Consider the following 144,179-nt stretch of genomic DNA (forward strand, 5'->3'; position numbering starts at 1 on the left):
TCCATAACAGCGGCTCTTGAGCGACGTCTCGAGTGCCAACTGAGACGGCATATGGAGTCATGTAATGATTTCACAAGAGTTACACGGCCCATTGTGCAGAATCCAACTGCAAATATGCCGGTCGGAGTGGCCGAGCGGTTCTAGGCGCTACAGTATGGAACCGTGCGACCTCTACGGTCGCAGGTTCGAATCCAGCCTCGGGCATGGATGTGTGTGATGTCCTTAGGTTAGTTAGGTTTAAGTAGTTCTAAGTTCTAGGGGACTGATGACCTCAGATGTTAAGTCCCATAGTGCTCAGAGGCAGATGAACCATTTGAACCAAACGCAAATATGCACTCAGCCTCATTTGTACAGATGTATGAGAGCAAACAGGAGCTGTCGCTAGTCTAGAACAATAGCATACTTTTAGAACATCTCTGTGTGTGTGGTATGTGGCCAATGGTCCTCTCTGTTGGTAAATAACGAATTCTGTGGATCATATTAACAGACAAAGTCCTTCCTGTGATACAGTATCTGTAACCGCAACATTCTCAAATGTTTCAATAGCAGCTTCCAGTAAAGTGGCTTTCCAGAGCATTCCACCATTAATGCTAAACGCTTTCTCAGCACCTACAGCAGAGTGAGAGAGATAATACCTGTCACAACCAAAAAGTTCTTAGTAGACAAAACTCCTGCCTAGAATACCTCATGAATTGTTGAGCGTTCTGGCTTCAAAGGCATTCCTAAGTGCTGAGGAGAATTGCTTTCTGAAAACTAAAACGTGCCTGCCATGTGAACAACATCAAAATACTTGTCTGCTGATCACTCCTTTCCAAACGCATATCTCCGTCTCATCTATTGACCAAACACATATTTTCATACAGCTAAAGGTTCGCGAAAATCATGTACAACAGTATTTCATAGACTATATATTATTTCTATGATTACTGCATAGAAATACGACAGTTCAATGGTGTTAGTCTTCATTGATAGCATGATATTTCGTGGGAAATACATCGCCCTCCTTAATGCTAATCTGACAGTATTACAGAGTTTGTAATACTTTATCGACTGAATCATTTACATTGGTTCAACAACCTCACACCTCCACGTGTAATTCAGAGCTATTGCAATAGTAAGGGAGTGGTTCAAATGGCTCTGAGCACTATGGGACTTAACTTCTAAAATCATCAGCCCCCTAGAACTTAGAACTACTTAAACCTAACTAACCTTAGGACATCACACATATCCAAGCCCGAGGCTGGATTCGAACCTGCGACTATAGCGGTTGCACGGTTCCAGACTGTAGCGCCTAGAACCGCTCGGCCACCCCGGCCGGTTAGTACGGGGAGATTCAAGACTTAATCACAGCATTGCTCACCTCTTACCCCAAGCACTCTTCGATAGTGAATTGATCACGATACTGTATTCAGTCTAGAACAGAGAATATACACATGGGTAGTACGCACATTCATAATGGTAGTTATTTATCTAGAAGCAAACTCAGTACTAAGTCGCTAGTCCAATTATTGTACATCGAGAGAAAATTAGCAAACTAGTACAAGCCAGAACAAATCAATGTCAGTGTTTTCTCCAGCAACAGCAGTCATCTTACTACCTCTTACACTTCGATCTGAATTGTTGGGCCGTAGTCTCTAGGTGTCATACCGATGGGATTTGCTGTCTCCCGCCTCCTAGACAGTCACTTCTTAGGGGGTGGATCACTCCACTCTTAATATACATGCAAGCCATGTAAGTGAATGTGAGCCTGACATATACATCTAGCTCCCTGACTTGTCAGGTCCCAGAGCTTAGGTTGCTTTCCTTAAGATTCCAGCAAATGAATTAGTGCCTGACATACGCAGTGTACTTCATTTTTCTCCAGATGCTTACTGCTAGGCATTTTGTGGCAGGCAATGATTCCGACGACAGCGCATGCGATTTCTAGTCCTATTAATGTGCACTAGACTTAGGTATTTTCGCCCTACTTGCACACAACTGCATTAACTATGAACATCCTACATCTAAAACAAATACACTGCAAGCGGCTGTACAGTGCATGGTGGAGGGAACATCACACCAGTATTATCGATTACCCATCCATCACAATGTCACACACTGGTCGAGTAAAAAGTTGCCTAAATAGATCCATACATACCCTAATCCATCCCTTTGTTTCTGGGAGAAACAAGTCGTGTTTTCTGGGAGAAACACTCTGTGTTTGCTAGAGTTTGTTTTTCTGTCACTTATTAGTATTGAATATGCCGACCTATACGATCTAGGCAGCATTCACATAATGCTGTTACTTCACAGATCAGTCACGCAACATGGACAGATGAGGACTCACAGGATTGGTAGACACTGACTATGCAACGTGAAGCTGTCGTGTCAATGTTACTGTTCACTAGTACATATCATTTAACCACAAATGGGTCTATGTATGTTAATGTCGGATAACAGCTGACAATTGACTTCAAAGCTAGTTATTGTGCAAATTGAGAATGTATAGTGAGGTGTAAAGGAGAGGCTCGTTCAAATAGAGTGGGCGAAGCTGTGCGGCAAACTGAATTATATACTGAGGGCAGTTGATAGCTAAAACCGACACATTCTGTCTCGGTGTTCCCGTATCCGACATTAGTAATATTAGTGCACCAATTACTCATTGTCGTTGGTGTTATTATGTTAAAATTAACAGTTGAAGGGCATCATAGCACATATTTCTCAAGTATCAAAGTGCCACGAACACACATGCTCTGCAGGAAGAGGTATGTGTTACATTGGAGCGAGATTAGATCTGTGGCTTTTTTTCTTTTTTTTTTTAAGACAGTGGGTGCACTGAGATATACATGTTCTGTTTGTGATTTCTGCCACTCAAGCATTCTAAGATCAATGAAAGTCCGTTGAAAAACGGTATATACACTCCAAAAGCTGTTACATGCGATAAATGCATAATTAAAACATGTAAGTGAAACACTGTTGGATAGTTTCCAAACGTCAGTCAGCGCTATTTAAGTACAATGATGTTATGTGTGGTACTCAATCCTACAATTAACAGATTTTCCATTAACAGTAGAGTCTTCCATGCTATATGTGTGCATATAGATTCTATCTTGTTTCGAAATGTGGTCCGCTTCTGATGAAAATACAGCCTATTCAACGAACTACTAGAACCAAATGTCTGTAACATGGTTAACAAAAATCTATCAAGGCTATTTAAGTAAGTGATGCTGTGTGTGGTACCCCCTCCCACAATTAACAAATGTGCCATTAAAATTACATTCTTCCATACCGTAGAGGTGCATACAAAATATAATTTGCTTAAAAGCAAAAAAACAAAAAAAACAGTAACCCATAGGCGCAATGGAATGAGATGCATGTAACTTCATCTCCAACCATCTGCCAGGGCTATTTAAGCACAGTGAACCTATGTGTGGTACTCCCTCCCACCACTAACAGATGTTCCATTAAAATTAGAGTCTTCTATGTCATATGTATGCAATGTATGCATATACACTCTAATCTAGTATCGAAAAATATAATGCCTATGAAGAAAAAATAACCAGTAATCCTACAGTGCAAAGGAATCATTTGCATGTAACGTAGGACCCAAACGAATGTCAGTGATATTTCAGTATAGCGATGCTGTGTATGGTCCTCCGTTCCATAATTAATAAATGTTCTATTGATGCTACAGGCTTGCGCACCATGTACACCCCATACTGATTCTTGAAATGTATTTCTGTGGCGCTATAATTTAGGGAGGACCGAACTCGAACATTCCATTTCCACAGTTTTCAGTAACAACATAAAACCAGATCCTTTTTAATGGAGGGATCTTCACATTCCTACAGAAGCATAAATAATCTATGACACAGTGACTGACAGGAACGTAGATTTCTTAAGAGGTGGTAGTGATTAAATGTTTGAAATTCTAAGAAAACAAACATAAGATATAGGAAAAAGGATGGTAAGAAGTGTTATCTACCGCAGTTTTGCAGACAGGTGATCCAGCGGAACAGAAGTTATTAACGTCAGCATTTCCAGCATGATTATATCACAGGTTTTTAGATGCTTTCTTGCTGATGTTAGCTGGTATTCCTACTGATATGACATTGTCACTGACTTGGTTTCTCAGACCTAACAGAGATGAACCTGGTTGATATGTGTGGGTGTGTGGGTGTGTGTGTGGGGGGGTGGGTGGGTGGGTGGTTCACTCGTTTGGTGTATGTACATGTCTGTGATTCGTCATGTCTGCTTGTTCTGCTCTATAGTGTCTAGCAGCCTTCAGTTTCTAGGCAGAAGGAGGAGTACAACTGAACACTTTGAAATGTATATGGTGGTATTAGAAGCTATTTAAATAGTAAATTTCTCTAGTTCATCTGAGTTTCAAAGTTTTTACAATGTGGAGGTTACAGAGCAGTATCTCAGGAGGCACTTTGTATGTGAAAGTGATCGGTAGAGTCCATTATTTACGCATGGAGACGACCGCTAGCCACGCACTACAAACACGGAGGTGTTGCGAAAGTATGCTATTGTTGTAGACTGGCATCAGCTTCTGTTTGTTCTCATCTATCTATATACGTGAGGCGTCGTGCGTAATTTTGTTTGGATCCTGTAGAATGGGCCATTTTCCTGTTGTGAAAACGAAGTAGGACTCTGAATGGCATCTCACCCGGGAGATGAGGCGAATCTGATCAGCCACACTCAAGGACTCAGCATCAGAAGCTATGTTTGCGTTCGCTGTGCAGTCTATGTGAACGATCTTTTAGCGCTTTTAGGAAGGATTTTTGTGTGAACTCTATAGTCAGATTCAGCTGGGCTACATTATATAACAATACTGCGTTCCTGTCTTTGTGAACATCTCTCATGTGATACTATATGCAATGAACGACAGACCATAAAATATTCTGGCAGATATACGTATAAAGGTACCAGCGGTGAGAAGTGTCAGAGTAGCTTTGGCCAGTCTAACACCATCTGAAGGGATGCAGAGAATTCGTTCAACACGAAGTAACACTCGTTTAACATATAATATTAAATGGGCGAACACACAGGAGACTGTATCTTGGTTCTAAAAGTTTGTGGCAGGTACATTTATGAGGTTCAAATGGCTCCGAGTAGTATGGGACTTAAACATCTGAGGTCATCAGTCCCCTAGAACTTAGAACCATTTAAACCTAACTAACCTAAGGACAGCACACACATCCATGCCCTAGGCAGGAGTCGAACCTATGACAGTTGCGCGGTTCCTGACTGAAGCGCCTAGAACCGCACGTCCACAGCGGCCGGTCATTTATGAGGGAGGAATGGATGCATCAGCACTGAGAAGCATCAAAGCCTAGCTTTCATCGGTCTAGTCTCTTACATGTATGAGTCTGATTTAACATATCTGAGGACCATTTTCAGACGTTGCCGGAATATCCAGAACATTTGGAAGCACACCGCTGTTGTCTGTTCAGTTTATCATTCGTGACGAAGCGTCACATATTTCCTGTCGTTCCAAGGACGAATAGTGTTTTCAAAAGTACGTTTAATGGCTTACAGGAAGCGTCCTGTCCTTGAGTTTTTTGTCCATCTATGACCGATTGCTGCAGCCCAGAAACAGGAGCATCTTGTTCGTCTTTGAGGTGTTATAATTAGTGACATCACATTTCCTTGTCAGGGTTATAGTGAGACAAGTCGTCACAACTTCCTTTCTCTCCATGTAGCAGGTCTGAGAGATCCAGTAGCCTTTTGTTCGACTGTGAAGTATACTGCCATTCCAAACGTATTACGGCTTTATTTGGTTGAGAGAAAATCGATTGTGATGTGTTGTGTGTATCGAGACTGTGAAACTTCAGAGGAAACGATATATGCTGATTCTCTAGACGTGAGAAAAACATATGATTATCAGCATTATAATCTAAGCTAACTTCGTAATGTTCAGGGACGATGTGAAATCTGTTATATCATTTACGTTGGTATTCGTTAAAACAATACCCGTGGAACAACTAGTTTCCTTTATTTTCGAGGTTCCACATAAAAATCTTTCTAAAGAAATATTCCACTCCTTATATTCAAAATTATAAAGTGCAGGCGATCGGTAGCACACTTCTATGTCTTTGATATCGAGAATAGTGGCATAAATGTATGATATTCTGGCAAACCATGTGAAGATACATGAAGTTCTAGAAATTTTAATACGCTACTCGTGTCGCAATATCTTGCCGTGTAAAATCAGATATTTGAGCTGATATCGGTTTCAAAATCAGTAAATTAATTTATGATTGGCGAAGGATTTCAGATCGACAAAGCTCAGAAAGTAAATATTCTTGGAATCCCAGAGTCTGGAATCTGTTACAACTTGTTGCAGGAACAAAGGCAGCAAGCTGCTCCAGCTGGCAACAGTCGTGTTAGCAGACACCTTTGTGACACAGTAACCAGTCCAGCCTTTGTACACCAGTTCAGAGAGCGGCTGCCACTTGCATTGGGTGCCCCCATCGCGCATCAGGCCAGCACACGTTGCCTCATGACCGTTAGCCTCGGTGGGTGAGTGACCGAATGACCTCGCGGGGGATGTCTAGCACTGCGACTGTGTTCAGTGTATGTGCTTCTGTCTTTGGGGTTTGTGTGTCTGTGCTATATATGTGGGAGTGCTTGGCAGTCTATATAACGTGGGAGTGATGGTTTGGTACTGCGCAGAACATAAATTGTGTTTTTACAACAGCGACGCAGCGATTTTTATGTTGGAACAATCGTTTGTGGTGATACAGCCTGGCCGGATATATGTTTGACGCCGAAAAATTCAAGGTTTCCTAGGCACTATCAGAGTACTTTAATTCACTAGGTAACTTTGACAATATTTTCTGTGTCTCATGATTTGAAGAACACTTTAGCAGGGTTTAACTTTTACTACAATACACCTGCGGTAATTTTTTATTTTATGTGCACAATAATTATATTCTAGTGAAATTCTCATGATTTGTCTCTTTGTAGAAAGTGGTGGACAGTACACCCAAAGCAAAAGCAGCAATTTGAACGGTAAATTCAGTAAGATCCCATCAGGGTACCCCATTCACAAGAAGTTCCATGACGTCACATAGACATAACACATGGATGTGGGGGGCATAGGAGGCTCTGCAGGCTGGTTTGAACAAGACAGATGCAGAACGAGGGATCTATAGGAAGTTTTGTGTTGTCAGAAAGTCACGTGAAGTCTTCATTGTTTGAGCGTTCAGAGACAAGTCTTGGCAGAACATCCTCCTCTGGCTTGGACAGGTGGGATTCTGACACCCACCTGCCGTTGTGACGTCAGAGCATCTCCAGACCAGCAGTTGTAGGACATCGAAAATTCATCGGAAATTCCAGCCATTCTTTTCATCTGTAAGAAAGTGATTCGAATTCTTTGAGAATCTCTTGGACATCCAACCTGCTGTCTGTGCTTCTTTCGCCATGTGATATGAGTTTCGAAATATGTCATGAACTTTTAGATATGTAATTGCTCTGATTTTCTAATCTTTCCTTAGACACCAATGTGAGTTTTCCATTGTAGAACTGTGCTTCGAAAAATGAGGAAACTAAAAAATAAGAGCATTAATATCCTTGACTCCAGCAGTGAATATAAACTAAGCCCATTCAGTGTTTGAGAAAACGTGATGAACACCACAGCTGGTGTAGGAGTCTGAAGTTTTTTCCTCTCAAAAAGCAGCTGAAACCCTAAGAGTTTGAGAGGTGAGGTGGTGGAAAGTTTCCAGCACCCTCTGGTGATAGTATTGTGGGCTAGGGCAGTTCATCTTCCAACTCTGAGGTGAACATACACACTCGCAGTCGGAAAAAAGTAGGGGTGGTAGTGACAAGTAATGGGGGTGGGGGATCAGTGTAGTGAGGAAGAGAATCTATCAGCAGGATAACAACACCAAGAACACATTTTCCGAATTAATAAATAATACACTAACGTAACCTTCGTCTTGGTCACATGGACAGAGACTATCATGCAGAATTTCCAGGGGTGCGGTGGTGGTGGGGTTGGATGACGTTAGAGGAGTTGGGGAAAGCATGGGTGGAGCTAATTTGCCATATTTTCCACCAGAGTCTGAATTTGGCTCCGTGACGTCAGTGTCATTTTTCTACATCTATGGTCACCATCTTGTATCCCTCTTCTTGGATAAATCTGGCAAAATGGAAATTGCGCCCAAAACGATCTAGCCCCACTACAGCTATGTACCCATTTACGTCACAAGCAAAGACACCTCCAAAGTATACGAAGCAACAAAGTTATGCTGACACTCCAAAGTAAAATGTTTCATAAAATTATTTATGATTTGTTATTTGAGTACAAACACGCACACATATGGATCTTGTATGCCTACTGTAATTTGCATATGAATTATAGATACCCTACTAAAATTCCAGGAAAATAAAATAGTATAATTTCTCCAGACATATAAGATTTCACACACTTCAAAATGTGGCGGGTTAGATTATTACTCTAATAGTATTCCGTCTCTTTATGTCACAGATAGTTTGAATATAAACAAGGAAGGCAGAGTAAGCTTAATTGACTGCATAAAAAAATGATGACTGACCATCTTTGATCATTGACCACCACTGGCTACTTACTAGTTCAGTAATCATCATCGACACATGATAATAGTTCACCACCGAGCACCACCGACCAGTGCAGTGATTATTATTGGCAACTGATCATAATAATCACTGTCATCAACCAATCCAGTGATTATCATGGACCATTCATCGTTAGCACTGATCACCGAACTTCTTTGACCAATCCAGAGATCATCATTGATCACTAATCCTAAAATGAGTCATGGGTTACATGTTATGGGTTATGTGTTACGGTTTCCGGTTACAAATATTTAGTCAGAGCTATGGTTTATAGGTAATACAGAAAATGTAGGTGCAGCAATATATAACTTGGGGACCATTTAGCTTGTAAATTGCACAAAATATTACATATTTCGAGAACTAGTACAATATAGATTCGTAATTACACTTGCATATTGCGATAGGCTCTCAAGCTACATGTGTCTGTGTTTTTGTACTCGATGAATGATAAATATTTTATCAAAGAGATTATTTTCGTGACAACAACTTCCTCTATGCGCACTAGATTTCTCAGCTGTGTCATTATCTTTGCTTGTGATACGTGTCCATACATGACAGTTTTCTGCGTTGTATAGGAAAATGTTGAGAGATCCTTAGCACCATAATTCTGGATTGATAAATAATACAAATTTCGTCACAATTTGTTACCGTACACAGTCTCCAGTAAGCTTGAGTCTTTTGTAATGAAAGCAACAACTGTCAACGAACGTCATATACTATATTTTTCTTCTGTATAACATAATGCCTTATCTTCGTTCCTACTAAAATGCTGCTTGAGAAGAATTTAGATGACGAAATATATAGCTTGAAGGTGTATTGTGACTTATATATCGAGAGAAGGTCTATTTAATACTTTCTTCCAGAAAATCAGACTTTCGATTCGTTTGTGTACTTGCCTGATTGGCAAGTGTGTCAGTTAACGTATTTTCTGCAGTTATTACCTTATTCAGGTTACTTTCAGGGTACCGATCCCTTAGGCCAAATTCTTCTACATCTACATCTACGTAGGCACTCTACAAACCACCATTAAGTGCGTGGCAGAGGATTCATCGAACCACCTTCACAATAATTCTCTATTATCCCACTCTCTAACAGCGCACAAAAAAAAAAAAAAAACGAACATCTTTCACCGCGAGCTCTGATTTCTCTTATGTTATTGTGATGATCGTTTCTCCCTCTGTAGGTCGACGTCAATAAAATATTTTCGCATTCGGAGGACAAAGTTGGTTATTATGGCTCTGAGCACTATGGGACTGAACATCTGTGGTCATCAGTCCCCTAGAACTTAAAACCACGTTAACCTAACTAACCTAAGGACATCACACACATCCATGCCCGAGGCAGGATTCGAACCTGCGACTGTAGCAGTCGCGTGGCTCCTGATTGAGCGCCTAGAACTGCTCGGCCAGCAACGCCGGCCAAAGTTGGTGATTGAAATTTCGTGAGAAGGTCCGCCAGCGACGACAAATATTTTTGTTTTAATGATTTCCATCCCAAAGCCGTTATCATGTCCGGGACACTTTCTCCCCTGTTTGTCGATAGTATAAAACGTGCTATCCTTCTTTAAACTTCCTGGATGTACTCCGTTGAACATGTCTGATAAGAAGCCAACATCACCCAGAAGTACTGCATAAGAATGATTGGCAAGCACCGTGTAGGCAGTCTCTTTAATAGATCTCTTGCATCTTCTAATTGTTCTGCCAATTAAACGCAGTCTTTGGTTCGCCTTCCCGACAACATTTTCTATGTATTCTTTCCAATTTAATTTGTACATAATTGTAATTTCTAGGTATTTAATTGAATTTATGGGCCTTGCGTTTCACGGATTTATCATGTAACCGAAATTTAACGGATTCCTTATAGCACTCATGTGGGTGACCTTACACTTTTCACTATTTAGGGTCAACTGCCGGTTTTCACTACACTCAGATATCTTTTCTAAATCTTTTTTCAGTTTCTTTTGATCTTCTGATCTCTTTATTAGACGGTAAACGACAGCATCATCTGCAAACAGCCTAAGATGGCTGCTCTGATTGCCTCCTAAATCGTTTATATCAAGAGGGAACAACAGAGAGCCTATAACACTACCTTTTGAAACGCCAGAAATCACTTCTGTTTTACCTGATGACTTTCCGACAATTATTACGAGCTGTGAGCTGTCTGATAGGAAATTATGAAGCCAATCGTAAAATTTAGACGATATTCCATAAGCACGCATTTTCCATACAAAGCTGCTTGTGAGGTATGGGGTCAAAAGCCTTCTGGAAATCTAGAAAAACGTAATCAATTTGAAATCCCTTGTCGGTAGCAGTCAACACTTCGTATGAGTAAAGAGCTAGCTTTGTTTCACAAGAAAGAAGTTTTCTAAATCTACACTCCTGGAAATGGAAAAAAGAACACATTGACACCGGTGTGTCAGACCCACCATACTTGCTCCGGACACTGCGAGAGGGCTGTACAAGCAATGATCACACGCACGGCACAGCGGACACACCAGGAACCGCGGTGTTGGCCGTCGAATGGCGCTAGCTGCGCAGCATTTGTGCACCGCCGCCGTCAGTGTCAGGCAGTTTGCCGTGGCATACGGAGCTCCATCGCAGTCTTTAACACTAGTAGCATGCCGCGACAACGTGGACGGGAACCGTATGTGCAGCTGACGGACTTTGAGCGAGGGCGTATAGTGGGCATGCGGGAGGCCAGGTGGACGTACCGCCGAATTGCTCAACACGTGGGGCGTGAGGTCTCCACAGTACATCGATGTTGTCGCCAGTGGTCGGCGGAAGGTGCACGTGCCCGTCGACCTGGGACCGGACCGCAGCGACGCACGGATGCACGCCAAGACCGTAGGATCCTACGCAGTGCCGTAGGGGACCGCACCGCCACTTCCCAGCAAATTAGGGACACTGTTGCTCCTGGGGTATCGGCGAGGACCATTCGCAACCGTCTCCATGAAGCTGGGCTACGGTCCCGCACACCGTTAGACCGTCTTCCGCTCACGCCCCAACATCGTGCAGCCCGCCTCCAGTGGTGTCGCGACAGGCGTGAATGGAGGGACGAATGGAGACGTGTCGTCTTCAGCGATGAGAGTCGGTTCTGCCTTGGTGCCAATGATGGTCGTATGCGTGTTTGGCGCCGTGCAGGTGAGCGCCACAATCAGGACTGCATACGACTGAGGCACACAGGGCCAACACCCGGCATCATGGTGTGGGGAGTGATCTCCTACACTGGCCGTACACCTCTAGTGATCGTCGAGGGGACACTGAATAGTGCATGGTACATCCAAACCGTCATCGAACCCATCGTTCTACCATTCCTAGACCGGCAAGGGAACTTGCTGTTCCAACAGGACAATGCACGTCCGCATGTATCCCGTGCCACCCAACGTGCTCTAGAAGGTGTAAGTCAACTACCCTGGCCAGCAAGATTTCCGGATCTGTCCCCCATTGAGCATGTTTGGGACTGGATGAAGCGTCGTCTCACGTGGTGTGCACGTCCAGCACGAACGCTGGTCCAACTGAGGCGCCAGGTGGAAATGGCATGGCAAGCCGTTCCACAGGACTACATCCAGCATCTCTACGATCGTGTCCATGGGAGAATAGCAGCCTGCATTGCTGCCAGATGTGGATATACACTGTACTAGTGCCGACATTGTGCATGCTCTGTTGCCTGTGTCTATGTGCCTGTGGTTCTGTCAGTTTGATCATGTGATGTATCTGACCCCAGGAATGTGTCAATAAAGTGTCCCTTTCCTGGTATAATGAATTCACGGTGTTCATATTTCAATTTCCAGGAGTGTATGTTGACTGTTTGTCAATAGAATGTTCTCTCTGAGGCATTTATTAATGTTCGAACGCAATATATGTGGCAAAATCCTGCTGTATATCAACGTTAATGTTATGACCCTGTAATTTAGTGGATTATTCCTACTGCCTTTCTTGAATATTGGTGTGATCTGTGCATCTTCCCAGTCTTTGGTTACCGATCTTTCGTCCAGCGAGAGGTATTACACGTTTGTTAAATATGGAACTGTTGCATCAACATACTCCGAAAGGAACCTAATTGGAGCGCAAGACTACTCCGAGGATACCTACTTCTATGTTACTCGTGTTGGCAGCTGTTCTTGATTCGAAATCTGAACTATTTACTTCGTCTTCTTTGGTGAAGGAATTTTTTAAGGACTGTGTTTAGTAACTCTGCCATAGCAGCACAGTCATCGATTGTATTTCCATTGCTATCGCACAGAAAAGGCATTGATTGTGTCTTGCAGGTAGCATAATTTACATACGAACAGAATATGCAGGGCTGCAGATTCCTCGACTTGCGCCATAGGGTGGTGTGGTTTCGGGTTCCGCTGGATAGGTCAGGAGTCCACTACACGCAGCAAGCGGCTACATGGGTAGCAGGGGTTGTGTGGCGTGGACTGGGCGATTTTTTAGGTTAGATGGCTTGGGGCAAGTACAGAAAGGACAACAGCCTCAAAGGATGCGGGGCCAAGTCAGGACGTACGGGGACCAAGCACTAATCGGTATTGTAATTGTAAACTGTCGAAGCTGCATTGGTAAAGTACCAGAACTTCAAGCGCTGATAAAAAGAACTGAAGCTGAAATCGTTATAGGTACAGTAAGCTGGCTGAAGCCAGAGAGAAATTCAGCCGAAATTTTTACAAAGGCGCAAACGGTGTTTATAAAGGATAGATTGCATGCAACAGGTGGTGGCGTGTTTGTCGCTGTTAGCAGTAGTTTATCCTGTAGTGAAGTAGAAGTGGATAGTTCCTGTGAAACATTATGGGTGGAGGTTACACTCAACAACCGAGCTAGGTTAATAATTGGCTCCTTTTACCGACCTCCCGACTCAGCAGCATTAGTGGCAGAACAACTGAGAGAAAATTTGGAATACATTTCACATACATTTTCTCAGCATGTTATAGTCTTAGGTGGAGATTTCAGTTTACCAGATATAGACTGGGACACTCAGATGTTTAGGACAGGTGGTAGGGACAGAGCATCGAGTGACATTATACTGAGTTCACTATCCGAAAATTACCTCGAGCAATTAAACAGAGAGATAACATCTTGGACCTACTGATAACAAACAGACCCGAACTTTTCGACTGTGTAAGTGCAGAACTGGGAATCAGTGATCATAAGGCCGTTACAGCATCCCTGAATATGGAAGTTAATATGAGTATAAGAAAAGGGAGGAAGGTTTATCTGTTTGGCAAGAGTAACAGAAGGCAGATTTCAGACTACCTAACAGATCAAAACGAAAATTTCTGTTCCGGCACTGACAATGTTGAGTGTTTATGGAAAAAGTTCAAGGCAATTGTAAAATGCGTTTTAGACAGGTACATGCCGAGTAAAACTGCGAGGGACGGGAAAAACCCACCGTGGTTCAACAACAAAGTTAAGAAACTACTGCGAAAGCAAAGAGAGCTTCACTGCAAGTTTAAATGCAGCCAAAACCTCTCAGGCAAACAGAAGCTAAACGATGTCAAAATTAGCGTAAGGAGGGCTATGCGTGAAGCGTTCATTGAATTCGAAAGTAAAAGTCTATGTACCGAGTTGACAGAAAATCCTACGAAGTTCTGGTCTTACGTTAAATCAGTAAGTGGCTCTAAACAGCATATCCAGACACTCCGGGATGATGATGGCATTGAAACAGAGGATGACATGCGTAAAGCTGAAATACTAAACACCTTTTTCCAAAGCTGTTTCACAGAGGAAGACCGCACAGCAGTTCCTTCTCTAAATCCTCGCACAAACGAAAAAATGGCTGACATCGAAATAAGTGTCCAATGAATAGAAAAGCAACTGGAATCACTCAACAGAGGAAAGTCCACTGGACCTAATGGGGTAGCAATTCGTTTCTACACAGGGTACGCGAAAGAACTTCCTCCCCTTCTGACAGCCGTGTACCGCAAGCCTCTAGAGAAACGGAAGGTTCCCAATGATTGGAAAAGAGCACAGGTAGTCCCAGCCTTCAAAAAGGGTCGTCGAGCAGATGCGCAAAACTATAGACCTATATCTCTGACGTCGATCTGTTGTAGAATTTTAGAACATGTTTTTTGCTCGAGTATCATGTCGTTTTTGGAAACCAAGAATCTACTCTGTAGGAATCAACATGGATTCAGGAAACAGCGATCGTGTGAGACCCAACTCGCTTTATTTGTTCATGAGACCCAGAAATTATTAGATACAGGCTCCCAGGTAGATGCTATTTTCCTAGACTTCCGGAAGGTGTTCGATATAGTTCCGCACTGTCGCCTGATAAACAAAGTAAGAGCCTACGGAATATCAGACCAGCTGTGTGGCTGGATTGAAGAGTTTTTAGCAAACAAAACGCAGCATGTTGTTATCAATGGAAAGACGTCTACAGACGTTAAGGTAACCTCTGGCGTGCCACAGGGTAGTGTTATGGGACCATTGCTTTTCACAATATATATAAATGACCTAGTAGATAGTGTCGGAAGTTCAATGCGTCTTTTCGCGGATGATGCTGTAGTATACAGAGAAGTTGCAGCATTAGAAAATTGTAGCGAAATGCAGGAAGATCTGCAACAGATAGGCACTTGGTGCATGGAGTTGTAACTGACCCTTAATATAGATAAATGTAATGTATTGCGAATACATAGAAAGAAGGATCCTTTATTGTATGATTATATGATAGCAGAACAAACACTGGTAGCAGTTACTTCTGTAAAATATCTGGGAGTAAGCGTGCAGAACGATTTGAACTGGAATGATCAGATAAAATTAATTGTTGGTAAGGCGGGTACCAGGTTGAGATTCATTTGGAGGGTCCTTTGAAAATGTAGTCCATCAACAAAGGAGGTGGCTTACAAAACACTCGTTCAATCTATACTTGAGTATTGCTCATCAGTGCGGGATCCTTACCAGATCGGGTTGACGGAGGAAATAGAGAAGATCCAAAGAAGAGCGACGCGTTTCGTCACAGGGTTATTTGGTAACCGTGATAGCGTTACGGAGATGTTTAGCAAACTCAAGTGGCAGACTGTGCAAGAGAGGCGCTCTGCGTCGTGGTGTAGCTTGCTCGCCAGGTTCCGAGAGGGTGCGTTTCTAGATGAGGTATCGAATATATTGCTTCCCCCGGAAGCTTTCAGACAGTCGTTCTTCCCACGAACCATACGCGACTGGGACAGAATAGGGAGGTAATGACAGTGGCACGTAAAGTGCCCTCCGCCACACACCGTTGGGTGACTTGCGGAGTATAAATGTAGATGTAGATGTAGATCTTGGATTTTATGCCATGATTAGAGGCAAAGTTTCGTCGTGGAAATAATTTTAAGCATCTCGTATTGAAGTAAGCGCAAAATTTTGTATTACTGTAAAAATGTAAAAAACGTCAATCTTGGGGATTGTATGCTCGTTTAAATTGGCATGCTTGTTTCGTTGTTTCTGCAAGTGTCCTAATCTTTTTTGTGAACCATGGGGAATCCGCTCCGTCGTTTGTTAATTTATTTGCTGTAAATCTCTCTATTGCTCTCGATACTATTTCTTTGAATTCAAGTCACATCTGGTCTACCTTTACATTAATAATTTGAAAGGAGTGGAGATTGCCTCTCAAGAAGACATCTAGCGGATTTTTTGCTGTTTTTTTAATATATATATATATATATATATATATATCGTTTATTTTTGGAGGATTTGGGGTTACGGTATTCAGTTTCGCTACGATAAACCTGTGTTCACTAACCACTGTACCCGTTTTGATGCTTCTTGTTAGTTCAAGATTATTTGTTGGTAAGAGGTCAAGAGTTTTCTCGCGAGTAGGCTCATGAACGATCGCTCAAAGTAATTACGGATGTCAACTGTCACTTTAACATGTTATTTGTACCCATTTAAGAATAGAAACAGCTATGGAGTGCTCGCTTTCAAGTTGACAACATGATTTAAGCACTAATTTGACGAATATGTGTGCATATAGAAAACAATATTGTGATACTTGAAGTAAATATTGCACATGCTTTGCATTGACTACGTATTTTTGCAAACTTAGGTAGAGCATTGTGACACTTGACAAGTATCATAGAGGTGAAAAATAATTAATTTGAAGTTCGTTTGTGCTGTAAACAAAATGTGGTTTTCAGATCGATTGATGAAAGTCACCACCTGTTGGTGCTGACAAGCTTAAATCAGCAGTTGATTTTATTTCGCGTATTTTAAGTTTTCTCGAATAGTATCTGAAGTAAAACTCTTGTCTGACAACTATGTGGTACTAATTTCTTAATAGGTCAATGAAATGCTGGTTTTCAACTATTTATGGGGAGTGTGTATGACATTCCGTATACGTGTCTGTTTAGTAGTCCACTTGTATTTAAACACAAATATAGCGTGAGGTACATTCTTCCGACTTCTCGAGTCTTGTTTTTGGCACCAATTTCATGTAAGCATTGCACTTTTTACGTTCTTGGTGTTTCTTCAGACTTTTGTGACATCTGACAAACATCATAGATTCGGAAATAATTAATTTCAGACCCCATTCTATCTTATACTGTGGTAAACAAATAGTACTTTGAAAATTTTACCAGTGCTGGGGAGGAAAAGCAATGAGAGAATAAAAGTAAGAGCTGATTTTATTTCACGTCTCTTAAGTTTTGCAGAATACTGTTTACGGTAAAACTAGTATGCGATAACCATGCATTACTAATTCATTACACTGGCTAAGCAAATGTTGGTATTTGACTATTTATGGAAAGTGTTTTATATTCTGCTTCTACTGTTCCATAGCGACTGATACGTAGCATTCACTGAAATTTACATATTCGGCTGGTGAGCCAGTCGAGAAACGATTGTTTAGAAGCCGGTAATGAAAACATAGTTGGCAACATTCACGTCATTTTATGCAATTCAAACATATTTTCTTAAAGTGTGTTATGTACTTTCTAGTAAGCAGCACAGGTCCGTAGCATACGAGCGCATCCCAGATGGGGCTACATTGTAACTGATTCTTTCATTTTAATGGTAGCTAGAGTACTAAGCCCTGATTGGAGGATAGGCGAAAGAACTTCTAAACGTATTTTTCGATTAATAATTCAAGTCTTTTGGATACTTTAGATGGGGCTACGTTGTAATTGGCTCTTTCATTGTAACGCTGACTAAAATGTTGGGCTATCGCCGTACTTACATTCCATTTCAACACTACGCTGTGACTGACTGGAGAGGATGAAGTGGGAAGGGATGAGGGGGGTGGTTTTTGCTATTTTTTTTAATTTTCATTCTAGTCCAATTGGACTCTTCTTAATCTTTGATTTATTATTGGTTGTTATACCACGTGATGGAGAATTAGATGGAGGGGAGGAGGGGGGGCCGGCCGCAGTGGCCGAGCGGTTCTAGGCGCTTCAGTCTGGAACCGCGCGACCGCTACGGTCGCAGGTTCGAATCGTGCCTCGGGCATGGATGTGTGTGATGTCCTTAGGTTATTTAGGTTTAAGTAGTTCTGTTCTATGGGGCTCATGACCTCAGATGTTAAGTCCCATAGTGCTCAGAGCCATTAGAACCATTTTTTGAGGAGGAGGGGAGGGGGAGGGTATGAAAGAGGAATGGGAGACGGGGGTGGGAATCTTGATGATATAATGCCTAGGGATGTATTGGGAATCTGTACTAAGAGTTTTACCCTCAAGGTCAAGTGCATGCAATCTTGGACTGTGACACCAGTGGTATTACATACTTCAGTACCTCGTACAAGTGCAATGTTGCCCGGAACTGCTGTAGAAATACTGCTCTCGTCTTAAAAAGAAGTTATGCCTTGAAGAAGTCACAACTCCTACATATTACAGGAATATAACTTTATAAATGTTGAGGGGTAGCTGTCACTCTTTTCATCAATATAAATTTTACGTTTTCCCATAAAATTAAGTTCCTGGTTCATAACATGTCTTAGACCCAGTGTCTCAGATATATAAAATATGAAAATTTTAGTATTTGCAACCCCATTTAGATAAAGGTTCTGGAGGCGCATGGCGAGAATATTATTGCCCAAGTAGATCATACGGCAATTTGAAATTGTAAACAAACAAAAAATTATACAAATCTGGAGTACGTAAAATCCGGTCATGTAAGCTGACAACGGCCGGGAGAGGGGTGTGCTGACTACACGCCCCTGCTTATCTACATCCAGTGATGCCTATCTACTGAGGACGCACGGCAGTCGATCAATACCGTTGGGGCTTCCGAACCCTGTTCGCACGGAGTAGTGCGTAAAATGTTGTAAAATTGCGTGGGATCTGTGTCTTAAAAGTTTGAAAAGACACAGAATTACATATCAGTGGTCTATAGTTCCGGTGCTTTACAGAGATTACATCATCATGTTCATATATCCTATAAAACGTTGTCATTTCTATTTTAAAATTTCTGACAATCTTCCTCTAAATAAACTTAAGGTTCGTATGATCCGTAGCATCTGGTACATGTCTTATATGGACAACCTGCCTCCGACTCTCACGTTATCCCAAATTCACATCATATGCAAATTTGCTATGACCGACCTTCTCCATGTTCAAAATGAAACTTTTAAGCACTTACTAAGAGATGATAAATGGGTGAAAAATGCAGTGAAGGCGTCTGACTCATTGTCTTCATAGAGGTTCTTACAAAAATATTTACTCTGGTATTTTAAAGAGTTAGTGAAGTTACACGAACTCCCATAAAGTTAGCGATTCAAAACATCCCATTGTTAGAAATTATGAAGGAGCTACAGCTGAGGTTTAAAATTCGATACTAGTATAAAATAAACTTCCAAACATACATTTTTAAATGAAAATCTTCTTTTTTGCGATTTATCTCACTGAGTTGCAACAGGAGCGGGTGGTAACGTCCTGCATTTCGGGTTTATCTTGTTATTCGCTTGAATCAACTTCAGTCTATTTTTTTTTATTTTCAACCCCGCAGAGAAGAAATTAGCTGTTGCTGCTCAGTTATTATTGCATTTCCGACACCAACCTGCTAGCGTCCCCGGGAATTTGATTACGATAACGTCGTAATATCTGTAATCGGATTCTTTTTTAGGGCGCATCGCATCGACCGTGCCTGACGAACCCGAGGTGAGCGGCGTCCAATCAGAAAGCCGGGTAACTACTCGCGCTGGTATCAATGGCCGGAAATTAAACAGGCCGTGACGTCACGAGCGGTCAGCCACTTGTTATGCGAGCGGGCCAGTACCTCCGCCCTTTTATGCGGGCCTGGCTTTGTTACATTCTGTGGCCGTCGCAAAAGCGATTCAGCGCACCAAATTGCCACCGCTTCGAAAATTACGCCGAATTGTGAAAATGGCCACTAATTTCACAGCGCTGTGAGAACGTTCAGTCCATATTGCTATTGAAATTCTCCCATGAGTTCCATCTTGTCATCATTTACATAGTGACGAATGTGGTATACACGCAAATGACAAACGGTTAAGAAATACGAATTTAACTCATCCCTTTGTAAGGAGAATTATAAATTAGGCTGACATAAAGAAATAATCCAATAAAAATTCATTACACAGATTCAGGAAAAAGAGTGAGGGGTTACCACTTGAAACCGAGAAAAGACTGAGTACAATAGAATTTCATATGCTTTAACACATAAAAAGACTCTCCAGTAGCGTAGGGATAGCGTCTTTGATTAGTAATCAAAATGTGCTCCGTCCCGGGTTCGAAATCCGACACAGACTAAATTCTGTTTAATTATCAGCATTGGCGACCGAAGACTTTCGGCATAAGAAGCCGCCTTCATTCTGTCAGCGGTCTCTTCAAAGGGGGCGGATTAGCGGACAGAGGTACAGGGCACACTCTCTTTACCGTTGCTGTCTAGCATGTTTCTGTACATTCGTGAAAGGTAGGGGAAGAAGTGGACGACGCGGACGTAGCCCTTGCCGTAATAGACAGCGACTGTCTGTCACCGCTGATAATGTACGATGTGTTCCACTCTTCCACTTTGGCACCAGAGCCGGGGAGGACGCAGATGTGTCGTGTAGTGTCATTCGGATGAGGCGTCCATATTCTCGCGGTGTGGTCTGAGTGATGCGACCTGAACCATCTCGTAGTGTTCTACGGCCTTCCGTGAACCATTCTGCACACACGCGTTGCACTGCCGAAACATTTCGTTCCACACGAGCAGCAGTCTCCAGGATGGATACATCACATTCTCGCATGCCAATAACGCGCCCTGTATTAAACTCACTGATTTGACGGTACGGTTTGCGCATACGTCTGCAAGCCGTCCTGCACATCTACTCAAGTCACCTTCGGTTTATAACGACAACGAGAGCACATTTTACCAATAGGTGGTGTTGCACGGTGATGTCGATGTTGATCTCAAATCCGCGGGCCAATATGGTGTGTGTGTGTGTGTGTGAATTGCTAAGGGACCAAACTGCTAAGGTCTTCGGTCCCTACACTTACAAATCACTTAAACTAACTTATGCTAAGAACAACAAACAAACCCATGCCCGAGGGAGGACTCGTACCTTCGGCGGGAGGGGCCGCGGTGCAATACGTGACATGGGCCGATATGGTTCAAATGTTAATCATTCCGCAGAACTACTAATGTAAATTTCCTGAGAAAATAAACGTCCTACCTCTAGTCGTTCAATGTGTCCTGTTTTTTTCGGAAAATGAGTCTACAAACAAAGGTGCTGAAGTGATAAAGGAATTTTTCGTTATGTTTCCTTTCGAACTGTTGCCTAATAATGGTACTGGGTCACGCCCATTTCAGTTCCTCAAGTAGAAGTGGATGAATTAAAACCGTCATTGAACTGAAACTGTACTTTTCCGGACATGGGTTCCCGCTCTTCATTTTATGTACGCACTCCCCTCTACAAGTCCTAAAAATTTGTAACGTAATTTCAGAATACTAATTTAGTCTGTGTGCAGTTGTTTCTCAAGCTTACGTTAATACTTGCTCTGTTAATATTTTTCATTCATTTTATTTATCTGCGCTGTAGACAAACAACGCATTCCAATCGGGAAAACTAAAGATATCCTGAAATTTCCTAGGAGATTGAAACATCATGCCGGACAGTGTTTAGCGCTCCTAGGCAGCACACCGCGTCTGGTACACGGCGGCGCTCGGAGACCACAGCACAGCTACGACACCTGAGGATCGGCTTATAACAGCCCGAAACCGGTCTTGTGAAAATGAGGTAATTTACAACTGAAGCGTTATTTTCAACCTCTGTATTAATTTCTATCTTGATGAGGTCTAATGGACGCAATGAAACTGGAGTATACAGGGTGGTCCATTGATCGTGACCGAGTCAAATATCTCACGAAATAGCGTCAAACGAAAAAACTACAAAGAACGAAACTAGTCTAGCTTGAACGGGGAATCCAGATGGCGCTATGGTTGGCCCGCTAAATGGCGCTGCCATAGGACAAACGGATATCAATTGCGTTTCTTTAAATAGGAACCCGCATTTTTATTACATATTCGTGTAATACGTAAAGAAATATGAATGTTTTAGTTGGACCACTTTTTACGATTTGTGATAGATGGCGCTGTAATAGTCACAAACATATGGCTCACAATTTTAGACGAACAATTGGTAAAAGGTAGGTTTTTAAAATTAAAATACAGAACATAGATACGTTTGAACATTTTATATACCTTTGTGAACTTATCATTTCTGAGAACGCATGCTGTTACAGCGTGATTACCTGTTAATACCACATTAATGCAATAAATGCTCAAAATGACGTACGTCAACCTCAATGCATTTGGCAATACGTGTAAAGACATTCCTCTCAACAGCGAGTAGTTTGCCTTCCGTAATGTTCGCACATGCACTGACAATGCGCTGACGCATGTTGTCAGGCGTTGTCTGTGGATCACGATGGCAAATATCCTTCAACGTTCCCCACAGAAAGAAATCCGGGGATGTCAGATACGGTGACCGTGCGGGCCATGATATGATGCTTCGACGACCAATCCACCTGTCATGAAATATGCTATTCAATACCGCTTCATCCGCACGCGAGCTATGTGCCGGACATCCATCATATTGGAAGTAGATCGCCATTCTGTCATGCAGTGAAACATCTTGTAGTAACTTCGGTAGAACATCACGTATGAAATCAGCATACATTACACCATTTAGATTGCCATCGATAAAATGGAGGCCAATTATCCTTCCTGCCATAATGGTGCCCCATAGAGTAATCCGCCAAGGTCGCTGATGTTCCATTTGTCGCAGCCATCTTGGATTTTCCGTTTCCCAATAGTGCATATTAAGCCGGTTTACGTTACCGCTGTTGGTGAATGGCGCTTCGTCGCTAAATAGAACGCGTGCAAAAAAATCTGTCAACGTCCCGTAATTTCTCTTGTTCCCAGTGGCAAAACTGTACACGACGTTCAAAGTCATCGCCATGCAATTCCTGGTCCATAGAACTATGGTACGGGTGCAAACGATGTTGATGTAGCATTCTCATCACAGACGTTTTTGAGATTGCAGATTCTCGCGTAGTTTGTCTGCTACTGATGTGCAGATTAGCCGCGGCAGCAGCTAAAACACCTACTTGGGCATCATCATTTGTTGCACGTCGTGGATGACGTTTCACATGTAGCTGAAAACTTCCTGTTCCCTTAAATAAGGTAACTATCCGGCGAACGGTCCGGACACTTGGATGATGTCGTCCAGGATACCGAGCAGCATACATAGCACACGGCCGTTGGGCATTTTGATCACAATAGCCATACATCAACACGATATCGATCTTTTCCGCAATTGGTAAACGGTCCATTTTAACACATGTAATGTATCACGAAGCAAATACCGTCAGCACTGGCGGAATGTTACGTGATACCACGTACTTACACGTTTTTGACTATTACAGCGCCATCTATCACAAAGCGAAAAAAGTGGTCCAAGTAACATATTCATATTTCTTTACTAACTACACGAATATGTAATAAAAATGGTGGTTCCTATTTTTTTTTAAAATAGGAATATCCGTTTGACCAATGGAGCGCCATCTGGCACGCCAACCAAGGCTCCATCTGGTTTCCACTTTCAAGCTAGACGAGTTTCGTTCTTTGTAGTTTCTTCGTTTGATGCTTATATCGTGGCCGGCCGGGATAGCCGAGCGGATCTAGGCGCTTCAGCCTCGAAACGCTAGACCGCTACGGTCGCAGGCTCGAATCCTGATGTGTCTGATGCCCTTAGCTTAGTTAGGTTTAATTAGTTCTAAGTTCTAGGGGACTGATGACCTCAGAAGTTAAGTACCATAGTGCTCAGAGCCATTTTTTTTCTTATATCGTGAGATATTTGACCCGGTCACTATCAGTGGACCACCCTGTATATTCTCCTATACAGGATGAAGAAAAAATGTCGCACTTGAAGGTTGACATGCTATTCCCCGTCGGATTCAAGAAAAAGTTGATCTAGCAAAATCAAATCTGGAGCATTTTGGAAACCCGTGAATGGAAACGAGGAGCGGGTAGCACTGTCACATGGTGCAGCGCATCAGAATGTACTCAGAAACGTATGTTAAGCGGCATCTACTACACGTTAACTCTGCACGAAGGAGTACGTTTTTGTTACTGATTTTTGCACCTATTGTAAAACAACAAACGATTTATAAATAACATGACGAATCTTGTTTCATTCCTAAAGGTATTTTGAATCTCCACAACAGCTATTACTGGTCGTAACAGAACCCGCACATAACCGGTGAACGTGCCTTCCAGGCACGCTTTGGCATAAGTCTTCGGGCTGGAATCGTGGGAGGAGCTCTTTTGAACCCTTACCTACTGCCGAACAAGTTGAATGCGCCCCTGTGCAGTACGTTTGCCTGACTCACTAGCCAACGTTCTGCATGGTGTGCGGCGACGGCTGTTATATCAGCTTTATGGTGCACCACCACATTTTGGAAAGAATGTGCCTAACTATATAAATGAAGCGGTTCCAGGGAAATGGATTGGTCGCACAAGTCCAAAGTTCTGGCCTCCACGTTTCCCGCACCTTAGTTCACTATATTTTTCTTTGTTGAGGTCTTAAAGGAGCACTTCTACAGTACTCCAGCCTTAGATGCTCATGACCTAACAGCTCAAAAGCATACCGCTTCAGTAGAGGTGTATGCAGATGTGTTGCGTAGGGTCCAGCAAAGTATGACCTCCTGCCGATGTGGCCGAGCGGTTCTAGGCACTTCAGCCTGGAACCGAGCGCACGATATGATCGCAGGTTCGAATCCTGCCTCGAGCATGGATGTGTATGATGTCCTTAGGTTAGTTAGGTATAAGTAGTTCTAAGTTCTAGGGGACTGATGACCTCAGATGTTAAGTCCCATAGTACTCGCAGCCATTTGAACCATAGTATGACCCAGCGAGTGGCGAAGTGCTTGAAAATGCGATGTGGTCGATTTGAACATCTTCTCTGAAGTAAAAGTTCCTCGGAGGAGTACATACTGGCTCTGTGAAGATAAACTGGACGTCAATTGTGCATAATGCAATTATTGTGCGGAGAATAATGTGCAATCTCATGAAGCCTAGGTATTGTGCTTTTTACCTCAGTGGATGTACACGACAGTACTGTATCCACTATTCTTTCCTGTTGGCTTTATTTATGTCATAGACGAAATAAAGTGGTCACTTGTGTCTGTAAGAAGTTCAGGGTAAGTCTTAATATTTGAATAAAGGGAAAGGTATCAGAAAGATATACACAAGATAGCGAAATGTGGGTGCGGAAATTGGATACAATTTGATGCTTTATCTTTAAAAAAATGTTCCTGAGAAAGTGAGTCGAATATCGACGAGTCTGAATATCCATTCCGCATGACAGTTCTTCGTCCCACTTTTTTTTATTATTATTATCAGATTGACTTGGTATATTTCACGAGAATTCAGACAACCATAGTCAAATCATCATTTAATAGTAGCTGCAAAAAGAAAATCAACAAATTAGTTGAAACACAAATAAAACATTACTTCTGAAGGGGAAGACCAACCCGTTATCCCACCCGTATGAATTTTGGGTGTATATATATATACATGCAAAAGAGAAAAAAAATTACGAAAAAATACAACAAGGGAGGGGACTCAAGCTCAGGGAAGAAACAGGAATCACAGGGGAACTTAACCAACACCTTGACGGTTAAACACAAGAAAAAGCATATTCGCAAAAAGCGTTCGGTATTGTGGTAACCGCTGCCATTTCCAATGCGCAGTTGACAAATAATGGTGAAAAACGCGGGGATCTGGGTCATTACCGCCTTCAATAACGTAGTGGACATAGTAACCCAAGAGCCAGACAATCGTGTTCGTTTTCGTCTGAGGAAAATAAGAGATGTCCGTATGTAAGAAGATGTCGTCTGGGAATGCGGTTTCAGGCCCTCTAGTAAGAAAAGCTAATTGACGGCGGACCCAGAGCCAATGATCCCGTCCGCAAGCAACTAGCCTGTGAAGTAAGGTGTCAGTTTGATGACATTCCTCACACTGATCAGTCGGACGAAGGCCAATACGAAAAAGACGATCACCAGTAGGTATCAGACGGTAAATGACCTTATACCACGTTGAAACAATCTCCATCGGCAAAATGGGAAGACTAAGATGAGACCAGACCGTTTTCCATGACGTTGACGGGGAAGCAAGTTCAACAGAAGAAGGGAAACATGCTGTACCCCAACGGATTTGTAGCATGTTGGTAGTAATATGCGTCATAGAAAGTATATCAGCACCCAGAATACCGACAAGTACAAAGTATTCACGAATGTGCCGCAATTTAGGATTAATCCGTCCAACATCAACAGGAGGGGTCAGACTGGCCGGCCGGAGGCGGGAAAGTAAACGAGAGGTGACTGAATGCGGAGCCCGCGTACATGTTAAAACATTGCGGCGGGCAAATAAGATGGACGTCTTCACTTTGATATCTGAAAGACCCAATCCTCCAAGCTTCCGAGGCCTGGCCACAACTTCATACCGGACACGGAAGACATGGCGGCGCCACAGAAATCGACTAGACAGCTGTTTCAGCCTGCGGGCCATCATCGCGGGAAGCGGGAAGACCTGCGCAACGTAGTATATTTTACTGAAGACATAGGTCTCTAAAACCCGTGCCTTGTGAAGGAGGCTAAGGGAACGGCGGTCATGTTCAAGGATCGCCCCGTGAACACGACTCGTAACCTCACGCCAATTTAGTGCCGCCATTTTGATCGGATTACGATCCGCTATGATCCCCAAGGTCTTATGGCGATCGACAACCGTCGCCCAAGGAATGACGACATGATCAAAGCCTCTCAACGGCAGGAACGTGCATTTGCGATCATTAATGCGAGCACCAGCAAGACCACAAAATGAATCCAAGGTATCCTTAAGCCGCGGTATGTCCTCGGCATGTCGTACTAAAACCATGATGTCATCGGCGTATGCACGGACTGCAAAAATTTCCCCCAATATATTCCAGCCACGTAATTGCATGGTGAGATGGCGAAGTAAGGTCTCTAAGGATAGAACAAAAAGTGACATGGATAAGGGGCTTCCCTGGGGTAACCCCCGTCTGATCGATATCCGGGGGTAGGGTGACCGTTCACAATCACCGAGACACTGATACCGGTAAAAAGATTAGTTAAGACTTGTCGAGCATCATTATTAAAGCCGACAGCGGTGAGCACTCTCGATAAAAAATCATGGCTGACGCGATCGAACGCTTTTTGGAAATCAAGAAAAAGCAAAGCCCCTGGGATATTAGCGGCAGCCGCCACCGAGATTACATCGCGACATTCGAGAACGGAAGTCAGTATCGTGCGTCCAGGCACACAGCTTTGGTGGGCGGCAATAATGGTATCGAGCAGCTTAGAGAGACGGATATTAATTGCTCGAGCGACAAGTTTATAATCAAAGTTAAGGAGAGTAATAGGACGGAGGGAATCAATTGCAGGTCGACCTGTGGATTTCGGGAGGAGGACCATTCTGCCTTCCTGAAAAGGAGCAGGAAGTGAGACTCCCCGCATCACTTCATTTACCATTGACGTTAAGGTGTCACCAATGAGCGGCCAAAATTGAACATAGAACTCCTTAGGAATACCATCTAATCCAGGCGACATGCGGGACTGCGATCCTGCAACAACATCATATATGTCATCCTTCTGAAAGGGACGCAGAAAGGCGTCGTTTAATTGAGGAGTGACGACGCGAGGCAGCAAGGAGGTAAAGTCGTCAAGAGAGGTTTCCGCCGGGACATGAGTATCGTACAGATCAGTAAAATAGGTGTACACGAAGTCAGAAATGTCACGGTGAGAGGTGAACACGCGGCCGTCAGCGGTTGTGTGGGAGGCAAGGCACCCACGTTTCCGGCGCGACCGTAAACGGACTAGATGGTAGAGTGACGTCAGTTCCTCTTGTAGAAGGGAACGTGGTTGAGACCTCGTCCGCAGGCCCTCCATTTGAATGCGTTTGAGCTGCAGCAATTTGGCTTTGATGCGCTGTATATCAGTAACCCGTAGGGGAGCATGCGTAGCACTATCGTACAGTTGACGTAAGACAGAATAGTAAAATTCTTGCGTTCGTCGATCTTCTGCCACCTTCGCAGCCCCAAAACGCATGAGAGCCCTACGGATGTGTGGTTTTGCATACAGTGTCCACCATGCCACGATAGACGGGTACCGGTCCATAGTACGAGAACAACGAGTCCAAATGTCCTCCAGGACGATACCAAGGGAGGTATCTTGCAAATACGCGATATTGAGTATCCAAGGAGGACGAAACAATTTTACCGGTTGTCGCTCGTAATTAAACGTAACGGCTACAGCGAAATGATCAATAAAACAGGCTGGTATCACATCAACAGCCAGAAGTTGCCCACACAAGGAATCGGAAAGGTAAAAGCGATCGAGGCGACTGCTAGACGTGGGAGTAAAGTAGGTATGTCGCACAAGTGTAGGATAGCGAGAAACCCACACGTCACGCAGGTGCAAGGAGCGCACAAGGTCGTCGAGTTCTTTACTGAAATTAAAATTAGGAGACTGATCTACCGGCCGTAGAACACAATTGAAGTCCCCACCTAAAATTATCTTTGTCGGGGATTTACGAAGCAGGTAAATGACTACTTCTTTATAGAAACTCGAACGTGCGGTAGTACAACCCGAACCAGAAGGGGCATAAAGAAGGAGTAAACTGAGATCATAAAACGTGCACCCGATCCCCCTTCCACTGTCGAGTACTTCGAAATTCATCAACGGAATGCCTTCTCTATAAAACAAGGCAGTGCCCGTAGAAAGTTCGGAAGCGACATTAAAAAACGTCGAGAACCCAGGAATGGAAAACTGGTCGAATAGGACTTCCTGTGAAAAAACAACATCTGCCCCAGACTGATAGATAAACTGTCGCAAAGCGGCGAGCCGAAGCTCAGAACATATTCTGTTAATATTCAGAGTAAGAAATGTATATGCTTGCATGGAACTTCAACCCAGAAAGAAGAACAAAGATCGTTAGAGAGCCGTCAGCTGACGGAGCAACATACAAGTAATCGTACCAGAAACAAGCGCTGAACCACAGAGAGAAAAACCACGAAACAGAACCCTCATCTTCCCACTGCTTTTTCTTCGGCCGTGACGCGGCTCTCTGTGGCTGTTTACGGATTCGACTGCGGCTCCGTGGTGCCGACGCTGCAGCGTTCGGCTGCGTGGGAGCATCATGTAGACATTCCGTGTCAGATTGCGGGAGAGAGGCCTCTACATCCCACTCGTCCGCAGACATGGGTTCACGGTGGGACAGTTGGTGAATAACAACGGGATCCACTGGCTCTGGAGAATCAATCAGTTGTTTGATGGGAGGAGGCTGTGACCCAGAGGGGGCGACAGAAATTCCAGAAGGGGGATGCAAAACAGAGTCAATAGGAGAAGTGTCAGAGAGAACCGGAGAAGACACGTGGCAACCAGAAGCAGGTTCCGTCACGGGCGTCTCCGAAGAGGCTGCCGCGGCAGCAGGAACAACGTCAGATAAGGTATCAGGGAGCTTCTGCAAAGGCGTGATAGCACCTGTGGCGTCCTCATCCACGATTTCCGACTGAGAAAGAGAGTCCTTTACCGGAGGCCCATCGGAAGGGCGAGCCAATAAGGAAGATTCATCAGCCGCATCATCCTGTGTTCGCCGACGCTTGTTGTGAGAAATCAGCGCGGGCACATCGGAATTAAGGGCAGCAACATCCCTACTCAAGGACAACGGGGGAAAATCACGGCCGTTGTCGGGCAACGGATCACTGCGTCCCTCAGTAACAGTGAGCGATTCAGTCCGAGATCCTTGCGGCAGAAGATCAGCTAAAGTCAATTTTTTACGCTGTTCGTATGTAGGTTTTAATACCACCACACGCCGCGGACAATTAGTACGGAAATGACCAGTTTCATTACAATAATAACATGTTCCTTCCTGGCCACTGTACGTGATATGGACCCTATAACCACATACCTGTAGGTGAGAAGGAATAGGTTTTTTGACCACCATTTCCACCGACCGAATACCACTATATACCTGTAAGCGGTGCTGAGCAGACCAGCGTTCCTTTCGAATATGGCGTACGTCCCCATAAGGAAGCAAAACGGACTTCAGAAAAGAGTCGTCAACCTCGGGCGGAAGGTTAAATACCCGAACATTCGTATATATCACTTCTGCATTTGCCAAGAGAACCATACTAGTGGAACCATCACGGTGCGTAAAGGGTACCTGAGAACCATGACGAGAAAGTAGCCTATCAACATGGAGCGGGTCAAGAAACTTAACAAAAAAACACATATAATTCGCTGTCGAAATATGCGGTATGCACCTGATCAGTAGTGACCTTAACTGTATCGACTAACCAGTCATGTATCTCCAAAGAACCGGGCTGGACGTGACGCGTGGATTTGTCAAAGGTAAAACTGACTGTACCTGTAGCGGAACTTTCGTGGGAACCATGGTGGACATCACGGCGAGAGACGACGCCGCGACAGGAAGGGCCGCACGAACACCAAACACCAGCCGACAACCAGCGATGCGACGCGCACGGAGACCAACACGGCACTAAACTGACAGGAGGAAAACACGCTGCGCTACGGTAGAGGCGGAACTAAGAGCACAACCTAGTCGCCCGACTCGCGAAGCGAGAGTGTCCCACTGAGCTAATGGGACAGCTACGGGAGAGCACAGAATTCATGCTACCTCTTCTAAGCCACGCTGTACGCAGTTATAGTGTTACCAGGGCCTCGTTTTTAAATCATATTTCTATTGAAAGTACTGACGGGACAAAGTTTTGATAGGTGTACTTTTCTCTTGAATTGCAATGAGGAATCGCATGCGGACTGCAAAGTGTGGTATTTTTTCTTCTGTAACAGGTCCATGAATAAGGAATTTATTGTTATCCCACTTGATCAGACGTAACTTTGATGGAATGCTCACGTGCTGCCTGCGGTATGTATGCTACAATAAAATTACAGACCAGGGAGCAGTGTCGGCAGCAGCAGTAGTAGTAGTAGCTGGCATTCGGGCTGTTGGGTCAGTCGTGGAGAGTGGTGGCAGTCCCTGAGCGATGTAGTATAAGGTAAAACCAAAAATTACTATTTATAGGAGCGCGCATATGTAATTTGTAACAACTGATTTTGTACTATTGTTATTTAAAGTCCCATGTAAATGTTTTTTTTAAAAAAATCTTATAATAATAATCTTTCTTATAAAATTAACTTTTGACAGTCATTCATCTAAATTTAAGGATTTTACTAATTTCTCCTATCCATGGTAACCCTGATCACCGTAAAGAAAAATCAGTCGTTTCCTTTTATACATGACAAATCTAGAGGCCGGCATTGCACTGCGATGCGCCACATAAATTTCTTATGGGAGAAGATATATACCCGTTATCCGGCGATATAATAGAGGTAAGAATTTTCAGTTTATTCAGAATGACTTTTCAGGTCCATGACGCAGCATTGCTGACGTCCATATTTACCAGTTTATATTCACAGCCATTCAATTATTGAAAGGTTACAATTGGTTCAAATGGCTCTGAGCACTATGGGGCTTAGCATCTGAAGTCATCAGTCCCCTAGAACTTAGAACTACTTAAACCAAACTAACCAAAGGACATCAAACACATCCATGTCCGAGGCAGGATTCGAACGTGCCACCGTAACGGTCGCTCGGTTCCAGACTGTAGCGCCTAGGACCGCTAGGCCACTCAGGCCGGCTGAAAGCTTACATGTTTTTGTTGTGGTCTTCAGTCCTGAGACTGGTTTGATGCAGCTCTCCATGCTACTCTATACTGTGCAAGCTTCTTCATCTCCCAGAACCCACTGCAACCCACATCTTTCTGAATCTGCTTAGTGTAGTCATCTCTTGGTCTCCCTCTACGATTTTTACCCTCTACGCTGCCCTCCAATACTAAATTGGTGATCCCTTGATGCCTCAGAACATGTCCTACCAACCGATCCCTTCTTCTGGTCAAGTTGTGCCACAAACATCTCTTCTCCCCAATCCTATTCAATACATCCTCATTCGTTATGTGATCTACCCAGCATTCTTCTGTAGCACCACATTTCGAAAGCTTCTTTTCTCTTCTTGTCCAAACTATTTATCGTCCATGTTTCACTTCCATACATGGCTACACTCCATACAAATACTTTCAGAAATGACTTTCTGACACTTAAATCTATACTCGATGTTAACAAATTTCTCTTCTTCAGAAACGCTTTCCTTGCCATTGCCAGTCTACATTTTATATCCTCTCTACTTCGACCCTCATCAGTTATTTTGCTCCCCAAATATCAAAACTCCTTTACTAGTGTAAGTGTCTCATTTCCTAATCTAATTCCCTCAGTATCAAACGACTTCATTCGACTACATTCCATTATCCTCGTTTTGCTTTTGTTGATGTTCATCTTATATCCTCTTTTCAAGACACTATCCATTCAGTTCAACTGCTCTTCCAAGTCCTTTGCTGTCTCTGACAGAATTACGATGTCAACGGCGAACCTCAAAGTTTTTATTTCTTCTCCATGGATTTTAATGCCTACTCTGAATTTTTATTTTGTTTCCTTTGCTGCTTGCTCAATATACAGATTGAATAACACCGGGGAGAGACTACAACCCTGTCTCACTCCCTTCCCAACCACTGCTTCCCTTTCATGTCCCTCGACTCTTATAACTGCCATCTGGTTTCTGTACAAACTGTAAATAGCCTTTCGCTCCCTATATTTTACCCCTGCCACCTTCAGAATTTGAGAGAGAGTATTCCAGTCAACATTGTCAAAAGCTTTCTCTAAGTCTACAAATGCTAGAAACGTAGGTTTGCCCTTCCTTAATCTAGCTTCTAAGATAAGTCGTAGGGTCAGTATTGCCTCACGTGTTCCAACATTTCTACGGAATCCAAAATGATCTTCCCCGAGGTCGGCTTCTACTAGTTTTTCCATTCGTCTGTAAAGAATTCGAGTTAGTATTTTGCAGCTGTGACTTGTTAAACTGATAGTTCGGTAATTTTCACATCTGTCAACACCTGCTTTGTTTGGGATTGGAATTATTATATTCTTCTTGAAGTCTGAGGCTATTTCGCCTGTCTCATACATCTTGCTCACCAGATGGTAGAGTTTTGTCAGGACTGGCTCTCCCAAGGCCGTCAGTAGTTCCAATTGAATGTTGTCTACTCCGGGTTCCTTGTTTCGACTCAGGTCTTTCAGTGCTCTGTCAAACTATACACGCAGTATCGTATCTCCCATTTCGTCTTCATCTACATCCTCTTCCATTTCCATATTATTGTCCTCAAGTACATCGCCCTTGTGTAGTCCCTCTATATACTCCTTCCACCTTTCTGTTTCACTTCTTTGTTTAGAACTGGGTTTCCATCTGAGCTCTTGATGTTCATGCAAGTGGTTCTCTTTTCTCCAAAGGTCTCTTTAATTTTCCTGTAGGCAGTATCTATCTTACCCCTAGGGAGATAAGCCTCTACATCCTTGAATTTGTCCTCTAGCCATCCCTGCTTAGCCATTTTGCACTTCCTGTCGATGTCATTTTTGAGACGTTTGTATTCCTTTTTGCCTGCTTCATTTACTGCATTTTTATATTTTCTCCTTTCATCAATTAAATTCAATATTTCTTCTGTTACCCAAGGATTTCTACTAGCCCTCGTCTTTTTACCTACTTGATCCTCTGCTGCCTTCACTACTTCATCCCTCAAAGCTACCCATTCTTCTTCTACTGTATTTCTTTCCCCCATTTCAGTCAATTGCTCCCTTATGCTCTCCCTTAAACTCTGTATAACCTCTGGTTCTTTTAGTTTGTCCATGTCACATCTCCTAAAATTCCCACCTTCTTGCAGTTTCCTCAGTTCTAATCTACAGGTCATAACCAATAGATTGTGGCCAGAGTCCACATCTGCCCCTGGAAATGTCTTACAATTTAAAACCTGGTTCCTAAATCTCTGTCTTACCATTATATAATCTATCTGATACGTTTTAGTATCTCCAAGCTTCTTTATGATTCTTGAACCAAGTGTCACCTATGATTAAGTTTTGCTCTGTGCAAAATTCTACCAGGCTGCTTCCTCTTTCATTCCTTTGCCCCAATCCATGTTCACCTACTATGTTTCCTTCTCTCCCTTTTCCTACTACCGAGTTCCAGCCACCCATGACTATTAAATTTTCATCTCCCTTCACTATCTGAATAATTTCTTTTATTTGATCGTACATTTCTTCAATTTCTTCGTCATCTGCAGAGCTAATTGGCATATAAACTTGTACTACTGTAGTAGGCGTGGGCTTCGTATCTATCTTGGCCACAATAATGCGTTCACTATGCTGTTTGTAGTAGCTTACCCGCATTCCTATTTTCCTATTCATTATTAAAGCTACTCCTGCATTACCCCTATTTGATTTTGTGTTTATAACCCTGTAGTCACCTGACCAGAAGTCTTTTTCCTCCTGCCACCGAACTTCACTAATTCCCACTATATCTAACTTTAACCTATCCATTTCCCTTTTTAAATTTTCTAACCTACCTGCCCGATTAAGGGATCTGACATTCCACGCTCCGATCCGTAGAACGCCAGTTTTCTTTCTCCTGATAACGACATCCTCTTGAGTAGTCCCCGCCCGGAGATCTGAATGGGGACTATTTTACCTCCGGAATATTTTACCCAAGAGGACGCCATCATCATTTAATCATACAGTAAAGGTGCATGCCCTCGGGAAAAATTACGCCCGTAGTTTCCCCTTGCTTTCAGCCGTCGCGGAACCAGCACAGCAAGGCCGTTTTGGTTAGTGTTACAAGGCCAGATCAGTCAATCATCCAGACTGTTGCCCTTGCAACTATTGAAAAGGCTGCTGCCCCTCTCCAGGAACCATACGTTTGTCTGGCCTCTCAACAGATACCCCTCCGTTGCGGTTGCACCTACGGTACGGCTATCTGTATCGCTGAGGCACGCAAGCCTCCCCACCAACGGCAAGGTCCATGGTTCATGGGAGGTTACATATGAGTCACATTTTCATTGAGAGGTTAGTCACATCGTTTTATTCCGAGGTTACGGAAAGAATTTATCTGTTAGGAGGTTACACTTCACCCTGCACTGTAATATAGATTGAACCTTATCCTTGTTTTGTAATAACTGTAAGTATAGATATTGTTGAAAATGAGCCTAATATTTAGTCTAAATCTGCGAATCCATCGAGAAACGCCCATCTAGGATGGACATGTTCAAGTCGAACTATAGGTTCTATCATAGTCAGATTCGTAGAATAATTCATTAAGTATATTCTCAGCAAATTTTTGGATTTTTTTTATTCGACCATGACATACTAGTTCCGTGTAGCAATACAGTTACGGCCATGAAAGTTTAAATTTCACAATGTCCTTTGTTATGTTAAAATATCATTTTACGTCTACACTGACGGAAAAAAAATTGCATCATCAAGAAGTAGTTGTGAGACATGTACGGAAGTTAGTATGCGTGCTTCTACATCTGCAAGATGATGTCTATTCAGATTTCGTGCCAGTCACGTATGATGGCCACTAAGAGCGCCACTATGAGGATGCAAATCACGTTTGCTCTAAATGCACGCTGGAACGGCAAGGAGAATTATTTACCTTGCAGAGTGGACGTGGTAAGTTCATGTTAGTTAAGAATGCCTTAAGTCGACATTGACGCCAGAATGAAGACCTTAATGACTTCGAATAAGTCGAGTAATGAGGCTAGGAGAAGGTGGAAGAGACGTAGCCACTGTACATGACTACTGGCAGCAGTAGTCACTAGAATGTAGTGTCGCAAAGAGACCCGGCTCTGGCGCTACACTGAGGGAAGATCATCGAGTTCGGTGTACGGCTCTGGCACAGCGTAGCTGCACCTGCAGCAGCAGCTTTAGCAGCATTTGACACCATACTGAAACAACGAATCGCTCCGAGACAGAGCCCAAGCAGCGTGCATTCCATTGACTCCAAACCACCGCCGTTTTCGACTTCAATGGTATCAGGTGAAGGCTCACTGCAGGGCAGGGTGGAGAAATGTTATGTTTTCTGATGAAAGCTGGTTTTGCCTCGGTGCCAGTGGTGGCGATGTGTTGGTTAGAAGCAAGCCTGGAGAGCGCCTGCAACACTCCGTCTGGACGTACACTGGAGTTATGGAGTTATGGTCTACGGTGCACTGTCTTGGTTATCCCATGTACCATCACTAAAAATTTGAACGTCAGTGAGGTGATTTCGACCTATGTTCTACATGAACAACACTTGAGGAAGTGTTTTCCAACAGAGGAACGCTGTTTTAGCTCAAACAGGGTGTTGGCATGTCGCCTTGACCTGCTCGATCAACAGATCTGGCTCCAGTCGAGCACATATCGAACATCGTAGTACGACAACTCCAGCATCATCAACATCCACACTAACCGTCGCTGCATTGACCGACCAAGTACAAGAGGCATGTTATTACATCCCACAAACTGACATACGACCCCTAAGCAACACAATATATGCAGGTTTTCATGCTTGCATTCAACATTCTGGAGGCTACGCCGGTTGTTAATGTAAAAGCTTTTCACCTTTACAATGGCTTATCTCGCGCCTGCATTAATCGTTGATCTCGCAATGTTAATTATGTATTCTTGAAATTTAATCACTTTACATTACTTATTTTTCGGGCATTTTTTCCATCAGTATATTTCAATGGTGATATTCTTACTGCAATTCTTGTACATTATGTATCGGGGACTGATAACACCACTGGTCTTTAAAACCGACAGGAAGAAGATGCTGTGATATGCAAATGATTAGCTATTCAGAGAATTCACTCAAGGTTGGCGCCGCTGGCGACACCTACAAAATGCTGACATGACGAAAGTTTCCAACCGATTTCCCATACTCAAACAGCAGTTGACCGGCGTTGCCTGGTGAAACGTTGTTGTGATGCCTCGTGTAAGGAGCAAAAATACGTACAATCATGTTTCCGCCTTTGATAAAGGTCGGATTGAAGCCTTTCGCGATTGCGGTTATTCGTAGCGCGACATTGCTGCTCGCGTTGGTCGAGATCCAATGACTGTAAGCAGAATATGGAATCGGTGGGTCCTGGAGGGTAATAAGAAACGCCTTGCTGAATCCCAACGGCGTGGTATCACTAGCAGTAAAGATGACAGGCATCTTATCCGCATGGCTGTAACGGATCGTACAGCCATGTCTCAATCCCTGAGTCAACAGATGGGGACGTTTGCAAGACAACAACCATCTGCACGAACAGTTCTACGACGTTTGCAACAGCATGCACTATCAGCTCGGAGTCCATGGCTGCGGTTACCCTTGACGCTGTATCACAGACAGGAGCGCCTGCGATGTGACCTGGCACACGAATGGCAAAACGTCATTTTTTCGGACGAATCTAGGTTTTGTTTACAGCATCATGATGGTCGCATCCGTGTTTGGCGACATCGAGGTGAACGTACATTGGAAGCGTGTATTCGTCATCGCCCTACTGGCGTATCACCCGGAGTGATGGTATGGGGTGCCATTGGTTACACGTCTCGGTCACCTCTTGTTCGCACTGATGGCACTATGAACAGTGGACGTTACTTTTCAGATGTGTTACGACCCGTGAATCTATCCTTCATTCGATCCTTGCGAAACTCTAAATTTCAGCAGGATAATGCACTACCGCATGTTGCAGGTCCTGTATGGGCCTTCCTGGATACAGAACATGTTCGACTGCTGCCCTGGCCAGCACATTCTCCATATCTCTCACCAATTGAAAACGTCTGGGTAATGGTGGCCAAGCAACTGTCTCGTCACAATACACCAGTCTTTACCCTTGATGAACTACGGTATCGTGTTGAAGCTGCATGGGCAGCTGTACTTGTACAAGCCATCCAAGCTCTGTTTGAGACAATGCCCAGACGTATCTAGGCCGTTATTACGGCCAGAGGTGGTTATTCTGGGTACTGATTTCCAGGGTCTAAGCAACCAAATTGCGTGAAAATGTAATCACATGTCAGTTCTAGTATAATACATTTGTCCTATAAATACCCGTTTATCATCCGCATTTCTTCTTGGTGTAGTAATTTTAATGGCCAGTAGTATAGATGGACAGCGTTTTGCGTATTTTCTGCCTTCTCGCGAACAAGACTAAATACAGAGTTTTACCAGTTTGGGAGAGCATTCCTTCATGAAGAGTCCACAAATCATGATCATCACTGACGCCAAGAGCATCAACAATAAATCTTGTTAAGACTGTTCCTTTTTCAACTGATGTGACATTACGAGCGACTAGTCCGCTGTGCATTTATTTTGCATTCAAATAATGTTTCAAATGGCTCTGAGCACTATGGGTCTCCACAGCTGAGGTCATCAGTCCCCTAGAACTTACAACTACTTAAACCTAACTAACCTAAGGAGATCACACACATCCATGCCCGAGGCAGGATTCGAGCCTGAGACCGCAGCGGTAGCGCGGTTCGAAGCTGAATCGCCTAGAAACGTTCGGCCACACCGGCCGGCTGTGCATTCAAAGCAGAGAATTTGTTTCATTGATATGCGGCTGGCAAGATGCCGTGTGCTGGCCGAGCCATGTATGTGAAGGGGAACTGGGCCGCGCTATGAGATGCGGAGCCGCCGGGCTAGCCGCTGCGACTAAGCGACCTAGACAATCCCAAAGCGAAAGGAACGAGTTGCCGACACAAGCTAAGAGAAGTGTAGCTACAGCTTTTAAACTTTCGTTCGCACTTCCGCGTCTGTCATTCGCGCCGACCCTCTGCAATAGACTAATGCCCGATGGCGAAGTACTGTACAGCGGAGTGACAACCAGAGCGATCCTATACGAGATGTTGAGGGAAAGGAAAGATGACGGGTGAAGAAGCCACACCTTCCCGGCGTGATCGGAAATCTTGTTCGTGAACTCGTTATTCTACGCGGAAAACCGTAATATGTCAATCTCGCGACCGTATTGCTTGGAAGGTCTTACGGGACCGACCGACCGCCGTGTCAGCCTCTGGCGATAGGCGTCATTGAATGCTTTCCCGTCACTGTCATCTCTCGTGACCGGAACCCCCACTTGTCAGTCAAGTAGCTCCTCAATTGGCCTCACAATGGCTGAGTGCACCCCGCTTGCCAACAATACTCGGCGGGTCCGGATGCTCACTCATTCAAGTGCTAGCCAAGCTCGATAGCGCTTAATGTTGGTATTCTGACGGGAACCGGTGTTACCGCTACAGCGAAGTTTTTGGCCTCAGGCCGGCCAGAGTGGCCGAGGGGTTCTACGTGCTTCAGTATAGTACCACGCGACCGCTACGGTCGCAGGTTCGAATACTGCTTCGGGCATGGGTATGTGTGATGTCCTTAGGTTAGTTAGGTTTAAGTAGTTCTAAGTTCTAGGGCACTGGTGACCTCAGATGTTAAGTCGCACAGTGCTCAGAGCCTTTCGATCCATTTTTGGCCTCAAGCACAAATACGATCAATAATGTTTTTCAATATTCCTACATTCACGTTTTCCTGCTACATAATACAACTCAAAATCTAACGGAATAAACGAAAGCGGACCGAGGTTTCTTACGAAATTAAGTTTGTGACTTGCAGTTTACACTTTAATCACGCCAATCTGCTGGAGTTCTGCTTTAACAGTGCTGGTTTTAAAATACGAAGAAAAAAACGCACTACAGCGATGTCCATAACTAACTAGCGGTACGCTACATCTTTACTTACACATGAATTCGGTTCAATCATTTACACTGTAACTGTGATCACAACATAAAAATGTTCAAAGCAAAGTGATCTATGGCATCACTTACAGGCTGGGAACCGAGTTCTTTGACACAAGCTTGTCAACAATGAGGAAACAGCAATTCACAAACCTCTTGCTCACTCGATTGTGTAGTACTTTGCGCTAGGTCATTAGACGGCTGCAGCTGGGCGGGGCGACTGACAAACATCCGCTATGCGCGAAAGTTCAAAAGCTGTACTTTCAGAAGGTCACACCTGTGTATTAGCTGAATTATGACCTAAAATATTCGCGCGGGATCGACTGCAGAGACTGATATCATGCAAGTATGGTTTTCCCTCTTTAAGGTCTAGCTGGTGACTTTTCCTTGTTAGAAAATTCACCGAGAATACTAAAACTACTTCGAGATACGCTATGAGAAATCTAAAGACAGCTTTGATCTGGTATTTGTGAGACGAACTCACTAAATTTATTGGCTTATGAATAAAGACATTTCTAACAACGAGGCACTCTTCTACTGTTCGCGCGGCTGCCCCCGTCAGACGTTCAAGTGGCCCCCCGGGCATGGGTGTGTGTGCTGTTCTTAACGTAAGATAGTTTAAGTTACTTTAAGTAGCGTATAAGCCTAGGGACCGATGACCTAAGCAGTTGGGCACCGTAGGAACTTACCTCAAATTTCAAACAAAAGTTAACGTTACTACCATTTATGCCAAAAATTGTTTATGAAATCATTAACAAATTACACAAACATGCAATATAGAGTCATTACACACAAGTGGATGTGCCTTGGCGTTAGATACAGAATGAGCTTCTTTAAATTGTTGTTATACAAGTACACAAACTGTTATCAATAACTTACAGAATACTTTAAAAAATAATACAAAAACGAAGATTTCGTCGCATAGCGGAGAGTCAATACTTAATAAAAATAGTGGCATATGTAATGAACTATGTGTACCTATCTGTTGAGTTTTTGATGACTAATGGTCTAATCTGCCTACTTACAAATGGGCATGAAAAACACACATTTAAAAAGTGCCTCATCACAGAAAATAATTTTTTACAGTTGTGTCAACTATCTTGTTTCATCAGACTATTTGGGTAAAACGTTATAATGAAAAGCTTTAAAAAAACTCAATTTACAAACCCTGACAATCACTCCATGTACAAAAATCATATTTATATGGCTCATCATCATCATCATCATCATTAATGCTGGCACACTGTTCATGAGCTCATTCACAACATTTATAACACTTCACCCAGCCTTCTTCAGACATAGAAGTGGAGAAAAGTTCAATACCATAAATGCAAGCTGTACTATTATCTTCTCCTTCCTCTCTTGACGATGTGCTATGCTCCCGTAGTTTTCCAACTTTCTTTGCTTTCTTCTGTCCAACATTTTCGACTTCAGTAGGCCTAGAACTGTTATAATGTGGCCTCATTTGAAGTTTTCTTTTGGGAGTCTTCCTCTTTTTCATAGAAGACTTTAATTCTTCCTTATACGGTGAACTTGTAAGAACAGCTGTCTTTCCTCTTCTTCTATTAGATTTTTGTTCCTTTCTTTCAGCTATCGGCACTGCTTTTATGTCTTTCGGAGAGACGCGGGAAGCTGAAGTTGGAGGCTTAGGCCTAACCGACTGGGGAGACCCTGGTGTGGCTGGAAAAGATTTTTCTCTCTTTAATGACTGTGAAATAGGTTCCGAAGGCGGGACATCATCTTTCTACAACGGTGGGTCAGTGTCTGTTGTTACAGAAGGCTGATACATCCAGTCGGGAATAATATTTGCATCCAGTGGGAAGATTACAGTTTTACGGAATGCATTTACAGCAGTCTCAATTGAAGCACCTTTCATGAATGCTGTCCCATACAACCCTGCTACTTGGTTGATGATTATCACTCGTCCAGGATGACACTGAAACCACTTTTGAACCTCTTGAGAGTAATAATTACTCAGTGGGGCCGTTAATGCAACATACAGCTGCAGCATTCAGTGGGTGCAGTGTGGAGGGAAGCATAGGAGGTGAACATAGTTTTATCTAGCCATATCAACAAGTTCAATACGCTTTGTGTGTGTTGAGTGACCATCCAAGAGCAGAAGAACGGGTTTTCTGTAGTTGGTTTAGAAAATTCAACATATCGTTGAAACCACGTCTGGAAATTTTCTTTCTGCATCCATACGCTAGGGTGATACTCCGCAGTAGATCATGGCGGAGCATTATGCAGTAGCTCATGCTTGCCTCCTTGTCTAGGCAACATAAACATTATGGGCATATAAATTCCAGAAGCACTCATTCAGGCTACAGCAGTCACTGAGATGCCTCTCTCCGCAGAAACCAAACCGCCAACTTGACGTTTTCCCCTCAAGGCAAGCACTTTTGATTGCTTATTAGGGACTGTTGTTATACCTGTCTCATCCACATTACAGACTCTATCGGCTGTGAAGTTGTACCTCTTATAAAGTTCTAGCAGCAAACCAAAGAACTGCTTCACCACTGCACGGTTAAAGCCCATTGCTCTGACAAGAGATGTTCGCTCGGCAGAATGCAGGCTTATTTCCGGTTTCCTCTTCAAAAATAGAATCAGCATTTACCTGCCATCTTCTTAGTCCTGCTGAAGTTATGCGGCAAGTTATTTCTCTCTGCCAGTTAGAAAGCAAGACTCCTCACCTCATTGATGGTTAACCCAAATAATCTCCTTCCCATTAACAGGATATATTCAGCCAGTTCATTTTCCTGCCCCTGATTAAATACATGTTTCTAGCAGCTTAGAGCTAAAACAACAAGAATAATAATAATAATAATAATATTTGCAACAGTTTAATTAATTTCTTATAAAATAGTAAATAGGCCTCCCTTTCCTTCTCGCATCCTCTAAAACATTCCACTCCAGGCCTTTTTTACAACTGCTTCCAGAGTATTCTGAGGAACACCGAAGGAGTTTGATGCTTTCAAATAGCCCATTGTTTCGGCCAAAACTGCCGCTACAGCTTGTTTCACGCTCTCTTGACTCCGTGACTGTCCGTCAGCTTTCCTTTTATCAGGGGCCATAATTATGACATAATTTAAGGTTAGATCATGTGAATAATAATAATAATAATAATGAACAATTCACGGGTGTACTGCCGGTCCATAGTGTCCGACGGGCACAATATTTCGGCGATCAGACATGTCGCCATCGTTAGGTGCGCTGACGAAGTGAGCTCCTGAGGGTGGGCTGCCGTCTTAATTCTACTCCCTTCATGAAGCGTTTTCTCTCTGGTCCACGCCCTCACGTCAGCGGTCGGTGAGACGCAGCCGTCGGCGTCTCTGGTGGCTTCGGTGTAATTGCCTCGTCCGCCCTAGTCGCCTTCACGTATCCTTTGCTGAGCGTCTTTTCAGTTGGACTCAGTGCTGGTTCCGATGCCCTGCTGAAGTTGTAGCCGCAATCTCGGTTGATGAGTCCGTCCCTGGTACGAACTTCGATAGCCTCTCTAAAGACGCTGTCCCAGTACTTAGATGTCTGTGCCAGGACCCTGGTATGTTGGTCGCCCAAGTCGCGACCGCCGACTAGTTGGGGTACACAAGTCGAGTGACCCTCTGATGTCCTGGGCAACGATCATCGATGTGGCGCACTGTCTATCCGATATAAGTCTTCCCACATTGACACGGAAGAATAAAACACGAGCATTATTGGGGAGTGTCAAAGACGATCACGGTTTGCGGAAGGCCGGCATATACCAGATTCCGGATCAATGTGGGAAGACTTATACTGGACTGACAGTGCGCACCTTCGAAGATTGTTGCCGAGACCATCAGAGGCACACTCGACTTGTGTACCCCAACAAGTCGGTGGTCGCTGAGCACTATTTGTCCGAAAATCACGAAATGGACTACCAACATACCAGGGTCCTGCCACAGACATCTAAATATTGGGACTGCCTCGTTAGAGAGGCTATCGAAATTCGTACCAGGGACGGACTCATCAACCGAGATTGCGGCTACAACCTCAGCAGGGCGTGGGAACCAGAATTTAGTCTAGTTAAAAAGACGCTCAGCAAAGGAAACGAACCTGCGACTAGGGTGGACGAGGCAATTACACCGACGCTTACCAGAGACGTCGACGCCAGCGACTCACCGACCGCTGACACCCGGGCGCGGACCGCAGAGAGAACGTTTCATGAGGGGAGGAGATTTAAGACGGCCGCCCACCCTCAGGAGCTCAGTTCGTCAGTGCACCTGACGATGGCGACATATCTGATAGTCGAAATATTGTGCCCGTTGGACACTATGGACCGGCAGTACACCCGTGGACTGTGCGAGCAAGAAATACACCGTGAGAAACTGAAGAATCACAATTAATAATAATAATAATAAATTTTCTAATTGAACAAACTAAATAAACAGTTTCAAAATCGCAAACTGCAATTTTTAAATCTGTTCGATAAAACGGGGTAGTATCCTGTTTTATCAAACTTAGTGGCATCCTGTTTTATCCGACAAGGCCATGTTAACAAGAAGTTGATTTCAACAGCCCTTGAGAGATAAAAACATTTTGAAACACTCAACGACCTGTAGTGCAGACAACGTTTAACTTATATCATACCTACTTTACACTCTTCAAAATAGTGTCTTGCACATATAAACGCACAATTCACAGTCAAATATTACCACACAACTCTGTAAAAATATATTTCTCCACCAAGCGAACTCACTGTTGCTTTCAGTTGACTGCAGCTACTCTAAAAATGAAGTTCATCGAGTGGAAAAGAAGTTACTATGTTTACCGGGAGATGGCAGCACAATACCCTGTTTCATCAGACTACCCTGTTTTATCAATCTCTCCCCTAGATATTTGTGTTCAGAGTCAGCATGAGTGATTTATCGCATTATTTCATTACTCTGGCATTATCTAGCAAGAAGTCTGTTAACATAATGTTTGTAACAGGTGTGCAGGACTGCAGTGCCAAGCTGAATAAAGTCCCTGACTTCACCAGATTGCTGTAGTTCCGTTTGTGGAGTAAAATATTAATTACTTAGTTATGTATAAAGTTGTATAATGCAATATTAGAATTCAAGGCAATGAAAAGTAGGCCATATGTCCTATATGTTTGAAAAGGATAAGTTTCGTATTGTAGTCTTAATACTGGTACAAAGAGTTCATCCTACGGTTCAGCCGGAACTACACACGTCCACACTGAAAAATGAAGAAACACCAGGACAGCTGCTTAATCCACAATCTTTTGCTGTGTGCACACGACCGGCTTCGGAACAGTTAAATTTGCATCATTTGATGTAAAAAAATATTCCACAAGAAACCGTTCCCCTGTATTTTTCGACCGAGAACACAATCAAGAAAACTTTTAGTGGTGCTGAAGTTGTAAGTTGCTGCACTGAATGGAGTAGTTGGTCACCGGACCAAGTTTTTAAATAGGCAGGCAGAGCAGAGTTCGTGGGCGTTGGTATTCATCTACTGGTTGGAAATGATGCGTTTGATGATGTTTACGGGGCCAGTGAGCTTAATAAGGCGACTCATTTGACTAGGTTACTGCAGTACCATTTGTGGAGTTTAAATATTAATTACTTAACTACGTATAGAATTGTATATTGCAATATTAGACTGCAGTTCAATTAAAAGTAGACCTATATTTCACTTACATTTGAAAAGTGTGACTACGGTAACGTATCTAAACCTAATAATGGTGGTGAAGTTGTAAATTGCTACACTTAGTAGAATAAAACTTCCTGGCAGATTAAAACTGTGTGCCCGACCGAGACTCGAACTCGGGACCTTTGCCTTTCGCGGGCAAGTGCTCCAGGCTGTGGCTAAGCCATGTCTCCACAGTATCCTTTCTTTCAGGAGTGCTAGTTCTGCATGTTTCGCAGAAGAGCTTCTGTAAAGTTTGGAAGGTAGGAGACGGATACTGGCAGAAGTAGAGCTGTGAGTACCGGTCGTGAGTCGTGCTTCGGTAGCTCAGTTGGTAGAGCACTTGCCCGCGAAAGGCAAAGGTCCCGAGTTCGAGTCTCGGTCGGGCACACAGTTTTAATCTGCCAGGAAGTTTCATATCAGCGCACACTCCGCTGCAGAGTGAACATCTCATTCTTAGTAGAATAGTTGGTGACATGAACATGTTTATAAATGGATGGACACATCAAGTCTTGTGATCTTTGGTCTACGTCTCTTGGTCTATAACGTTTTGGGTTTGGTGAAGTTGGTGCAGCCAGAGAGGCTCTTGAGCTTAAACGATTTTCGGGACTTAGCAATTAGCAACATTCTCTGTGTACCAGCTCAGGACTTAGAATTATTTTGTAACTCAAGTTCTAAAGAACATAGATTCCTAGTACAGCTATCAGTGGCTGAATTTCTCTCTTGAGGTTAATTTCATTAATGTATGTAATACTAGTATGAATTTGATACAGTTTAAGTGATTTTGTGCACAGCGCCATTCTTTTAGTTTACATTCATTATCGCTTGCGAACTCCCTGCTTGTTCTACGAAGTCAATCATTTTCATTTTTCGTTGCTGTATTGTTTTCAATAATAATCTGTATTAGGAAACAATTCGGAATAAATTTGTCTGATTTGAATACATCAACAATTAACAATATTCCTTTCGTTGTTGCCCACGTTGTTACCAAAGATGATCATGTTCTTATTACTTTTTTCAATTTTATCTGTTCATGTATTAATCTATTTGTTTATTACATTTATGTGTCTAAGCTAAATTAATGTGCTTAATTATAGATCCTTGCTCACATTATAGTTTAAAGCTATAGGCGCATGACCGAAACCCTGTTGCATAGACCAGCCATACACAATTCTTCTTTCGAGTACTTGCTCTGTGAAAAGTAGGTAGCAACTAATTAATCCCAACTGGCAATTAATTTTCATCGTTACATCGCAACAGCCCTTTTACAGTTGTAGAGCCTCAAAAACAGTCTCTCCACCCTTGATTTATATGACATAATACTGCACTAGTTGGCGGTTTCCTTTTTTCCATGCGCGGTACTAAGCGTTTCATGGATTCATTCGTGCTCCACTTGAAAACGTGAATAAATCCATAAAACGCTCGCGCAACGCATTTACAAACTTTACTGATGCAGTATTTCATTACTGAAACCATTGACAGACGTGATTACCTTACACGTTAATCATTTATGATGGGTTAAATTAAATCTATCTTTTGGTCTGTTTTCTTCCTCTAAAATACTTCCCGGGGGCCGTTGTTGTTGGATTGGTTGTGATTTATTTCATCCAGTATGCTTCATATTCTTCCAGTGTACTTTTTACACATAATCTGCCTCTCCCGTTATACTTTGGTTTGCGATGAGCGCTTGCGTATCTAAAATTCAGGCGTAGATGGTTCAAATGCCTCTGAGCACTATGGGACTTAACAGCTGTGGTCATCAGTCCCCTAGAACTTAGAACTACATAAACATAACTAACCTAAGGACATCACACAACACCCAGTCATCACGAGCCAGAGAAAATCCCTGACCCCGCCGGGAATCGAACCCGGTAACCCGGGCGCCTCTGGCGTAGAAACTTTACTGTTTCATGAATTTTTAGTGACTGGTTCCCTCTTTCGATACAACAAATTGTTCCTTAAAGAATTGTGAAGACTGTAAGATTTCATAAAAGTGCATCATTGACTTCTCACTGCGAGTCCCATTTAAAATTGTTTTAAATGTGACACACATCTCTGACAGTACCTGTTAATGTGATAATCGGTGAGTCACACCTTGGTTCCAAGTGCACGTCAAACTGCAGGCCTACGGTAACTGTTCTTTCGGGAACAGATACTATCGTCATGTATAGTTAAAATATGGCTTCCCGGCCATTGACCTTCTTGTGCAAATACACACACTATGCCCGAACTCGCACGGGACTTGGTAGATTAATCTGCCACTAGTAATGAGTACGATGGGCAAACATCTCTTAGGCGCACTACGAATGTAGTGGTGTGGACATGTTGGGAATGTGGGTCTCACGGGGAGTGTGCAAGGGATAAGTCCCTGCAGTCGCGCTATCCTCTGTGCCCTCTGTGGCTCAGATGGATAGAGCGTCTGCCATGTAAGCAGGAGATCCCGGGTGCGAGTTCCGGTCGGGGAACACATTTTCAGCATGTCCCTAATGAAGTACATCAACGCCTGTTTGCAGCTAGGGTGTCCATTTAATTATCGTTCCTTCCTAAAACTGCCTGAGAAACTCAGTTCAAAGATTGCAGCATGGCAAGCGTGTATACCGGCATGAGCAGGACCAATCCTAGTTTCCAAACCGGCAGTCGGTTTGATGGTAGCCTTACAATGACAAATCTTCTCAACTGCGCCGGCTGATGTGGCCGAGCTGTTCTAGGCCATTCAGTCTGGAACCACGCGACCGCTACGGTCGCAGGTTCTAATCCTGCCTCGGACATGTATGTGTGTGATGTCCTTGGGTTAGTTAGGTTTAATTAGTTCTAAGTTCTAGGGGACTGATGACCTCCGATGTTAAGTCCCATATTGCTCAGAGCCATTTGAATTTTCTTCTCAGCTGCTTCTCCGTTAATACTAACGTCATAAACAGAAATATTGATTGTTTTTGGTATGTAGTATAGTTCTTTGATTGACTTATAAATACCATCTTCTGAGTCTGTTACAATTACTCTGCAAAGATTAAACTCACATTTGGTTGCTGTTTATTGTATTTGAGAAAGTAACCGAATCCGAACAGATCTCAAGGCTCAACGGTACCAACCGACCACCGTGTCGGCGAAAAGTCGTCACCGGATGCGGTTAAGGACGGGCATGGGATCAACACATGGCCCTCTCGGCAGTTTTCAGGGTTCGTGATCTCAATTGGCCTCAAAATGGCGAAGTGTATCCTTCTTGTCAACAGTGGACAGCACACCCGAACGATAGCCCGTATAAGTACTGGTCAAGTCCAACGGTGCTTTACCTCATTGATGTCAGGGGAACCAGCGTACTCATCGCAGCAAAGGTGTTGGTTTGTATTTGAGAGCCATGCTTTTCTTCCGTTTACGAGCGATGTTATTTCTTTTGCTTGATTTTTCTAAAACTTGTTTATAACCTCTGCGGATCCATGTCAAGATAAATTCTTTAGTATTTTGCTGTCAGACACTGAGATCCTCACTTGGTGAGTGCTTATGTTGGTCTCCGGTTTCACTGGTTTGCTTGTTACTGCGGGAAAAGTGACGAGTGCCAAGCGTGATCTTAAGACAAATATATAACACGCCGATTATTGCAGGTCCAGTAACTTTTGTTGAGCGCTGCACTATACTTCGGAGTGACGCTTACGCATGACATTGTTTTTCGATAAATTTATTTATTTTTATGTATTTCTCAAGTAAAGACCAGTTGCCTGTTATTATATTATATAGTAGGTCGTACATTGTGTTATTTTACATGTTATATCATAAAAATTCAATTTCATTGCTAGAAGATTTCTTTGTTGAAAGTTTTACAGAACGATAATATATTTATTGCTTACATAATGATAATAGATAAGATACATAGTGGATGTATATTAAAATTAAAAGTGTATATATTGGAAGAAACTAGAGATGGCCAAGTGACTTAGATATGATGTGACAGTTCTTCCCTTTATACTTTCTGCGTGTATGATTACGTCTGTTACATACGTTGTCTTTACAGTGGTAATACTTAATTTAATGTATTGATTAGTTAGGTTACAATGTGTTTCCGAACTTAAGGTGACGATGGAGATTGAGGGTTTATTTAAAATGTCGTACTCAACTGCGTGCGGTGCGAGGACTCGGTAAAACTTCGAGCCAGTCGCACCTAATGCAGCGAAAGAAGAAGAAATGTCACATCTTCAGACAGTGTTACAGGCTATGAAATTGTATAACAAACAGCTACACAACAAGTTCAATTTCATAATGATTCGATTTAGTGTCGAAGAACCTTCGCTTACTTTTGCTATGTGTGTATCTTTATCTCGTCTTCACGGCCTGTGTGTGATAGAACATCCGATTCCGTGTTTTTGCTTGTGTCTGTGTCATTTACTATGTATTGCTGAGCCCGCCGCAGTGGCCGAGCGGTTCTAGGCGCTTGAGTCAGGAATCGCGCGACCACTATGGTCGCATGTTCGAATCCTACCTCGGGCATGAGTGTGCGTGATGTCCTTAGGTTAGTTAGGTTTAAGTAGTTCTAAGTTCTAGGGGACTAATGATCTCAGAAGTTAAGTCCCGTAGTGCTCAGAGCCATTTGAACCATCTGTACTGCTGATCTGCCCGATGTGGAGCCTCTCTTATTCTAGCGTGTGGTCTCCGCTGTTCGTATGCCGCATGCAGTGTTCGCGATACTTCGTCTGCGATATCGTTTATGGAGTTCAAGTCATCTTGTCCGCGTATTAACTGTCGTATGTCCCGATTTCCTAAACTCGGTCTTACGTGTCCTAGGGCACCGCAGCTGAGCACTGTGTGTTTAGGTGTGCCATTCTCAGCACAGACGCAAGTGTAAGTCTGTTTTAGGCCAAATCTTTGGAGATGCACAAAATACGGGCCGTGGCCGGTGAGAAAGAGCACCATGCCGTGTGTTAGATTTATGTACTTCAAATTCACCCTTCCGTATACTGGGGAAGAAACAGCACATTCTTCTTCCCTTATCAGTTGTGTACCATTCTGCCTGCCACGTAAAATTTATCCACTTGTTTAATTTCCGTTTGTCGGTTATGTCTTGTCACGCCTTCGCCTTTTCAGCCAGTAGCCGCCTGCTCTGTGGAGGATTGTAATATCTATAGGAAGAACTCCCAGCACCAATCGAAGTCGTGCCGAAAGCCCCCTAGATTCTGTGTAGAATACCCCTGTGGCCGCAACTCACAATGGTTTTATGCATGCCTAAGCATAATCGATGTTGCAAAGCACTAGCAGCGAAACAAGTTATTGACTCAAAGAGTTCAAAACGGTTCAAATGGCTCTAAGCACTATGGGACTTAACATCTGAGGTCATCAGTCCCCTAGACTTAAATTACTTAAACCTAACCTGAGGACATCACACGTCCATTCCCAAGGCAGGATTCGAACCTGCAACCGTAGCAGCAGCACGGTTACGGACTGAAGCGCCTAGAACCGCTCGGCAACAGCGGCGGAATGACTCAAAGAGTGCTGTGTAATAGGTCCTCATTGTCTGAAGCTTTAGCCTGTATCTTATAGTGCTCAGTCTTGCAAGTTTATGCATGAGTTTCGTCGCTTTGTTCATTTTCAATAATATCAACAAGTATCTATAAACAACGGTTGGAGCGATATACCAGTCGTTCAATTTCTCGATGAGAGAAATCCGCTCCTTTGTCAAAGAGCCATTCGAGAACCACTGTGCAAACGTTCTCGTCTGCTAGAAGATGTCTTACTTTACACCATAAGCCACATCTTAAATATTTAACTGTCAGGCTCGCATTCGGGCATAGATCCCATCGTCAGTGACATATATTGTACACCTCTATATCAAAGGCCGTGCGTATCAGTTACAAAATCTTATTATGTAAAAATCGTCACACCTACACATTACACTTCATCAAACGCTAAACAGCTACACTTCCAGGTCACATTGGACACTTACAACGAATACAGTATATATAAGTTGCGGAGACCAACCATATCAGTTTTTTGACGTCGTCATCACTGGAAAATCACTGTCGTCCACGTCTCTGCGGCCTTTGTGCGGGTGGAAGCGACGTTGTATTTAGTCCATTTACCACAAAAAATATCACGATGGTTCTGCGTGTAATTTAGATATTTTGTCCACAAAAATGATACCAGCCCGCGTAATTCAGCTTTGGAGTACATTTCCAGCTGCCGCGCCATTTAACTCGTGCTCTAAGATGCAACTGTTATCCTTAAAGCAGCAAAACCGTGTGCAGGTCGTCTGGAACACTTGTCGTGTAATGGTCTCAGCGTGGGACTAAATGTGTAACTTTCTTTCTGAAGTCCCAACGTTTATACGTATCAGGTATATTTGTAGATACGGCTACAAGCTTCGAAATCGTTTGTGTCATATCAAAACCAAAGGCAGTTAAAATGCAGTCTGAGGCAATTCATTTTTCTCACAGCCTTCCAGAATTACGCAATAGATGATCTTACTCTCCCATAGCTTCCCATAGTCCATTTCTAACCACTCCGTCAAAAGCGTTATTATATTATATGTTGACTCTGCCACAAGCTTTGGCAAATTGGTAAGTGATGAAAACTTACAAAACTTTCATTCGCATAACACGAGTGATAGTAAAAAATCTGTAAATATTTTCACAAGTTCCCTTTGTGTAACGTTTCCTATAGATATAATCATTTCTATCCGAACATCAGACCATATCTTCCCAATTCATTCTACACTTTATCAAGAACTTGATTTCCTAACTGACACTTTCACCTTGTAGCAGAGTGTTCCGTGGTTTTATACTTTGAGGCGAATTGAAACTGTATGCTGTACTCTTACTCGAACCTGCAATCTTGCCATTCGTGTGTTTTTCCGTTGCCGGCTACTCTACCCAGAGACGGCCCTAGACTCGTTCTTTCAGAGTTTTCAGTTGTCTTAGTTTACAGACTTCACAGCAGCAAAGTACAGTGATCCGCCAAAACATTACGACCACTGCCCATCGCGACGTCGAATGCCGCCTGATGGCGTTGCGGACACGTGATGTGGTAGCAAAAGTATATAACGTGAGCAGGTAAGGACGGAGGATCATCCTAGCGAAGATGTTGGCTGCAAATGGGAACATCCATTGAGATAAGTGACTTCGACAAACGGCGGATTATTATTACCTAGGGTCTGTTAACGAGGAACTCGAAAACGGCGGAACTGCTCGAAGGTTCACGTGCTACTGTCGTGAGCATCCAAGGAAAGAGGTACAAGGGCAATGAAAGTACCACTACGCGCTAAATGGTTGGACGTTCACGACTCTTCACAGAACGCAGAGTGCGGAGGCTTTTCTTCTCTGTAAAGTAGAATGGATGGTGATCTGTGGCATGCCTGCTGAAAGAACACAATGTTGGTCCACGCGCGTTTCGGAGCACACCGTTCATCGCGCATTGTTGTACAAGGAGCTCCGCAGCAGACCGCAATCCACCCCTACGTATTTACATTTTCACCCAACGACATCGTTAGTTAGGATTGCAGTGGGAACGAGACCAAAGGGGTTCGACTTCCGATCGGCGGAAACGTGTCTGTTCTTCTGGTGACCATATTTTAGCCACCTCCTTCACAAAAGCCGTCGTGGAGGTGGACGATGGCTCGAAACCTGCAACGCGTCACGGCCGCAGGCTGGTAGGAGCAGAGCTACGCTATGGGAGACATTCTCCTGGGCTTTTATGGGATCTGTGGTATTAATCGAAGACAGGCTGACAGCTGCGAACCACCTGCACCCCATCATGGTTGATTTCTTCCCCTGCGGCGATGTCATTTTCCAGCAACTGGAGCCAGAACCGTATTACAGTGGTTTGACTAGCGTTATGGTGGAGTCAAGTCGATGTCTCAGTGACCAAATTCGCCAGAAGTAAAACCTATGGGACCCATCTGGTTCGCTATCTGGCAGCATCATCGCTTACGCATATCAGCGGCCCGTTATTTACAAGAATTATGTGACTTGTACAAACACATACCTTCACAAACCTATCGAGAAATTGTCGTATCCCAGATACGCAGAATCAGTTATGTATTTCGTTGCAGAGACGGGCAAACAAGCTATTAAGCAGGTGGTCGTACTATTTTGTCTCATCAGTGTAGTTCGCAGAGCACTCGTAGAATTGAAGCTATGGGGACAAATGGTGAATCTTACCTTGTTAGCTTTGTCGCTATGGTCATTTCCCACTAATGACAATGTTCCAGCTTCGAGGCTCAGTCTGGCACACAGTTATAATCTGAAGATAGGTTTCAAGAATTCCGATTTATTTGAAGTGCATAGTACAGCAAAAAATTACACATTCATTTTTAAAGGTCTGAGTAGCATCAGGACAATTTTTTCCTTAATATGTTGGACTTGACATGTGCATACAGGTAAATTAGCTAGACAAAATATGTCACCACAGTGGTGGCTTTGGAACACTGTAGATGGAGTAGAAATTATACTAGGAGATCAGGTGATCTACCAAATGCTGATGCAGTTCACGATACTGAACTGGAGTCTATATGCCCGTTCATGCTATGGAAGCAGCTGAGTAAGATGAATTCACGTGGAGGTGTGACTGAGTGGCAACGATTTGTTGCTGTATAACCGCGGACTGCGCAACCTGTCTACAAGCAATGGTGTACCAGTCGCAACCGTGTTGCACAGCTTAACAAGACGGTCGCAAAAATGTCACAACCGACTGGGACCGGAGAACTGATTCACACATTGTCAGTAACAATCGGTTGCAAACGAAACAGAAATTGCAGCTACGTGTGATTAAAGAACGTTCAGCCAATTACCGAGCAACTATCAGCACGGGAACTACATGGCGTGGACATTTTGAATTGCAAAAGCCATTCATCAAGGCGCACAGTGGGACAACCAGCTTCAGAAACTGAACAGAATAGAAAAGTATATGCAAAATCCTACAAAATTGTGTTCCTTTGAAATTCTTTGGGTGACTGATGAAGAATCCGTCGTCGGGGTTACAAAATTCGAAACGGCGGATGAAAAATCATAAATGTAGAAAATTCGAGTAAATCCTCGGGTACAAAGTATTGTGAGGTATCTGATAACAATTTAGAAGTCGAAACTGCAGTACTAAAATGCTTCATTTGGTATATTACATATTTCAAGCGAAATCATATTTATATTCGGTGCTTGTGTCATTACGGTTGAAAGGCTACAGTACTACCCGACATAAAAAGGAATTGTCTCATTGGGTACAGTAATACCCGTTGTATTACAACATACTTCGTTGGTTTTGTCACAACAGCGTTTCTATGATTACACAACTTCATTCAATATCCTGAAACCGGATACTGATGTAAAAAAAAAGGAACAATTTAGATATTTAATTATTCATGCGGGCAGTTCCTTCAAAAATAGATCCCTATATCCAGTTTTGTTTGAGAAATGAGTGAATGGTTTATTGTCTGCTGACCGCAGATAGTGGATGTAGAATCTGTAATTACCTTTGAGACAGTCCTCTGGTCACCTTTGGCAGAACCAAAGAAAGGAAGTATTCCAGAGAACTAGAGGGCCTTGAGTGTGGCTGACAAATACGGTAACAGGATCCTCACCAGTTCTGAGGGAGCGTGGGATGACCTGGTGAACGGCCATGTTTCGACACTCTGTCGGAAATTCCTGAAGTTGAAACACCTATTTTCAGTGTTCTCCGTAAAACTAAAGAATAGGGGAATGTTATGCATGTGGAATATTTAAGAGTAACTAAGAATAATGATTTCTTTTTCCAAAATATCGACAAGAACAAAACTATTTGGTGGGAGACTCATGTAAAGGTAGGCAGGTAGTGATAGGGCTTTGCTATCAGTGTACAGTAGCAGTGGCTACGATAACTCATATCAATATTTCCGATGCACAAATATTAAAAGCACTCGCTTGGCAGGCCACACATCTAGTAGGCCTGACTGTTAGATGCCACAGGTGGGACAGTTGCGACCGGAAAAGATAACGGTAGTTATCTCTCACGGTTTTCAGAAAGGCCGGCGCCGGGTTATCAACTGGAAGATGATTCTATAAGCACATATTTTACCTAAGGTGGCATCTCTGTAACGTCTTCAATCGTCATTTCCTTTACTCTAGAGATGAACAGATCTGAAGATTTCAGAAGCCGATGGAATACGACACAGGACTTCTTGCGTGTAAAATCTTTTCGGTAACACCGTGTATCCTTATTCCGAGCTTCCGGCGGATGTTCTTATAGTCGACCAAGCACAGCAGTGCATCAAAACTCGTGGACTAATATCAGCAGAATATTATGGGTCCGGATGAAGTTGGCAACCAACTTCGGAGAAATACACATTTTTTCAGATTTGCTGTTAAATATCTTTTAGTTCTAGGGTTCTCTGTACAAGAACTGAATAGTTCTGCAGCATTTTGCAACAAAAAATATTACTTTCGGAAATTTTAATATTATTTTAATATTGTAAAATAATTATTTTCCAGTTTGTGAAAAATTGCCACATTTCCAGATAGCTCCCCAAAAATTATACCGAAAGTCCTGTGCAGGTCGTAGTTCATGAGATAACTGCAATAATGAGGGACCCACTTTTCTCCTGTGAAACTGCCGCACGGTAGAAAAATGACCACACACTAAAAACAAATATGTACAGTCAGTTACATTTGAACTCGTTAATTGTACTATTGGGGTCGTGGGAGAGAAATTTACACGCAGAGGAAATTTCGTAACCAACGATGTCGGAAAATATCGATAGAGCTTAATTTTAAGTCGATATTAGTCATTAAACCGATTAAAAATGTCATAAACATACGTTCATGAGTGCTACCCATCTTAGTTTATCATGACAATGAGGCATGGTCGCTTCATATATTTAACAGTCCATGGAAACAACATCCGAAAAATGTGTCGATGTTCGATTCACTACGTGATACAGCACGTATCACATCAACTTGAGACTTGAATGGTTCAAATGGCTCTAAGTACTATGGGACTTAACAGCTGAGGTCATCAGTTCCCTAGACTTAGAACTACTTAAACCTAGCCAACCTAAGGACATCACACACATCCATGCCCCGAGGTAGGATTCGAACCTGCTATCGTAGCAGCAGTGCGGTTCCGGACTGAAGCGCCTAGAACCTCTCTTCCACAGCGACCGGCCACTTGAGACTTGAGACCACTGGACAGTCATATACCAGTGCAATCTATATATAATTTCGCGGGACTTAAGTAGGAATGCGCTACGGTTTTTCTCTTTATTCTGTTTTGAAGCGAGCAGGCCCGCTATGCAGTAGCACGTAAAGCTGCAAGACTCCGCTAAGACGAACTACGAAGTAAGTGGACAGTAACGGACTCGAGATGTTTGCCTCACGACTCACGATTTCACTTCTTTTACAGTCATGCAAATTGTTGAGTATAGGAACAGTTAAATGAAACGTTTAACGCACAGTAATGTGCGGAGTGTAGTTGTGGAGAGCGTATTTCAGGCCAGTGGTGCTTCTGAGACCTCTTAGGTGTGTAGTACGTAATATCACACAGGTGTACTAATTTGGATTACCATGAACGTGTACGAGGATGCTTATTTGAACACTTTCAGTGACCAAGTGTTGCCATTTGTTATACATTTCATAATGAGAATGATTCAAAGACGACAATATGCCTGTCCGCAGGGTTGCATGCATAGTTTTATGGCTTCCTATCGTACATCAGCTGGGCTTAGGCATTTAAATTACTATTGCTGCACAGCGTGAGTCAAAAGTTCCAGTACATCCGACAGGAATGGGAAAACCTGAATATTAAAGTAAGAAATGGGTGAGGTGGTCTATCTTTCACGGTATGTACCTGACATAAGCGATATCTTCAAATCGGCCCCCTTGAATCTAAGTCAATTCTTTTTAACTGGAAAGGGTATAGTGTGAAGTATCAGATAACATTGCCCTTCTCTGAAAAGTTGATTTCTGTAAACAGATTCGAAGTAGCAGTTACGGTTGAAAAGTTTCTGCACATTTCTGCTGGAATTACAGGCTGGACTGTTCTCCGTAAAGAACAGTCATTTCATGTGTTAAGCATGGTGTCTCTCTCGGTAAACGCAGATTTGAAGCCGCTGAATCAAATCGTCATGCACTCGCAGAAGGATTTCCGCAGAAGTGCTGACACACACTTCTTCGGTGCGTTTCTCGAGATGGTGTCTGTTTATTATTTTCTCTGCATAAAAGAGTTGTTTTAAAAGACCCCACGGATAAAAGTCAATTGGTGTGAGGCCATGTGATCTGGGTGACCATTCCACAGAACCACGTCGGCCAATCCAGTGACCGGTAAATTGACGATCCAACCACTGACGAACAACTGCTCCGTAGTGTGGTGGTGCCCCATCCTGTTGAAAGGAAGAGGGAAAGCTGCCATTTTCATTCATAACTAAGGGAAACACTACTTCTTGAAGCATTTCCAGGCAGCATTGAGCATGTAGGTTCTGGTCAGTGAAAACGGGTAGAATTACACTGGTGCACCGTATTCCCCGCCACACGATAACCTTTACGTCGCCAACTACCTTGAAAGGTTCATTTCAGTGTGGATTCTGATCACTCCAGTATACGTGGGTGTTACGGTTGACTTCATCACCGACAAAAAAGTTTACCTTATCAGTGAACAAGTTACCTTGTGCACAAGAGGGATCTTGCTAAACTTGCTCTAGGGCACACATGCAGAACTGCATACGTCCGTGTGGGTCATCCTCTGCTAGGTGCTGCACTAGTTGAATTTTGAATGTATGCCATTGATAAGCATGAATGGTTCTTACGAATAATGACTGCCTGATTCCACATTCTACTGAAAAACGTCGTGTGCTGCGTTGTGTGTCCTTCCCGATAACGCCAAAACCACTGTTGAAGTTGTCTCGTCAGTAGCACTTTTTGGACGGTCACTTCGTTCCTCGTCGTTGGCTATTTTAATACTGTACGTCGAGCGTGCATTTTTCATAAGAAGTGTCATAAGATTTTTTCAGAACATTTTCCAGTGTGTAAAAGATAATTCAGTTACGCAATTACACATCACCAAATATACTGATAGCCAACATTGTCTTTTGGCTTGTAAATTCAATCTGTTAAGCGAAGGCAAATGTTCAAATAATTAACAAGGAAATTTAAGAAAATGTCAAATACTGATCAGATGTGGAAAGTAAAGTGTTTGTTCAAACAGTTAAAATGGCGACTGTGACAGAACCTTCTTTATTGCATCATTATTTTATTTTACGTCTGCGCTATTTCTCATATTACATAACTACAGATGGAGTTTCTAATTTCTAACGTTTTTCGATCAACCACAGATACAAGCTGCATTATAAAGATGAGAATGGCTAAATAAATCAATCATTATTAAAAACCAGAGCATAACACAGATATATTTTAATAAATTTTGAGTACCGTAATTTACGAGTTAAAATACCTTGCAATAAGGAAGACAAGGATATCATTGTTTCTACATCTACCTTTGCCTGTTACAGTTTTATTCATTCAGAAAGATGTTTTATGAGCCCTTACCCATTTCAGATTTGGTGTTTAAATTATTTTAAATAATTACATTGTAGGCCTACATGAGAACAGCGACGACAAGACAGCTGACTTAGTGAGTCATGTGAGCAATACGAAATAGCGCTGTCACTTAATTCATTTGTGCAGAGCGTAAGTATTAAATCAAACGCAATGCTGCTAATATCATGGACTCTGTAATTACTCCAGAGCGTAATTTTCTCTGAAACATACTTTTTTCTATATTATGATAAAATAAGCCTTTCCCTGAAATAAGTACTAGTTTAAAATGCAGTAATAAAACTTTTTGGGTGTATTTAGTTTTGCATCATGATACAACCATTGAATACCATTGGACTCATATTCGACACCAATTCTCTCTTGAGGTTTTGTCATGTACATGTCTTGAATTTAGAGAGCAATTCTTGCGTTAAATAAGAGGTGCATCATTTAAATGTAGTAGTATGATTTCTAAGTTCAGCTATTGGCAGCCTCTAGTACCTTTTAGGCGAGCAAAGACGACTCGACAGTAGGCCCAACCTCTATAAGTGGAGTTTGTTTCCAAAAGGTACCAAACCCAAGATATTCAAATAATTACTGAGACAAGGCAGCCCCTACCTAACACCGTTCTGGATCTAATAAGTAAATATTCTCCTGCAAAAAGTATCAGATCTCCTAAATAGGTAGGCAGATCCAGCATTTGACTCCAAACATGACAAAACGTCCCAGAAGATGACGTGATGCGTGAAAATAACAGATACGAACATTACGGATGCTGTGCGTCGGAGAAACGTTTTAATTGGGTGTATTGATGCGAATATCCTAAAAGAAGAAGGCCTGATCAAGGAAACAAGAATGTTGAAGCAAAAATAACGCTACAAGTTACAGAGTACGAACAGCTCTTCAAGGGATGGTCCCTGTTTGTAGATCTGCATTTCTATTTTTAATGTTCGGAGGAGCAAGGTTGAGCAAGCAGCTGATGAATAATTCAATACGGTGACAGCAGGTCTGGGACAAGGGGTCGTGCAAGGCTTGGTAATGACATAAAACCTGAAATTATGCCTGACATATTTAAAAGCAGAAACAGTACTGAGACAGAAAAAGACACCATTACGAAAATAGTTACCTCCAGAATTAACTATATGAAACTGTGGAATTTATTTTCCTAGAAGATTGTTATTAGTTAATGAAGTAAAATTTGTACACCTTTAAAATAATTTTTATGACAAAGTACCAAACCCAAAATTAAATTCCTAATCTCTGTACAATAATAATGAGCAATATCGTAAAAACATTTTTTTCTCACAGGCATATCAGTAAATCCCAACCAACTGTATATCAGCTACGGTTTGCGTGCGAGAACTATTGTGGCTACAGTGAATTTTTCTGCTCTACTCAAGAATCTGCCAAGCTGCATTTAGTACCTTTTCGATACATGCTCCACATATGATCAACGGCTGAAACTGGCGCAATCTAGTCAAAAACATCTGTAGAGCCACGCTCCACAGTATCAGGACGTATTTTGTTCTGCCGCAATTACACTCTGTGTATTTGGTTACATCATGGGAATGAGTTACGAATGAATATTGTAAAATAATTCAAGTAAAATTATAAAAGCTTTTTTATTTGCTTGACAAGTAGTTGAGTGGGAATGGAATGCCGGAAGACGCTTACAGTTTGATTACACGACATTGTTGATTCCTTCTGTTGGACTTCTAGAAATATAATTATTCTAAAAGCGACTGAAAAATGTGTGTAGGAAGAGAAAGATAATGGATAATTCGAAATGTGAAAATTGTATTCGTGTTTCCCAGGTTTATTTTATTCTTCTTTCTTTCTTCGATTAGGTCATCTAAGGACCACGCACAAATTTCAACGCTTCCTTCTTTGTTGTTCTTTCTTTTTCCTCAAGTTTTCTTTCATCTTTTCATTATGTATCTTTTTTCTCTCCTTGGGACGTTTTGACCCTATCTTCTTCTCCCTCTTGCCTTGGAATCGCTTCATTTTTATTACTTTCCTCTTGAAAATCTCTCTTATTGTTGCATCTTCTTCACTTATGTGTTTCATTTTAAATCTTTCCTAACTTCTTGAATACAAGCTATTGTTGACTTCTCGTCTCAAAGATATTTAAAAATCTGTTTGCTTAACCTGTTGCTGTTCATTCTGTATGTTTCCAAATAATTGCAGTCGCCACTTTCATAGTGTTTCATTTATGTTTTCTATACGGCGATAAACTTTTTCATTCCTTCTAAATTTCCATACCTCTGTATTTTTGGTGGCCCAAGTATTTTTTTAAATCTTTTTCTTTCTCGGACTTCAAGTTTGTGTAATTTGTAGTTAAGTAGTAAATATTCGCTTGCATAACGACATTCTGGTTTTACTACTCTGTTGTAGCGCTGTATCTTCAAATTCTCTGACAGACACTGTTTGTTGTTGACATTCCTAGTTATTCCATAAGCTCTCTCCATTTTATGTACTCTTTCCTCTACAGCAAATTTTTCTAAGCCATTTTCTGGGATCATTTCTCCCAAATATTTAAAGTTATTTTCCCTCTTCATCTGGCCAACATCTGTTGCTAGGGATTCCGGAACATTGTTTGTACTTGTCATAAATTTTGTTTTTTCTACAGATATTCTTAAACCTGCTTTGTTGGCTATTTCTTCTAAGTGACTGATTTGTATTCCAGCATTTTTTTGGTTTTCAGGAAGAATGACAAAATCATCCGCAAATGCTAAACAGTGAATTTCAATAGCTCTCTTTTTAGTTCCCAATCTGATTGGTGATAGTTTCTGTTCTTTTAGTTTTTGTTTCCATTCTCTTGCTAATTTCTCTAGTACGCAGTTAAAGAGGATTGGAGACTGGCCATCACGTTGCCTTGCACCTATTTTTATGTGAGTGTCTTTGATGTTTCACCCCGAAACTTTTATTAGGTGCCGACGAGCATTTCACGAATAAGGTTTGCTAATTTAGATTTGATGCCAAATTCTCTGATCACTTTATCTAGTGGTTCCCTATCAATCGAGTCAAATGCCTTTTAAAATCTATAAATGTGACAACAATATCTTTGGAGTTTTTTAACTCCTTGACGAATCATGCACTTTAGGTTGAAAGACTGTTCTGAGCAAGATCTGCCCTTTCTAAAACAATTCTGATATTCTCCCAAATGTCTATGTTGCTTCTACCTTGTTTAGTAATATCGATGGAAATATTCTATAACCCACTAGCAACAAAGATATACCTTAATAGTTATTTACATTTTGCTTATTACCTTTCTTGTGCAAGGGATGGATGAGAACCACTTTCCAGTCTTATGGTATCATTTCAGCACCCCATATCTCTTCAAACATGAGCTGAAGGGTAGTTATAATTTTTGGTTGAGACCATTTAATAAGTTTAGTTGTAAAAGTGTCTTCTCCACTGGCTTGGTTGTTTTTCAGGGACTTATTGCTTTCTTAATTTCTTCAGCTGTAGATGGTGGATCTGCTTCTGTATTTTCATGGAGGTCTTGAAGTTCTATATTACAGTTTCGTCTATCACAGTTCAGTAATTTTTCAAAGCACGTTCTTAGTATTTCACAGCTGTGGCTGTTGCTTGAGCCTACTTCACCATTTTCAACTGCGAACAAAATACATGGAGCTTGGTAGCCCTTTAGATGACATTTAAACATCTGATAGAAATTCTGGAGGTTATTTTGTAGAAAGTTGTTTACTATGTCAAGAACTTGTGATTTCTCAAACGGTCTTTTAGCACTCTTTATTATTCTTGCTGTTTCTTTCCAGAACGTTTCCATTTCTTCCACTGTTTTGTTCTTTCTGTAACTACTCCTTCACAGATTTCATTTCACCAGACTTTCCTCTTCATTTTTGTTGTTACAAATACATTTTCGCTGCCCTGTCGATTTCTTTCGATATTTCTTGCCATTTCCCTGATTTAGTTACTTTAATTTCTTCCTGAAATTTTTTATTATCTCTTTGATGATTTTGAGCCTGTCTGCATTGTTTAATTAATTTTTGCTATCTCTTTTGGTTTTTATTGGGAGAAGTTTTAGTTTAATTTTAGTCAGGTAATGATCAGAATCATATTCCCCATTTCTTGCTACTTTCACATTCATGATTTCTTAAAAACTACATTTAGAAATAGGCACGTGATCTAACTCGAACTCCCCTAGAATAGGATTCGGAGATCAATGTTTGTGCCATTCTTGGTAATTTTTTGAAGATGGTTCACATTACCTTCAATTGAAATTTTCTACAAAGACTGATTAGTCCTGTGCCATTTTTGTTGGTTCTTTTATGGGCTGTATAATACCCTACTATTTAAGAAATGATTTTTCCCTCCCTATTTGTGCCCATTATTATAACAAAATTTGATTTCGGTATTTTCAATAATTCTTCTTCTAGAAGTTCCCAGAATGCTTCTACTTTACTGGGATTTTCCTTATTGTCATCATTGATTGGAACATGACAATTAACAAAGGTATACTGTTTGTTTTTCCTTTTAACTATGAGAAGAGATGGTCTTTCTGAACTGGATTTGAATTCTGTAGTGTTATCTACTACATTTTTATGAACACAAAAAGCGGTACCAAGTATTTGCATGTCTGTCATGATTTTTATTGATAGTTTATCCTTAAAAATTCTGTGGTTTCTGGTTTCTGTAACATTTTTATCCAAAAATCTTGTTTCCTGAACTGCTAAAATTTGTATTTAATGCTTATCTAAGAGAATTAAAAGTTATTGTTGTTTAGCGACTTTTGGTAATGAGTATATGTTCAAAGTACTGCAAAGAATTTCCTTTTTAACTTGAGGTTTATGTTATTTATTTATTTATTTATTTTGTTTATGAGTATGCAACAACAGCTATATTTTTTGTTAGTATTAAATATTATATAATGTACTTGCATTTTTTCTCTAATGTAGTCACACCTAGTAATTTATGTATCAGTTAAAGTGAAAGTGTACACATTTTTCTTACGTCTTGTAAACTTTAACGAAAAGCGCTATGAGATGCGACGTTTCCTTGATATAGTATAGAAGGCCTACGAAAAAAGTCTGATCATATTGCACGCTCGTCATCGAAAATTAGAAGCAGATTCTAGTCCAGCCGTGATTTCATACATCACATGCGAGAAAAGAGACAGTGTTGATTTGGTGCTGGCATCTAACTATGAGAATCTGGAGTTCAAAAAGCGTGCCACCGAGTCATTTTAACATTGTTTATCAGGGTGTCGGGGCGGGCACACTACATGACAGCTACAAGGAGTTCGGCAGAGACGTGATAATCTGTCCATCCACTAAGAGGCGTTGTCTTTCTGGAAATCGTTGGCCATCATGTCTGGCCAACTTTCCACTCCTACATCCATCCTCACATCTATTATGAGTGTAAACACAGAACGTGGTAATTAACTTGTTGTCGGCAGTAATGAGGTAGCTTTACGATCCAGTCATCGATGAGTACCTTAACTGGATACGGTACACGAAAAATCTTGTGGAGTCTCTTCCTCAGAGCACTGGAGCCACTAACAAGACTTCAGTTCCACTGCACTGTCACGGTGTCTCCAAGGGAGACTAACTGTTTAGCCAGTATGCTTATGTACGAGAGGCTTTCTATAAGTAATGCACCACTTTTCTTTCCTGAAAGCAGGTTGGTTTAATTCAGAATGCCAATATTCTCTATTATTTCTCACTCTCTTGGCTACAAATAGCTATTTTGCAACATTGTCTCCGTTCAATGCGACGGCCTTACGCCCACTGAAGGGCAGGGCCTCTATGCCCTCATGACACAGTTCTATAGATCGACGTCGGAGCCAACGTCTTGCTGCATTAATAAGTACTGCTTCCCGCGAAGTGCATCCATCATTGGGTCAAACACATGGAAGTCGGAAGGTTCAAGATCCGGGTTGTAGGGTGGATGAGGAAGCCCAACCGTGTTTTGTGAGCTCCGTTCGGATACGCAGACTTGTGTGAGGCCTTCCATTGTCATGGAGGAGAAAAAGTTCGTTTACATTTTTGTGACGACGAACACGCTGAAGTCGTTTCTTCGGTTCCTTTAGGAAAGTACAATGCACTTTAGAGTTGATCGTTGCCGCAAGAGGGACGACATCAAAGAGAATAACGCCTTAAGACTCCCAGAAGGACGTCGCCATGCATTTACTGGCTTAGGATGCGCCTTTGAACTTTTTCTTCGATGAAGAGACGGTGCGGTGCCATTCCGTGTACTGACATTCTGTTTCCGGGTCTAACTGCTGAACCCATGTTTCACCAGCTGTGACGATGTTCGACAAAACATTGTCATGATCAGCCTCGTAACGCTCAGGCAATTGCGCACAGGTGGTCCTTCGATGCTCTTTATCGAGCATACACCTTTGAGTGACCCAACTGGTGGACAAGTGTGTCGGCACCACCGACAGTGACGTCCAGTTGCGCAGCAAGGTATTTGATTGTGATCAGTCGATCACCTCCAATGAGAGTGTCCGCACGTTCCAGCACTGCAAGAGTCGCAGATGTGTGCGGCAGGCCGGCACGCAGGAGACTGGACTGGTTTGCTCGACCTTGCGATATTGGCAGACGCCCAACGACTCACGGTGCTTTTGTTCACTGTCAGGTCTCCGTAGATATTCTTATAGCTCCCACAAATATCTGCAGTGCTCTGGTTTTCTGCCAAAAGAAACTCTGTAACAGCCCTGTGCGTTGGACGCTTTACGTACCTCCAATAGACACGGTATTTTGAAGGCTACAGTAGCGCCACCACCTATCGGAACTTCGTGAAACTGTAGGGTCTGAATCGGGAATATTCCACAATGTCTCACAAGAAATTCTGCATTTTTTTTTTTCAGTCGAAATTCGCTGAGAAATAAAATGCGATACATTACTTGTTGAACGCCCCTCTTGTTCATAAAGTGAGAGATTGCAGTAGCGGCCTGAACAGGAGGGGCCTACGCACTCGGCCAAGCCTACCTGCGGTATCCTCTCCCGCCTTGTCGTATCCTGTCGCACCCTCTGGCCGGCTGTTGTGGCTGCTAAGTGGGTCGCGAGACGGCGCGCGCCGCTGATTGCCAGCTGGCTGCAGATAACGAGGCTTATTGATCAGCCGCTGCGCCGCCGGCCGACAGGTGCGGCGCCCGGCGCCCGGCGCCCGGCGCCTGCTGATAGCCGGGGGCGGCAGCGGGGTCGGCGAGGGGCGGCCGCGGAGGCGGAGGCCTGCCGCTGCTTGCCAGGCACTCACTCTCTGCAGGTATTCTGCACAAGTTCCCTGTAAGCGACGGAACCTTTATTCTTCTCCCACTCCTTGTTCATCCACATTTAGACGTGCAGTCCATTGTGAAGGGCACGGCGGGGCGTAATTTGGAGGGTGACAAATGTTAGGCTTTCTTCCCCTTTCGAATGACTGTGGCATGCAGGAAGAATGACTGCTTAAATGTCTGTGTGGCTGCTGTAATTAGTTTAAGCTTTTCTTCACGACCTCCACTTGAGTGACACATAGATGATGAAGAACTTCTCTAGATTCTTCACTTAATAGTACCGCGCAGTTTGGCATCTACCGTCACGCGCCCACTATTTCAGATGTTTCAACATTTCCCTGACACTCCTCTGAGTGAGTCAAACACGTGATCATTCGTGCCGTACTACCTCGTATACTTTCTGTTTCCCCAGATATTCCTGATTGGTCCCACCATACTTGAAAATATTCTACGATGAGAAAGACTACTGATTTTTAAGCATTCTCTTTTGTACACTGTCTGTAATATACTGCCAGCTGTAAGTCTGCCACCTGCCAGACTTACGGTTCAGTCTGTGTGATCACCGCATTCCATACATTTTAAATTGCTATACCAGTTATTCGTACTGGTATAATGAGTCCAATTGTGGCTCATTGGCAGCCTGAACTTTAGTATCGGCCGTCCACCCGCTGCACTTGTTCGCAGTACAGCTCAAATATTGGCTACGCCTCTGGTTGTATCATTGGTGGCAACCCATCGGAGACAAGCGCTTGTAGAACAAAGGAAGAGTAATTCGGAAAATGATAAAACACGAGTGGCTCCAGTTATTATAACACACATGTTTTTGGCCGGATATCTACGTTTATGATGTAAATAAATACGTCAATACGACATTTCAGTTGTGGTAAAGGAGGCACGACAATTATTCGCTTTGTGTAGAAGGCCTTTTCCTCAATTTTTATTACTGCAGCATATTATTTTTATTGTTGTTTGTATCCATCAATTCTTTATGAAATATTACTAATGATTTTTTCTTAAATGTGGAATGGTGTGTTCGTAACAGATTGGACCGGGTTATTCCCATTTTATGGACTCTTCTTCTTAAATTTTCTTCTTACGCTGCACTTTAGCGCTTCTGCTACCGATATATATAAAATCAAGATCGGCCTAAATTAAGGATATTTTTGTTTTGCGACAGTGATGGCGTATACAATGGTGAATTTAGGCTGAGACAAGAGATCAATTACGTGGGTTGTGCAAATGACCTTGTCTATAGTTCCTGCTTTTACAGTATATTGACTTTTTTTTTATTTTTACCTATAGCCCAGCTGAGAATGCAACAGTTTGGTCGTTAGCTGGTGAAGCCTACGAATGTGAAAGCAGAAAAACTTGTTGTGGTGACACAGTGACGTGTAGCGTAGTCCGAGGCCGTAGTTAAGTTGGATGGCAACAGTCTGGTTGTGAGTTGGTGAAGGCAAAGAATGTGAAGGCTAGAAAACTGGTTTTTTTGTCGGACTGACAGAAGCGTTGCCCGAGGCCTATGTAACAGTTATGTCTCCCAACCTGTAACAGTACTCGTAGTAATAAATAAATGATAATGTTAGTACCACAAATATTTTTTCTCTGTTACACAGATATTTCTGACCACATCCAAAGTGGATGGGTTTCATAATGTGGGTTATTTCACCCTACCCCAAAGAAAAATTTTCTCAAACATGTTTATTTTCAGATATATAACCTTTTAATTTCCTGATCTGAGTTTGTTTGTGTCTCATCACATTACAAAACAACCGTAGATTATAATTCTGCTTTTGATGTTCTTATAAGTAAGCAATGACCGAAAGAGATGACTTCAGCTTCTTTTGAGAGGAAAGTTCGATTTGAGGCCTTTGTGTTGCCAATTATGGCCTCCCAACGTGTTCGCTACAGAGACCTTGTCCTTATGGAACAAGGAGGCAATGCAGTTACGTGGTGTGTGTCGCATGGTTTATAGTCAGTGGTAAAAGAAAGTGTCGTAGGTGTGGTGGGCATATCAGCCTTATTTCTAGAACAAAAGGTACAAATGGAGCGCAGTGGAGATGCAAAAAGTCCATCACAGATTTAGCTGCAGCATTAGAAAAAGTTCGTGGATTGAGGGGAGCAATTTAAGTATTGCAAAATTTCTACAGTTAATTTGTCTCTGCGTCGAAAGGTGCAGAAACGTTTTTTATTACAAATAAGTTATAGTTATCTGAGAACACAGTAGTGGACTGGAAAAGCTTCTGCAGAGAAGTGTATACTGAAATGTGCTTCAACTTAAGTGAGACAATTCGTGGCGACAGAGCTAGTGTCGCGATCTACGAGGCGATGTTCAGGAGAAGAAAATACGGAAGAGGAAACAAAAAGAAACAGGAAGGCAGATTTCTGGAGGAATTCAAAGGGGGACCCACAAGTATTTTTACAGGGTTGTTTCCAGACGTACGAAGAAGGTACTGCTTAGTATCATCAAGAAGCACATGCTTACAGGAATGGCTGTCATTTCGGACTGTTTACAGCCTAAAAATGATTGAAGGATGAAGGATTCAAGCATTTTACAGTTAACCATAAAGTGAGAGTTAAGGATCCTTAGACGGGACCTGGTGAGTCATAAAGAGATGTCTTCATGGCACCAGACGATACAAAAACCTTTTTAAAAGTTACCTTTTAGCATACGCGTGGCACAGGAAGTACTATCAAATGCAGGATTTATTTATGCATTTCATGAACAGTTCAGCAACAGTGTACAAGCCCTAGTGGTATAGGCTGGTTTAAATTTTAAAAAACCTGATTTTATTATTTTTATGTTTTCTAAAATTCCTTCGTTGTTCCCATATTTTTATTTTCTTGGAGATATGATCAGTCTGTGTAACTAAATAAAATGCCTTTTGTTTTAGTGATACACGATTGCTTCCCTTTGTTACAAATTATCTGAAGTGGCTTGCAATATATGGCGTTTCTTAAATACAAAGAAACGAATCCTGTGCACCACAAAAATAGAATCTTGTTTTGCTGCATAGACAGATCACAGCTCCAAGAATTTGATATCACTTGCGTTAAATCTTTTTTTTCTTTTTGTTTTTATGTGTATCCGTGTTCCTATGCGAAACTTTTGTCCTATCGCACCAATTATACGCACTATGTTGAAGGATTATGTGAAAAGTGTAGTATCTCTTTTACCAGCGTGTGAAACCAAAACGTCGTTCTTACGGCCTGAGCAAATCAATTCTTCCGCCATCTTACATTCCCGTCACCGTTCGCTTCAGGCTTTACCAACATACGCTTTAAGGTAAGAACACTAATGGCCCTTTTTAGAGCTGTACCCGATAATGTTGTAGTCCTATGTCGACGCTCAACCAAAGTATTCCATGACGTCCAACATCTACTTCCACAAATGTACACAAGATGTAAATTTAGAAGCCATTGCCTCTTTCCCGGATATGGAACACAGTTCGACGACGAAGAGAGTCCGCAAGTTTCTTCAGATGTGCCACGTCCAGCGCAGGCACTCATTGGTAATTAGATCACGCAGAGCTACTAAACTGAGGGCATATTGATATTTACGTTTCACCTGCTGTTCGTAATAGTGTCAGACATTTACAATGCTATTGAGATCGAGGGACTCAGCGAGGCAGTCAAGGGTTGATCGGATGTCAGAGAGTTTGTGAAAATAGCAACGAGCGCGTGCAGCAGTATCTGTATAAAATCATTTCATAATACATTTGATCAATTTTATCTTGTTCCCGTCTCATTTACTGCACCACTTGTCTACGGTGTACTTACTCAAAGCCGGCCGCGGTGGTCTAGCGGTTCTAGGCGCGCAGTCCGGAACCTTGCGACTGCTACGGTCGCAGGTTCGAATCCTGCCTCGGGCATGGATGTGTGTGATGTCCTTAGGTTAGTTAGGTTTAATTAGTTCTAAGTTCTAGGGGACTAATGACCACAACAGTTCAGTCCTATAGTGCTCAGAGCCATTTGAACCATTTACTTACTCAAACTCGTCCACAAGGACTGCGCGACGGGATAGATATAAATTCAATAATTGTCTGTCTTTTACATGCAAGTAAATTGCGCTTTGCATCAGTCTTTATATGTTGTTGTTGTTGCGGTCTTCAGTCCTGAGACTGGTTGGACGCAGCTCTCCATGCTACTCTATCTAATGCAAGCTTCTTCATCTCCCAGTACCTACTGCAACCTACATCCTTCTGAATCTGCTTAGTCGAGTCATCTCTTGGTCTCCCTCTACGATTTTTACCCTCCACGCTGCCCTCCAATACTAAATTGGTGATCCCTTGATGCTTCAGAACATGTCCTACCAACCGATCCCTTCTTCTGGTCAAGTTGTGCCACAAACTTCTCTTCTCCCCTATCCTATTCAATACTTCCTCATTAGTTATGTGATCTACCCATCTAATCTTCAGCATTCCTCTGTAGCACCACATTTCGAAAGCTTCTATTCTCTTCTTGCCCAAACTATTTATCGTCCATGTTTCACTTCCATACATGGCTACACTCCATACAAAAACTTTCAGAAATGACTTCCTGACTCTTAAATCTATACTCGAAGTTAACAAATTTCTCTTCTTCACAAACGCTTTCCTTGCCATTGGAGTCTACATTTTATATCCTCTCTACTTCGACCATCATTAGTTATTTTGCTCCCCAAATAGCAAAACTCCTTTACTACTGTAAGTGTCTCACTTCCTAATCTAATTCACTCAGCATCACCCGACTTAATTCGACTACATTCCATTATCCTCGTTTTGCTTTTGTTGATGTTCATCTTATATCCTCCTTTCAAGACACTATCCATTCCGTTCAACTGCTCTTCCAAGCCCTTTGCTGTCTCTGACAGACTTACGATGTCATCGGCGAAGTTCAACATTTTTATTTCTTCTCCATGGATTTTAATACCTACTCCGAATTTTTCTTTTGTTTCCTTCACTGCTTGCTCAATATACAGATTGAATAACATCGGGGAGAGACTACAACCCTGTCTCACTCCCTTCCCAACAACTGCTTCCATTTCATGTCCCTCGACTCTTATAACTGCCATCTGGTTTCTGTACAAATTGTAAATAGCCTTTCGCTCCCTGTATTTTACCCCTGCTACCTTCAGAATTTGAAAGAGAGTATTCCAGTCAACATTGTCAAAAGCTTTCTCTAAGTCTACAAATGCTAGAAACGTAAGTTTGCCCTTCCTTAATCTAGCTTCTAAGGTAAGTCGTAGGGTCAGTATTGCCTCACTTGTTCCAACATTTCTACGGAGTACAAACTGATCTTCCCCGAGGTCGGCTTCTACTAGTTTTTCCATTCGTCTGCAGAGAATTCGTGTTAGTATTTTGCAGCTGTGACTTATTAAACTGATAGTTCGGTAATTTTCACATCTGTCAACACCTGCTTTCTTTGAGATTGGAATTATTACATTCTTCTTGAAGTCTGAGGGTATTTCGCCTGTCTCGTACATCTTGCTCACCAGATGGTAGACTTTTGTCAGGACTGGCTCTCCCAAGGCCGTCAGTAGTTCCAATGGAATGTTGTCTACTCCGGGGGCCTTGTTTCGACTCAGGTCTTTCAGTGCTCTGTCAAACTCTTCACGCAGTATCGTATCTCCCATTTCATCTTCATCTACATTCTCTTCCATTTCCATGATATTGGCCTCCAGTACATCGCCCTTGTATAGACCCTCTACATACTCCTTCCACCTTTCTGCTTTCCCTTCTTTGCTTAGAACTGGGTTTCCATATGAGCTCTTGATGTTCATACAAGTGGTTCTCTTATCTCCAAAGGTCTCTTTAATTTTCCTGTAGGTAGTATCTACCTTACCCCTAGTGAGATAAGCCTCTACATCCTTACATTTGTCCTCTAGCCATCCCTGCTTAGCCATTTTGGACTTCCTGTCGATGTCATTTTTTAAGCGTTTGTATTCCTTTTTGCCTGCTTCATTTACTGCATTTTTATATTTCCTCCTTTCATCAATTAAATTCAATATTTCTTCTGTTACCCAATGATTTCTACTAGCCCTCGTCTTTTTACCTGCCTCTGCTGCCTTCACTACTTCATCCCTCAAAGCCATGCTATATAATTCAGTTACTTATTCTATGCATCCTGTGTAATCCATGTCAATATTTATGTAATGTCATCTTATTTGATCCTCCTTTATTTTGCCTTTTGTGTAAAAGAATGAGAGATTGTATGTGTCTTTTAGAGTTTACAAGGCAAGTAGCAGACTAGGTGCTTTGCGTCTACTGTGATGGAGGGTAACTATCTTAGTTTTCCGTTACCCAGGCAAAAATGGTCTATCCTGCCGCGCATGTCTTCTCTATTTTTTATTTATTTTCACGTCACGTTCCGGAGGACCAAATTGAGGAGCAAATCTCCAAGATCATGGAACGTGTCAGCACATGAAATTACATCATAAAAGTAATAACAGATAAAAATAAAATGTTTATGAACTCGAAAAAAGTCAATTCATTAGTTTAAGTAAACGCAATCAACAATACAACAAGAATCAGCTTAATTTTTCAAGAAACTCCTCGACAATATAGGAGCGAACCATGAGGAAAGCGCGTGGATTACTACTAAGATTTTTGAATTCGAGCTTACTTAAAATCGATGCATCAGTATACTGCACACCTTTCTACGCAGGGGTTAAGGAAGTTCTATCCAAATGCAGGTTTGATTTCTGCCGAGTATTTGAAAGCTCCTTATTCTTTAGAATATACACTCCAGGAAATTGAAATAAGAACACCGTGAATTCATTGTCCCAGGAAGGGGAAAGTTTATTGACACATTCCTGGGGTCAGATACATCACATGATTACACTGACAGAACCACAGGCACATAGACACAGGCAACAGAGCATGCACAATGTCGGCACCAGTACAGTGTATATCCACCTTTCGCAGCAATGCAGGCTGCTATTCTCCCATGGAGACGATCGTAGAGATTCTGGATGTAGTCCTGTGGAACAGCTTGCCATGCCATTTCCACCTGGCGCCTCAGTTGGACCAGCGTTCGTGCTGGACGTGCACACCACGTGAGACGACGCTTCATCCAGTCCCAAGCATGCTCAATGGGGGACAGATCCGGAGATCTTGCTGGCCAGGGTAGTTGACCTACACCTTCTAGAGCACGTAGGGTGGCACGGGATACATGCGGACGTGCATTGTCCTGTTGGAGCAGCAAGTTCCCTTGCCCGTCTAGGAATGGTAGAACGATGGGTTCGATGACGGTTTGGATGTACCGTGCACTATTCAGTGTCCCCTCGACGATCACCAGAGGTGTACGGCCAGTGTAGGAGATCGCTCCCCACACCATGATGCCGGGTGTTGGCCCTGTGTGCCTCGGTCGTATGCCATCCTGATTGTGGCGCTCACCTGCACGGCGCCAAACACGCATACGACCATCATTGGCACCAAGGCAGAAGCGACTCTCATCGCTGAAGACGACATGTCTCCATTCGTCCCTCCATTCACGCCTGTCGCGACACCACTGGAGGCGGGCTGCACGATGTTGGGGCGTAGCTTCATGGAGACGGTTGAGAATGGTCCTCGCCGATACCCCAGGAGCAACAGTGTCCCTAATTTGCTGGGAAGTGGCGGTGCGGTCCGCTACGGCACTGCGTAGGATCCTACGGTCTTGGCGTACATCCGTGCGTCGTTGCAGTCCGGTCCCAGGTCGACGGGCACGTGCACCTTCCGCCGACCATTGGCGACAACATCGATGTACTGTGGAGACCTCACGCCCCACGTGTTGAGCAATTCGGCGGTACGTCCACCCGGCCTCCCGCATGCCCACTATACGCCCTCGCTCAAAGTCCGTAAACCGCACGTACGGTTCACGTCCACGCTGTCGCGGCATGATACCAGTGTTAAAGACTGCGATGGAGCTCCGTATGCCACGGCAAACTGGCTGACACTGACGGCGGCGGTGCACAAATGCTGCGCAGCTAGCGCCATTCGACGGCCAACACCGCGCTTCCTGGTGTGTCCGCTGTGGCGTGCGTGTGATCATTGCTTGTACAGCCCTCTCGCAGTGTCCGGAGCAAGTATGGTGGGTCTGACACATCGGTGTCAATGTGTTCTTTTTTCCATTTCCAGGAGTGTACATTGAGAGGACAATGTCAAAATACCCAGACTCGTCAACAGGTGTCGACAAGAGATTCGTGAACTTGCGCCACTTACTGCCCTAACCGCACGTTTCTGAGCCAAAAATATGGGAAGAATTACCCCAAAAAATAATACTATACGACATAAGCGTATGAAAATAAGCAAAGTAGACTAATTTTCGTGTCGAACGATCACTCATTTCAGATACAGCTCGTATAGTGAAAATGACAGCATTAAATTGTTGAACAAGATCCTAAATGTGGGCTTTCCACGACAGCTTACTCTCTATTTAAACACCTAGAAATTTTAACTGTTCAGCGTCACTAATCATTTGCCCCTTCTATGAAATTGAAACGTCAGGTTTTATTGAATTGTGTGTTAGACACTGCAAAAACTGGGTCGTACCGTGATTTATCGTTAGTGTATTTTCTACAAGTCTTGGGCTTAGGTCATTAACTGCACAATTGGAAACCGAGCCAATGTTAGACACAACATCTCTTACTACGAAGCTAGTGTCATCAGCAAACAGTAGTATTTCAAAGTTACCCATAATACTAGAGGGCATATCATTTATATAAATAAGGAACAGGAGTGGCCCCAAGACTGATCCCTGGATCACCCCCCCCCCCCCTTGATTTACCCCACACAGACTCCACATCACTGCCATTCTCAATGTGAATAATGACCTTTTTCTGTCTATTGCTAAGGTAAGAGGTAAATCAGTTGTGAGCTACTCACTGTATTCCATAATGGTCCATCTTCTGGAGCAATATTTTGTGATCAACACAATCAAATGCTTTAGTTAAATCAAAAAATATGCCTAGCGTTAGATGTCTTCTGTGTAACCCATCCAGTCCTCACACAGGAAAGAAAATATAGCAGTTTCAGTTGCTGAACGACTTATAAAGCCGAACTGTACATTTGATAACAAATCGTGTGATATAAAATGATCACTTATCCTTATATATGCAGCCTTTTCAATAACTTGAGCAAACATTAATGGCATAGAAATAGGTCTAAAATTGGCTACAGTATCCCTTCCTCCCTTTTTATAAAGCGGCATTACTACTGAGTACTTAAATCGTTCAGGAAACTGATCATTCCTTAGGGAAAAATTACAAATATTGCAAAATACATGGCTAACATGTACAGCACTTTAATATTCTGCTAGGCTCTCCATCATATCCTTGATAGTTCTTAGGCTTCAGTGATTTAATCATTGACTCAATCTTCCATTTGTCTGCATCACAGAGGAGTATTTCAGATCAGCCTCAAAAAAGTTGTATGATTCCCTGTAGAAACTAAATTTTTATTTAATTCACCAGCAATGCTCAGAAAATGATTATTAAATACTGTACATACATCTAATTTATCAGTAATAGAAATATTTTTACTACGAACTGACTTTATATCGTCGAACTTGTGCTACTGACCAGACACTTCCTTTACAGCTGACCATATGATTTTAATTTTATCTTGTGAATTAGATTTTGTGTTTGCATACTACATACTCTTTGCCTTCTTAACAACATTTTTAAGCACCTAACAATACTGTTTGTAATGGACTACTGTAGCTGTATTTGACTACTTCTAACATTGTGATATAATTCTCGCTTTGCTCTCCATGATATCCTTATATCACTCGTCAACCACCCAGGCTGCCTTTACTGCTAGTACCCCGTTCAGAACGTTCTAATGGAAAGCAACTCTCTAAGAGCATGAGAAATGTGTTAAGGATAGCATTATATTGTTCATCTATGTTATTAGCGCTATAAACATCCTGCCACTCTTGTTCCTTGACAAGGTTTAAAAACCCTCTATTGCTGTTGGATTAACTTTTCTACATAGTTTGTAATTATATGTGACATTTGTTTGAGTACAAAAGCCTTTTAGAGTTAAAATTTGTGCATCATGGTCTGAAAGGCCATTCACCCTATTACTAACAGAATGCCCATCTAATAATGCAAAATGAATAAAAATATTGTCTATTGCTGTCCTTCTGTTCCCCTGACCCTAGTTGGGAAAAACACAGTCTGTATCAGATCATATAAATTTAGGAGATCTACCAACATCCTTTTTCTACCAGCATCATATACAAAATTTATATTGAAGTCACCACATACAACTAATTTCTGATACTTACCACAAAGTGAATCAAGATCCCTCTCTAGCTTGAGCAGAAATGTTCTGAAGTCAGAGTTAGGGGACCCATAAACAACAACAATTACAAGTTTAGTTTCACTAAATTCAAATGCCCGTGGACAACATTCAAATATCTGTTCAGTGCAGTGTCGTGATACGTCTATGGACTCTATTGGAATACTGTTTTTTTTACGTATATGGCCCATCCCCCACCCCACAAGGATCTCGAAAAACAGCCAGCTAATCTGCATCCTGGTAAAGGAAGCCTCTGAATTGTCAATTTATTTATGTGGCGCTCCGATATACCAACAATCTCACAGCCAACATTTATAAGCAGTTCAATAACCTTATCTCTAATACCCCTTATATTTTCCTTCTCTACTTGGAAACATGACGTCCTCTGAAGGTGAGCCCTTAGTTAGATGGACTTCCTTTAAGCAGGTATACCTGTCAGCTGACTTCAGTCTAAGAAAGGTGCACCTCTAACACCAGCTACTACAGAAATTTTTTCATGAGTGATCCCACCACTACCCACTACACTGTCACCTAGAAGCTTAGCCAGCCTCCCCTTCCCATACCTATTGAGGTATGTTATATGGGTGAGGTTTGTTATGTCGGTGGTGGAAACGAGGCCTGTAGTCTTTTCCGTTTTACCTGGGTGCTACTGCTGGGGAGACACTCTACTGGCTGTTGGTGAGTTTGATTCGTAGTTCCCAAGCGCGGTCTTGTTTCTTTAAAGTCCTTGTGAATATCTATGTTTTTCAGCATAAATGAAGCGTCTTATCTCCTTTTTCAAGACATATTCAGTTTAAATCGTACTGCTTCATTAATGCTAGGGAATGTTCGGTGTTTCGATTTATTCAGTATTCTGAATTTAATCTGTTCCTTCGCAACATTGTGGTATGGAATATTCTCCACAGCGTAATGATTAGGCAAAGTTAGATCAACCTTGTGTGAATGTGAGAATAAATGTTTCTATGTGTGTGTGTGTTTTTTTTTCTTTCTGATGTAATTTATGGATCTTTTCCGTGCTCAGATTAAAGTGAGTATAGACATTTTCTAAGTGTGCTTAGTTATACCTATTTCCACTTTTTCTTGTGCAGTTAGTCCTCCGCCCTACTTCCTGTATTTCAACACATGACCCTACTTAGAATGAAGTATCTGAGGTTAGTTGAGCGCTTATGTTTACTTAGTTTTGAAAGATTTTAGTACCCTCCATTGTTTTTCAATCACGTATTGCGTGATCAGTGAGACCTCCAGCCTTCCCAATCTCGTTGGCTCTATTCACGGTTCGTCATGCTTTAATGTGAACTTTTATAGTCGTGTATTTTTTATTATATAATGTACTTTATATCAGTTCATTAAGATGTTGCTCGGTGAGTGATTTATTCACCCAAGTGTTCTTTACCTTTCCTCGTATTTGTATAGCGGGTGGGGATTCCCATATCTTGTACTTATATCAGTCAAATTTTTTTTCAGTCGGTACAAATTAGTTTGCTATCAATGCAGGCTTATTGTGATTAATTTCTCTCCAAACTTAATTTTCTTGTGCGAATCGAGTCTGAGTGCATAAAGCTACAAGTCCCATTTCCTCTTCTTTCACCTCCTATACGATCAGGTATGATACATGAAGACGTGTTATTTTAGCGGACCTGATGATATATTTCATGCTCGGGCACCAGATAGCAATGAGTTAGGATATTCCACCTTTTTCCTTGTATATGAATTTAACAATAAAAGTTCTCATTGAAAACTAATACCATATGCCCCGCCATTGTCTGGCTGACCACATAGTCACACTCATTGCAAAATATAGAGAGCCAAATGCTTATGTCTTCTCAGAACACTGAAATGTTGATTTTACAAGCTGCCAAAGGGGTCAGTGGTAGTAACATAATCTGAGAGGGAGCCCTCACCATTTGAGTGTATAGTCCACATTGTAGTAATTTACCACATTTTTATTATCTGATTACTTGACTTGATTTTGCGTAACTTAATTTAGATAATTTAAACCCGTTTATTGCGATTAGGCAGTCATACAAAATTTTCCAGACAGCTCATTTGTTTAATGTGTTAACAAGGGCTTGGGCTGGTGGCGCTCTATAATTTACGAGAGGTATGTTATACTGTAAAATCGGCTGTTGTCATCTTCGAAGACGGGAGTCTGCACAATACATTGATCATGAAAATGCGAAGTAATGTGAACACTCTGACGCCTAGAATGCTGAAATGAACATTCTGGTCCACGTTAACGATAACCTGACTGAATTAACCAAAGTCATGGTAGTACAAGTACCCGGATAACATCAGAGGAACCCCCTGGTACATTCGGTGCGTTGCATTGTAAGGAAAGCAAAACTGCAGCCGTCGGACCATACTGCACGCAGTCCGTCACTGTCTTGTCTGTCCCATTGAACGTGCAGCTTTATATGCCCCTGTGACTATCCATGTCGCTTCAGGATTTTCCCTCGGAAAATGGTTGAGATGGGCTGCGTTCACCTACACCAGTGATTCCCTTCTGGTTTGAATCTGTCATCCGAATATTTCGTTTGTAAGGGATGGCATTGTGAGGGCTGCGACTGTTGATAAATACACATAGATTCTGCTTCCCTTAAAAGATTAAGAATAACCTACATTGACCTCGGTTTGCAATTGTGAGAAGACGTCTGTGGTCTTCACCAACAAGCCATATAAATAAAGCATTCTCCACCTGAAGATATTGGAGCGAACCATCGAAACGCGTAGTGGCAAAATAAACATGTGAATGGTGCAGAAACTGCTTTATTTGCAGATGGCCATTCACATAGCGTGACACTCGTCTGCAGTGCCTGTTGGTATATTTATATGACCATTATTCAGACGCAGTGTAAAATTGTTGCTAATTGTTCCCCGCCCCTTGTAGATAGGTTGCGCAACTCGCGCTGATACGCCAACAGATCACTGTACAGTCCGTGGTGGAGAGTACTCCGTACTAATATTTGCGATTTTATCAGCTGTTCCATTGTTACTGAAAGAGACCTAATTTCTCTTTCTTTTTCTCATGAACCACTGCGAGATATAACATGCTGTCAGTCTTCCCAAGATACATTAAACATATTCGCAGTTGCGAATATGGATAACGATCAGCTGCAGAATGGAATGACAATGAAAATTTGTGCCGGACAGGGATTCGAAACCGGATTTATCGCTTGCAGCGAGCGGTCGCCCTACCGCTTGGCTATCCGAGCACGATTCACAGCCACACCCAACCTCCCATATGATTGCATGCCTGAAGGAACCTTGCATGGTTCATCGGAATAACACAGGGACGTATCGCATCCCACATAATACGTTCTCCGAATTAACGTAGCAGCGTATCTTTACAGAGGAGGTTTTCCTTTCCAAGGAGACGCCCCTCACACAGAAGAAGTGAAGCCTGCCTTCGCTCTATTGATAAGTCTCAGTGTACGTGTTGCAATGCTGCTCTTAGTTCTCACTTAAAACGGAAATAAAACTTACCGTAAATTCTCTCATGGTGAGTGTTCATCCACAAAAGTATATTGCTCAAAGTACAGACTCAGAAGTGAGTGTCAATTGAGTGCATTAGCACTAAGAGAATATGTGTAGCGCAGCCCTGTAATCCAGAAACAGGCTTCTAAGACTCACCAAGATGCCGTATGACGGGTAGGTATCAGCTGACGTCTGTGCTCGGCACAGGTAAGGCCAACTCCCTTTTATTCAAACCATGTTCCACTCAAGTTGCCATTTAAGAGCCTTAACCGTCTCTGTTTCACTTTCGAATAGGCTGTGTAGGTTTGTTATAGTGTTAGCAGCACTTCTTTGGATTATTCTGTACCTACTGTCACGTCTGTGTGATAAGGAGAAAATTGGTCACATTAGCGTCTGACACGCAATTTTTTCTAGGGGCGTACCATGCCTTCAAAGAACCCTTCCAACAAATCACTTCCTCTGCTGGTCTTCTCTAGTAATGAGTGTACTTGTTTGCTCCATTTCATATAGCTTCTTATTATCGCCAAAGATTTCAACCTGTCTCTTGTCAGTAGTACATATCCTACTGAGTGGAAGCAAAGTGTAATTCAACCTATACCCAAGACTGACAACCCTAAGTCGTTAGGTGACTACAGGCCGATCAGCATACTACCTGCAATATCTAAAGCCTTAGAATACATCGTCCATGAACAGCTGACTGATTATCTCAAAACTCATAACATCCATGACGAATATCAGTCAGACTTTCGAAAGCACCATAGTACAGCAACTGAATTAATCAAAGTAACTGATGACATTAAACGTGCTATGGACAGACGTGAAGCTACTATCCTAACACTGCTTGACTGTAGCAAGGCTTTTGACACAGTTGACTTCGATATATTACTAATTAAAATGAAACAGCTGAATTTCTCAAACAGCACAATACACTGGTTCGACAGCTACCTCAAAAACAGAAGTCAACAAGTCATTTGTGGGTCGGAAAAGTCATCATGGAAAAACGTGCGCTCTGGAGTTCCCCAAGACTCCGTCCTTGGTCCATTACTCTTCTCACTGTACATTATTGATATTTCTTCAGTGATTCACTCCTGCAACTACCATCTATATGCCGACGACATCCAATTGTACATAAGTGCAAGCCCCAAGAACATTGCTGACGCAGTAGCGAGTATGAACGCAGATCTTTGCTCTGTTTCTCGATGGGCACAGAACCTAGGTCTGAAACTAAACCCCAAGAAATCCCAGGTCATACTTATATCTCATCCAAAGTTAATCAGCCGGTACTTTCGCGAAACAGTCCCTCAAATACTCCTCAATGGTACCCAACTACCATACCAAAAAACAGTAAAAGACCTTGGAATAATCTTGAATGAACACCTAAACTGGGAAGAACAAACAGTCACAGCTTGCCTGAAATCGTTCTAGTCCCTAAATGCAATTCAAAAATTTAGAAAAATATTTCCAACTCATGTTAAACAAAAATTAGTCCAAACACTAGCCTTGCCTAATCTTTACTACTGTGGTTTAGTTCAACACGCCACAAATAGTGAAAATTCTAGATGCCTCGAGCTAGTGATGAATGCTTGCCTTAGATACGTGTGCAATATCGGTTGTATGATCATATCAGTCCTTCATACTCCCAGCTAGGTTGGATAAGCCCACATAAGGCACGCGATCTCAACTCGATGTGCTTACTTCATCGATTTCTTAGCCACTGGTGCCCCCAATACTTATCTTCTCACATTAAACACCTATCATTATTCCGCAATCGCAATACCAGATCGGATACGTCTAGCATCTTGGCTGTATCTTTACATAACACAAAATCTTTCTCCGTGTCATTCTCCATCTCAGCCATACGACTATGGAACGCGCTCCCCTGTGATCTGCGTCTTATCCAGAGCCACTCAACATTCAAGAGGGAACTCAAAACTTACATATTAGGGACGGTATAGCCACTATTGTTGTGCCCTTCTCATCTCTTTCTTTCTCCTCTCCATCATAGCTTCGAATTTTACCATTCTATTTCTCTTCCTCTAACCTATCTACCTCTTATATATCTCTTTCACCCCATTCTATCGTCTTATGTCTCCGCTCGATGAGAATAACTCACAAGCTGCAAGAACATAACGAGAAAATTCCCAACTAACAATAGGACTGACATTATATGTCCTTAATGTTCTGTAGAAACTGTAACTCGTTCAATTTGAGTATGCCTGGTTAGGTGTAAGAGAGGGCCTGAAGGCCCTAATATTGCCAGGTAAAATAAATGCATAAATAAATAAATAAATATACAATACGACCTACTCCAGATATTCGCCATTTCTTTCCTATTTCACACCTGGAGCCACTAATGCAGAAGGAACGTAACGAAGTCAATAATAAATTCAAATTAGAGATTTATAAAAAGATGTAGAAAATACAAAAAGAATGTACAGATGAACTAAATTTCGTTAGCCAGATTATATTATCGTATGTAGCCGTAGATTCAGCAGCTTCAGGATCACACCTTCAGCACTCTAACTACACAAAAAGTTTTGATTAGAAACAGTTGTGAGTTGGTTTCCATCTGCGCCAACTAAAATATTTCAAAAGCGTACTAGAATGAAGTTCGTAAGAGTCTCAAATTGGTTTTGGGAGCGGCGTAACAGAGGATGTGGACCAACTGAACTTCAGAAGATGTAGCTTGCACATCGTGACTTCATAACCGGTCTATATCTTATGATTGGTTTGAAAACTTCGGACCTCTTCAGTATATATATATTAACAAGAGGATAACATTTAAACAAAAGATTAAACCAAGGTAATTACAACAAGTTACCCCCACAAATCCAGTGCTCGGACAGCGCTGAGATTGACCGCTCATTCGAAATTTTCACTATATACAAATACTGCACCTTACCAATATAGAGCATTCATCAACAGTCCACAGCGTCCACTGCATAACAGCCGTCTCCCTGCGCGGGTAGGGCTAAAGGTCAACCCCTGGATTGCCAATGTGACTCTAAAACAAAATTAAAAATGGAGCTAAAGAACTCATCGCAATAACTGCCCCGTCTATCCCAATATGACTCCTACAAGTTGGACCCTTCACAGAGCTCCACAAACTATAACACAAGCAACTAAAACAGTACTGAATCTAATCACTGTGCAGCAACAGGGGCGAATTGCAAGTAATCAGGGCCACACAGAATCCAGAAGCGGCAACAAGATCCAAAACACATCATCCACTGAGACGACCGACCAAGCAACCAACGACCGCTCCGGATGAAATCACAGGCGAGGAAAACGGTTTTTCGCTGTCTCTGTTTCTTACTGTTCACGTGACAACAAATATATGAGATAAAATATGTTGCTACGAAGAGCCCTGAAATACTTTTCAGGGATGCTGTGCTGTGACTTTCTTTGGATCATTAATTTTCAACAAAATATATTATGTTCTTATTATACTGGATCTGGCTTTCTATTAAAGAAACATTGTTTCTTTACAGTAACTCGCTATAAACTTCAACATATCTTCCTAACTTTACAGTTATTTAAAAGGTTACTGAAAAGTACTTCGTTATCAATACTGATGTTACAGTACGCAATGTTTGTTCAACATCAAAATTTTGCAGTGGATTTTTGTTAACAGTAAAACAGCAATAAGTACCACGACTAACACGAGAACATGAGACTATTATCAGAGAAGAAATGATTTTACTATAATGTTTGCCAGACCAGAACTACGCACAGCAAGATTTCTTTTATGTCATGAAGGTAAATTATCTTTTTGCACTGTTAATAATATATCATCCGCAGCCCGCGTCCACCTGTAAAACACATCATAAAATCTGCTGCGCTGCTCTGCAATCCCGAAATCTTAAAGAAATAATTTTAGTTCACTATCACCTGTCCGCGTCTTTGCGGTGTGATTGGTTTCATTTAATGCAGTTTGAATGCGTTGCGGCAGCGGCTCGTTCGTTCGTAGCGCAGCTCTTCGCCACGAATAATGTTTAAATAGCTCAAAATGTCTTAAAAGGATGGGATAAAATACCAGGCAAGCTTATCACAAATCAGAATGCAAGTTTTCACTAAGTAACTCTATTCAAAACATTTAGACAGATTAAATTCTTACACATCTTTACAAATCAATACCTAATGGCGTCCTTCTCTCAATCTTGACAAAAGAATGCTACTCAAGCATACAATATAGCGTCACAGGCTCTTCCTACTTACGTAACTCCAAAAACACGACAGAGAAATTAATGCTCGGTCACTACTATTTATACTCGTTGTGATATTGTCTGATGTTTAATAACTACCGTCTGTTGCGGTTTCAGTACTCTCGGACACAGATATTATCTTTAAAAAAATCGGTACATAATGGTTCCTCTTTATTACATAAAGATCACACGATCATTGTCCATACAGAAAAATTACAATTATCCCGTTCAATTATTTTTTTCTTTTTTACCACATATAACATGTGTTTTGCCAGGAGACGTTACAGGTTGCAAGTGAATCGCCACATGACAACGCCGGCCGCAGTGGCCGTGCGGTTCTAGGCGCTACAGTCTGGAGCCGAGCGACCGGTACGGTAGCAGGTTCGAATCCTGCTTCGGGCATGGATGTGTGTGATGTCCTTAGGTTAGTTAGGTTTAAGTAGTTCTAAGTTATATGGGACTGAGGACCTCAGAAGTTAAGTCCCATAGTGCTCAGAGCCAGAGCCACATGACAGCCAAGCGCTCACTTACACGGGTGGTAACACAAAAGGCGACGGCGCGGGCAACACACTTTCGATAGAAGACCAACAGCCTTCAGTTTCTCGCGGAACGGAGCCTTTGATCACGTCCTGCACAATCGGCCAACTGTCATCCCGACCGCTTCAGCTAGGAGCAACTTCCTCCCAGCGCTGCCAAAACGAGACTCTCACGCCGCGAAAATTCGTCCCACTGGCTGCGGCGTGGCGGCAGAGCCACCGGACAACCGGAGGAGAAACCAAGGAGAGAAAGTCGCCCGGAAGAGCAATCGATACGAGGCGAGACAGCTCTGACACGAAAAAATCCACTATACATCTTTCAGAAACGCAAATACTTCATCGCCCCTTCTTTCCCACTAAGGATATTCCTTGGTGTCTTTTCTCACGAAATATCGACTTCGGTAACTGTTGTTGCATAGATAATGCAATGTTTGCTTTGTTTATCGTCGACATTGCTCTGCTTCCTATTAACACCAGTAGCACTGTACCACTGTTATGAGGTACTCGTCGACTAAGAAGTTCAACTAAGTTCCAGAGCCTCATGCTGTCTCGCCAGTGGAAATCTTCAGTCCAGTCCCTTGTTGCCAATAGCAGTCAGTATTGTTGTAGCATGGTAGACAATATGTGCCGTGTCGAATTCCGTAAACATCTTTGGCCTTTTCAGTCTCGCACTCAAGGAGTTCCTTGGAAGATTTGAACAAGCGAGTGGGTTACACCTTGAAGTGAAGAAGATTTTTCTGTTACTCTGGTGACGCAATCAAAATATCCACCACCATTAGCACTGCGTGCTAGGCTTTGATCATCACATCTGATGTTCCTACTTAATCAAAATATCCACCAAAGAAAGATTCGCTTTATTGCTAGAACACTTTAGGAAAATATTATGTTTAATGACTTGATGATGATGAGGTCCCATAGTCCTAAGAGCGTAGGGGACGATGCAGGAGGTCCTAGTGGAGGTGGTTTGACATTGCCTTCCTCCGAGCGTACCAAGCGAGGTGGCGCAGTGGTTAGCACACTGGACTCGCATTCGGGAGGACGACGGTTCAATCCCGTCTCCGGCCATCCTGATTTAGGTTTTCCGTGATTTCCCTAAATCGTTTCACGCAAACGCCGGGATGGTTCCTTTGAAAGGGCACGGCCGATTTCCTTCCCCATCCTTCCCTAACCCGAGCTTGCGCTCCGTCTCTAATGACCACGTTGTCGACGGGACGTTAAACGCTAACCAGCACCACCATCCTCGGACCGTAATTGGGATGAATGATGATGTTAAAGACGACACAACAACATCCAGTCATCTCGAGGCAGGAAAAATCCCTGACCCTACCGGAAATCGAACCAGGGACCACGTGCGCGGGAAGCGAGAACGCTACCGCAAGCCACGAGCTACTATTAGTGACTTATGTTCGACATTTGTCAGTGATATTTAATTTTCAAAAAAATGGATCCAATGGCTCTGAGCACTATGGGACTTAACATCTGAGGTCATCAGTCCCTGCCCGAGGCAGGATTCGAACCTGCGACCGTAGTGGTCGCGTGGTTCAAGACTGAAGCGCCTAGAGCCGCTCGGCCACACCGGTCGGCATTTAATTTTCAGGCCTATTGTACACACTCCTTAAACAATTAGAAGCACATACCTAATTGCGATTAAGTCCTCTATTGGGCACCAAATTCTTTGGACATCAACATGATTCATAACTGCTCAAACACCATCATTCGCTCACATAGGATAGTCGGAATACAATCCAAGACTCACATAATATTGGTCGATACTGCCTTGAACTGTGCTTAATAGTACTGCAGTAAGGTAGTCTGGAAAGCTATCGTTGTCATCTGGAAGGTGTAGTCCTCAAATAGTTGCCAGACAGTTCGTGGTCGAGGAGGTGAAGCAGATTCTCATTTAATACGCACGTGGCCCCAGTCGGTGCTGCTCCGGAGAGGTTGCGCTAAGCTTTGATCATCAATCCCAAGTTCCTACCGGTGGAATTTTCATGAGGTGATATTGCTGTGTCATTACCAGATTTCCTTTCCCCGGAAATTCCGTGTGTGAAATCCTTGGGCAAAACTAATTCCTTGCTCCGTTCATCTACTCGTTTGTTTTTCTTGAAAATTATGCTTACTGCTAGGCGTGGTACATGGAGGGGTGAGGTAAAACCATGTAACCCCAAAAACAGTACAGGTTACAGTGCTTAATACAGTTTAGCAAACCCGTTGGCATTCAAAACAGTTTCCCGTCGTCTCTTAGGGAATTAAACAGGGCCCTTCGGTTTTCGGATGAATGTTACACCATTCTCCTCCAAAACAGTGGCAAGGTCAGTAATGTAGGTGGATAGCGATCATGCATCCATGTCTCCGAAATAGATCTCAAAAGCTCAATAATACTGACACCTTGTAATTGTGATGACCAGGGAATATGCGACAATTCGTCGTCGTTGTCAAAGAACTAGTGTTTAAATGCAGAGCTGTTTGAACAGGAGCTTTTCCTGAAATACAGCATCACCATCGATCGTTCAGAATGGTCGGGCATAACCCTTGGCTGTACCGCGACCTTGTAGATTAATCATGTCGCCCACGGAACACCACGATGTGGATGCCCAATTCATCACTCAACCCCCACCCCCCCACCCCCCTTCTCTCACTCTTGGGAAGTAAACTCACCCAGAAATTGGAAACAGTGTGAAATAAGTTGCACCCGATCAAATGGAATGCTACCACTGCTCCACAGTCCATATTTTCCTATTAAAGGAATACGCAACACCGATGAATGCTTTTCAGATACACCTACATACACCTACAATCCCTGCTTATGCTATAAGCCACAGTCGAAAAACAAGTTTTCTTATCACCTGCCGAAGACACCAGTAATTCAGCCAGGCAACTTACACTCTGCTTCCTAGGAAGCGATAAACTAATTGTATCGAAATCATTAAACAGGTACGTCTTCTTAAATGAATATAGTGATGTGGTTTCCTCCAATTCTTTTTTTTTTCGGGTTATGATAGGTATCTACAACACGGTCTTCTGCTACATCAGATATGAAATGCACATTGCCCTTCCATCAACAGCCGTATTGGCTGGCTGAAGTAAAATAATCCACCATTTTATAGCATTAAGAGTAAAAGAATCTAATGGAAAAATAATTTGGAAATTTGTGCTGTCGTCTTATGGGACCAAACTGCTGAGGTCATCGGTCCCTAAGCCTACACACTACTTAATGTAGCTTAAAGTAACTTACGCTGTGGACCACACACACCCAAGCACGAGGGGGGGAAGCCGCACGGACCATGATAAGGCGCAGCTACCCCGCGCTGCAGAGTCTAATGCTCCTTTTTCTCCCTAACACACCAAAAAGAACAGATTTTGAGAATTCGCGTATTGCTCTTTACAGTGAGAGCTCCTTTATCAAATTAACACCTTCAACATTTCCCAGTTTCCCCACAGCTTGCTATTACAGCTTAACTGACTCCATGCTGCAAGTCAAAAGGTAAACTAGGAGTATAATACATATAATTTAAATGTTGAAAAACACACTCACCACTAGCCCTTATTAACTGTAACAGAAAGAAGTAAGATACAGTGCTCTTCGTCACCATGTCAGAGCAACGACTCAACTTTCCCACTCAGATATTGTCAACTGATGGAACTTACAAGTTATGATAACACTTTCTTATGATGAAGCACAGTAAATGTTTATCGACATTTAATTTCAATAAATTTGATACCACACACCGACAAAAAAATCTTAGAAATATTAAAACGGTTAAATAAATAAATAGAAAATTGTCTTCATAGATAATAGTAGAGAGCCATGCGTGCTGCCACACTTCCATGGAATTCATACTTAGTCATTACCGTGGAGCAACTGGGGCACATCCTTCTTCTATCAGGTCGCAACCAAGACTGAGGTCCTACACAGTGACTTCAGCGCACCGACGTCCACCGTAACTGCACGATTACCAATTGAGCCGATCGACGTTCGCCAGTTCCCAATCAAAAGTCGAAAAACGTCCCCTCTCAGCCAATACTGACTTATTGGGTAATGTTTATATGGCTTTTCCTTTAATATGGGTCTTTTACTTGCTTTATTACTACAAGTCGCTCACTGTGATTCGTAATTTAAGATTCGGTATTTCACACCATTGTCTGTTCCCATGGTTTCTCACTTCATTCAAAATGTACCTCCCCACAAGAACTGAGAGAGGATGGGGAGAAGAGTGGTGACAGTTCTGTAACGGCTCCTGAGAGAAAGGAAACATATCGGTGCAGAAATGCCTTTGCTGAGGGTGCTGCTTTCTCTAGGCAGGATTTGCCGTTCAAAGGACAGCCTTGCCGCGTCGTTGCCTCAGGGTGCGCTTGTGCTGAGCCTCGTTCCCCGCTGCCGGTACATCGCATCTCGCTGCTCGCCAGAAATCTTGTTACGTTTACGCTGCAGCCTCGCTGCAGGCACACAGCTGGTTCCGCTGTCATCTCTTTTTTTCGCTGGAGGTTTTACCCTCTGGTTGTTGACATTGTTAGTTGACTGGACTGCTTGCAGTGTATGCAGCAAAACTGATATTGTCTGTATTGTCTGACGACAGTAATATAGGTTCGTTCACTACAAATATGTGGTTATTGCCCAGGACACAGAAGGCTGTAGACCGACAAAATTGCAGAGACATTCACCAGCCCTAGCAACAAACCAAAAATTGTTCAGAACAGTTTTTACGACTTGGATCCGGCACACAGTTTTCATATACCAGGAAGTTTCAAATACAGAATGATTTCAAAGTAGATGAGTGTTAGACATGCTGCAATATCATAATACATTGCAAATATGTTACGACAGATTTGATTCCATGTGGGTACAGATGTATCAAGAGAATGTATTAATTTCAAGTGGTAAAGAATAGAGCAATCATTCCCAAACACTGTTTTACCATTACCAAATCCCAAAGGATAGTAACGCAAGAGCGATGAAGGCAGACAAGAACAATGCAATTGTAATAATAAATGATGGAAATTGCATTTCTAAAACGGAGCAATTTTTCATTGAAAGTAATGTTGTTAATATTGAGAAAAAACCCACTAACAGATTTAATAATGATCTCAAAATAAAATTGAATCAATGTAATTTTTTTAGACGATAAAAGGAAATTGTTCTTAAAGCTAATGAATTTTAAAATCCCCATACTGCATGCAAATGTAATGTCTCTTAAGGATCAAAAAAGTATCCAGCCAATTGTAGATGGCAGACATGCTCCAAACTACAAGCCAAATAAATACTTAAATAAAACTAAAAGAAAATGATGGTTTTTAAAATAATTACAGCTTCAAGAGCATTTATGAACTGGCAACATTTCTAGAAAACATTGATATTCCCAACATATCTACTCTAGTGTCATTCGACATTAAGAACTTATATACAAATATCGCTGTAAAAGAATTCCTCGAAGTGAATAAGAATAATTTATTAAAACATTTGAAATTATGTCAGGTTGAAATTATTGAATCAATAGAACTGTTAGACCTATCTCTGTCAAATAACGTTTTCAGTTCAATAACAGGATCTACTACCAGCAGGATTGTCTAGCTATGGGAAACTGCTTAACTGGTACAATGGTATAAATGTGTATTAGTAATTTAGAAAACAGATTCTTTATTAAAAATAAAAATCTTGAAATTAAAACAGTATACTACAAAATGTATGTTGACGATATCATAGCTTTTATATCAGGAGACGAGGGAATAATACAATATTACACATTAGCACTTAATAAACTGCATAACAAAATTAAACTTACTGTTGAAAAGCAGACAAACAATAGTTTAAACTGTCTATATTTTACCATAAAAAAGTTAATGCGAAAGAAACGTTTATGTTTTACAGGAACCCTACATGTACAGACATCATAATAAATGAAAGTTCTTATCACCCTATTGAACATAAAAATGCCTCTTTTGTTTCTATGATAAACAGAATCTGAAAACTGCTTTTAGATGCTTGTAGTGTGAAAAATGAATTACTAATCCAACAACAGATAGCCATAAAAATGGTTAATAAGCTGCGTAACAAAAACCCAAAGCACAAACAAAACAATATAAAAAATTGCATACCAAAGAAGAGAGTATGATAGCATTGAGAGAGATGCTTTCGAAAATCATATATCTCCCTTGAATTCAACACCTCTAACAAAAAGAGGCATAAAATATAAGACCAGGAGAATAGATACCACTGCACAACTGTTCGTAAATTAGACTGTGGTAAATGAATAGGCTAATCATTTTTATCACCTAACGTGACCACTTAAGAGAATCTAAGCACAGTGTAGATGATATATAGCATAACACGAAAATTTTTCACTATCCGCCTAGAGAGAAGAATTATATGTTCTTAAAAAGTTACAAATATATAGCCTTAACAAAAGACAAGCAAACTGTGGTGTCTCTTACTGGAAGAAAGCAAGGGAGAGGATGTTGAAGGTGGCCAATATCCTCTTTCTATACACACATTCACTGATGTATTAACTCTGTTCTTTATATAATGACCTGGAAACTTAACTTGAACAGAGTCCACGTGTAGTGTTACAAGCTCTTCAGTAGCACTCCTCTTGCAGACAATATTTGTATTCTTGCTACTAAAACTTTAATCTCACTACAGCCACAAATCTGTTTGGTATGCACTGTCGTAGCCTGAGTGGCGGAGGCCTAAAAATTTCCAGTGAGTGGGCATTGGTGGATTGTTGCTTGCGGTGTGTCTCTAGCCTCTCTTGTGATAGGTGTGCTTGATCCAGCACCTACTATCGATCTTCGTGCTACATCTTTGCCAACTGGTGTGCTGACAACAGCGTATGCCAGCACATGCTTCCCCCCTAGATGTGCCACATAGTTGTCATGTAGGGAAGATGCAAATGACAGTGGAGAGGGAAGCAAGATGCTGGACACAAAGATAAGCTGTGAGCCATGACTGTGAAGGGCAGCATACTTCCGACTATTACCCGCCATCTGGCTCCTCCAGAAACCTGCTGCCAGGGCACACATCCAGGCCTGAAGGCATGTCCTGGGGCGATGAGGGCGACGGCGGCGGTGACAGTGATGGTGGTTCCAGATCCAATGGGTCAGGGAGTGGGGATGGCAGGGACAAGGGTTTATCATCCACCGACTCCTCCTGGGATGCCCTGGTTGCACCAGCAGACAGCTGCAAAGGCCACATGTTGCCATGAGGCTGTGAATCTGGTGGAAGAAATGCAGCAGCGTCATGGGGTAAATGACACACACAAATTGGTTTCTGGTGGTGGCGCTACAAACCATCCAGACTGGCAAATAAGTACATAAACAAAACAGTACGTTCCTGGATCACGCCTCTTTCCTAGCGCCTACAGTTATCATAAACCCTGAAAAGAACGAGATTGTGCAGCGCAAAGTAATACTTGTGGGCCATTGGTGGTGCTGGGTAATCCGGTGAGTGTAGCCCATTACTAAGTAAGGCTGGTCTGCAAGTGAACAATGGACGCCAAACTAGCATGAGTCAGTGACTTAGGCACTGGTTGAGGGGGGGGAGGGGGGGGGGGAATTCATGGTTTACACAACTGTGTTATAGCAAAAAACAAGCAGTGCCTCCAAAAGAGAAATTTCATTTGTTCTGTAGCTCCCCTCCAGCAATACATGCAAGAACACAACAAAAAATGAGCACATAGAAATACTTGAACACTATAACCACTGCAAACGAAAGCACAAGAGAAGCAAGCAACATCTTTGGCCAAGGTTATTATCTGCAATCGCCATGGAATTATCCTCGGTGGCACTGTAGTCTTGTATCGCAAGGAAGCAAGGGAGAGGATGTTAATATGGATGCCCAATATCCTCTTTCTACAACAAAAATTGAAATGTGAATAAATATGGTTATTTATTTACGTGAATTGGACACTAATCTTGAGTAGAGTCCATGTGTTGTGGTACAAGGTCTTTAGTAACAGCTCTCTAGCAGAAAATACCGGTTATCTTGATATTACAACTTTGGTCTCGCTATAGTTACAAATCTGGTCACTATGCACTGTCGTAGCCTGAGTGAGTCAATGAAGCCCTCTGGTGAACGGCAGTGGAGTTAATACTTCCTGTCGAGAGGGCATTGGCAGCTTGTTGCTTGTTAGTGTGTCTCTGGCCTCTCTTGTGATAGGCATACTTCATCCAGCGCCTACTATTGATCTTCACGCTACATCTTTGCCAACCAGTGTGCTGGCGACAGCTTATGCCAGCACACAAATGATGTTGTGATTGAGCAGTTGGAAATTGTAGCTAAAATCTTCCTCTACATATTTGATAATGTACTGCAACACCTCCCTTTAACACTGGCTGTTTATGCCTTTTGTATATCAGACACTAATATATTAGTTTCTTATGTATTGAAGATCATTACTTTGGTTGCCTTTACTATACATACTTCTAAAACAAAGACTAATTGTACCTAACTACAATGCCCTCAATCACATTAGGCGCAATGGCACAAGTACTTTTGTAATACATTACTGCATGAAAGGGTGAAACCTCTAAGCCACACACATCTCTAAAACAAGGCTATGTTTATTTAAGTACAATACCTTCATTCACGTAAGACACTATGTCTTAAGTACTTTTGTAATAGATTATGTCATACCAAGTGTTTTCTCTGTTAAATGTATACAACCCATTTTGGGCTTATATTAAAAAAATTGTGGAACAGAATATGACATGCAAATTCCCTTGATATCTTCTGCTGATGTATTTCATATCACAAACCCTCATGTGTCTAGCATGATGAAAACGTTGCGTATTTTTTCTATGCCGTTCTGTACTGTGCGCCCCATTTGTTATGTTATAGTGTCACAAATACTTCTATAAGTGATGCGTTGGTTTAAGTGCACTGGTTTATGCAACTGCACCATTTTCTCTTTAATTCACTACACTATCACACACAATAAGCACTTAACCTAGAATTCTGTTGTAATGTATGTGTCCACCTTTGTTGTCATCTTGGTACACATTTAGGACTGTTTGATGCCATTTTAAAAATGAAAATACTTCTGAAAGGCTATGTCATCATGTTAAACAATACACTACCCATTTGTGAACCATAAATTGTATATGTATTATTTTATTACTAATACCCAAAGTTTTACTCAGTGTAAAGTCTGTTGAGACTTCTTATCTTAAATTACTGAACTTTCATGTTTTAGTGTCCTAAGATTGTTTGCTCTTTAATCATGACACTTCTACATTGTTAGATTAGCTATATTCCTACCGTTACCTTTTGCAAATGTTGTTACTCTTACGTTTATTCCTATAGTAACCTACTGTAAAAATATTTTACATTGGAAGTTGTCATTTTACTGAGAACTTTAGAAATATTTTTGCTACTGTATAGGCTTATCTTAAAAAGAACCCCTGTTGTTGCCTACATGACAGCAATAACATGTACTCCACGTCTGATGATGTAGGCAAAGCGTAGGAAAAACCTAGGGTCACATCTACGTATGCACAGCTGTCAATAGCGGAATCTTACTTGCACCCATCTAGAGAAATTGGTTATAACTTTAAATTGTGTCTTTTGAAAGGACAATTTTATACTTTCATTACCTTAGTTTTTCACAAGATGACCTATTGTTATAAGTGTATTGGGTTATCTTAATTTACAAAGTGATTTTATGTTAACCTTAACCATTCTGTTTCCAATCCTACAATACCACATGGCTTATACATGTTGTGCCTCACATTATGACAACCTACCGCTGTTGGTCTCATTTTAAAATGAAACCAATGTTTACTAGCATTTCAATATCATAAATAATTAACATAGCTTCCAGTACAATGTATGGTTATAGTCTTGTTATCAAATTATTATACTTTGTTTGTCAAGCACCATGATAAAAAATAAGGAAAAAAGTTGGAATACTGGCAAACATGCTCTATTATTCTTGAAGTTTTCCGGCGGACAAAATGTTCCATCATCTTTCGGGCGTGCACTCGGGTCAGCGACAATTCGTCTTACGATATTTCGGCTAGAAACCTCCCAGCCATCTTCAAGGCGAGTCGGAGACTGAGTTCACAGCGTTTGCGCGTGCCTATTTATACGGAGAGTCACGTGATACAAAGCTGCTGAGAATTGAAAGCGCATGCGTCAAAGATATCAGACTCTGATGGAGAATGGTGGAGACGAATTTCTTGGAAGAACTGTGACAGGTGATGAAACATGGCTTCATCATTTTTCACCAGACCCGAAGGGGCAATCAATGGAGTGGCATCACGCAAGTTCACCCAAGAAAAAAAATTCAAAACCACACCTTCTGCTGGAAAAGTAATGGATACGGTGTTTTTCGATTCCGAAGGAATCTTGCTTGTGGACATCATGCCAAGTGGAACCATCATAAATTCTGATGCATATGTGATGACACTGAAGAAACTGCAAACTCGACTGAGTCGTGTTCGACCACATCAGCAAAAGCAGGGTGTTTAGCTGTTACACGACAATGCATGGCCACATGTCAGTCAAAAAACCCGTGGAAGCGATCACAAAACTCGGATGGAGAACACTGAACCACCCGCTTTCCAGTCCTGATCGAGCTCCATGTGACTATCATCTCTTTGGGAAACTGAAAGACTCTCTTCGTGAAACGAGGTTTGAAGATGATGATTGCCTTTGTGCACGCTGCCAAACATTGGCTCCAACAGGTTGGTCCAGAATTTTACCGTGCTGGTATACAGACGCTGGTTCCAAAATGGCGTAAGGCAGTTGAGAGGGGTGGAAATTATGTGGAGAAATGAAAATATTGTTCCTAAAGGTTGTATCTACCCACTGTAAAACTTTCAAACGTGTGGACTAAAACATGGATTTTTTAAAAAAAAATAGAGTGTGTTTTTATGGAAATTAAGTGGAGAAATGAAAAAAATTGTTCCTAAACATGTATCTACACTCTGTAAGACTTTCAAACGTTTAGAACAAAAGATGGGTTTTATAAAAATAGTGTACATTTCCTTTGGAGTGGCCCTCTTATATGAAAGATGGTTTTATGACTATCCACACTTCCCCCAGTGGAAAGATGTACTGTGACCTTTTATCTTAAATGCCTCTACTCTTCTGTTTTTAATGTCTGTGACTTTTTGCACAAAAATGATGGTAGTTCTAGGTTAGACCTTTAGTTGCACTCTGATACGTACCCACTGCAGAAATAAGATACACTGCCAACTGTCGCTGAGCTGAGACCCTTACTCTTAGTAATATGCTCCAACCTTGAAAAAGCAGTAGCTATGTTGCTGCCTGCAGTGAGCTTGTGCTGGCTTTGTGGTTTGTTGACATCTTCTGGGGACGGGCGCTGCGGGTTTTTATTTTTCGTTGACCAGGGTGTGTGTTTCCTGTGGTCTCCGTCCCTCCTGCGTTGTGTGCTTGTGCGCGTGTTGCGGCGTGTAAGCGCCACACCGACAACGTAATAAACTACTGCAGAGTAAATACCTTAATCTTTCTATTATCATGCAGTAACAATAACGTGTAAAGGGGACTGTGAATTAAATATGTGTTTCAGTTGTTAGTAAAGTAGAGACTGTAATCTTCACTATTCCTAACAGCCAGTCACTAAATTAATTAATTTTAAATATGAAAACAAAATTCTTTGTTATCTGTTATATAGTTCCGATGTGAGAACCATCTAGCGGCTGTAACACACTTTACAAAGGTTATATTTGCAAAAATACATGTCAGTTGTACCTCATACGCCATTTGGGGGTTCGCACTGATTAAAATATGTTCAGCATACGTAAACAGTTCTGTTATTGTGTACTGTGTTTGTATGATGCAACAAGCAACTGTGAGCAATATGTATATGGACATAAGCTGTTGCACAAGGCGCTTCATGTTTTTAAATATTCTAGCGATAATAAAACGTTTATAATGTGCTATTTTTATCCACTTGCCACCTGGTGCGTGAGGTCCGCGTAAATTTAACATCTCTTACAACAAAAGATTTTAGGCTACGTAAATGTACAGGTCCACTTCAGGTTTTTATAATACCAATCTGAAACATTTGTATTAAATGTTACTTCTTAAGTTACGAGACATGTTACATGTATACTGTATTCACTTTATTACAGGCCTGAAGAAGACAGCATAGTCTTTTGAAACCGGTTGTCTTAAATTAAAAAAAATATTTTAGGCAATCATGCCTGTTGAATGGTTTTTAAACGTTAAACAGAGCACCCTTCAGTTCAATCCTGTCTTCTGCTAGAACTGGTGAAAGACACACAAAAACCAACATGACGTAAGAACAAAAAGCTTTATCCCAAATGTCGATTAGTTTCCTCAAATGCAACTAGAATGAAGCTTTCGATTCAGGTATTAAAATGTTTATTGACTTTTGTCGTTTATTTCTCAATCATTACCAACGTCCCATATAAAAATATTTCATTGATGAACACGTAAGACATATTACCTAGCGTGAAACACACAAAACGTCATTCAAGTCAAGAGGTGTATTACTTGTATATAAAGTATAAAAGAATTCGCCAGTATCTATAAGATACATCGCTAATTACACAAAGCGGGTGTTTAGCTTGTAGTAAAGTCGCCAGAACTAAGCAGCAGCTCGCACATCGCAAACATCACGCTTGAGATGGTGCAGTACTTGAAAAGCGCACTTCATGCAGGGAATTACTTCCCTCAACGCATAGTGTGGGCAATAAATAAAGAGAAATAGCGACTGAGAAGAGCAAGTGTTGCTGTATAACAGGCTGCAGCATATGATTCCATGGTAGCAGACGATTAGTATCATTCGACATGAAGTTGCAAAACATGGCGGCTAAGTTTCCAACTGATGACGCCTAGGCCAGACAAAGTTCTACAGTTGCAAAACATGGCGGCTAAGTTTCCAACTGATGACGCCTAGGCTAGACAAAGTCGAGGTCTGGTATGTCAGAAATTTGAACGTGGCAAGTAAGCTAGAGAAGATGAAAAGGGAAATGGTAAGGCTGAATGCAGATATAGTGGGGATCAGAGAAGTGAAATGGAAAAAATACATGGATTTCTGGTCAGACGAGTGTAGGGTAATATAACAGCAACAGATAATTTACAATGGGTGTTGGAAGGTAGAGCACGGAGTGAGTTACTCTGAGGAGTTCACTAGACAATGTAAAATGGTGCAAAATTCTGAGAAAAAGAGGGGTAAGATATAGGGAAGACGGATAATATACAATCTCTAAAAGAACCAAGAGGGAAAACTAAGACTGGAAGACGAAGAACAAAGTGCTCGGATCAAGAAGGGTGTAAGACAGGGATATAGTCTTTCGCTCCAATTGCTCAGCCTATACATCGGGAAAGCAATGATGGAAATAAAGGAAACGATCAAGCGTGGGATTAAAATTCAGAGTGAAAGGACATCAATGATAAGATTCGCTGATGACATTGCTATCCTTAGTGAAAATTAAGAAAAATTATAGGATCTGTTGAATGGACTAAACGGCCTAATGAGTACAGAATATGAATTGAGAGTAAATCGAATTGAAACGAAGGTTATGAGAAGCAGCAGAAGTGAGAACAAGAAGAAACTTAACATAAGAATTTAGAGTTAAATGATAGACGAAGTTGAGAAATTCTGCTACCTTGAAAACAAACTATCCCGTGATGAGCCGAACAAAGAGGACATAAAGAGCAGATTAGCTATGAGATGAGAGAGGTCTGCTAGTATGAAACATAGGCATTAATTTCAGGAAAAATTACTGAGAATGTTCGTTTGGAGCACGGCACTGTACGGTAAAAGAGAATCAAAGCATTTGAGATGTAGTGCTGCAAAAAAATATTGACCATTAGGTGGACTGTTAAGGTACCGAGTGAAGAGGTTTTCAGCAGAATTGGCGAAAAAATGAATATCTGGAAACACTGATAAGAAGAAGGAACGAGATGATAGTACATCTATTAACACATGAGCAAATAACTTGCATGGTACTAGATGGAGCTATAGAGGGTATAAGCAATACAGGGAGACACAGAGTCATTTAAGACGTAGGTTGTAATTGCTGCTCTGAGATGTAAAGGTTGGCACTGGAGAGGAATTCGTGGAGGTCCGCATCAAACCAGTCAGAGGACTGGTTACTTTAAAAAGATGTTTATGTAGGCCACTGGTCGTTTCTGTAAACAAAGATTATCTTGATATCATTGTCTGGCTAGGATCGTAGCGAACAGCGGGCCGAGCCAGCGTTATTGCGTGATAAATGAGGCAATAAGACTCAGTAATCTTCTTCCATCGTCACCGGGCCATGCTTGTGCCTCGCAAGCATCGAAGCTGCTACATAGACGCACCCTTACAATACTACAGCCCCTAATGCAACTACGCCTTGATATGCGTGATTCAGTAAAGGTTAAATCCCTCTCGCTGTTGGAAAATTCGTTGTGTAACACAGAAAGTTACGACTCAGGACAGTGATTAGTGCCACGTGCACTCAATCCCGTCTCTGAGGCTGTCTGCTGGAGCCGCCAGAGGCTGGGGTGCAGTCGCCAGGGCCTGATGTACAGCCTGCAGTCGTTGCGGCCGCTCCCGCCGCCCTCATCAGGACTACACTAGGACGAGCCCGCTGGCCGTATCCTCCGTTTTAATCTTCCGCCTGTCAGCCGGCAGGCCGGCCGCGGCTGCCGTCCGGCGCATAATCTTAATCCCTCATTTCTGATCTTTCTGATCCTAGGCAACTTGTTAATTAAAGTCTGGCGTCGTAGTCGGGCGATCCGAAAAATGATGGAAATGATCCTCTCTGTATCCGTCTGTGCGTCCCATTTCTCTCCTTTTCACATCAAAGCGAATTGAAATTGTGTAGGTTTCGTGTTTCTCTTTGTTACGTCCACACGAAACTGCAATCGTCAGGCCATAACTGTGGGTTCTTTTATTGCTGTGGCAAACAGATCTTTGGAACTACAACTTACGAAATATTGGTTTTCTTTATTGCGTGAGTGATAAACCTATTTACTTAAATTGATACAATCCTTCGCCGCAGCCGTCATTGACTATTAAAGCATTGACTGATTGACAGTCTCTTCTCTTGAAGTACATTTACATCTGAGTCTTGAAAAACTCTTTAGTCTTACTCGATGACGTTCACTGATTCAGCTGAGATCGCAAACTGGGGAGCGCGCTTCCGTGGCTCGCTCTATGTTGACCTCTGTGCGAGAGTACTGCTACACTAGGAGAGAGTGTGTGTCTTCTTTAGCCTCTTCCATTCACCGTTGCAGACGGCTAATCTCTATGGTACCGATGTGCGCTGTTCACTTTGGTGTGATAATGTGATCTTTGAACGTTACCATACTCTCTAAGGGCTAAGATATGGCAATTTTCCACTAAAACTATTTTTATAGTATTTTGGTGTAAGCCAGCTGAGATAAATCGATCCAATATATTGTTTCCGAATCTGGAAACGGATAGCATGACATGTTTCCTCGAGCCGAGCTGCAGTTGCACTTCCCCCTGTCGGCTGAATGCACTGACGAAACATGTTATTATTGCTTGACGCATTTCATGGTGGATGAAAAGTGGCCTATTCCTTCTACATCTACATCTACATACGTACTCCGCAATCCGCCATACGGCGCGTAGTGGAGGGTACCTCGTACCACAACTAGCATCTTCTCTCCCTGTTCCATTCCCAAACACAATGAGGGAAAAATGACTGCCTATATGCCCCTGTACGAGCCCTAATCTCTCTTATTTTATCTTTGTGGTCTTTCCGCGAAATGAAAGTTGGTGTCAGTAAAATTGTACGGCAGTCAGCCTCAAATGCTGGTTCTCTAAATTTCCTCAGTAGCGATTCACGAAAAGAACGCCTCCTTTCCTCCAGAGACTCCCACCCGAATTCGTGAAGCATTTCCGTAACACTCGCGTGATGATCAAACCTGCCAGTAATAAATCTAGCAGCCCGCCTCTGAATTGCTTCTATGTACTCACTCAATCTGATCTGATAAGGATCCCAAACGCTCGAGCAGTACTCAAGAATAGGTCTTATTACTGTTTTATAAGCGGTCTCCTTTACAGATGAACCACATCTTCCCAAAATTCTACCAATGAACTGAAGACGACTGTCCGCCTTCCCCACAACTGTCATTACATGCTTGTCCCACTTCATACCACTCTGCAATGTTACGCCCAAATATTTAATCGACGTGACTGTGTCAAGCTCCACACTACTAATGGAGTATTCAAACATTACGGCATTCTTTTTCCTATCAATCTACATTAATTTACATTTACCTATATTTAGAGTTAGCTGCTATTCTTTACACCAATCACAAATCCTGTCCGAGTCATCTTGTATCCTCCTACAGTCACTCAACGACGACACCTTCCCGTACACCATAGCATCATCAGTAATCAGCCGCACATTGATATCCATCCTACCCAAAAGATCATTTATGTAGATATAAAACAACAGCGGACCTACCACACTTCCCTGGGGCACTCCAGATGATTCCCTCGCCTCCGATGAACAGCCACCATCGAGGACAACGTACTGGGTTCTATTACTTAAGAAGCCTTCGAGCCACTCACATACTTGGGAATCAATCCCATATGCTCGTACCTTAGTTAGGAGTCTGCATGGGGCACCGAGTCAAACGCTTTCCGGAAGGCAAGGAATATGGCATCCGTCTGACACCCTTCATCCATGGTTCGCAAGATATCATGTGAAAAAAGGGCGAGTTGCGTTTCGCAGGAGCGATGCTTTCTAAAGCCGTGATGATGCATGGACAGCAACTTCTCTGTCTCACGGAAATTCATTATATTTGAACTGAGAATATGTTCGACAATCCTGCAACAAAACCAATGTTAAGGATATTGGTCTGTAATTTTGAGGATCCGTCCTTCTACCCTTCTTATATACAGGCGTCACCTGCGCTTTTTTTGTCGCTCGGGACTTTAAGTTGGGCAAGAGATTCGCGATAAATGCAAGCTAAGTAAGGAGCCAATGCAGTAGAGTACTCTCTGTAAAACCGAATTGGAACCCCATCAGGAGCTGGCGATTTATTTATTTTCAACCCATCCAGCTGTTTCGCAACCCCAGGGATGTCTATCACTATGTCCTACATACGGGAATCTGTACGAGGCTCAAACGGCGGTATGTTTTACGATCCTCCTGCGTGAAAGATTTCTCAAATGCTAAATTTAAAATTTCGGTTTTCGTTTTGCTGTCTTCTGTTGCCAGGCCAGACTGATCAGTGAGTGACTGGATAGAAGCCTTCGACCCACTTACCGCTTTTACGTAAGGCCAGAATGTCCTTGTGTTTTCAGCAGGGTCTTTTGCTAAGGTATGATGGTGGTAGTGGTTGAATGCTGCGCGCATTGCTTTTTTTACAGCACGAATCTCTACTAACTTTTGAATGTCGTCATTCTCCCGATCTTTCTTGTACCGCTAGTTCAAAAATGGTTCAATTGGCTCTGAGCACTATGGGACTTAACATATGTGGTCATCAGCCCCCTAGAACTTAGAACTACCTAAACCTAACTAATCTAAGGATATCACACAACACCCAGCCATCACGAGGCAGAGGAAATCCCTGACCCTCTCGGGAATCGAACCCGGGAACCCGGGCGTGGGAAGCGAGAACGCTACCGCACGAGCACGAGATGCGGGCTGTACCGTTAGTGCAACTGTCTTTGCTTCCTGAGCATTCTCCGAATTGCACTGTTAAACCACGGTGGGTCTTTTCCGTCCGTAACCCACTTTTTCGGCACATAATTGTCCAATGCGTGATTTACAATGTGTTCAAAATTTGTCCATAATTCTTCCAAGTCCATCGTGCCGGACGTAAATGAAGCCGATTCATTTACTAAGTGAGATGCTTCGTAGCTGTAAGCCCGTTTTAGAGCTGCAAACTGCAAAAAGCAAGTCTTACACATTTTAGATGTAGACAGTAGGTGTTACGAAACCTAAAGTGTTTGGTAAATAATTCAGTATATTTATTTTGTGATGTCTGTGAAGATAGGGATTTTAGGATGTCAACGTTTGGTATTATTAAAAAGGGATTCGATCCCGGGTCACTCAGTTGGACGACTGTTGACGTTGCTCCTGCGTCACTTATACGCGTTTCTGCAAGACGTCTACTGCAAATATTACTGGAGGCAAGTATTTCATCGACATAAATATAAACAAATTGGAATTTCAGGCTACTGCCAAATTACCTAACCTACTGTCCTTTGTTGCTGCTGAATTACCTTCCATTGTCGTTGCTGTTGTGGTCTTCAGTCCCAAGATAAATTCGATGCAGTTCTCCACACTACTCTATCTTGAGCAGTCTTCTTCATCTCCGAATAACTACTGCAGCCTACATCCATTTTTACTTGTTTACTGTATTTATCTCCTGGTGTCCTTCTATGATTTTAACCCCCCATCTTCCCTTCTGTACTAAATTAGTGATTACTTGATGTTTCAGAATGTGTCCTATAAAATAGATCCTCCATTTTACTCATGTTACGGCACACGTCTTCGGCTGGCCGTCATAAATAACTATGGCCCGGCATCCTCCTATCTGTAGATATGATGGCACGTGTCGTTGGAGATCTACGTGCACTTGGCGTACTCCATTGAGTACTGGATGCGTCTTAAACTTGGTCCATTTTTCAGCCACGTGTTCGTGTACCGTGCCGTAGGGGCGGAGCGCCGCTACTGCTTCTGCCGCCAGGAGTTCAAATGGTAGTTCGAAGATGCGTATAGTCCGCAGTCCCATTGCGGCATGGCCGACCTCGACGTTGCCAACATTGCCATCTGCGTAGCAGAAGCGGAGTTCTTGTTTCATCTCACGAAGCACCTTCTCGCATGTGGTTCCGTTTATGAGCTTTACATAGGCCGTGCTACTGACGAACGAAAAGTGCAGGATCTTGGCTTCCTCTTTAAAAAAACGTTCGACTTCGAGCGCCTTTGTTCGGGTACAGTCGTTCCGAAATGTGAATTTCAAGGTTGATCTTCTGTATTGCTTTGCCATGGTCTTGTACCGCTACGGCGTCACGTTAGTGTCGGCCGAAGAAAGTAAACAAGGTGCGCGGGCCCTCTCTGTCAGAGGAGAGCACACACCGCTCGGCTGCGAGAGCCGCACTGACCATCTGAGCTACCGAAGCACGACTCACGCCCGGTACTCACAGCTTTACTTCTGCCAGTATCTCGTCTCCTACCTTATCTCGTCTCCTACCTTCCAAACTTTACAGAAGCGCTCCAGCGAACTTTGCAGAACTAGCTCTCCTGAAAGAAAGGATATTGCGGAGACATGGCTTAGCCACAGTCTGGGGGATGTTTCCAGAATGAGATTTTCACTCTGCAGCGGAGTGTCCACAGTGTGTTGAAAACGGTGTTTGCAGTAGTGAAGAAGCTAACAAGTCATGTACTTCCCTATGTGGACACATTGAAAGATTATATTCATTACATAACGGGCAATTTATGATGTGTGTTGAACTTATAGCGGAGTTTGATCCTTTTCTCGCTAAGCACATTGAACGATATGGAAATCCTGGGCAGGGACATACAACTTACCTTTCTTCAACAATCTGTTATGAAATAATAGAGCTTCTTACTGAACGAATAAAAAGAATTATCATAAGAGAAATAAAACAGGCAAAATATTCCTCTATAATAGTAGATTCCAGGGCGTACATTTCACATATTGATAAATTACCTTTCATATTAAGGTATGTGAACAAGAACGGTGAATCTGTTGAACGTTTCCTTCTGTTTTTACCAAACACAGGACACAAGTCCGAAAACTTAGCTGAGGCCGTACTAAAAGTCCTGCCTACAAATTCCATTGATATTACTGGCTGTAGAGGCCAGCCATATGACAATGCAAGCAATATTTCAGGAACCTACACTGGTTTGCAGGCATGCATTAAAGAACGAAATGTAAAAGCGTGCTATGTGCCTTGTGCAGCACATTCTTTGTATTTAGTCGGCACTAGCACTCCGAACTGTTATCGGGAAGCATGTTCATTTTTCAATGTAGTGCAAAACCTTTATAAGTTTTTCGGTGCTTCTACACAGCGCTGGGGTAAACTTCCTCGTTTCTTGAAACCAGGAAACAAAACGGTAAAAGGTTTAAAAAACACGTTGGTGAGCAAGAGAGGAGGCGTGTGTACGTCTATATGATAACTGGGAGGGCGTTATCAATGCCCTCACACATGTTCCCAGTAATACGTTAGAAAAACCACTTGTGTGAAATGATGCTTCAACTTTATTGAATCAAATTCGCAGACTAGAAACACTATTCATGATGACAGATTGGAAGGACTCGCTCCATAGATTTAATAATGTAATTCTGAAATTGCAAAGTGTAAATATTGACGCTAAAATAGTCCATTAATTATGTGAATCATTTGTAGGATTTATTGCATCTATTCGTGGCATGTTCAACTATTATGAAAATATATCCACGGAGATTGTGACTGATATAGACTATGAAGGCACCTTTAAAAAATCACGAAATGCAATCTTCATGATGACGTAGCAGCGGACTCTGAAGAAGCTTTTCTGACTGGAAGGGAAAAACTTAGAGAGCGGAAACATTTCTCCCAGTAATTGACAAATGTACCCCGAATAAGTGAGGAGGAAGGAAGACTATTGAACACTGTTGGACTCCTTCAAAGTTTTCAGTAATCTTAAGAAGAGTTCATCTGACAATATTGCTGAATGTGCAGCAAAACTCCAAGCGTCATATGACCCAGATTTAGAGCTTTCCTTCAATATTGAATGTGTACATTTCGCAGTACTTTTGAAATCTTCTGATATTAGTGTTACACCAGTCGTTATGAGTAAATTTTGCGAAAAGAAAGGTAACAGTCCGCGTTTCCCAATGTTCACATTGCTCTTACAGTATTTCCATATATGGCACTTATAAATCGTTCAGCATAACGCTCGTTTTCGGCTCTTAAAAGACTGAAATCGTACCTACGTTCTACTTTGTCTGAGGAGAGATTGAACGCCTTGTCCATTCTTCACATCGAAGCCGACCGCCTAACTAATAACCGTCTGAACCATGAAGATACGATCAACGAGTTTTCTGCCGTCAAACCAGGCGCAAATTTTGAAGACTGGTGAATTTGTTTATTTATTCACATAAGTTTTAAAAATTTAATATTATAATGTGATTTTTGTTATAACTTAGGGCACGTTCACTGGATTTACAATCTACGTATTACCTGTTTATTTTAGAGTTGCTGAAGGCAGAACGTGGAACTAAACCTCGGTTACATGTAGACATGACCGAGGGCGTCCGACATTACTAAACAATACCCGAATGATCCAGGCCGCTCGGCGCTGTACACTCAAATCATACTGACTCTGCAGTATACTACAACAGATGCGTAACCTTGGCGTCTGCTGAAATGTATAGTTATCGTAGAGATATACGTTACCAGAGAGTACGCTCAGATGGAAAAGTTGTAATAAATAACGTTGTTCAATTCTGTCGATAAATACGTAAAAGCTTTGATAATATCGTTAGAAAGAGCTATGGTGTGAGCAGTAGCTGCAGTACAAAACTGTTCAGTTCTTACATGGATTAAAGGTATTGTATGAACTTACTATGCAGCATCTACCTACACAGACCTTATTGCTTTACTCCTTAACTATTAGATTGTAAAACAAATTTGATTTTTCCACACTAGTCTGTAAAATTATGTAATAGCAAATCCATTTCCGTGTTTGTTCGTCTGTATTTAATTCTTAGTCTGTGCACAGCAATCTCAATTTCATTTTCATTTCTTACGCTTTTCTATAGATTCAAGTATTAATACCGAAAGTGTTGTTTTTAATTTTTTTATCTGCTACACATTTGAGTTATTAGATCGTAAAACGACAATTTACTTTTAATTTTGAACGCATCTCCTTAAAAGTACGTATTGATATCTAATGCAAGACATGTTCGCTTCAAGTTTTAGATCGTAACACAACTTTTTTATTTTCATTTACAAAGGTTTCGTGAAAAAAGAACATATTAAAAGCGAATGTATAACAAACATCTGTTGTCTCCTATAAGCTCTGCTGAATTTTTAGGCCATAAAGGAAACGTTATTTTCCTTGTCATCGTTTCTGGTGGATTTCGACAGGAGAATATGTTAACACAATGCAGTTTTATGAGTGTTTTATCCGCTGCCGAACACCAAGTACAGTTCAGGAACCATGTTACATTTTGACTGAGTGCGACAACACCGCTGTCGCGTCATTCAGAACAACGAATAGCAGAGTACGGAAACAACTCACAGCGCGCCCACGCAAAACGACAATTGTGAAGTGGTCGGGTAATAGTTATTATTCAAAACATTCTTTTTTTTTGGGGGGGGGGGGGGGTCGCATAAAATATGGTGTGCCTAGGGGGGCCAAATTTTTAAATCCCTAGACTGTGAGGTTAAAGTACAGAAAATTTTCTTTTCATGAACTAATATTTTTTCACAAAACACTAATATAAGAGCTACGGTGTGGAATGACCTGGGTGCCAAGTGGACTGTTTCTAACACATACGGAAGATTGCGAAATATGAAGTATACTAAATTGCTCCTTTGTCATAAGCAAGTATCAGTGGAAGAAATATAAAAACTACAGTAATCGAGCAGTGGTCAGATATGCTTAGCTGACGCAGTGTCGTTGGTAAACATTTCATTTTTTTTTTTCCTGAGTGAATCGCGTTTGGTCTAGAGCATCGCTCATTAGCTACAGACTAGGAGACTGGACTGCATGTTTACAAACAGCAAAAATTTTTCAAGAGGAAATTTACAGCAGCAGTTCTTACTGAAGATTACACTTGAATGGTTTATGGGCCGCCAACGTGGAATGATGACACACCATTTCCCACAGCTAAGCGTTTCTTCCTCGGGAAATATGACTGTGAGGAAGCTCTCTTACCCTAAATTTGTTTCAAAACAACTCATGTAGTTAACATGTGACTTTTTTCGTAAGTTATATTTACAACTTCTCATTATTGTTGTCTATCTTACGCAAGTAAAATTCCAGGCACTTTAAATCATAGTTGCTCTAACTTAAAAAGGTCAAATAGGAATTAATTTCTCATATAAAAACCGTTTTCATAGCAAAATACTATATTTTCGGAATACTTTCTCCAGTGAGGTTACTTCCATTCCTGTAGAACTAACGCGTATGCTACACATGCATCTGCAGTGATACAGTTTGATTTTATGGTTTAATCTATTACAAAATTTATATGTGTATTTGCAGTGGATGCGACTGTTACTCCTTTGTCGCTTACTGCAATGTGCTAGTAAAATGTAAAATACGCACATCGTATAGCATCTGCCATTATGGCAGCTGATTACGACCAATCAGGAAAGAGTAGGTGGATTTTAACTGATGTAGCATTTAAACTGTGTGAAAATTTTAAATCTGACAAATGCTTATTGGTTAGTATTTGTTTACGACTCGCTGTCAGAACATGTTGTACTCTAGTATTCAGAGCCATTCTGGAACCTTGATCTCCTGTTTTGGCAAATGCCACTAACTGTTTCAGTCCGAGTGTAATACTGAGTGAATTTTAGAAACAACCAAGTTCTGGACTTACATCCACAGCCCATACACTCATTTCATCAGACACATAAGAGATTTCTTCCATTTTCAATGTGTTTTTGTTTCAGTGTCAAAGATGAATTGTTTTTATTGATAAATTTTTAATATGAAATTCTTATAGAAGTATACTGGGAGCCTCTTGTTTCATTACATAATTAGTTAACTTTTTTATTACAGGGGTAAAGGAAATTCAAGAACAGATTGCGTTTTAAATTAAAAGAATTTCACCATCTTGGTGAATAACTAACTCTATTGTTTCCTTGCGCTCCCGTTTGGAAAGAATTGATAAGTTTATTTTATTTCAATTTTGTGGCCGGACACTCCTCTGGTGGCCAACATTGGCAGACTACCTAAGACATGGACGTCATGTGCACCGTCTGTCTCTGAATCGTGTAAACTTTGTTTCGTGTTACAGAGAACAGCCATTCTGCTTCAGGAGAACACAATGTCAAAGGAGTAACCAATTTCATTGTTTATTTCAGCCTCACATTGCACAATGTGGCAGTTCCCTTGGTCTATTTCGAAGAAGCAGTCTTGACCCCAAGTAACAATGTATGGAACAAAATTTACATCTCTCTATACAGATACGCTTGGGTAACCGACTGCATTTGAGGGATGACTAAACATCCCCTGGAAAATATATTTTCTGCAGTAAAAAACGTTACAAGACGCTATGTAACCATCTGAGTAATGTTAATACCCTCCCGCTGTGCCGTTTCTCTCATCCAAACAACTGAATCGAAAGTTTGGATGTTACACAACATCCTACTGCCTCATTTCCAAGAACGGTTATGAATTTTTAACTTCAATATTTTATATCATTTCAAGTAATGTTAACTTTCAGAAACACAATGGCTTTAAGCTCATTATGGAATGGTGACATGCAGGACTCTTAGGTTTGATTCTATGTCATCAATCAAAAAGACAACCCAAGGAAACTGATAAATGCTGCCTTTCTTCAGATATATGGAATGTGTTTACTGACGATTGCTCTGCCTGCAACAAGCCAGGCGAGAATATGACTGTCGATGAGCAGGTGTACTCTTGCAAGAGCAGGCGCCCCTTCATACAGTACGATGCCGAGTAAACCTGATAAATAGGGTATAAAATAATGGGTTTTACGTGATTCAGATACGGCCTACTACCTGAATGGATTCCCTTATCGTGACAAACATAAAACTCGTGATCCGAGCAAGGGACTCCAACACGATGCCATTGTGAAGTTAGCACAGCCCTCAACTATGATCGTAACATCAAGACTGACAACTTCAACTCCGTTAAACTGGCCTGATCTTTAACAAAAACGAAGAGGTTTAGTTAGCACTCTTCAGAGATAACTCAAAGAGGTCCCTCCTGCGACACGAAGTGGATACAATGAATCGTATGCAACACACTTGTACAAGTCGAGTGACAACCTTCTTACTGTAGACCATGGGAGAAAGAAAAAAAGTTCATATTTTGCGTAATATGCTTGCTGGATGTCAAGCCATATGCATGCTGGATGTCAAGCCAATGAGAAAACTAGGACGAAATCTCCGGAAACAGTGCGAGTTGTGAAGAAACTAAGGGTGGGGTCACTTAAGTTGACCAAGTGATTAGAGCGAGTTGGCGCACAGCTATGGTCTGTGCATATCATTTTACAACGTTTTTGATCTTGCTATATTCAGTGCTCATCCAGTTTTTAAGTTACTTACCTCTAAGAAAATTTCAAATGCAAGACTTTATCCTCAGAGTAGCAAATGAGCTTGCTGACCCCTAAAAACTGCAGGGAAGAGCCAACCTGCTCTTGCAATCACCTGATACTGGCGCTGGCCAATCTGGAAATAGAAAGTATTGTCGAATTCACGTTTCCTGAAAAGAACAGCGGAAGAGTAAAATGTCGCTTATATGATTGAAGAGCCACAAACATGTGTGCAAAAGCTGTCAAACCAAAACTCTTATCTAAACAGCTGAACTAGAAGCCCATTCCTGGTTGGACAAATCTGTCCACTCCTTTGTTCTTAAATATTTTCAAATATTTATAAGTCTAGAGTGGAATTGTTTGTTGTTGTGTTTTTTTTTTCCTGATTGCAATAAGCAAGAAAACACACAGAGAATTTTAGTCATGTGCTGCATTTCAGAATCCTTTACAAATACTCAGTACTAACTTTAATTGTTTGTAAAAGTAAAAATACTATTAGTACTCATATAAACAGCATTTTTAACTCCTGTTTCAATACTCTTCAAAATAATCGTGCGAAATACTTTTAATTACATGTTTAACCGATATTTAATAAAAGATAGAGGACTTTCTTCTGCAAAATTTAAAACAAAAAAAGATTTGTTTCTGAAAATTTATTTTTGATGGTGTACTCGTGTAAGAGACCAAAATTATACTTAGTCTTCCTGAACGTATTATGAACATAATAATTCCCAAAACACCATCGAAATCCCAAGAAACGCTGGTTACCTACAGTGGATAATAAATGACCCACACACTACTTCAAAGGGTGTGGCGAAGTCTCGTATTTGTAGTGCTAATTAATGATAATGGATATTGGATTTTAACTATTGAAATTATTATACTGATTACTCATATATCCTATCATTAGTGTCCTCAAAGTCAACAGTAATTTGTACATGTTCAAGATGCCCCCAGACCATCAGAAGAACTTACAATGTACTTAGGTATAGTGGTATTTATGTTGCTACTTGTTTCAGAATATTTTGATGATATGTATGGCTGGTGTGTAGGACTGTTAGTTATGTTATTATTATCATTCACAGTTGTTTGAATTTGGCTTGTTACAGCGCTGTTTTTCTTTTTGTAACAGATCCTAAGATGGCAAAGGCACAATCAGTAATTGTGAATTATACAACTTTTGTGATCAAGATGGATCTTTAGAAATAGAACTATCAAAGAAGATGGTAGATTCCTTATCAAATATCATATAAGGCTGCCTCAATATTTCAGATGCTATCGCTTATCCCATATACTGTCGCTCCCCACACATGAATTTGCATGCACAATGGCCTGATTGGCTAACATCAGGGCTAATTAACTATGAAATGGTGCTATGTACTTAATTTTTTATTCTAATAATTATTTCTCATCACAGCCTACCCTTCATCACCCTTAAAAGCTTTCCAGAGTGTTTTTGACCACGCAGTATACGTTACAGCCATTTTGTGGGCTATTGTTTTATCCTTATGGTGTGCATAGTGTGTCAGTGCACTAAAATTAAGAATCGTGGCACTGTGAAATAAGCATAAGCTATATGATTCTTATATTCATATTTTCAGCATTTAATAAACTTAATCAGTCTTCCATGTAGTCAAACAGAATGGAGGGCATAATCACACTACCGCTTTCTTGATAATCCGGTAGTACACACAAGACATGGTTTGGTGTTAGGTAATAATCACGCATCTCCTTTTTGTCCATCGCCACCCTGATGTTGTTAGATCAACAAGAATCTACTCCACGCCGACTTATATAGGAATTTACTGTACCAATTACATGTTATATCACAATGTAAACATAGGAATCATATTAAGAGTTGACCTATAAGTATTATTTGTCTAAATGTAGGATGTCGACATGCAATGTCTCACTTTAATAATCAATTGGACCAAGAAATAGAACTAAATGACTGTACTAGAATAGGAGCCTCCAAGAAGACAAATACCATTTATTAACATAAGAGATGCAATACACTTACAGCACTCTTCCAGAGCCAATCACGTCATACACTGAGTTCATAATGTTTATTTTCACATTCTGACAGACTGCCAGATAATTTAACAATGGAATGCATTACGAGAAATTATGGATGTGAAATAGCACCTCTCGATTATCTACTGTTATATGATAGGTCTGGAGCTAGCTAACGTAACACAGCAACTGATGCAGACAATATTAGAAACTTTTGTAATACATGATGCGCATGGAGACAGGTAGCACCTAAAAATACATTATACTCAGTATAATTTTCATAGCATAGTGACATTCCAAGGCACATCACATAGCACATATGGTATATGATGCTAATGTTTTGTGTTACATCATCGCATATGCTACCAGTTGAAAACGCAAAGCAGGAATCATTAGGTTAGCAGAGTGCACAAGTCGACTCTTTTTGACATGCGTTAATTGGATTCGAATTGCATGGTGTTCTCGCTGTGCTAAACACTTGTTAACAGCTGTGTAGCACAGACCTCAGTCTCGTAACAGCAGCGCTCTGTGCGGAATAAAAATATGCTCTTTCTTTAACCCTGTGAAAGAATATTTAGTTGGAAACAATGGTACTGAGCATAGAGTTGTCTGACAATTCTACGGTTTCACACTAGAATCAAGGTTCTTTAACGTTGACGTGTCCTTCTGAAACAGTGTTACAATTATGATGTAATCATGTAGGTAAAAAAATGAGAGTTACGCTACTGGCTATTAAAATTGCTACACCAGATGAAGAAATGCAGATGATAAACGGGTATTCATTGGACAATTATATTATACCACAACTGACATGTGATTGCATTTTAGCGCAATTTGGGTGCGCAGATCCTGAGAAATCAGAACCCAGAACAACCACCTCTGGCCGTAATAACGGCTTTGATACCCCTGGGCATTGAGTGAAACAGAGCTTGGATGGTGTGTACAGGTACAGCTGCCCATGCAGCTTCAAGACGATACTACAGTTCATCAAGAGTAGTGACTGGCGTATGGTGACGAGCCTGTTGCACAGCCACCATTGACCAGACGTTTTCAGTTCGTAAGAGATCTGGAGAATGTGCTGTCCAGGGCAGCAGTCGAACATTTTCTGTATCCAGAAAGGCCCGTACAGGACCTGCAATACGCTGTCGTGCATTATCCTGCTGAAATATAGGGTTTCCGGAGGGATTGAATGAAGGGTACAGCCACGGGTCCTAACACATCTGAAATCTAACGTCCACTGTTTGAAGTGCCCAGAAAGGTAACCAATGGCACCCCATACCATCACGCCATCACAGCCATGCGGATAAGATGCCTGTCATCTCAACTGCTAGTGATACGAGGCCGTTGGGATCCAGCACGGCGTTTCGTATTACCCTCCTGAACCCACCGATTCCATATTCTGCTAACAGTCATCGGATCTCGACCAACGCGAGCAGCAATGTCGCGATACGATAAACTGCAATCGCTATAGGCTACACTCCTACCTTTATCAAAATAGGAAACGTGACGGTACGCTTTTCTTCTCCTTACACGAGGCATCACAACAACGTTTCACCAGGCAATGCCGGTCAACTGCTATCGGTTGGAAATGTCCCTCATGTCAGCACGTTGTATGTGTCGCCACCGGCGCCAACCTTCTGTGAATGCTCTGAAAATCTAATCATTTGCATACCCAGCATCTTGTTCCTGTCGGTTAAATTTCGCGTCTGTAGCACGTCATCTTCGTGGTGTAGCAATTTTAATAGCCAGTAGTGTACTGAACATTCTTTTATTGAGTGGGAGTTGTCCACCAGCAAAACATTGTACCAAAATGCCTGAAAGCTGTTATAAATTACTCCAAAGTTTAAAAAATTGTCCCAAACTGTACAAATGGCTCCCAGACTAAAAGAAATTGGTCTCCCTTTCTATAAACTGCAACAAATTACCCCATGTTATATCAACAACTGTAGCAATTTGCCCCATACTGCAAAACGTTATAACAAAGTTCAACACCATATACATAAATCTTGTGTAACTTTATGCAGAGAAGTATCAAAACTAACCATTATCAACATGTATGAGCTGCAATGTGCAACTTTAAATGTGTATAGAGGCCTACCTAACAACATTGGAAATATACAACAATGAGAATACCTCACAGAGCATTCCCTTTATGGATTTTACACATATCTAAACACAAAAGTATGATTTAGGAGCAGCTTCTTACTTTCTTTTACAAACTATAATGGCTTAGAACACACCAATGTCATTTGCAGCTCCTGATTTTGTATTTTCATTGTGAAGACAGAATGATAAATTATAAAAAGAACACAGACACATAACACCAAAAGAGACCTGTAGTGAGTAGTGGAATAAGTAATAGTGTGTTCCTCAGTATGGAAGCTTCCTAATAAATATGCCATAAATTTCCTGAACCTGCAGTGGTTCTCTCGAAGAATGAAAACTGATAACTATTATCCAACTATACTGACTGTGTACAAAAAAAGTTCGTCACATTTTGTAGACATTTCAACAGAAGGTGCACAAGAAGCAGTTGCTGCATGAAAGGTAATTTGAAACTGAGCATGTTATGGAAAAACCACATAAATCCATACAGCAACCTCTAAAGAGTTTGACTGAAAAAGGACAGCTATATGGAAAGGAGAGGAAGAAGAAGATAGACCAATATGAGGGACACGAAAGAGACAATAATGTTAAAACCAAAGAAAACAACGCATCTGTGAATTTAGAAGGCGGAGTTATTAGAGGAATCGAAGAATAGTATGATTAAGATGACAAAATCGTTCAGATGTATGAAATTGAAATCAGTACACACAAAGTATTACTAACCAGGTATTAGGGTTTTATCGTGACAACTACATTCAGAATAAGAAAGTTAGGAATCAACCTCCACAATACATCTTCCATGACGACACCCCCAACGAAATAATTGAACGATTACGACTGCTCACGTCTTCGACCACTGCAGGAAATGTAACCAACTGGAACGAGATCATTTAAGTAATTTCAAAGCTTCGTGATATATGTACTACTGAATAACTATCTATTCCATCTCCAGTTTCTCCTCATTAAGTACACGTAAAGAAATAATTTCTTTAATAGAAGATGAACTTTGGTCTGTCTGATACACTGCTTCTTTTTCTTAAGGCCTGTGGAATAACTGTGTTTCTAGGAGCAGTAACCATTTCTGGGTATTGTTTTCTTAGGAGCTGTGGAATGATGGTGTGTAAAAAATTTCTTTTTCTCCCTAATGCAGTAATCGCCGTCTAATCCATCATTCTTTCTGGAGGTACACCAACATATGATCACATTCCATTAGCATACACAATAAATTTAGGCATCTTGTGTTTCACATTCATATCTGTATTTTTTCCATACTGTGTAACTACATATGTAATGACTTTTTACAAGAATGTATATATATATTCTTATTCTCCTCCCTTCCAGTCATAGACTGATTTTCTTAGCACCTGACAGTGATTCCATCATCCGGGTAGATTTTCTACAGAGTGTTTGCAGGAGCTTTTATTCTTCTTCCACCCAAATGTCCATCCAGAAAAGCTTCTCTAAACACAAAATGCCAACTGCCAAAGCCAGCCCTTATTAGAACAACACATTGACTGTGATGGTGGAGCCTGAGTGCATTACTGTGTTACCTAGACAACTTAAGCATAGCTTTCAGCTTACTGCTTGTGGCAGAGTTCCACTCATAACCACCTACAACAGTGACACCAATTCTCATTTTATTACATGTTATTAACACCAAATACTGATCAACTGCAGATTTCAAAACTTTTAATATTCACTATATATCTGGGATACGTGTTACAGATGGAAATAATTTCCAAGAAACTGACTTTACTCAGTTGTAAACGCGTCGCCCTGTTGCGCTGTTTTATGTGTCTGCAAGTTGCTTTCTCATGTGGGACTTCTGCAGTTTGAGGTAGGTCCCAGGGTTCCGAGGTGAATCCACCTCCCTTACATGTTATATCGTTTTTAGAGGTGGCTTCAACAGCGTTAGGTCTGGGATAGTATCCAGATGTGGATTCACTTGTTCCATATGAAATCAGCCTACATTTATATGTTTTGATCACCTAACAATCACATGATAAGCATTGGTGAACAGTAGCACATATATATGCGTCATTGGTTTACTGTTTTGAAGAGTAGTTTGGTGATATGTAGAACTAGATGAAGGCAAAGCCCTGGAAAATACTCAATTCAAGATGTTTTCAAAGATAATAACACAAAAAATCCAAGCCTCTGTGGACAATCATCTACCAGAACGACAAATGGGTTTCAGATCTGGAAGATCAAGACTTACGGCAGTCAGGCTTCGTCTAAACAACATCGATGAAGCGCTACAAAAGAAACAAATGTTCTACACAATGTTCATAGACTTTACCAAAGCCTTTGACCTATTGGAAAGAGAGCTCATGGTCCGAAAACTGGAAAACACAATGGGAGAAGATAGCGTATTGGCAAGAATAACCAAGTCAATCCTCGAATACAACTTAATTACAATATCAGACAACCTCTCTTTTTCGAACCCCATTCTGCAATCGAACGGAGTCTTATAGGGTGACCCAATGAGCCCTTTGCTGTACATTCTTGCCACTGAAGTACTCCGAATTGGAGAAAATGAAGAAGACGTGTATGTATATGCATACGCTGACGACATAGCCGTAGTTTCAACAGATATACAGAAGCTGCAGAGAATCATTGAGAAAATAGACAGATGGTGTAGTGAACACAAACTACACATAAACATAACAAAGACAGAAATGTTAATTTTCAGAAAAGGAGGCAAAACACCCAAGAATACGGAAATCAGCATCAGAGGACAAAAAATAAAAATCTCATCAGACTTTAAATAGCTAGGAGTTACATTGCAACCAACAGCCAAATGCTTCACAAAACATACAACACAACGTGCAGCCCAAGCAATAATAGCAATACAGGACATCAAAAACATCCTCCTACTCAGTCTAGAAAGAGCCATGAAATTATTCAACACAAAAATCTTGCCAATCCTGGACTATGGGATGGAGGTTATATGGGACCAGCTGACAGGCAAAAATCTAGAAACGCTAGAAAAGGCAAAATCGACCTATCTAAAAAGAACACTAGGTCTCTCAAAGAGAACATGATCTAGACTAGTGTACCTGCTAGCGAGGGAGAAATTCCTAATTGAAGACATCAGACTTCGATATATGATGCCACACACCAGGGCTTCCAGAAAGCAACTGAAGATCATGGAGGACAAACGAGAACAAATATGGCCGGAGTTCTATGGCACCGAAGCAATGACGAACCGCTCATGGACAGCACCAAACTTCGAATAGCGGCATGTCGTAACTAGACTTCCTATTCACGGCTTTCATCATCTAATCTGCAAAAACAAAACTTATCACGACACAACCACAATATGTGTATGTGAACTGTGTAACGAAGCCTGTGAACGATATCACATAGAACTGTGCAGTAAAAGAGTGAAATCGATAAATAAATATGCAAAAATGTAAAACGTAATTGTAAAATCTTAAGCAATGTAACTGTATATGGCTATTTGGCTGCAATTTTATTAAATAGAACTAGATGAAGGTGGCTATATGAATGCCAACTCCAGGTTTCAAAACTATGTGGTAGGAAGTACAGTATCCCACGTTTTGTACCTGCATGATTACATCGTAATTTTAATAAATCCTTCGAAAAAACAGCGCAACAGCGAAGAGTCATTCTTATACGGTCAAAATCGTGGAATTGTCAGAGAACTCTATGCATAATGCGTTGTTTCCTGATGTAAGCAATCTTACAAATGGTTAAAAAATCATATTCTTCTCCAGGGAGTGCTACTGTTAAGAAATTTAGACCTGCGCTATAGAGTACACACGACGAGAAATTTCACAGATAGTAATATCTCCTGCACTAAGTTTTCCACCTGTGAATGCCAGAAGGTTACAGTGCAAGAAATGAGCAGCATAAGTGCAATGTGCTGTGTGAGCTGTCATGGAAGGGTGCACAATGCACATCGATTTTCTGACAAGTGTCAGATGTGCTGTTTCACATCTGTAAAACTATTACCTCATAATTAAACATTATAAATTGGGTTTTGATGGGAGTGGCCGTGGAAGAGCGCTGTGCTGGGAAAAGTTTATTGCACGTACGACATCTTTAGTGCTATATGTCTTCATGCAGACTGCCATGATAGCGTAGGTATCTTGTGCTCTTTAACGTCCGAAATAATACTTAAAGAGAGACGCCGCACATCAACATACTACATTGACACAGGTAATACCCCTAGGAAAATTTCTCTGTTTAAATTTTGATATTGCACAGAATTGTTGCAATGCAGTGTCTGACTCTGCAGCGAACGGGTTCTTGAATGGTTCACCCTTCATACTTTAAGTTTTGTTACAGTATTGTGATTATTGAAATCCATTGAGCAAGTGGAATGACGTGGAAAATTAGACAAGTCATCGACAAAATCGAGGTGTGTGATTATGTAACATCATATAATGCCTTACATTTGCTATGAGACAGCCAAGGAATCAGCAGCATGTTTGTGCACTGCAGTCTGTTTGACTTGGTAGGAGACTATTTGAGTTAACTAAATGATGACAGTATCAGTCCTTGTAGATTATGTTTGCTTCACAATGCACAGTGCATAGAAACACCATGCATGCCATAATAGCAAGAAATTATCCCCCACAATGGCTATATCATACATAATTTTTTTAACAGCTATGACTAACCGCACACGTAGGAAGCATGCCAGTCGCTTGCTTTGTTTCTACCTCATCTGTGTACATCTCTGTCACAGCTCCATAAACACAATGGATGACACATAATGCCTTCCATCGAATACAACCTCTGAAACTTCTTCTTACTATTACAGACAGATGTTTCAGGTAATTCATGGATTTCCCTACATGTATTTTGATGGCTGGCTGGTGTGTGTGTGTGTGTGTGTGTGTGTGTGTGTGACAGGCTGACAGCTACCACAATATCGATTTAAATGCCAACACTACGTTTTCTACATCTGGTTCAAAAGCACGGTGTAATTTAGATTTTTCCGATATTTCTGTCGCTTGTCCATATTACCACTATTAATTCATTCCTTTTCTAGGTCTGTGTAGCTCTCCAAGAAATATATTTCAGTTGCTTACATTCTGCAGCTCTCGGAGGCTATCATGCGTTCTATAAGAATGATGGACAAATACCAAAGGTTTCTCAGAACCATGCCACGCAGCTTCGTTGCTGTCTGAATGGAAAACGCAGACCACTACACTACCAAGCAGGTGGTTATAATGTTTTGAATCATCCCTAGTGATGCTCGCCTCCAAAGTCACAAGGCTACACACGCACCACTTTACTATAATTGAAATGCTAATTGAGAAGGTGAAACGCAGGGTTATCAAGACTGAATATTTTTTCCAGAATGTGACGAAATCAAAAGATTATGTTCATATTTAAAGGGCCAATAGCTGCAGGGAATCGTCTGCACAAAGAATTACAGAGGTAGGATTGCTGTCCATCACTGTAGAAACCTTCTGAGCGCAAGTGCAATCTGTGACATGCAGGTCCGTTGCTATATTAGGCGCAAAAGGTATACAAACATGGTTTTAAATAAATGATGGTAATGTTATGATACCTGTCTTTAAAGTCACATAACTACATAGACACACACACACACACACACACACACATATTTGTTGCAATTGCAATTCTGGTTTAGAGAGTCCAGTGCAACTGTTCGACAGGGGCATCTGGCTTGGGCCATTTTGGAGAATGTGTTGTAGGGTTAAGATGCATGAAAAGTACAGGGTAGAATTTAATAACATCAAACTATTAAGAGACTGGCGTCAGGGTAAAACATGTGTCAGTTTTCAGTGCTGGAAATCTACCTCTGGCCGATGTTGCAGAACGCTGTCGGCAGCAGCAATGGCCTGGGTGTTGTTGTTGTTGTGGTCTTCAGTCCTGACACTGGTTTGATGCAGCTCTCCACGCTACTCTTTCCTGCTTAAGCTTCTTCATCTCCCAGTACCTAATGCAACCTACATCCTTCTCAATCTGTTTAGTGTATTCATCTCTTGGTCTCCCTCTACGATTTTTACCCTCCACGCTGCCTTCCAGTACTAAATTGGTGATTTCTTGACGCCTCAAAACATGTCCTACCAACCGATCCTTTCTTTTAGTCAAGTTGTGACACAAATTTCTCCCCAATCCTATTCAATACCACCTCATCAGTTACGTGTTCTACCCATCTAATCTTCAGCGTTCCTCAGTAGCACCACATTTCGAAACCTTCTATTCTCTTCTTGTCCAAACTAGTTATCGTCCATGTTTCACTTCCATACATGGCTACACTCCATACAAAAACTTTCAGAAACGACTTCCTGACACTTTAATCTATAATGGATGTTAACAAATTTCTTTTCTTCAGAAACGCTTTCCTTGCCATTACCAGTCTGCATTTTATATCCTCCCTACTTTGACCATCATCAGTTATTTTGCTGCCCAAATAGCAAAACTCCTTTACTACTTTAAGTGTCTCATTTCCTAATCTAATTCCCTCAGCTACACCCGACTTAATTCGCTACATTCCACTATCCTCGTTTTACTTTTGTTGATGTTTATCTTATATATCCTGCTTTCAAGACACGATCCATTCCCTTCAACTGCTCTTCTAAGTCCATTGCTGTCTCTGACAGAATTACAATGTCATCGGCGAACCTCAATAGCCGGCCGCGGTGGTCTCGCGGTTCTAGGCGCGCAGTCCGGAACCGTGCGACTGCTACGGTCGCAGGTTCGAATCCTGCCTCGGGCGTGGATGTGTGTGATGTCCTTAGGTTAGTTAGGTTTAAGTAGTTCTAAGTTCTAGAGGACTAATGACCACAGCAGTTGAGTCCCATTGTGCTCAGAGCCATTTGAACCATTTTTTTTGAACCGCAATGTTTTTTTTTTTCTTCTCCATGGATTTTTATACCTACTCCGAATTTATTTTTGTTTCCTTCACTGCTTGCTCAATATGCAGATTGAATAACATCGGGGACAGGCTACAATCCTGTCTCACTCCCTTCTCAACCACTGCTTCCCTTTCATGCCCCTCCACTCTTATAACTGCCATCTGGTTTCTGTACAAATTGTAAATAGCCTTTCGCTCCCTGTATTTTACCCCTAACACCTACAGAATTTGAAAGAGAGTATTCCAGTCAACATTGTCAAAAGCTTTCTCTAAGTCTACAAATGGGAGAAAAGTAGATTTGCCTTTCCTTAATCTAGCTTCTAAGAAACGTCGTAGGGTCACTATTGCCTCACGTCTTCCAATATTTCTACGGAATCCAAACTGATAACCCCGAGGTCGGCTTCTACCAGTTTTTCCATTCGTCTGTAAAGAATTCGCGTTAGTATTTTGCATCCGTGACTTATTAAACTGATTGTTCGGTAATTTTCGCATCTGTCAGCACCTGCTTTCTTTGGGATTGGAATTATTACATTCTTCTTAAAGTCTGATGGTATTTTGCCTGTCTCATACATCTTGCTCACCAGATGGTAGAGTTTTGTCAGGACAGGATCTCCTAAGGCCGTCAGTAGTTTTAATGGAATGTTGTCTACTCCCGGGGCCTTGTTTCGACTCAGGTCTTTCAGTGTTCTGTCAAACTCTTCACGCGGTATCGTATCTCCCATTTCATCTTCATCTACCTCCTCTTCCATTTCCATAATATTGTCCTCAAGTACATCGCCCTTGTATAGACCCTCTATATACTCCTTCCACTTTTCTGCTTTCCCTTCTTTGCTTAGAACTGGGTTTCCATCAAAGCTCTTGATATTCATGCAAGCGGTTCTCCTTTCTTCAAAGGTCTCTGTAGGCAATATCTATGTTACCCCTAGTGATATTTGTCCTCTAACCATCCTTGCTTAGCCATTTTGCGCTTCCTGTCGATCTCATTTTTGCCTGTTTCATTTTCTGCATTTTTATATTTTCTCCTTTCATCAATTAAATTCAATATTTCTTGTGTTACCCAAGGATTTCTACTAGCCCTCTTCTTTTTACCTACTTGATCCTCTGCTGCCTTCACTACTTCACCTCTCAAAGCTACCCATTCTTCTTCTATTGTATTTCTTTCTCCCATTCCTGTCAATTGCTCCCTTATGCTCTCCCTGAAACTCTGTACAACCTCTGGTTTAGTCAGTTTATCCAGGTCCCATCTCCTTAAATTCCCACCTTTTTGCAGTTTCTTCAGTTTTAATCCACAGTTCATAACCAATAGATTGTGGTCAGTGTCCACATCAGCTCCTGGAAATGTCTTACAATTTAAAACCTGGTTCCTAAATCTCTGTCTGACCATTATGTTATCTATCTGAAACCTGTCAGTATCTCCAGGTTTCTTCCATGTGCACAACCTTCTTTTAATGATTCTTGAACCAAGTGTTAGCCATGATTAAGTTGTGCTCTGTGCAAAATCGTACCAGGCGGCTTCCTCTTTCATTTCTTAGCCCCAATCCATATTCACCTACTACGTTTCCTTCTCTCCCTTTTCATACTACCGAATTCCAGTCACCTATGACTATTAAATTTTCGTCTCCCTTCACTGTCTGAATAATTTCCTTTATTTCATCATATATTTCTTCAATTTCTTCATCATCTGCAGAGCTAGTTGGCGTATAAACTTGTACCACTGCTGTGGGCGTGGGCTTCGTGTCTATCGTGGCCACAATAATGCATCCACTATGCTGTTTGTAGTAGCTTAGCTGAAATTTATTCATTATTAAACAGACTCCTCCATTACCCCTATTTGATTTTGTATTTATAACCCTGTACTCACTGACCAAAAGTCTTGTTCCTTCTGCCACCGAACTTCACTAATTCCTGCTATATCTAACTATAACCTATCCATGTCCCTTTCTAAATTTTCTAACCTACCTGCCCGAATAAGGGATCTGACATTCCACGCTCCGATCCGTAGAACTCCAGTTTTCTTTCTCCTGATAACGATGTCCTTCTGAGTAGTCCCCGCCCGGAGATCCGAATGGGGGACTATTTTACCTCCGGAATATTTTACCCAAGAGGACGCCATCATCATTTAACCATACAGTAAAGCTGCACGCCCTCGGGAAAAATTACGGCTGTAGTTTCCCTTTGCTTTCAGCCGTTCGCAGTACCAGCACAGCAAGGCCGTTTTGGTTAGTGTTACCAGGCCAGATCAGTCAATCATCCAGACTGTTTCCCCTGTAACTACTGTAAAGGCTGCTGCCCCTCTTCATGAACCACACGTTTGTCTGGCCTCTCAACAGATACCCCTCCGTTGTGGTTGCACCTATGGTACGGCTATCTTTATCTCTGAGGTACGCATGCATCCCCACCAACGGCAAGGTCAATGGTTCTTGAGCGGGGTGGGGGGGGGGGGGGCTGGGTGTTAAAAGGTCAATAATCAGGTATAATGAGGCTGATGCCACACCTCTATCGCCTTACTGGACTCAGAGCTGATTTCTTGCATCCGGTCGCCTCTGCCGATGTTATCGTGATGTGACACCGTTGCGTAACGCAAGAAACTTTATTGTCCAAAAAAAGTAGTAATTACAAATCTCTGTTTATTAACAAAGAAAATTCGGACTTCTCGTATGAAATACAGCGCTCTTCTTAAATGCATTATTACAGCAGTGTTTGCCTTTAGTATTGGGAGACTGTCGTCTTGTGTTTGTAGTGGGAATAGTTGTGAAAATAGCTAAACGAAATTTCGCGACTGAGTAAAACTGTGTGCCACACTCATATTTAAGCCGGGGCCCTCTGTCTTCCTGGATAAGAACTCTACCAACTGAGCTGCACGAGAGGTAGTGAAGCAATGAGGACGGGTCGTGAGCCACGATATGATGGATCAATTGGTAGAGCAATTGCCCACGAAGGGTACTGCTTTCGAGTCCCGGTCCAGCATATAGCATTAATGTGTGAGAAAGTTTCGTGTCATTCAACACTTCGCCGTAGAGTGAAAATTTATTCTGAACGCAGCCAAATGTTTATATGCGGAGGCTATGTATCACACTGCTAGCTTGTGTAAAGAATGAATTTGTGCTGTACTCCCTTCATAGAATTCAAATGTCATTTATTATTGATCAATTGTGGCCGTCAAGACTCAGCATACACACCAAAGGTGTGAAATATTGGACAATTGTGGTAACATTATCATGGCGTCATATCCGGTTATGACTCCTCAATCTGCAATTCATATTGCCATTATTGATAAAATCGTTTCTGTGACTGACTGAGGCTGAGCGTCACCAATGTGTAAATGATTCTCTGGATAATAATGAAAGTTCGAAGAGAGTCTTAGGATCTTTTGACTCGAAATTATGACTACATATGCTGCTCTCATAAGCCGATTTGAAACTCCGAAGCTCTGACGAGAAGAAATATGTTTTGCTTAACTCGTACCCATATATACCGTCAATGTTCTCTCAGAGAAAAGGACAGCCTTTGGTCCGTTTTTAACATGGAATTTTACATGGTCTCCCAAGTGAGTTATAAACTGTTGTCCTAAAACTGTCCAGCAGATTTTAGTTTCGTAGCTGAGGAGATTCTGACTCAGTGACAGCATGTGCTTCATTCTTACATCCTCATTTCCGAACACAGGGATTAATTTAATATCTGATATACTCGTCAAACAGTCTATAAACCTTTACATCAATGTCTGCGACATAATCAATATACCTTGCCATCCAATAGAAGTCCTACAACCCGTCAAGGTGTTAGCAATTAAATAATGATACTTTAGGGAGGGAGGAACGAGTGTATACTTCTATACGAATACTGATTATATCATGTCTTCGAGCAGTTCATTTAAGATACGTATTCATAGCTGTCACAAATGTATGTTCCTCAATCTTTGTCAATAACGTCACATGATAAGAACACACCAGATTTGTTTTGATGTCTTCCTTAACTAACGTGAACTGGGATGTGTCTCTCCTAACTCAGCACAGGACTGAATTAGTATACTGCTTCATAATTGCCAAAGGACAACTGCCACTTGTTAAGAAACAACTGCCAATTGCTGTGGAACAAACGAAAATTGCTATGGAACACCCTACGGATGATACGGATGACACTAAAACGATAGTAGAATAACGTGTTAACTGTAGGCCATAACTATGCACGAACGCTGTGTATGAATTCGACATGTCACACAGCACAGTGTTTGACGAACGTTGTTGTGGTATCATTTAGCGTGACATTTTGTGTGGCATGGCAACATGTCTGCAAGACAAGTAGTTGGACTGATCGAAGCTGGTCAAAGTGTCACTACGGTGACCACAGCAAAGGGTGTGTTCTTTGTCATCTCGCGATTAATAACGGTCGCTGAAGGTGGAAATATTATGTGGGAGGTTGAGCCGTGCTGCGGCGCGCTTTGGTGCTGTTTGTTGCTTTCCACCCTCTCATTGGATGCCAGACGGTTTCATTTAGTTGGAATGGTTGCGGTTGTTTTCTTCTCATGTTGACTGGCGCCACTCGGTTTCGCAAGCGTTGCATGTCCGCTAGTGGAAGCAGTGGCGGTTGTCTATATGTAGTTCAGATGGTTCAAATGGCTCTGAGCACTATGGGACTTAACTTATGAGGTCAGCACTCCCCTAGAACTAAACCTAACTAACCTAAGGAAATCACACACATCCACGCCCGAGGCAGGATTCGAACCTGCGACCGTAGAGGTCGCTCGGCTCCAGACTGTAGCGCCTAGAACCGCACGGCCACTCCGGCCGGCCTATATGTAGTAACTGTTGCCCTAGCATTGGGGTGACGTCGTTGTTTTGCCAGGTCGTGTGAGTGGCACGTTTGGTTGGGAGCTGAGGAGAAGTCAGGTCTCTGCAGTGAGAGAACACGCCGGGAGCGCTGGCAGCAAACATGGACTGCCGGATGGAAGGGCTGTGGTCACGAGGGTGCTACAAGATTTAAGATGAGTGCATTTCAATCCAAGTAGAGAAACCTCCACCATTGTGATATCCTACGATTCTCCAGTGTCTTCAGTTCGTGTTGCTGCTCCTTGTGTAGCCGAGTGGAGTGCCTGGGAGAGGCGGATCTGCTTAGCTGTCCTCGACTTCTTATTATTGTTTACTGTGTTCAACTTGTTACAATTTGTTAAGTTCAACCAGCGGTAATTTTTCTTGCCTGGTGGTGCTTTGTTCAAAAACTTTTTAAAGATAGTAGGAGTAAGCACCATCCTTGTCTCAGTCCTCTGCTGATCTTAAATTCCCAACTGTTACACAAGAAATGTTACCTAATACACCTTTTTAATGGCTTGTTTACTGATGTGAAAGGTCATACACTGTCATAGCGTTTATGAAAATCTATATAAAAACTATGTATGTCTCCATGTTATGTGCCTTTCTCTTGTCCATCACTAGTCTACTTTTGCAGATATCATAAGACCTGCCTGCCTGGAAGCCATTTCTTCTTCTGATTCCTCAAATTCTGTGTCAGTTCTAGTTTTAATATATTGTTATGTAGGCTCGATGGAGAACTCAGAATTGTGATGCCTTGATGATTTGAGAGTGATCCTTGATTCCGTTTTTAAATATGTTTGCAATGAACCCTTCTTTAAAGTTGACACTGATTTCCCCTCCACTAGCACAGTGACTAAATAGCTTCCTGAGATGCTCAGATAATAAGTTTGGCCCGACCTTCAAGCCTTAGGCTTTTCCAATTTCGAATTTCTTAACAACTTTCTGTACCTCCGCTGTTGTAGCCAGGTGTCAAGCTCGTTGCCTACAAATGAGCATATATCTTGAAATTCAGATCGATCTTTCTTCCTCACAATATGTTTTCTTTCTCACTACGCTTATCAGCGCCTCTTATTTGTTATTAGCTGGTTTTTATCTCCTAAGATTCTTTTTAATTTGAACTCCTTATGCAGTTATTAATTTCTTCACATTTAAGTTACCACACAGCACTTTTTGCACTATTTACTACTTTCTTTGCCTCTCGCCCCAGTGTTATGTATCTACTTACATATAAGCCTTATTGCTCCTAATCAATCTGTTATAGGCCTCTTTCTTCGCTTTTGGCGCAATCACTTTTTAATTTCCATTCGTGTTCTCAACTATTCTGCCGCTATCATAGGCCGCTTCATGAACTGTTCTCGCGGTTTCCTCATATACTACTCCCACTGTCGTATTTCCAGTCCGATGTAGTTTACAACGTAGTCTTAGCTCGTAGAATAAGGCAACTGAAGGTTCCTGTAGTAAACGTAACTTATATTGCGACTGCTCCGCTTTCTCTCCATTTGGCACCTACTAATTTTTTGTAATGGGAACTAAAGTGCATAATAAAGTAGGAAATAGATTGACATTTTGCTCTCGGGTAGACTCTGCATAGCTCTAACTTAGTTCGATTACTTTCTTTTCCTGCTTTCCCTATAGCAGAATCAATTATAGAACGTAACTTCATTGCAGGTTGTTCCATGTGTATTTATGGATCTCTTTATGCTGAAAGAAAGAATTGTCTCTTAATACCATCCTATTTCAGTGATCATTCACAGTACTTTCCCCATTTTCACTAGAATCTTGCTAGCATTCACTTTACCCCTCGCCAATTACAATCTAGGAGACACAGCTCCTTCCTATTTTAATGCGATCTAGGAAGATTGTGAAATCGTTAAAGACATTATCCTTCTCCAAGTTAGCAGCGTTTTCGGTGGGATAATATGTTTTAGCGATCGCTACATACTGTCCTTTTAGCTTAATATCCGCACGCATTTAACATTCGTTCACACAGTCCTATTCCTTAATACACCGTTTCCACACTTTATTTATCGCAGCATACATTCTCTTCTTTGCCCAGCATTCTTCATTCACTCTACTGTAAGCATGAACATAGCTAGTTCTTCTACTCCTTTAGGTATCTGTTTTTGCTTCTGTTAGTGCTATTACGCGTACATTGTTCGATGGATTTGCTTGAATACTTCCGTTTTGGTAGTTGTGACTCCCTGAACGTTCCATGTAGCGAAATTCATATGCCTACTTGGTATGCTGGGTCTTTTGCGTTTACTTCCGAGCTTCTCCGACGACTTACTTCTGGATGTTTTGTAGGATGAAATTTCCTGACTGGTGTGGAGAAGGCCCAGAGGCTCTGCCCCGAACCTTAAAGACTAGTCACTTTCAGCCAAGGATTCTTCCTTTACACCTATTGTCATTCTGGAGTTGAGGACTCGGTCCAGCCTGTGTTTTAATCAGAATTCCATGTAGGATTTACGCGCTCTAAACTGGTCAACTCTGAGTCTCACCGATTCACTGGCTGTTTTCATAACGGTCCTTTCCGCGCTCTGCACAGTACAGACGTCCATCCTTTCCAACCTCATTACAATTGGAGATAGAAAATGAGAATGAACCATTGAGGCTCGAAATGTAAAACTGTTGAGGTCGAAAAAAGAAAGCGTGGACCAAGGAAGAACGATAGAAAAGAAAGCAAATAAGGTACCTTATCTTTAAGTACTAAGTTTCTGACCCATTTGTGTAATTGCGACTATAAATAGTTGGGTCTTGCTCTACATCCGAAAGCAGGGAATGAGTGCTGGATAAACTATATTTAAATTTTAGTATAGTATTTTATATCCGAAGTGTGGGAACGAGGTGACAAGTAGCAACTAGTTAGTGAAATAAAGTAAATGCAACATTGGTAACCCCTTGTAAAAATCAAACTGCAAGGACATAGAGATGATGGCGGGTCTCTCGTTGGTATTGTGCAAGATGAACTAACTTCAGGGCGGCGCGGTTTGCGCCGGAAATAAAACGCAATACCCGGAGCGGTCGCTTGCATCACTGGCTGTCAATCAAAGCCGAACGTCGATATTCAAAATTGTTTCGAGAGAAACAGCTATGCGCGCGACACGGTATTGCAATCTACGGAACGATCTGCTTTTACATTCCTGTAAAATTGTGCCTCTGTTTGGCTATTTTGGGACCAAAACACGGGCAGTGAGTTTTGTTCAGGCAATCTTCGCATACATTATTTTTGCATTGCCAGTAGTGTCTTCTTACGAAACTGAACATTGTCTATGAATACACGAGAATCAGCTTTGTCGATGACGACAAGCGACTGTCAGATTGCACGATTTCTCTTTGTTTCTAAAGAGGACAATTTGTTTATAAAACATGTACACTTTATGTTCCACATTCAGTCAGTATCTGATCAAAAGTAACCGGACGACCGTATGTAATGCGAAATGACAGACCGCTACCATAAAAGGAGGCAGGGAATAATGTCAGCGGAGACGCAGTAGCAGCAAAATGGTGCGGTCAGGAGACCCGAATAAATTCGAACATGGACCATTCATTGGATGTCACCTGAGCAATACATCCGTCAGGGCAATATCAACCCTTCTAAAGCTGCCCATGTTGACTGTTTGCTTATGTGATAGTGAAGTGGAAAAGCGATGGAACAATCACAGTTAAACCTAGACCAGGCAGATTGGATATACTGACGCACAGAGACGGTCGAGCAACGCGAAGGATTGTGGTCAGTAGATGGAATCATTCGTGAGTTCCTAAGTGTTACTCGCGCTTCAGTTAGCATATATGTGTAGGGAATTCAAAAGAATGGCGGCCTATGCTGGAGCAGACGCTCATAACTCAATCACTTCTGTAGTCCCTACTTAGCAACGCTTGAGGTAGAGTAAAGAGCACGTCACAGGACAGTCGATGACTGACAACAAGTGATTTGGTGTTGTGGGCCACGCTATACCCTGTGTCAATCAGATGAAACAATTAGAGTTTAGCAGATCCCTGGATAATTTACCAGGTATCTTCTGTAGAGACAAGGAAGAAGTACAGAAGTAATACTCTTACAGTATTACAGTATGGGGGGGGGGGGGTGTTTCTCGTGGTTTAAGTGTGACCTCATTTCGGTTAAGAAAACGCTAACTACGTAAGCACATAGACACATTTTACAGCCATGCACCCAAAGAGGAACCTTTCAGGATCGATGATAGCTCGTATCAATCTGACAGAAATCCCATCTTGGACCAAATGGAACACGTACAGTTACAAAGCGTCCTCAGTCTTGTGACTAATTTTCTGGGACCTGTCACGAGTTCCTCTCCTGTGTCAACCTCTTCATCTCAGAGGGTCACTTACAAGCCGCGCCCTCAGTTATTTAGTGGATGTATTCCAATCTCTGTCTTCCACTACAGTTTTATCCTTCTACAGCTCCCTCTAGTACAACGGAAGTCATATCCTCATGTCTTAACTGATGTCTTATCACCCTGCACCTTCTCCTTGCCAGTATTTTCCACATATTTATTTCCTCTCCAATTCTGCGCTGAACCTCCTCATTCCTTACCTTATCAGTCCACCTAATTTTCAACATTCGCCGGTAGCACCACATCTCAAATGCTTCGATCCATTTCTGTTCCGGTTTTACAACAGTCCATGTTTCACATCCATACAATGCCGTGCTCCATTCTCAGAAATTTCTTCATCAAATCGAGGCCTATATTTGATACTAGTAGGCTTCTCTTGGGCAGGAATGCCCTTTATGCCAGTGCTAGTCTGCTTTTCATACCTTTCTTGTTCCGTCTGGCATTGGTTAGTTTGTTGCGTAGGTAGCAGAATTCCTTAACTTCGTCTGCTTCGTGACTATCAATCCTGATGTTAAGTTTCTCACTGTTCTCATTTCTGCTACTTCTCATTGCTTTCTTCGATTTACTATGAATCCATATTCTACAGGGTATTACAAAATGGTACTGCCAAACTTTCAGGAAACGTACCTAACACTCAAACAAAGAAAAGATGTTATGTGAACGCGTGGCCGGAAACGCTTGATTTCCATGTTAGAGTTCATTTTAGTATCGTCAGTATGTACTGTACTTCCTCGATTCACCGCCAGTTGGCCCAATTGAAGGAAGTTAATGTTGACTTCGGTGCTTCTGTTGACATGTGACTCATCTACAGTACTAGCATCAAGCACATCAGTGCGTAGCGTCAACAGGTTAGTGTTCATCACGAACGTGGTTTTGCGGTCAGTGCAATGTTTACAAATGCGCAGTTGGCAGATGCCCATTTGATGTAAGGATTAGCACGGGGCAATAGCCGTGGCGTACGTTTGTATCGAGACAGATTTCCAGAACGAAGGTGTCCCGACAGGAAGACGTTCGAAGCTATTGATCGGCGTCTTAGCGAGCACGGAACATTCCAGCCCATGACTTTGCGACTGGGGAAGCCCTAGAACGACGAGGACACCTGCAATGGACGAGGCAATTCTTCGTGCAGTTGACGATAACCCTAATGTCAGCGTCGGAGAAGTTGCTGCTGTGCAACGTAACGTTGACCACGTCACTGTATGGAGAGTGCTACGGGAGAACCAGTTGTTTCCGTACCATGTACAGCGTGTGCAGGCACTATCAGCAGATGATTGGCCTCCACGGGTACATTTATACGAATGGTTCATCCAAGAATGTGTCAATCCTCATTTCAGTGCAAATGTCCTCGTTACGGATGAGGCTTCATTCCAACGTTATCAAATTGTAAATTTTCACAATCAACATGTGTGGGCTGACGAGAATCCGCAAGCAATTGTGCTATCACGTCATCAACACAGATTTTCTGTGTACATTTTTGCGGGCATTTTGGTGATGTCTTGATTGGGCCCCGTGTTCTTCCACCTACGCTCAACGAAGCACGTTATCATGACTTCGTACGGGATACTCTACCTGTGTTGCTACAACATGTGCCTTTACAAGTACGACACAACATGTGGTTCATGCACGATGGAGCTCCTTCACATTTCAGATTCGGTGACCGATGGATTGGTAGAGGCGGACCAATTCCATGGCTTTCACGCTCTCCTGACCTCAACCCCCTTGACTTTCATTTGTGGGGGCATTTGAAAGCTCTTGTCTATGCATCCCCGGTACAAAATGTAGAGACTCTTCGTGCTCGTATTGTGGACGGCTGTGATACAATACGCCATTCTCCAGGGGTGCATCAGCGCATCAGGGATTCCATGCCACAGAGGGTGGATGCATGTATCCTCGCTAACGGAGGACATTTTGAACATTTCCTGTAACAAAGTGTTTGAAGTCACGCTGGTACGTTCTGTTGCTGTGTGTTTCCATTCCATGATTAATGGGATTTGAAGAGAAGTAATAAAATGAGCTCTAACATGGAAAGTAAGCGTTTCCGGACACATGTCCTCATAACATATTTTCTTTCTTTGTGTGTGAGGAATGTTTCCTAAAAGTTTGGCCCTACCTTTTTGTAACACCCTGTATACTTATTAGACTCTTCATTACATTCAGCAGCACGCATCTCGTGGTCGTGCGGTAGCGTTCTCGCTTCCCACGCCCGGGTTCCCGGGTTCGATTCCCGGAGGGGTCAGGGATTTTCTCTGCCTCGTGATGGCTGGGTGTTGTGTGATGTCTTTAGGTTAGTTAGGTTTAAGTAGTTCTAAGTTCTAGGGGACTGATGACCATAGATGTTAAGTCCCATAGTGCTCAGAGCCATTTGAACCATTACATTCAGCAGATCACGCATTAGCTACTAGTGGACACATGTAAACCAATGGAGAAAGTTGAAAATTTGTCTCACACTGGGTTTCGAACCAGGATCTCCTGGTGACTAGGCATATGCACTGACCACTGCACTATATGGACAAAGCAGTCATCGCAACTGCACCGACTACCCTAGCATGCCTCCCGCCAGGCGCATATTCTCAACTTATCCACGCACTACTGATGTAGTGGCCCTTGCCTGTTATCCTCATTACTCGCGCCATTTCGCCGATTCCTGCAAGAGCTTCAGTGTAGTGTGCATCTGCAGTGAAGTGACCAACTTGTCGTCTTCACTCAAATTATATATGTGATGTCTGTTCTTCCAGACATGTCCGACAGAACAAGCTTCACATATGCAAAGGTTTAAGTCTGGTGTATTATCAATGAAACAAAATACAAATACTGCTAAATGAATTTGCTGGTCATGGCTTCGGAGGAAAAGTACCTTTGGTTTATAGTCCACAAATGGTGTATGTCCACAGCTGGCAGCTCCTGGATGTAGAGATCTACATGTATGGTGTAATTACCATAGTATCTGCTCCAGAGAGATCCTGATTGTGGGGATACTGTTGTAGTCAGCGCCTGGTCCAGGAAAGTCACTTGTTGCGAGATACTGAGTAGCCTGGGTGCTGACCTAAATACTATCTGGGCACTGGGATACTGGAGGTACTGCTTTCGCTCATGTGGACTAAGAGGGAAAAAGGTCTATGGAGACAATGAGCTCTGGTGGCACTTGAGTTGCAATGTCATCAGCAAATCGTACCATTGATACCTTTCTTTTATTTCATTGCTTCTTCGATGCGAAAGACTGCATCCTTGCCTTACACCCTTTTTAATCGGGGCACTCCGTTTCTGATCTTCCACTCTTATTTTTCCCTCTTGGCTCTTGCACATACTGTATATAATCATTTTACCCTCCATTAGGAATGTGGAATGTACGCAATAAGTGTGATATCACTTTCAAAATGATGAAGCACAGAAATCAGTCGTTCTTTCCTTTCAGACTTTATTGAAGCAAATCTAGATTTCAGTTGCTAACTAGCCATTATCAATGCAACATTTCTGAGTTTTAATATATGTCCTAGTACGTCAGTTCCCCGTTGTTCGGGCTCATGTCGTAGTTCATTCAAGACTACTGCATATTACATGTCTTTCACTGTAGCGTATCCCTATTTACCACAAAATTTCGAATATCTTGCAACAGTTGACATTGTCGAAACTTTCTTCTAAGTCCACAAATCCTGTGAACGTGTTTTAATTTTTCCTTAGCCTTCGTTCCATTGTCAATCTCAACGTCAGAACTGCCTCTCTGGTGGCTTTACCTGTCATAAAGGCGAACTGTTCATCATCGACAGATTCTCAGTTTTCCTTTCCAGACCTCTTTATATTATTCTTTTCAGCATCCTGTATGCATGAGGTATTATTTAATTGTGGGATAATTCGTGCACTTTTCTTAAATCCCCCAAAGTTATGTTAAATTCTGATTCTAATACCGGTTCCCCAATCTCTTTTAAATCGACTCCTGTTTCTTCCTCTATTACATCAGACAGATCTTCCCCCTCACAGACGCCTTCAGTGTACTCTTTCCACCTCTCCTCTCTCTCCCCTGCATTTAACAGTGGAGTTCCCAGCGTCCTCTTAATGTTACCAACCTTAGTTTTAATTTTACCGAAGGTTGTTTTGACTTTCCTATATGTTGAGTCAGTCCTCCCGACAAAGATTTTTCAAGCAGCCATTTCGTCTTAAATTCCCTGTACTTTATATTTATTTAATTCCTCAGCGACTTTTATTTCTGTATGCCTTAGCCTTGAACATTTTTGTATTCCCTTCTTTTGTCGATCAACTGAAGTATTTCTTATGTTATCCATGATATCAACGCAATTATCTTCTTTGTGCCTATATTTTTCCTTCCAACTTCGGTAATTACCCTTTTTCGAGATGTCCATTCCTCTTCAGTTGTACTGCCAGATTGTGCTGTTACTCATTGCTGTATCTACTGCCTTAGAGAACTTCAAGCGTATATCCTCATTCCTTAGTACCTCTGTATCCCTCTTGTTTGCGTATTGATCCTTACGGACTAATCTCTTAAACTTCAGCATACTCTTCATCACTACTGAATTGTGATCTGAATCTGTATCTGCTCCTTGGTACGTCTTACAATCCAAATCTGATTCCGGTACCTGGACGTGACCATGATGTAATCTAACTGGTATCTTCCCGTACCATACGGCCTTTTCCAAGCATACCTCCTCTTCTTGCGGGTCTTGAACACAGTATTCGCTATTACTAACTGAAATTTATTGCAGAACTCAACTAGTCTTTCCCCTCTCTCATTCCCAGTACCAAGCCCACAGGGTATTAGGAGTAATCCATTGAACTACAGACCTATATCATTGACGTCGGTTTGCAGTAGTGTTTTGGAACATATACTGAATTCAAACATTATGAATCACCTCGAAGGGAACGATCTATTGATACGTAATTAGCATGGTTTCAGAAAACATCGTTCTGGTGAAACGCAGCTAGCTCTTTATTAGCACGAAGTAATGGCCGCTATCGACAGGGGATCTCAAGTTGATTCCGTATTTCTAGATTTCCCTAAAGTTTTGACACCGTTCCTCAAAAGCGACTTCTACTCAAGCTGCGGGCCTACGGGGTATAGTCTCAGTTGTGCGACTGGATTCGTGATTTCCTGTCAGGAAGGTCGCATTTCGTAGTAATAGACGGCAAATCATCGAGTAAAACCGAAGTGATATCATGTGTTCCCCAGGGAAGCGTCCTGGGACCTGTGCTGTTCGTAATCTATATAAATGACCTGGGTGACAATCTGAGCAGTTCTCTTAGGATTTAGAAAAGATTGCTGTATGGTGTGGCAGGTGGCAGTGCACGCTAAACAACGAAAAGTGTGAGGTGATCAACATGAGTTCCAAAAGAAATCAGTTGGAATTCGATTACTCGATAAATAGTACAATTCTCAAGGCTGTCAATTCAACTAAGTAACTGGATGTTAAAATTACAAAAAACTTCAGTTGGAAAGACCACATAGATTGTGAGGAAGGCGAACCAAAGGTTGCGTTTCATTGGCAGGACACTTAGAAGATGCAACAAGTCCACTAAAGAGACAGCTTACACTACACTCTTTCGTCCTCTGTTAGGACATTGCTGCTCGGTGTGAGATCCATACTAGGTGCGATTGACGGAGGACATCGAAAGGGTGCAATAAAGGGCAGCTCGTTTTGTATTATCACGTAACAGGGGAGAGAGTGTGGCAGATATGATACGCGAGTTGGGATGGAAGTCATTAAAGCAAAGCCGTTTTTTGTCGCGGTGAGATCTATTTACGAAATTTCAGTCACCAACTTTCTCTTCCGAATGCGAAAATATTTTGTTGAGCCCAACCTACATAGGTAGGAATGATCATCAAAATAAAAGAAGAGAAATCAGAGCTCGAACAGAACGGTTTAGGTGTTCGTTTCCCCGCGCTCTGTTCGGGAGTGGAATGGTAGAGAGATAGTATGATTAAGATTCGATGAACCCTCTGCCAAGCACTTAAATGTGAATTGCAGAGTAGTCAAGTAGATGTGGATGTAGGAGACAGTTTTTCATCTACAGGGCACATTGTGTGTCTGTAATGCAATGGTTCCCATTGCCCTCCGCATAATCACGCCGTTGATCATTGCTCATTCATCGGCCTTTAATGGCAGCTTCCCACCTCAAGAGCGATAGACGGCCCTTAACTGCTATTCGCTCCTCCGCCTTCTTTGACAAGACCTTTTGCTGAAGTAGGGTGACTTCTAGTGGCGGATTCTTCGGAAACCATTATTGATGATTTTAGGCAAAATTTAAGCAGTGGCGGGGCTCGAATCCCGCTTCGAAGACAACCTCATTACTTATGAAAGACGCTAGACCACGAGTATCTCTCCAGAATGGCGAATCTCAGGAGTACCTACCGTCACGCAGTGACGGAGACAGTATTGCGAAGGATTCCAGGATTGCACTAGGTTACATTTAAATCAGTGGCACTGCTTTAATGTAAATAGATGCGGCATAATTCAAAGTTGTCTCTATAGTTGTGCTAAAGCAGAGGCACCTGAGCCGCGCGAGTCTTCTGCTCTGCCGAGCTACTGTCTTACGGCTTCATGCCACTGTCACCGCATTGGATCTTGTAATAAAATACTAATAAAATGAAACAATACTATCCCTAGTAACATAATTAAAGATTTGTTAGATCACCAACTTGGCTTTAAGAAGCGTAAGAGTTACGAAGAGCTAGTTCTGACATTGCGATTGATAGTGGAAGCAACCACTAAGAAAAATCAAAACACATTCCTAGGTTCAATAGAACTGGTAAAGTGTTCGACAATATTGAAAGGTCTATAATTTTCGTAGTTCTAAAAGCAATGAGAGTAAACTATAAGGAAATATGGATAACATACAGTATGTAGAAGATCCAAGAGGGAAACATAAGAATGAAAAACTAAGAACGCAGTGCTCGCCTTAAAAACGGTGTAAAACAGGGATTTAGTCTTTCGCTCGTACTACTCAGTCTATGCGTTAAAGAAGCCACTAAAAAAATAAAATAAAAGAGTGGGATTAAAATTCATGGTGATAGGATGTTAGTAAAAAGATAATCTGATGACAATTACAGAAGCTGTTGAATGGAATAAATAGTCTAATGAGGACAATAATATGAACTGAGAGTAAACGAAAATTAGCCGAAAGCATTGAGGAGTAGGAGAAACGAGAATAGCTGTGTAGCTTAAGATCAAAATTGGCGACCACAAGCTAAACGAATTTTCGAATTCTGATATCTAAGAAAGAAAATAATACATGATGGAAGAAGCAAGGGTCGTAAGAGGCGTGTTAGCACAGGCAAAGAGGGCATTCCTGACCAAGAGAAGTCTGTTACTATCAGGCGTCGGCGTTTCTCTGAATAAGAAATGTCCGAGAACGTACATTTTGGGCGCAGAATTGAATGGTAGTAAATCGTGAACTATGGGAAAAGAACAGAATCGAAGCGTTTGAGATGTGGTACTACAGAAGTACTTAGAACATTGTGTGGACTGATCGGGTAAGGAATGGGGAGGCTCTCCACAGAAGGAGCGAAGAAAAGAACGTAGAAGGGACAGGATGGTAGTACATCTGATAAGACACCAGGGAACAACTTTCATGGTATTAGAGGGAGCTGTAGTGGGCAAAAACTGAGGGGAAAATCATAGAGAACTTAGGGTGTAAGCACCTCTTAATAAAGTAAAACTTCTGGAACTGATTCCAGGGTTTTTAAAGTGGCTGCTAAGAAACAAAATGAAGTGGCAGGTGCCTCTGATAGGGGCGCTGCAGTGCACGAAAATTTCAAGTAGTATTTAAATTCAGGGTGAATCGCTTCCAGGCTTTTGATCGTGTTTTCTAAGAGACAAACAGAACTGGCAGTGCTGTAGCGCAATTCATTTACCGGGCGATGCATAGTAGCCCAACTCGCTTATAAAGTTCAACAGAATAGAAAAAAAAGGTGCACGTTCCAATTTAAGTCCCACGAAAGATTGTGTAGATTGCACTGGTGCATACTTGTGCAATGATGTGGTGTCATTCCAGTCTCAAGTCTATATGATACGCTCCGTAACAGTTGACGGTAAACAGTGAATCGGATAACGACATATTTTAAGATATTTTCTGTGAGACTTGTTTAACATACGACAGCGATCTTGCCTATTTGTCAGCATAAAATAAGATGTGCAGTACACCAAAAGGTATGTTTGGTAATGACATATATCGACTTGAAACTAAACTGGAAACGAACCTATACGAAAAATTTCTTCTGACTAGCTTCACTTTATTAAATGGCTCTCCTACTACGTGACAAGTACAGTTAACGGGTTAAAATGTATCTGCGTGCAGATATTTGGCCGTTTTTAGTGTACGGCCATTTTTCTACCGAGCGGCAGCGCACACAGTAAAAATGGATCCCTCATTATTGCAATTGTTTCAGAACCTATTATCTGCACAAATTTGATTACGTATTTCTGTAGAGTTCTTCTAGAGCTATTCGGAATTGTGATCATCCTTCTTTTCGCAAACTGGCAAATAATGAATCAACAAAACTAAAATTTCCTCAACTAATATTTTTTTTTTCTTTTAGAAATACTTCAGAACAATTCTAACTTCGTACGGAGAACTGTAGAACTAAAACGTATCTATCAAGAACTCTGAAACAAACATATTTCTCGAAAGTTGCGTGCGAACAGCACCGGACTCAGAATATTCTGCATTAATTCCTGACGCTGAAATCAGTCCACATAGTTTTGAATCACAGATATGCCATAATCCAAGCTGTTCCCTTGACGATTGGTCGGCTACCTAATGATGCTCAGGAAGTTCGGAATAATGATAGTCAGAGTTACACAGCAGATTTTGCACGCAAATACTCCCGCAAGAAAAAGATGCATGTCGTATGCCAACGGGTCCTGACATCTTCCGATCCATTCACCTCGATAATCCTGAAAATGACAATTTAAGAAGATAAATAGATACCATCTGAGGTAAAAGATCTCCTTTTCAAACCATTTCGCAGTGGACAACCCCACAACGACCCTGATAAAATTCAAAATATTGTGTAAAACATTTTGTATGTTACCTTCCTAAGAAAATTAAACAATTTTCCGTTTCTGATCTAGCTCCATATGAAAGGTTTACCTTTTCATTAGTGGTTATTCCAGGTAACTGCTCAAAAACACACAAGCTCCTGTTGTTCTCCATCGTAATTTAGAATGCAGTTGTTGGAAATAACAAACCAGACATGATAATGCTTCATTACTGTAATAATCGTGATACGTTTCCGAACTTCGTTACTTAAGATGCAAGTTTAGTTGCATAATGAAGATAGAATTTTAAACACGTTAACAAATCTCGCTAATGACGGATGGGAAGCCACATCAGTCCTCTCAGTGTCCCCTACAATGTGTCTTCAAATATCATTATTAATCACGAGGTCACAGCAATACAAGAAGAGATGCTTACACATAGCTGAGCATATGCAGAAAAGAAAGAAAGACAGCAGCACTTTCCTTGTTGCCTCCTAAAACATGTGACTGAGCCTTCTTTTATTTATTAAGGTACAAATTATATCTTCGACATTCATTTTAGCAATGTTTTGGATTATAACACGAAAGAAAAGGTTTTCTTTTCAGGGATGTGTCGCAATGCCACAACGCCCCTTAAATGGCTGCGATGACGTCCATATAACGATATAACGCACCAGTCAACGTAATGATTTTATCTTTTAGAACGTAGTTCCAATGTTTTATTTTAATTGAAGCTTTTTCTAATAAAGTTTTATGCATTTGCCTGCTGGTAAATGTGATTCGTAACATAACTAGTGGTCCGCATTGGAGACTAAACACTTGTCAGATTTTGTTGCGTGACGAACTACGTACAGAGCTTGGCGGGGCTTGACGTAAGCCTCGTGTCATCAGCCAGACAGCGGACAGCCGTCCACTGCGCATGCTGTAACTCATTCTCGCTACTGGGAAGTGCTAGTCTTTTCTCTGTCAAGATTATTAGAGGCCAGAAAGCCAGATAACATTCTTTGAATCATAATTTACCTTCTAAAATCGCATGTAAGTGTAACCATTTAAATGCACAATAACGTCTGTCACTGCACTGGTGACCGACAGATCTAAGTTTGTTCTTCCCGCACCGGCAACTTGGCTGGCGTGTGACGGCTGGAAACGAAGTAAATCAATTCACATAAACTTTCTCTTTTAGATAGTCTGTGGTGGTGTCTTGTCTGAAATGTTCGTGCTGGTAAATACATCAATTTCTTCAGTTTCGTGCACTACTGATTCGCAAAGATTTCAGTTTTTCGAGGACAGTAAACATCAGTGGCGGCTGCTGTGTAAAGAGTACAAGAGCTCGTGAACACCCATACTTTCGACAACTTGCGGATTTATTGGTTATTTTTCTTTGAGCGCTGTGAAACGTAACATATATGAGGCAATCTGAAATATACGGCACAAAATCTATAGCGCTATGCCACATTGGCACCCCTATAGACTCCGTGAAACTTGGCAACTGGGCAGACAGCACAGTGTCAGTTGGGCACGTTTGAAGAAGGTTCTGCGCATGCCCAACTGGAGTGATGGAACTGCCTTATGGATCAAATACATACGGATTTAATGAACAATGTGCATGGTTCATGGCGTGCACAGATTGCTCCTATCACTCAACTATTAGTTTATGTCAATGCCACCAGGTGGTAGCACATTGCAGTGGACATCCCTGTTCACCTGGTATAAATCCCTTTAGGCGGTAGCACATTTCTCAGATACGCCATTTCACTCACCATGTAGTAAAATTAGATCACACGTCAGAATATCTTGTAGTTATACTGATAGCAAAACCTATTTTGTGGGTTTCTGCATTATATTATATGGAGTTTTGGATTTTATCACAGTAATCCATTTAGGGAGCAAAGAAACTTAAGGGCCTAAAGCATCACCGACGGTTGTGAGTTATAGCATTTATTCACGTTTGTGACATCTGTTGATCTTGGGGTGAGTCAGATTTATTTGTGCAGTTGATCAGCATTGTACATAGAGTATGAACATTCACGAAAAGCTGTCACAGTTTCTCTGATATTCCTTAAACGTGGGATTGACGACGTTTAACTTTGGGTTATTGTGATTCTAGGAGCCTCATTTCCATTCTAGTCAAGCAACCATGTTGATAGACATTACCACTTGAATTTAATCATTATTATAAATGGCAGTTTATCGATCTTGTACAATTGTCTGAAAAAATGAAAAGCACAAAAACGCGAAATGAAGAGTAGCGGAAGTTTACCCATTACTTTGTTCTTGCCCTAAGCTGTACTCAATTATGTGCAAAACAACAAAATTCCACAGAAAGAATTCTTTCTTTTGTCAGACAAGTAATGGATATTAATATTATTATTATTATTGTTATTATTATTAGCGCCAGTGGCTGTAGCTGTATAAATTTGAACGTAATCTTAACTTTTATACAGCAGATGCTGTTAATTTATATTCTCAAATTTATCTAAATCTAAAAATTTGTTATCACCCAGAATGTTTGCTGATGAACCGCCACTGGTAAACATTTATTACACTCCGTCAAAATGTCATTTGCTTGGAGGAAGTTTATATAACAATCCTGTACTTACTTCCTGCCAACACACAGTGAGTTACTATTCTTTTGCTGTCAACAAGTCACTATTTCTTTTCACTGAATACCTTTATTCACTATACATTTATTCATTCTGCTATATCAGTTACGGGCTTTTAAATTCTTAATTTTCTGGTCCTAGTCATTTTAGTATACTGCTTTTACGATCATCTGATTTACATTTTACAATGACAAAATTTTGGTCCGTCTCTTACACTTTGAATTACCTGGCAACAGTATTCAGAGTCTTTACAGTGAGATTTCCTATTATATGCTCACTATTCTTGCAGATAGGTTAGGGAAAATCACTGAGGTAGAAATCTACTTTAGATCCATTAGTGTTTGAACATACATCATCCTACACCAAACAGACAAACAGCAGGATACTACAAAATCTCAGCTAAACGAATTAAAAAAATCATTGCGTATCATCAGTACACTACAGTTTCCTTACTTAATATTGTGTTAGTGTGAGTGTACTGAACGGTGTGCACACGTGTTTTTGTTTGTCGGTACTATAGTTCCACATATGAAACAGCAGTGGATTGCACTAAACTGTTTTGTCACTTTGCTTCTCTAGCCCGACAGATTATTTTCTCAGTTTATCAGTGTTCAAAGCAAAAATACATTTTTGCTATAGCATATGCTGTATCACTGTTTCATTGCGAAATGCAATTTGCATTCAAATGGTTCAAATGGCTCTGAGCACTATGGGACCTAACTTCTCAGGTCATCAGTCCCCTAGAACTTAGAACTACTTAAACCTAACTAACCTAAGGACATCACACACATCCATGCCCGAGGCAGGATTCGAACCTGCGGCCGTAACGGTCGCGCGGTTCCAGACTGTAGCGCCTAGAACCACTCGGCCACTCCGGCCGGCTTTGCATTCAGGAAGACAAACTTTAGACCTTTACACTTAAAAAAATATTCAATCAATAAAACAGACATAAAAAATAAAACGGAAATAAGTTATGATTGTGCCAAATATATATGGATAGAAAGAGTAAATAAAACTTACTGTGGATAAGTTTCAGTGTTGTGGATACCAACCAGTGCTGTAAAAGAATTTCTTGCTTGCGATGTCATTAATACTTAGATTATTCAGCCCGTTTGTTTAGTTCGAATATTGAAATGAATCATGTTTGTGTAGCCGTTCTTACCTTTGGATGTTGCCGTTCACTGATTCTTTATACGGTGAAATTTCTTGAGCTTCTTATGTGAACACAAGCCTTGAATTTTGTTGTTTCTCGTTTTGGCAATAAGCAGCAACCTGGATGAAGTATGCGAGCAATGTGGTATGTCAGAATTACTGCTGTTTCGCGGCTTAAGCAATGATTATTTCCGGTGAGTTTTAACAGAACATAACTTCCTCTTTCTTACGTCTGTACATTTTGTAGATTTTCATCAGATTGTAACTTTCGGAAACTTGCCGCCCACGTGAGTGCAATGAGAATAGACTAATTTTTGTCTTCGTATGTTTCCGATTTCCTATGGAAATTCGGAAGTGGATTTATCCATTCGTTTTATTCCTCAGAATGTAAAAGTAAGTATGCGGGGTTGTACTGAGTGTAATATATTAGAAGATGATTCACTACTTGTTAAAATAGTTGTAAATATTTTATGCAGTAAGTATGTCTGTTATGTACGTAGGTCCGCATGAGTTAATTAAATTCACGAAATACTCTTTCCCAGGATTTGTCTTGTGGGACTGAATCGTGACATCTAGGTTATTTTTGTCATTCTATAGTAAAAATTCTCTCCATTTATACCCTGTATAATAGGATGTAGTGTCTGACAGTAAGGCTTAAATTTTCTTACTATATATAGGTATATATCGTATAATATACCTATATAGGTACGTAGCGATCAGATACATTTTTGATGATTGTTGTTCCTGTTGTTGTTGCTGCTGTGGCTGACTTAAATGCGTACATCTTTACAAATTTTAAAAACAGATCATGAAGTACAGCACCATACCTCACATAGCCGCGCGCCGTCGGGTATGGACCGGAACCGTCAGTGGAAATTGTTTCTCTTGGTTTACTTGGCAAAATAACATCTAATTCACATTTGCTAGTCACAGTGATTTCTTTCATTTTCTGACAGATTATACATGTTCACAGAAATCGATTAACCTTGCGGTCCATGTTCAGGAAGTAACAGAACATATCTTTGTCCCAAAATGCCCTCAAACGTTATGTGTGTATCAAACGAGCATGTCAGTACTGTTCAATGATATGTATACGTATCATATTCGGTGTTAGGTTGTCTCCTATAGAAAAATACACCGTTATATAAAGTGTGATGCTGCATTAGTGGGGTATAATCAGTGTGTTGTAATTGTACTCTTACCTTGTGCCGCATGGAATAATTTTCTTGTCATTTCTTCGTATTCCTGCAAATGTCAATACCACCTCTAACACCTATCTTGCATAAGCAGGTTTCGGTAGTAGGATATCTGTCATATTCAGTGTTCTTGGTGAGCCCTTATGGTAACTGGTATAGCGTCACATATAATACCCTGTTTACCTGACATGTGAATTATATTAAATGAGTATTCCTCTAAAAATAAAGCACAAGGCGCCGAACTTAAGAAACGTAGAGCCAGGTGACCAGTGAAAACTTCTATGTTTTTACCATTTATTTAATACTTAAATTTCTAAAACGATCACACGATTCCATTTTCTTCCAGTTATGTCGTTGA

Source organism: Schistocerca gregaria, chromosome 2, assembly GCF_023897955.1.
Source record: "Schistocerca gregaria isolate iqSchGreg1 chromosome 2, iqSchGreg1.2, whole genome shotgun sequence".
NCBI classification, from domain to species: domain Eukaryota; kingdom Metazoa; phylum Arthropoda; class Insecta; order Orthoptera; family Acrididae; genus Schistocerca; species Schistocerca gregaria.